This window comes from Haemaphysalis longicornis, unplaced genomic scaffold, assembly GCF_048455015.1.
Source record: "Haemaphysalis longicornis isolate Haplotype H1 unplaced genomic scaffold, Haemaphysalis longicornis Haplotype H1 scaffold_6, whole genome shotgun sequence".
Taxonomy (NCBI): domain Eukaryota; kingdom Metazoa; phylum Arthropoda; class Arachnida; order Ixodida; family Ixodidae; genus Haemaphysalis; species Haemaphysalis longicornis.
Window position 1 is genome coordinate 34,827,727 of NW_027526407.1, and position 144,179 is coordinate 34,971,905.

Here is a 144,179-nt window from a genome sequence, read left to right on the forward strand (position 1 = left end):
AGTAAGACTGACAAGAAAACACGTGTCCCACCCAAGCTAACAAGCCAAATATGTGTTTTGTTTGGTGCAAAAAAACTGAAAGCAGCAGATTTTTTAACAAGTGTTTTCTCCTATCTTCATTTCTGGCAGCAGCAAACTGGCTTAGGGAAGCACTGCTTGCATTTAGTTTGCATTCTTCCGGTGATCTTGAGTTCGGCTTCATATGAGCCTTGTACGGCGTGGTGAAAACATCAGGACAGCAAAAATCTCCCTTTAAAGTCAGGTTGCGGTCATGTGGGTTTAAAAGGACGGTGGCTACAAACTACGAGCAATGTGCAAAAGCGGCGTCACACCACCATTGAAAAAAAGAGCATCAGGGAAGATTTTAAATTTTATGGCTGCGAGGTGCATATAGGGACAAAAATTTGATACGAACTGTGGACGTAACAAAGCATGTTGAGCTAGTTGGTTCATGCGTATTGCAAATAATAAAAAGGGGGGCGCTAAGCAGACAAAGACGAAGCAAGAAACCTATACCACATAAAGGCGCCAACTTCCAACTCAACTTCTAACAAGTTGGCGCCTGTATGTGGTGTATGTATCTTACATAGTTTTTGTCAGCTTAGCGCCCACATTTTATTATTTTCATTAAACTGTGGGCGTTTAGATATTTAGTAAAAATGTCATAACGTTTCCACTTCAAATTTCAAAGCTTTTTAAACCACCCCTAATTTCTCGCCATAGTTTTGGGGATATCGATGTTCCAGTTGCGCAAATTTTTCAACCAGCACCTTCGATAGCTCTTTTTTACGCTAGTTTGAGTATATATGAAACCATATACATATATGCAAGCCCCTTATTTTTAATATATATGAAGAACAATCAAGGAACTGATTTTTATCAAAATAGATCAATGGCAACCGCAGCAACTATTGTGAAAGAGCCACCCACGGCAACAATCTTTCCTTTTACATTATACACACAGGTTTCTCGTGCTTTAATTGATTTGTCCCTCACGTATCAAATCACGCAGCTATGAAATCAAGGTGTTTCTTGAAGCAGCGGTTGTTTAGAGGGGATGCAACAAAACTAGGCAGGGTCATTAGCCAAGTAAATCTCTCCGTGGATCATTGGAAATGTTTTGAGATACCAAAGCGAAAATTTTATTCTTCCTAAAAAGAAATACTTTCCCGTTTAAGCTCCCTGCTCACAAAGGCCACGCTTTGGTTCCTTATAGAAAGTTCCCATGCCGAGCAGCAGTCGACGCTTAAGTGTTGCAAAAGGTGAATCGTCATGGCTTCTCATGGCAGAGCGCAGGATGCCTCGGTATATTTAACTTTTAAGGACATGGGCAAAGCAGTTGATGCCATAAAAATGCGATGTCTTAAAAGGTAACAGCTAAGCAATGTAGTCTTTTACTTGCCAAGGCACTTGTGTTAGCAGCACTTCCAGTAGCTTCTGTTAATCCCAAAGAAAATATGCAGAAGCCGAGCTCCGGATTGGTAGACTGATTCTGTATTGGTAGACAGATCTCCCACCGCAAGCCACCCCCTGCTCCCTCATCCCCCGGCTCCGTATAAATAACACCTGGGCCGCAAACACCAAAACAAACCTTTACCTAGCTGAGCTGTCCGGAATCATATCCACCCCTCCGTCTACCCACCCCACTCTTCCACCGCTGCGGTTAAAGGACTGTTGTAAAACACGAAATGTAGGCTCGTATAGTTGACCCAGTCACTGTTTCTTCTTTCTAATGAGCATTGAATGAAAAATTGAGCCGCTCAGATCTCCTGCTCCAATAGAACTCATGGCTCCAGCCATTGAAATCGTCGCGGCCCAGACGTAGCACCCATCACTCGTTATTATGTTCTCTTTGTGAAAAGAGGGTTTAATCTCTTTCACACTACGTGCGTTAAAAAGACAGCTTCATGCTATAATGTAGAGGTTGACATTTCTACGCGCAATAAGATGAGAAGAATATGTACAACAGTTGAACGCCGTGAGAAGAATATGTGCAATAGTTGACCGCGGTGTGTCAAATAAACACAGGAATTTTTAAAGCGGTAAAGCGGTTTTTAGATACGGGCACACTATCAAGCATGTTCATAGCTATGTACTTTTTCACACCTTTGTGGTGTACTTAATATCGTTGTCGTGTGGTCTCGCATATGTTGTGCGCACGGGACGATGTGCTACTACGAGAACACCAAAATCCTGTTGAAGAGCAGCGAAGTTCCAACTTAACGGCACATTTCCGGAAGTGTAGTTGTATAGCAGGTTTGGGCGCCACTTCTATAGTGTTTCAACATTACCGCTAGAGCTTGTCGAAGCTGCACTCATCCGTCAACACTCGATAGTACGCGTCATCCAGGCCTCTGCTGTCTTGCTCGAAAAAGAAATCGCTTGTATACGAATCGCTCTGAGAATATAGCAAAAAATTGTGTGATTTTGATGCATAGGTTTTGCCTATCTTTCGGTATTTTTGTGGGATTATGGCAGTCCATATAGGTTATCTTGTTCCTGGAGTGAAATCATTGTTTATATAAAGCGCTCCTTAGTGTTTATTCTCTTTATTGTGTGTTGTGGTCACCTTATCCGCTATATCTACCATGGATCCTTAGCAACGGCTCTAGGTCACCAAAAATCTATAAGCATGATGCTGATGGCGGCGCCATTTCCAGAAAGTGAGTCTAGGCAGGAACGCAATAAAAAAACTTTTAAATGGTACGCTGCTACCCACTTGTCTCGATTTCAGATATAAACGATCCTTGCTTTTAACTAAAATGGAAAGTTAACAAAACAAAAGTTCTTCAGATTTTTATTACAGTTTTATATCTGTCGGTTAGAGAGACAAAATTAAACAAACAGTTTGCAGGCAAACCAGAAGTTGGCATAGACGAAGCGTGGTATGGCATGTGAAGACGGAAAAGGCGTTTTGTATAATGTAGAGCAAGGTTGCAGACCATCCACACAGTTTTTCTTGGGAACAAACGCCGTCGTATCTAAGGGGGCTGTGGCGTTTTGTTCAACTTTTTATGGGGAGTGCAGCGAATGGTTTTGTTGTTTATGCCCATCGTGTTTACAACTGTGCCCCCCGAAAAAAATCTGGGCCTGTTTTCTTGTCCTCGCAAACGTGAGGAATCGACAGAATGGCAGGCAGCATAAGGGCGCAAATCGGCATTATGAACACTGCCCTTTGATCGTACTCCTACATTTTCTACGAAGCCTATTTAGGTGTTAATTTGCCCAGCTTTAAGCGAAAAATATATCTTCACACTCTCCCACACCACCCCCAGGTGAACAAGCTGCGCCTTGATATCGCTAGTCGACAGAGTAGAGCGCTTTAAATACCTTTTCTCTCGGTTATAAAAACGCAACGCAAAATATAATTTATCATGCAGCTCCACATAAAATTGCTTAGTAATCCTGCACCTTGCCCTTCGAAGAGAGAACGGGTTGGGGAGACGTTCGTCATCAAGAACATGATAATAAAACCCCCCTTTCCAAACTTCCCAGAGCTTAATGCGAAGCCTGATCATATTAGCTGTTAACCCTAACCCTTTATCCTACATCTCAAAGCTATGGAATGAGAACGTGTCAGATAGATTAAATCATGGCCGTAATGGGCTCTCCATTTACGAACGAAGTTTTCCCGACGTAGTAATAGTGGTCCTGAACTAGCTAGACGTAGCCGGGCGCAATGGGAGGGCAAAACGAGAAATATTTTGGGTACATGTGTTTGCATAGAAGCAGTGAATACCCTACATAATTTTATATTAAAATCGTAATTGCTTAGACACATCTAAAGGCTGACCTAATTATTTTGTTGAAGTTTCGGTATTTCGATATCGTTTATTTATGAGCATTTATTGTTTGTTTTATATAAGAATTTTAATCACTTCGGGCCAAAATAAAACTATACTTGAGAGATTCAAAAACGGCACTGCAGAAATTCCGTCATTCTTTTAACTACGCCAAAACCCCGAAGAGCAGTTGTTTTCATCAAAAGAGTTTTTCATTTTTTCTTTTGAAAAGTGATTGAACGGTCTCGAACGTAGTTCACAATGCGTTGTAGTCGTGCGACATGGGACAAACGGCTGTCGTAGCTCCGACTTTATGTCCTTCCTTTACAGTGCAACAAACCTTCGAGCTTTTTCACGTACAAAGCAATGTGCTTAACTGCAATTCAACCTCGGTGCGCTTTTATATCGATTTTGTTATAAATGTATGCAATTATGACCGTTGTTTTAAAGAGTGGGGAACAAGCACTCTGTGTACTATCTTTTTACGCAAACAACCGCATGACACTCTATAGCTTCGCCTCATCCACCCCCTGCCCCTGTTCTGCAAAGTAATAATGAACTTTTCGGAATCTTGCGTCGAACGCAACCTGCCGATTTGAAGTCAGTACACAAATTCCGGTAAGGCGCAAAAGTTTATTTGTCGCAATAAACAGTTCCTGTGGTATGTTAGGGGCAAAACAGATTGGTCAGATCTACAGATATGTGGACTGTATTTGAGGAAGCGTGCACCAATAGTTTTTTAATTGATGAGGGACTACTAGTTAAATCCTGCCGTATGTTTGCAGCTGTGCCAAATGTAATACCAAGCAACGTGGTCAGAGGCGCCGAACAAAAAAATGCTTGAATGCTGTTGCAAGTTTAAAATAAAAACTGCAGCAAAGAAGGCAGAAGAAAAAAAAATATATTAAATGATGCTATCAAATTGAGTTTTCTGAGAAGGTGATTCTATGCACGTTTTCTGAAAGAATACGAGAAAGCAGGGTTTTGAAGTTCGGCATTTATAATACTCAAGCAGGTGCTTCTGTAAATCATAAAGTGTGTTTTATAGTCTACACATATTAGGCGCTGTGAAATGCGGTGCGTGATGAAAATTAGACGAACATAGCGAATTGGGCTGATTGAATATATTCTCTTCGCCAACAGCGCAAACACACACAGAAGCGGAAAAACAACAGTAGGCAATTGTGCGTTTTTTTGTTTTTCATCTATCCTAGTGTGTGAACGTTGTTTAGATGATTACCCGATGAGATGCTTGCAGCCAATCGGTGCTAATACTTATTTTGGTGAAGCATTTAGACCTTCTGTTAAGTGATGTGCCATACCACTTCAAGATATACATAAGGTGCACCAAGCTACAAACCTATTGATACGAAACAGGAGTTATTCACACGGTATATATATATAGTACGCATTCCTAGGTATGTACACGGGATGCCAGGTGGAAAAGAGCGTCCAGATAGCCGGGGAACGAAACGGCTTGCCGGCGACCGACGCAACGTCCCCGTCTTCTTTCTTTATTCACGATGATCATTGCAGCGACACACAGCCCATGAAATGTCCTATTGCAGATGATGTAAAGTCTCTCGTAGCACTACCGTCCTCCCTCTTGGTTAGAGAGCCATCTTGGCGCCATCTCGGTGCAAGGTAGGGCTGCAAGTGGAGAGCACTGTGGTTTAAGGCGGACGACGTTAAAAGTGTCCATTTCTAGTGGGCGAGAGGACATGAAGAAGCGGGCGTAATTTCGGAGTTGATGTCGGCCACCTGATATAGCACATTGTAATGGCGTAGTATCGGGAGAGAACATTTTCAGAACACCCCTCGCGGCGTGCAGAACACCATAGCAGCATGAGCGAGCCAGGTGCAAAGTGGCGCGTACGCCGTCGGCGGTCGTAACGAACCTTCTACAGTGAGGTGAGGACGAGAGATAACTAAAAGATTCCGGCGTGGGCTACGTGGTAGGCAAAGTCAGCGCGGGCGATGGCTCCCTGTGCGTATATCGAGGCTGGTCCAGTTGTTTTGAATAATGGGCACAGCGGCAATGTTGCCTCTCGCCCGAAGTGACTGTATAAAGAATTGCCATCGGTATCGTGACAGGATGAGTTAGAGGCTAATGTCATATAGGTCGAAGCTACGTCCCGGTCACGATGGTTGTCACGAACGTACCTAGTGAGCATTTTATGCAAAGCTCGAGTGAGACGCTCTGTAAGGCATCTAGTTTGCGGATGGTAGTGGTTGTGAGACTATGCTTCGTCCTGCAGGAGCGGAAGATATCTTCAACCACTTGCGACGGGAAGTATCGCCCGCTGTCACTCAATAGCTGGCGAGGAGCGCCATGGTGTAAGATTACGTCGCAGAGAAGGAAATCGGAGGCATCGGTAGCGCAACTGGTGGGAGGGGCCCGGAAGTTGCGTATCGCGTCACGCTGTCAGTGACCCCAGCAATCCATTTGCTTTCTGAAGCAGACAGAAAAGGAGCCGAGTATATCAACACCGACACAGAAAAACGCTTCGAGGGGTTTATCAATCAACACAAAAGGGCTGAGAGGTAACGTAATTGGCCTTTTCCAACCTTGGCACATGTCGCATGCGCACACGCAACGGCAAATGGAGCGGTGAGGTCCCAGCCAGAAAAAACCGTCGCCGCGTGGTCAAATGTTTCAGAAACCCCTAGGTGGGCAGCTTTTGGCAGGTCATGCAGCTGCTCTAGAACATTAAGACGAATTGGCTCATGGACCACAGAAAGCAGCTCGGCATAGTCCGGGCGGATGTTCTTGCGACAGATCCCGACATCCTTCATTTGAAATAACCGCACTGCATGGTCGGACGGGGAGTCGCTTAGGCTCTTACTTATACGTCGCAGGGAGGCATCTCGGCGTTTTTATTCGAAAAGGTGGATAAAAGAAAAAATCGAAAATAAGGGGGCAAATGTATCTCAACTTGCAGGCTCCGAATATTCGACGGGGTAACGAGAAGGACAATCTGCGTCCTGATTTAGGTGAGCGGATTTGTATACGACAGACTAAGAAAAAGTCCTGCAGGCGTTGATCACAGCACCCGAGGGGATCTGTAGGATCATCCAAGGATGCTAGCTAGAAGAGAGCCGCATGGTCGTTCGCGGCATAGAAAGGCCGGTCGTATAGGTATGAACGAAGTTACTTACAGTCAAAAGAGCGAGGCCCTCCGTTGTGTCTTAGAGTAATTCCACTCAGCTGGGGACAGGAGATGGCTCGCGTATGCTCTTACTCAGTCGCGAATTGGCTATCGTTGCATCAGTACAGCCCCAATGTCGTGGCAACTACCGGGTGTTCGCACATCTGCGATAGCGGACACTTTAAAGTGAGCCAAAATAGCTGAAGATGTAGGCAGATAGGGCAACATAGTAAAGGCTTCAGCTTTTTCGCTACTCCAGAAAAACAGGGTGGCATTCTTGAGAAGCTCGGCAAGATGGAGTGCGATATCAGCAAAGTCCCGTATAAATGAACGGTAATAACGCTCCAATACAAATCTTTCTACGCCGCTCGTTGAACAGTGCACAGGAAAATCCTTGATAGCGTTGAGCTTCTTGGTATCCGGTCGCACTCCCCTGGCGTTGACGAGGTGGCCGAAGTGAAGCCTCACGAAACAACATTTCGCTTATTTGAGCAGCAGGTTCGCCTGACGGGAAAGAGCAAGAATATCGGTCAGGTACTGGAGATGCGCATCAAAATATGGCGAAAAGACGGTGACTGACGTCGCTGTGATGGCAGATGCAATGGACCAATTAAATCCTCTACGAAACGTGTCCATCATGCGCTGAAAGGTGGCTCGGTCATCGCACAACCGGAATGGCGTTCCCTGAAACTGGTATAACTCGTCCAGGTAGACGAAGACGACCGTTTCGTGTAAATCATAAAGTGTAGACGAAGACGACCGGTAGACGAAGACGACCGGAAATAGCCAGTAACCTGAGTGACATTGATGGCTGAGAAGTACGTGCGCCATATAGAAAATCAAAAGCACTTTTTATTCTTGAACATGCTTTGTGGTTATTCGGCTCATTTGGCGGTAGTCCACGAAGAAGCTACCGGTACCATCATGATTTTTCTCCAACACGACCAGAGGATCCCACGAATTCTTCGAAGGTCCAATAATGTCCCTCGTAAGCATTTTCTCTACCTCTTGTTGACTGACACCTCATTGAACATTGAACATGCGCTAAAGGCACTGGTGAATGGGTTGGGCATCCCCGTTCTAGGTGATGGGTCTCCGTTTAGCTTTGTCACAAAGGTTTCTCGCTCTAGTTTGTCGACATGTAACAATGTTCACTGTGTGGCCACGTGAAGAAAATGACTCTACGCCGAGTGCTCTGTTTTGTGAGAAAATTAGGTGCACAATGGGTTGTATGTACCACCAATGACTACAATGCAATAATTTAAATGGCAGAGAACGAATGATTAGCATGTGTTGGTAAATATTCATTAAGTAAAGAAATGTCATCGCGCCAGAGCGCGCAATTCACAGAAATTCGTAGGGGCACTTACTTGTGCATACGTGCTTTGAAGTGCAAGGCCGGGGGTACAGTGCGCAACACCCTTGTCTATAACAGTGAGTTCAACTTCAACTAGTTACCTCTAAAACTGCTGGCTCAAATTTGTCACGAAAAACGATGAGGTGAAAATATATGGTTCCGACTGCAGAATGACACAATAGTTTTCTTCAAATGCGTTTCGGTCGAGGCAAGGTAAGCTTATAAGTATAAAACCTGTGTTATAGGCAAGTGTGTTTCGCTCTGTACATTCACCACATCTTTATTGCTAGATAGTACTTCCATCTTTTTGTCTTTTTGTTTCTTTGTGTTTTCGCATTAATTACTGCAATCGACTTCCTTTCTACTACCCCTCGTGCCAGACACTTTCTTCACTTTTGTTTCTTCATCTTACACAGCGCATTACACCACCAAGCAGACTAGAAAACGATACAGTTTTGCTGGAATCAAAGTGTTCGGGGCTGCAGACCACTTGCTCTGTTCATGTGCCATCACTTTCAGGTGTCACATGGCATACACTTTTCTTTCCAGTTTACGTTTCTAAATCATATTTTTCGGAATTTTGTGTAGTGAGAACGTGGCCCCTCAAACTTTCTGGCTTTTGGGTCGTTCTCCAACTGCGTATTAGCAATGAATAAAAAAAACAAAAACAATGACGACAACCTTTCTTCTATCACTGCCAAACTGCGAAGATAGCAGAGTTGGTAGGGCATGGGCTGCTACTGTGCGGACCCAGGCTCCAATCCGGTAGTATAAAACCTTTATTCTCTATTGACTATTTACAACGGCGGACATCTTCGGGACCGGATAGCCGCGACAACAAATATTACCATAATTGTGCTTTTTAAAGAACGGGGCTCTTAAGGGCTATCTTTAAAACTCTGGTGATCATGCTACGTTAAGAATTTCCCCGCCACTGTACTTACGAGCTTTGGCTGTTTGTAAATTGCAACCTGTAGCTCAAGGCCAATAATTTGAGTGGTTCCAACTGATGTTTACAATTTCTCGGTATCACCATCTTTACTACAGACATAGTGGCTGTTGCGCAGCGCCTGGGGCGTATGTCAAGCCCGAATCGATCGCTTGAAAATGTAACAGTTGCTGCATCTCTGATGTAATCAATTGTAATCAAATGTAATCAATTTCGATGCTGTCTACTTTACTCTGATGTCTTTACTGTGGATAGATAGGGCCCTAATATTGATCTTGTCCTCTGCCGGGATCACAAGTTTAGTTCCAATAAACTTGTTTTCAACGGCTCTTAAGGGCAAATTTGAGGAAAACCATTTTGCACGTTATTTAAAGGGTGCAACCTTTCCCAAGAAGAGAACACCATAAACAGTTGTTAGAAAAAGTTGTGTAGTATTACAAGGTGTTTCTATATTGCGTGCAGACAGCGCAAGAGTTTTAAAAGAATTACACTGGTTGTTGACAGCGACGACTGCACCAGAAAAGCCAAATTTGACTACTTGACGTTGTACACTGACTTCTAGTACGCAAGACGGCTCATGCAGACGACCGTGTCTCCTGAGTATATGCGAGTGTGGACGCACGACCTCGATAATAAATGTTTGCTCCCAGCAGCACTGTGGGGCGGGAACTGCTTATTGCGGAATAACACGCGAAGAAACATAGGAGAACTACACTGCTTCGCCAAATGTCTTTAATGAGATTTAGTAGGCAGTAAATGAACGGTACCGCACTGACCGATATATTCAAAAGTTTTAAAGGGGCCCTGCAGCACTTACCATCGACTACAAAGAATGTATTTTGGGGTAAAGTAGATTGTCCCAGCAATATCCTCAAGCCATAAAAATGAAAATCCGTTTTCTCTCACTGAAACTACGCGCAATGAGAAATCGCGCATAATCGTTCCCTCTCAACTCGACCGCGGACAACGCGACGAAAGCTGGGCGCTCTCTCCCGGAGAGGGGGGCGGCTTGCGTCATTTCCTTCCGCCGCCTTCGATATATCACAGGACCGGGAGTTTTCTCCTTTTATCCGCAATGTGGAGGGGTCTATTTCCGGTCTGGTTCCACAAAAAAGCAAACATGGTTGCCTGCTCGCCAACAAGCACTCGGGCTCGTTGCGCATTTTTGAAGCAATAAACATTTTTTGTCGAGTGGTCTGGTTGAAAGGGATGTATGGAGCTCATCACTGAAACTCCGTGCGCACTCAAAACACAAAACAAACACCAAAACTGTGCGTAAAGGTTGAGGCATAGAAGAGGTTCGTATATAGCTCCGACGACAGCGGATCGTCACAGCCAATGCGAGGAATTAGCCGCGAAGTTGATTTGTGGCAGCCTATCGGACAGCCATGGCCTCAATGACGGTGTTGAGGCTATGCCAGGTGTGCATAATGAGGAAAATTGAAGAGAGCGCGGTTGGGTTTTCCGCGTATTTCGCAGCGATTCGCGCGCTCACCTCTTCACGTGCACGTGTAACATTTGGCTAAGGTATTTCTTGTAGTGTAAGCTAAGCGTCGCGCAGGTTTACTTGCTCTGCTCGAAGAGTGCTGCAGGGTTTTTTTAAGAAAAACTTACACTGCACTTATGTGCAATCTGCGCGTCTCGCTTCGATCCGTCAAGCTTTCACCCTTATATTCATTTCTTGATGCGCCCAGTTTGGCACACTTGTATTTCTAGAACGCCATGCCACCAATTGCAAACTCACAAGCGCCAAACTTGTGGGTTTCCGAATCGTCATTCCTGACACATGTCTTGACAGTATTTTTTAGAGAAAGCAGTAACAACAGCAAATGCAAAGTATCATGCAGTCCTGAACGTATGGGTAGCGGAGACTATCACTGACGTCAATGAAGCGACCAACCTAAAATCAGAGATACGCGTAAGGTGCCGTTATGAAATACGTGCCTCACTGACCTCCCCATTGAGATGACGAAACTGACGGACTAGTTTGAAACAAAAGACACTTTTAGAAAACTCACATGGACAGAACAGCATGTCTCTCGGAGCCCCCTATTGTCATGACAAGATTGACGCACTAGTTCTAGCAGAAGCTGCTCTTTGGAGAGCTGAAGCGGCCAGAACATCTGGAGCCTAGCCTTGAGGAGAACGAAGCCAGCAGCAATGGTGGCCCTCCCACGCGTTCTCCTGGCTCTGGTGTCCCTGGCGGGCCTCACAGCTGGTGCGTTGGTTTTCACTTCTGTCACAGTTTTAATCTGCAACCGACAAACAGTCCCACTGAGTTTGCCTGATATTGTTATCTCAAGAACAAAATGAACAAAATCTGGTCTGTAGAATAGCTAACGGCAGCTGTCCCGTGACCTGCAGGTTACAACTCTAAATTGAATGTTTTCGGCTTCAAATTGCAGAAACCTAAAATAAACAGGGTCTATTTAGTTCCGCATGATATAATTTCTTTGTTACCCAAAAGCATGTTCAAATGCGCAGATTCCACTTGCAGCATATGAATAAATCAAAGAGCGTTTTGCGTATTCCGGCTTAATCAGGTCCAATACTCGCCTACACTTAAGGAACAACATTGTCCTGGAAAATAGAAATCGTGTTCTTGTACCGCCATTTGTTGAAAACTTTGGATGACTGTCGCTGTGTCGCAAAATATTACGTCCATGCAAAATAAAGATTGCAACGTAAACAGCAAAGTGTGTTCCTCAATATATAAAAAGGGCTAAAGACAGACATTTATTAAAACTAGCCTTCGTATAGCGAACCTAGCGTTTGAGAAGGCACCCAAGTTTTCCGACCCCCACGGGTGGATATCTCGTAATCATTTTCTAGAAACGTTATTTACAATGACCTCTATAAGGCTACTTGAGTTTCCCTAGTAGTACTCAAGTTGTTTTCAAGTAGTTCGTTGTGCTTGTGTCTGTTGTTATGTTTACCACAGTAGTTCTGCGTAACGTGTAAACAGCAATCAATTACTTGTAATCGAATAAACTTTATTTTGATCATGCTCTTTGCTTCCCTTAAGGACTACAGATTGTCGAATATCAATAACCTTTTTTCTGATATAGATTACCAAATTACCCATTACAATATTTCTCAACAACACTGCTCCCCGGCACCGGGTTGGTCTGCTTCCTCGTCCGTCGTATATATTTTTAGAAATGTTTTTCTTAGTTCTCTGACATCCACCAGGGGGCAACGCAGAGTAATACGTGCATCTCATGGGCTCCGCGCCAAACCCTTTCTCAGTGGCTCTATCTTCAATTTTGGTGTGTGAGGCCTCCTAGCACACACTGTCGGTGATCTGTCAACGCTCAATACCTCAACCTCACTCCAGCGGCTGCACTGTGAGAAGGTACCATTTTTTACATCAGCCCAGTGGCTCGGCTAACCCCAATGCTTGTTTGATTTCACCGACTTAAGCCTGCGATGCTGGCGGCTTGCCGGAGCGACCCAGGCCTGGTTTCTCCCGATAGCTATGGACGCCGTCGCAGTGCAAGGCGAGGAAATCGGCCCTACAGACATTACTCCCAAAGAGGGCTGGTGGAATGCTCCCGGCGCCGCGGCAACCGGGTGCTGCAATCCTTCCGTGAAGCTCTCCTTTCTACCCACCAGGTCAACACGGCTACTAGTGGCCCCCTACCACACACACTACAACGTCTGCCTCTTTTTTCTGAGGACACATCGATTACTTTTCGGCCTCACGGAGGTAGCAGCGCTGTCCCGACGGGCTCGCTCAACCCTCGAGACCTCATTCTCGCCGCTCATAATATATTTTCGGCCAAACTTCGGCAGACCACTTCCACCACAACTGCGAAAAGAATATTCTCGTGCTGAGTACGCCAGTATAACCAGGGCAGCCCAATACAATGCGATCACGGCGATTCACATGGACCTCCGGGACTTCAAGCTCTCCTCGTATGTCGTCACCACCGAAGGCGGCTCCAAAGGTGTCCAACACGCCATACCCGCCTACGATATCCCGAAGCGATCACAACAAGTATTGTAACACCAGTTAGCCTGAAAGGTCTTCGGGCGGGCCTCATCGTCCCAACCAGCCCCGCGATTGTCGTCTTTGACTGTTACTACTGACCTCCATACATTTATTATCGTGGTGCTGAATACTGCTGTTAGATTCACCTTCAGAAAATGGAGGAATAGCTCGCCTGTGGTGATGAGCATCACCCCGGTGACGTTTGCCTTCGTCCCAACCCCACTGGATACAGATGTGAGGACCATCCCATTCAAAACTCTCCCCACACTCGAGAACCAAAATGCACCTTGTAAGCTGGGGCCCATCTTGCTGCAGGTCGTTCCCACAAGCACCGCTTTAAGGCGTAGAAAGACCACCAGCATCCGAAAATTATGGTGAGAAGATAGCACTGCAAAAGCATTACCGCCAGAAGCCACCACTCAGCCTCCGCCTGCTTCATATGAAAAGCCTCCACCTGCCTCCCAAGAGTGACGTGCCTGTGCCGCATCGGCAGCAGCCCAACCGGAGTGACACCAGCCAAAAGCAGAAAAAGGCATCGTCCAGACTTTCTGAGTGCGTAAACGTAGCAGCAACGGCGGTCTGCAGCTCATGTCCATCATCAAATTAATTTCTTGAATTTCAGGAGTTACTCATTCTTGTGCTGGAATGAAATGAGAAGCTTAGAGGCGATATAAAACAACTCCAAACATCTTCACCACCAACTGAGTTCGATAACTCACCAGGCAAGGATGTTGACCACCTTCCTCCTTTTACTCACCGCCTTCTAACACAACCCCAACTGGTTCTTCTACATTTTGCATCCACAAACAAGTATTCGAACCATTACAGAAACAGACGCCTCCAACTTTGCTAAATAATACGAACCATTTATCAATCTCACGACGAAACTGAGCTCTCATGTAGCTGCATTAGGAAAATTGGTTTTTGATGATGGAGTCACAGCCTTCTTCCAAAAGGGCTCCAAGGCCTTATGACCGACCATTCCACCTCCAAAACCACCGATCATCGTAGCTCCTATTTATACCATTTGGCAGAAGAATTGTCATGGGTACCGACGTAAGCCCGGCAACCTATAACAACCATTGATAATCAAATAAATTTAGGTCGCCCCCAGATGTCTTGTGCCTTGAGGAGAGGGAAGGCGCCAAATTATCGGAATGTCCTGGACTAACAACCCAATCCTACGGAAACTATTTTGGTTCAGCGCAGTGTCCCTGTTGTACAACATACAGCCGAAAGCTAGATACACCAGGTCTTCGTGGAAAGTAGCCCCTCAAGGAAAGACGTCCTATGTCTCTTTTATTGTCAACGTTTACAGGAGTCCTCGCTTTCTTAGGCATTGTTTTCACTTTCTGTGTAATTTAAAAAGGTCCTTCTTGCTTTAGAAAAAATTCCCGATCCGAATAACAGGTTAAAATAATGCGCATCATCCAGCGTGAGGCTACAGAAAAGGGCTCTGTGTGTTAAGGCAGAAAGTTGGGCTAGTTGGTTATCTGACTGCAGTTTACTGGCGAAAAAGAGACGCGGATGAAGAAGAAGAAGTACACAGGACACTCGCTAGTTATACCAGTAGCGAGTGTCCTGTGTACTTCTTCTTCGTCCGCGTCTCTTTTTTGTAGTAAAATGCGGCCCTGTAAGAGGCGGAAGCAGTACAACAGAAACAACGTACCCTCTTAACCGATTCCACATAAGAAACAGGGTGGGCAAGAGGGTGAGCGTCGACACTACCCCGAAATAGCAGATATGCCAACTCCCATCCACTTTGGGTAAACACCCGGACGACAAAATACTTCACACAAAAGTCCCCCTAAAGCACGTTTCCCGGCAGGTCCAATCTGCCAGTATCGTCAAATGGGACTCCTCTAAACATATCAAACAATGTCCTCTTCTCACTAGTGGCACCCTTTTTGAATGGGAGGACTGTCTGCTCAATCGAGTTCAATCGGCTACACGGGAAGCGGAAATCGATGCTAATGTACCCCTTCCAAATGCAGGCCTCGCTTATAAGTGGACAGCTACAACTAACATGGAAAAACGCCTCTCCCAACAAGAACACAACCCCAACCTGCGCAGAAAAATCGCTTGCCTCAATCGGGAAACAGAAAATGACTCTCTTAAACTTCTGGCGCAGAATTGGGCTGCCACGTGGCAGACTATTAACGGGAATTTCAAAAAAGAAATACCTAGAACATCCCCGGCCATTTAATTGACGCCACTACAGCTAAAACAACACGATCCCAGTTTATGCCACACCCAATTGCCAACTTCACAGTAATGGGGGAAGCTCTTCTAAATTACCTCATTAAAAATTACGCGCAACAGAGTCCACCTATCCTACACCCCTCACACTGGGGCGACTCCTACTGCGAATTGTACGTCCCCATAACTGAGTCGATGTAAGGGCGGCCATACAGCGGCTAAACATCGAATGTCCCCTGACTGAATTTCACAAATAACAAAATTTTACGGATCCTATACGATTCCTTATTGGAAGGAATGAAGGAAGTAAACTTTATTTTCCTGAGCACCCTTAGTCCAGGGCGCCGTCTTGGGAAGCCGTGGCCATGGCTTCCTCCACTGGAGGATGTCTCGCGACTCTTCAACGAGTGTTGGGAGTCGAATTCGCTTCCGGAACGGTGGCGTTCCGCCAAAACTGTTTCAATACCTAAACCGGCAAACAGCCCCACATAGATCACCTTCGCCCCATCTCCCTGGCATCGCGTTTCCTTAAACTTTTCGAACAAATTATCCTTTCCTATCTAACTACTTTTCCCGAACGAAAACATCTCTTTCCACCGTACATGTTTGGCTTTCGCCCTAACTTGTTGGCACAGGATGTTGGCAAGTCACGTGGCGCAAGATGCGTATACTACTCCAGCCTCACGTCAGTGACAAGGGGGTGTATAACGTGCCTTTCGCCACATGACGTGTCGTCTCCCACTTTTGACCTCCGCTACCTCTCTCTCGTAGTGACTCCAAGTAAAGCTCGACCAGCCAGGGAGCCCTTCCTTATTTCACCCATTTTCAATGATAGAATACAGTCATTCCGATATGCGACGTTGTGTCTGGCCGTCATGTCAGGCGCCCGGGCATGAACGCAACACACGGCTTTTGTTGCTGTGCAAACGATAAAGGCTATCCTCGGCTTGAACGTTACGCAAGAATTCGGCACCACGTCCCATTCGGCTGATATTACAGACATAACAAAGTCAAATTTGGGGAGCGTACTTACAACTATTTCTTTTGTTCGGGCAGAACGCTTCCTCAGCAAATGGGCCCCATTAAAGCGCCTCTAGCACATTTTGGAAGCTGCGGCACTCCACCGGGCTCCGTGTTATTACTCCTTGTTTTAATATCGCCCCTAAAGACCTTACTTCTCTTCTTGTAGAAAAGGAGGAAGACAACGAAGCTGTTGTGAGCACGCGCTTGGTCTAGGGCTCTGGGTCGTGACTCGCGGTATCTTCCGCAACGCTACTGTCGCCCCCGGTGGACCGCCACCTTTACGTAGATGCAATCACTCTTTGGGTCTCTAAGGGTGCCGACGGACATATTCAGGGCACCCTTCAAATAGATACCTAAATAACTGAAGCATACACGTATATTTACGGGCTCTCCTGCTCCCTACCAAAGTCCGAGCTTTCCCTCTTTCTGCACAACACACCCAACCCTCCAACATCTCGATTACCACCCCATCAGGCAACATAAGTTCTAACCTAGACTCTACAAAATACGTTGGGCTGCGTCTATAAGCAAGGGACATGACCCGGACACTATCCGAGAACTCGAACGTGGAGTATTCCAAACTACAGAATATTATTTGTTCACAGATTGTTCACACGGTTTCACTGCAGAATTCCATCGTATTCTTGCCGAACTTGCTCGCCGGTTTCCGCAGTCAAACATAATAATTTTTGGGGATTTCCACTTCCCTGACATAGCGTGGTCTAATCAATTAACTTCTAGCACACCATCCGAGTCTAATGCGTTTCTACAATGTTGTCTTGATTTCAACCTCACCCAATTAGTTACAAGCCCAACACGGCGTTCAACCCACTGTTCGAATATTCTTGACTTGGTACTGACTAACAACGCAGATATATGCTCTTATATAACACATCTTAATGTTTTATCCGATCATGACGTGCTAACCGGTCGCATAGTTCCTCCTCTTATCAAGCGGCAAACATTTAGCAAGCTCATTCGATGTTACAAGAAAGCCAATTTCGATCGTATTAACCACGAACTATCACTTTTTGCCATTGACTTTCTAACAGATAACTTGTCGCGGACCGTCGAAGAAAACTGGTTACTACTGAAAAACGCCCTCACTAATCTGATAGATAAGTACATCCCGGTCATCTCTATTAAATCCGATAATACTGCCCTTTGGTTTTCACAGAAACTTCGCCGCCTAAACAACAAGAAGAAAAGATTATTCAGACAAGCTGACAAAAGTAAATTAGCTGTTTCCTGGCAACGGTATAAGGAATGTGATAGAGAATATCAAAAATTGCTCAAAACCACGCGCTTACAGTTTTTTCAACGTGATTTATCATCCATGCTAACAAATAATCCTCGGCGTTTCTGGCGTGTCATCAATCCCAAGCATAATCCCGACATCGTCTTTACTGATCAGAACGGCGTAATAATAACTGGCAGTGACTGTTCGGAACTACTGAACAAAACATTTTCCTTGGTATTTACAGTCGAATCTTCCCTCCCACAGGCAACCATACGCAGTAGCACTAATGCATTTATGCCTGAAATAACCATAACCGATGCTGGCATATTTTCTCTTCTGACTAATCTCAAGACTTCTTCTTCGACTGACAACACTGGTTTAACTAAAACTATTCTAAAAAATATAGCACAAAGCATATTCCCAATATTATCCGCTCTATTCCAACAGTCTCTAACCACCGGCGTTATACCCCATGACTGGAAGGTGGCGAAGGTTGTTCCGTTTTTCAAATCTGGTGATCGTACCTCGCCCCTAAACTATCGCCCTATTTCACTAACCAGTACCATATGCAAACTCATGGAGCATATTATTCACTCCCAGATCATTAACTACCTCGAAAAACATAACCTTATTTTTCGGCATCAGCACGGTTTCCGTAAAGGCTATTCATGTGACACCCAACTAGCTGGCTTCATTCACGAAATACATTCATCCGTAGACGCTGGAATTATAGTCGACGCAATTTTCCTAGACTTTTCAAAAGCATTTGATCGTGTTCCTCACCATCGACTTTTTCACAAGCTTACGCTACTGAACATCGACTCTGCTGTTATAACATGGATAAAAGACTTTCTTTCTAACAGGATGCAATTTACATCAGTTAACAATCACAACTCCTCTCTAGTCTCCGTAACATCTGGTGTTCCTCAGGGAAGTGTACTCGGGCCCTTGCTTTTTCTAGTTTATATTGATGATCTACCAGACTGCGTTAAATCTAACATAAGGTTATTTGCGGATGACTGCGTATTATACCGTAAAATTCAATCTAACCATGACCACGATATTCTACAATCTGACCTCAATGCTATAAACACATGGTGCTCAACCTGGCTAATGCCTCTAAACCTTGCTAAAACAAAACTAGTGTCCTTTACTAATAACGCCTCCCAAAATTCAGCATCCTACATATTAAACGACAGCCTCGTGGACAGAACTTCCAGCTATAAATACCTTGGTGTACATCTAACCAGTAACTTGACATGGAATAATCACATTAACCATATCCTCGCGTCTGCTAACCGTTCGCTTGGTTTCCTTAAACGTAACCTCAGACATGCACCCGCCCGTTTACGAAAGTTAGAATATATTACACTAATACGCCCTAAACTAGAATACGCGTCAGCCATTTGGGACCCTCATCAGGCATATCTAATAAATGACTTAGAAGCTTTACAAAACCGTGCTGTCCGCTTCATCTTTTCTGATTACTCACCCTATACCAGCGTAACCGAATTAAAAAATCGTGCTGAACTTGTAACCTTATCGCATCGTCGCAACATATCTCGCTTAACTTTATTTCATAAACTGTACTACCATGCATGCCTTCATAACGAATTTATGTGTGAACCCGCCGCCATTTTTCCGCGTCGAGATCACTCATGCAAAATCAAACGCATCACATGTCATACCGTTGCTTTTGCCGAATCATTTGCTCCTCGTACCACAATAGACTGGAATAATCTACCATCAAACATTGTTACTCAACCTAATACCACGAAATTTACTAATGCTTTGAGCAAAAATATCAATGTATAATATGTATCATTTCATGCGTCATTTCATTCAGTTCTTGCCTTGTCAGATGACATGTTGTAATATACCATGTGGTTATAATCAGTGTAGTTTGTTCTAGTTCCTGTACCAATAGCTGTTCTTATTATTCTACCTAATTTTTGTATTTGTTTTCACTCTAGCAATGTTAATGATTTGTACCATTTTTTAGTTCTTGTGTTTATTTTGTTCTTGTTCTAGTTTATGTGACACCTTTGTAACCCCCCTACCCTATGTAATACCCTCCCCAGAGGGCCTTTAGGGTTTTTTTGAAATAAATAAATTATCGTGATTCGGCCGAAGCATAGTGGTAACAGAAAGGGAAACCTTATTCCACAAATACAAGCCTTTGTCCTCTCCCGAATGGCACACTCGATGACCTTCCTAACAGTGAAACTAGGCGAACAAATAAAAATCACGCATAATACTCGAATCATTTAGGGTAGCCTTCAGGCAAAAACATCCAACGACCACCTCCTTGCACTGGGCGTACACAACACCCCGCCGAGATAGGCGAGGCCGAACGCACCGACCTATTAGAATGACCCACAAAGACTCACTTGGATCGGCACTCGCTTTCATCCTTAGGCACTTAACCCCTCACCTCCATATATCAGAAATTGGTAGACATTCCTCCTACCATCCGCCAGACCCTCCGCAGCCTACCTCTGCCGCGGCACTTGCATCCCGTACACGATAAGGGCCGCCGACTGTCTTGTGCGGAAGCACATGAAAAGGTGTGTCCTCAAAGCTCCTCCCTCTATTGCTGTTTCGGGTGTACCACTTTCAAACCTTCCTACCCATCTCTATCCTGACCCTTTCTGGTCGTCTATCGCCAGCTCCAGATCCATTCATTCTGAACCCATGCCATCATGTCTGCGGTCTTTTCCGGTGCCCTCTTTCTCTCTCAAATGTACCCTCCCGACCAGACGGTTGTCCGTCAAACCCTTGACTTCAGTATACACAGACGCACGTCCGTATTGTGCTACCCCTCACGCATCGCTATGTCACACCAAATGAACACGTGATTGCATCACCCTATCTAGGCACAGATCGCATCCCATTCTCCTTACCATCACCAGCTGAATAGTGCTGGGAAGCCGAAATGCGTGACCCAAGCCCACAACTCCTAGAAGACCTAGCCTGCTTGGCCGACGGCACCGGACCTCCGCCCAAAAGGGGCCCTGATGCCCGATGAACGAGGGGAATACGTCGCCGGCCTACTAACCCCGGATGTGTCTACAGATATTGTCTGTCTGTGTAGTTATCTCAGAAGGGGAGCTGCAATTTAAAATTTGATGCGGTAGCATACCACGCACTGGTAACATAACCATTGGGAAAAATTTGAAATACTTATGTGCAGGACCATGTTTTTGGAAAATTTGTTGACAGGGTCATTATTTATGTTAGATAAAAGTATATATGTGCTATATGCTATGTGCTAAAGGTAAACATTCTGTATATATATATATATATATATATATATATATATATATATATATATATATATATATATATATATATATATATATATATATATATATTTATTTATATATATATATATAGTGCAGCGGTGGCGTAGAGGTTGAGCATCCGCCTCACGTGCAGAAGGACCGTGGTTCCAATCCCGGTGCAAGACAATTCCCCCCGTATTAAAAACATCCTTGAATTGATGCAATTGCAGAATGGGGCTTTGGGTGCGGCCTGACCCAGGCGACCATTGCCGGTAACGCAGTCCCTCACCAAAGCAGGATTGGCCACCCTGGTGTAGTAACGGCCACAACCTCCCATGAATACGCCAATTAACCCACGGCCCTCAGTCTCCAGTGGCTGCGAAGCAACTGACCACGGCGGCGGTCAGACCTGTGACACAACAGGGGTTGCTAAGAATCGCTGGACTCGGATCGGACAGGCCGCGATTGGAACCTGAACCTGGCAACGTTTAACCCGAGAACCTTATCTAGCGAAGCAAGTTTAGAGGTCTTGTTTGAGGAATTACAGGGCATTAAATGGAGTGTCATATGGCTTAGTGAAGTTCGGAGGACAGGTGAAGCCTTACGGTGCTGAAAATTGGTCACGTCCTATGTTACCGTGGTGGAGTTGACAGAAGCGAACTGGGAGTGGGATTTCTAGTAAATAAAAGCATAGCTGGCAACATAGAAGAATACTACAGCATTAACGAATGGGTAGCAGGTCTTGTAATTAGGCTGAAGAAGAGGTACAAACTCAAGGTGGTACAGGGCTACCCGCCCACATCCAGCCACGACGACCAGGTAGTGGAACGCCTCTATGAAGATGTGGAATCACCAATGACTAAAGTAAAAACACAGTATACCGTAGTTATGGGAGACCTCAATGCTAAAGTAGGGAAGAATCAGGCTTGAGACGAGGCAGTTGGGAACTATGGGCTGGGCTCTAGAAATAGCAGCGGTGACCTACTAGTCGAGTTCGCAAAACGGCATAACCTACGTATTATGAATACCTTCTGCAAACGGGAGAGCCGGAAGTGGACGTGGAAGATCACTAATGGGGAGCACAAAAAAGAAATAGACGTCATATGATGCGATAACCCTGGCGTCGTGCACGATGTGGAAGTGTTCGGAAGGGTAAGGTGTAGTGACCACGTATGGTAAGATCTCCAATTAGGCTAGATTTGACGAGGTAGCCTAACCAGCTAGTACTAAAGAAGCCGATTAATGAGCTAACAGTAAGACGTAAAGTAGAAGAATTCAGGGTCACGCTACACAACCGATATTCAGCTCTTACCGAGGAAGCAGAGTTTACGACATAGAAAGCCAGCGACAACCTTACACGCATTATTACAGAGTGTGCAGTAGACGTCGGGGGCACGATGGCTATACAGGATACTGCTAAACTTTCCCAGGAGACGAAAGATCTAATTTGGAAACAGCAAAGCATGACAATCTCAGCCCCAGCTGACAGAATAGAACTAGCGGAGCTTTCAAAGTTAATCAATAAGCGTAAGACAGCTGACCTACGGACGTATAACACGGAGAGGATCGAATACGCTGTAAAGAAAGGAGGTAGCCTGAAAGAAGGGAAGAGGCGTGTTGGCGTAGAAAAAAATCAGATGTATGCACCTAAAGACAAGCAAGGAAATGTCATCACAAATAGGGATAAAATAGTCACAATAGCCAAGGAGTTCTATAGGGATCTGTACAATAGCCGGGATTTCCAGGATATTGCCGAACAAAAAAGTAGTTCAGAGGAGGTTAACATCCCACCAGTAACTACCGAAGAAGTAAGGAAGGGTTTGAAAGAAATGGAAGGGGGCAAAGCCCCTGGTGAGGATCAGATAACAGCAGACCTCTTGAACGATGGCGGAGAAATTGTACTTGAAAAACTGGCAAACCTGTATACGCAATGCCAAATGACGGCAAGTGTACCGGAATCTTGGAAGAACGCGAAAATCATTCTATTTTATAAGAAAGGTGACATGAAGGACTTGAAAAATTACAGGCCGCTTAGCTTACTGTCAGTCGTCTACAAGGTACTTACCAAGGTAATCGCCAACAGAATTTTTGCAACCTTTGATTTCAGTCAACATAAAGAACAAGCAGCGTTCCCTAAAGGCTATCCATCAATGGGCCATATTCACACGATCAATCAGGTGATAGAGAAGTGCGCTGAGAATACTGAACCCCTAGATATAGCCCCCATAGATTATGAGAAAGCATTTGACTCGGGCGAAACCTCAGCCCTCATTCAAGCATTACGGAACCAGTGTATAGACGAGCATTATGTAAGAATAATACAGAATATCTACAATGGGTCCACAGCACCATCATCCTCCATAAGGAGAGCAGTAAAATACCTATAAGGAAGGGCGTCAGACAAGGAGACACAATCTCCCCAATGTTATTCAGAGAATGTTTACAAGAAGTATTCAGAACATTGGATTGGGAACAGGTGAGAGTAAAGGTTAATGGAGAATACCTGAGTAGCCTAAGATTTGCTGATGACGTTGCCTTGTTAAGTAACTCAGGGGAGGAATTGCAAAGCATGCTTACGGCACTGGACAAACAGAGTAGAACGATGGGCCTGAAAATTAGTATGCAGAAAACAGTAATGATCAATACCCGCGGGACAGCACAGAGTTTTGAGAAAGGTGGTGATGCCGTGGAAGTATTAAGCGAATATATCTACTATGCTAAGTTATGACCCAGGATCCCAACCATGAGGCAGAAATATGTCGAAGGCTGAGAATGGCGTGGAGTGCATTCGGCGGGAATTCTCAGATAATGAATGGCAGCCTACCATTGTCCCTTAAGAAGAAAGTGTATTACAGCTGAATCTTACCGGTACTCACCTATGGGGCAAAAACTTGGGGGCTCTCTAAGAGAGTTCAACTTAAATTCAGGACGACTCAGCGCGCAATGGAACAGAAGATGATAGGTGTAATATTAAAGGACAAGAAGAGAGCGGACGGGGTCTTGGAACAAATGCGTGTTAAGGACATGTTAGTTGAAATTAAGAAGAAGAAATGCACGTGGGCAGGGCATGTAATGCGAAGGCAAGATAACCATTGATGACTGAGGGTAACAGATTGGATCCCTAGAGAAGGCAAGCGTTGCAGGTGGCGGCAGAAAGTTAGATGGGCAGATGAGATCAAGAAGTTTGCGGGGATCAATTGGTCGCAGTTAGCACAGGACCGGGGTAATTGGAGGATAATGGGAGAGGCCTTTGTCCTGCAGTGGGCGTAGATAGGCTGGAGATGATGAGATTATATATGTGCTATTGCAATATAGAAAGGTATTTAAAAAGGAACAACAGAAAGGAACAAAAGGAATCGAGACCTAAGGAGTAATATTTCGGTACCTTTTTAAGATGGAATTTGTATGTATTTGGTTACTTCTTAGCGCAGTACTCTCCTAAAAGCCGCTGCAGGTGGGCTTCGCCACAACAGTCCAGAACGACCAATCATCGTGACTAAACGTGCAAACTTGGCGAATGACGAGTCCTAGCATGCTATTTAATGAACATATAGTACCTGCGCTGCTGACAGCAACGCACGTACTGCTTACGCAGTGCGGTGGCTCAGTGTCTATGGAGTTGTGCTGCTGAGCCCGAGGTAACCGGTTCGATTCACGACCGCGGCGGCCGCTTTGCCAATAGAGGCAAAAAGCAAAAATACCCGTGTGTTCGGGATTTCAAAGCAGGTAAAGATCCCCTGGTGGTCCAAAATATTTCTGAACCCACCACCACGGCGCGCCTCATAACCTGTGTAGTCAGGGCGCGTTAATCCCGAAAATCAATAAAATCGAAAGATACTGTTTTTGTTTAAACACAACCGCATGGTGTGCCTCGTCATTAGCCAAATTTTTACATTTGATCACATTGGTTGTGGTCACATTGGTGGTGGAGTGTTGTGGCCAAGCCCACCTGCGGCGATATTTAAGAATGTTTTGCAATTGTAATCACATTTATATTTGCAACATATGTATTAGTAGCTTAACCACACAAAAATATTTTTTTCAGCCATCTTCGCGCATTCGTTATTAAAACCTAGTGGCGTACAGATTGTATAGTTACAACAAAGTTATGAAATTTATAAAACCGTTTCACTCAATTAGGTACTCTGTACGTCTTTAAAACTGGGGACCCTTGTTGTAGAATTTGTGCAAAGCCATTTTCTCTTTGGAAATTGCAAATGGTTCAAAAAACACTACTCAGACGTATTGCACAAAAGTGTTATTCGTAGCTGTCGCCATTAAGCAGAATATGACGGTGCTGGACTTGAAATGTATCTAGCGCGGTGCAACCTGGGTGCTAAGGAGACAACTTGCGAGCAATCAAACCAGGGTCGGTACTCTCCCGCTTTGTCCCTTTTGTGTCCCTTTCAAAAGTGTCCCTTTTGGACGAGCCCTGATTGGCTTAAAGCAAGCAACCAGATGGGACGTACCGCAAGCGCGGCGGGCCTTCTGCGTTTGCCCGCGGCTTCTTCGAACAGGCGACTTGAATTTCAAACAGACGGTTTTTGGAAGCAGTCATGAATGGGCCAATTATCGCCTTGTTGGCTCGGCTGTGGAACAAGCGATCTAGAAGCAATGCAGACGCGTTTGATATGCCCCGAGAAGCATTCCGACAGCATTTCCACGTCTGAAAGAGGACCGTGCGGTGGCTGTGCGACGAGCTCCGGGGAGCAAGTGTTATGCGCCATTCGTTTCTTCGGTAGCGGTGGCGTTCAATCAGCGGTCGGTAACGAAGAAACGGTATCGTGGTCGCAACCTTCCGTAGGCCTGTGCATCTAGGCCACCGCCATCACACAGTGAAATAAACGATCATCTGCGATCTAGCTAACGGTCAGCAGGTGCAATGGAATAAACGATCGTCTGCGAGCTTGATAGCTGTTGAGCAGGCGACCAAAATTACACAAGCACTCGGCCTGGCATTTATAACCTTTTATTGGTACTTTACGCATACACATACCAGCTTAACGTTTGTAGACTTCACGCGCAACGGTACGTCATTAAGAAACGAAAATCACCTTCCCCCCTCCCCCACACATTTTTCATTCGTAGAGCAGCACGAAAATGTCAACGACGTAACGCAGCATTGCAGGTTCTTGGAAAAGCCCGGGACAGCATGCCGAAAGAGCATGGATGCCAAAATACGTAACGGGAGGGTTTTCTTGATGCACGGGCATTGCCACCGACCTCAAAACGGAGTCCAACCGGGAAATACTGGGTAGCCCCCGCAGCATTGGTTACATTTCACTGTCACAAGGAAACAGCTGACTGCAGCTGCCATCTTTGGACGTTCCTCCCCTTGCAGTGAAAACTTTCAATGTCGTAACAAAAAAAATTCTTGGCGTTTAGTTTTTCAGACCACGTTTAAATAAACGCATAAAAGATAGTCTTATACGGTTTTAGTTCTTTAAAATGCGTTTGCAAGAACAGTTACGGTATTTGAATCAAAGTTCCACTGCTTAACCGGAAGTACGCCACGATGAAAGGGACGCAAAAGGGACGTTTTCAAAAGGAACAGTTACGAGAATACCGACCCAGAATGCTCGGTGCCTTATCAAAATGACCGCCGCACCCCAACTTCTACTACCGCCTTGTGCTGCAGTGTGTTCTGTACAGAGATGACGCGGTAGGTCCAGGAGAATCCGCGTCTAAAAAAACGCGGTTATTGCAAATCATTTACATTTTTTCAGGGTAGTATACACTGCAGGTATGGAGTCACAGTTGATATGTTTTAGCTTGGCCAAGCCTGTTTTTTGTCTTTTATTAAAATGGAGACTTTATCCGATGAAAATAATGCCTGATAATTTACAATAGACGCTTACGCACAAATACACCTATCGTGCTACGGTAATGTACTCGAAAATGTATAACCCCGAAAGAATACCAAACCAACAGCTGGTCGGCGCCAATGGAGCGCAACGATCTAACCGTGAACAGTTGCTTCCGTGTGGTAAATAGATTTGATAGGGTTACATTATCAGCCTATCCTCACCGCTTATAATGTAGGGTTTGTATTGTCTGGCTAATGTGACCAAACTAGGTCTGTCAGGGAAAATAGCAAAAGAGCTCGGCTGAGTAGTGCTTTGTATTCTCACCAATATATTACTGCAGAAACGATAACCTACAGCACGGCCGGCAAAAAATTTGGAAGTCTTAATAAAAGACTGTTCGCGCTAGCCGATATCAAAGTAAGCAGGAGGTTTGGTGGCTATTTCACGGTGGCGAACGCACCTAGCGACCGTTTGCGATAAGTTAAAAGTTTTCTGCGACCCATGCACGCAGTCCTAGCCGTCAGCAGGATCAAATCTTCATTAGTCTTTTTTGCAATCTTGAACATAGGATGGCCAGATCGACCTGGAATATGGGTTGTTGCCATATCTGAGCTGTACGGCAGGGTGACGTTAGCAGTGTAGCGCCGTTGCGAGGACCTGCGGCCAAAATCGTGCCACATATTAAAAATGTCACATGGCACCTGTGACGTCTCTTTGTCGTCGTATCGGTGAATTGAAAGAACCAACACAAAAAGCTAAGTGAACAAGAAAAAAGCAAAATGAACAAACACCGTAACAAGAAAATGAAGAGGTCTTAACACAACTAGACGAACACATCACGGCTGACGCCCCTATAGCCAGCTGCAACCGACTAAATCTTACAGTTTTGCTTTGAGCCGATCCACCCTATCTAATATAAATGGGAAGTATTTGAGAAGAATATTAGTAAAATACCCGGGGAAAGAAGGTGAGTACACCAACTACAAGCCCAAGTTCTGCACAATCATTACTTGGTGAGCGGAGCGATCATGTGTTCCGAACTTGGTTAGTTGGATGCCTGTTTAGGACACTCAGAAATTTGTGCTTAATTTTTAATATGTCTAGTTTACCGTTTTACTACGCCATATACTCGTAGCAAGTAAAGCAAGCTCATATATTCAGCATCAAGGAGAAGGTGTGCAGGAAGCAGACATTGTCGCCTCTTTGGTTGAGATACACAGTACCATGTGTGTTCCAAGTCTCGCAAAAATGTTAGGCAAGATTTTCTAAAATGTGTAAAATCAGGATTTATTGGTGTTGTTCAGGAGTACGACTTGAGCCTAACGCAAATTCATTTTTTAACTAATTGTTGTATGGAACTCTTAAATTATCGTTTTTGCTACTGCAGTTCAGGTGTGAGGAGCACCTCAGAGGCAGTATAAAACAAAGTGAATTGACTTCGTCGGCGCATAGAAAAATGCAAAACTAAATACTGCTCTCCGCCAGACAAGAAATGCACAGAAATAGGATTGTAGGCCTTCGATTCCTGTGCCTCTCTGGTTATGCAGCGTACGTTGTTCTCGCAAGAAATGGACGTTGCGCAGCCTAGACTCCTGCAACTTTCTTCTGACTGCATGCCTAGAATACTAAGTGACAACCGACCAAGGGGTCCTGACTTCCAATTCAAGGCGTTGCGCCGTGTTTGTTGATGTAGCTGAAAAAACAGAAATTCCTGTGGGTCGATATTTCAGCTCAAGTTAGAGATTCCCTAATTATTTACACAATTTCTTTGCCACGCGCAACGGCATGCCTGCTGATTCAGGCTTTGCTTGCGGACGTAACATTCCAACTGAACAATTTTCTTGCGTACACTTGGAAAGTGCTTCAAGAAACGTTTACAGCACATCAGCACTCTTTTATGAGCACATATGAAGATGATGCATGAACACAGCAATCGACAAATATTTTCCTTCAACATCACCCACAAAACACATATATCACAAAAACGGTTTGTCACTGTTTAAGAGGAAGGAAATGTTGCACTTTTTTGCTTTTTCTTTTTCTAGCGATAATACCAGGACTCTTCCTACCTGGGCCCATAGGAGGAAACGGGAAATCACCACTGCTTGGCCAACTTCTCGGGGGAAATCCCCCTGGTGGTGGCCTGGGACGAAGCGGCCAAGGTAATTCAAATAAATTTAAATAACTGTATTTGAAAACCATGTTTCACAATAGACGAAAAAAAAGATCGGTTCAAACAGCTAGAATTATCCATACGCCCTTATATATAAAGCCGCAAGGCAAGCACGACAAGTCTTGTCCAAGTTGCATGGGCCTTCCGAAACCGGGGGAGGATGTGCGTACTGTCCAATCTGGGCTTGTAACAGGGATTTATGTACTTGGGGTACTACCATTACAGATGATTTCCCGCCTTGGCCCTTTCAGGTATGGTTAGGCTGCTGCCAATAAATATTTGTCGGTACTCTTATCAGTGCCTACGTTCCTTGGGGGAGGAAACCTTGCGCACATAAAAGAACTATTATTTTTAGTAATGTTATTTATATAGAACGGGTGCCTTTTATATACCCTCCATTAGACCAGAAAGCCATCACGCCATTTCACCAACCCAAGTCTACACTAAGCCTTCTTATTGCGCTTTCTCCAAATTATTCCTCCTTAATGTACCTTGACATGCTTCATTCCACCCTTCACGATCCGAATCATTAAGAACCCGCTAGGGCCACTGCAGGAGGAAGGCCTCTCCTATCTACCTTCAACCGCTCCTTTCCCGCACTGCACAAGACAATTCTTTGCCTGCGGAATTCCTTACTTCATGTCTCCATCGAGTAATCATCCTTCCCTTCTTCGAGACCAGTCTATCGGTGCCCGTTATGCCAACCTCGTAGTCCACTGGCTTTCATTTCGCCTAAATGCATGTCCAGCCAATGTCTGTAATGCACAATTATTCTGCATTATTTCATGCTAACCCATTCTATCCCCTTCAATTAACCCTAATACAATTCAATACAACTGTACGTGATTTTAATTCGTCGTAGGTCATCATATTCCATTTCCTGCATCCTAATCTTCCTTAATTCATCTTAATTCACCATCATGCCACCCAGCTCAACATTAACCCAACCTTAGTCTATCTTATTCTTTTATCCGCTGTGATACATCTTCATCCACGTGGACCCCCCCCCCCCCCATTAATCGACCTTAGCCCATCTTGAACAACCTACACAAAAATTCACCTCTCTTTATCCGCTCTCATCCAACTTTTCAATCACTTCTGTTAACCACTAATCAATCATCATCATCACCAGCCTATCTACGCCCACTGCAGGGCAGAGGCCTCTCCCATTATTCTCCAATTACCCCGGTCCTGCGCCAACTGTGACCAATTTGTTCCTGCAAACTCCTTGAAAAATCCGCCCATCTAACATTCTGCCGTCCCCGCTACGCTTGCCTTCTCTAGGGATCCAATCTGTTACCCTCAGTCATCAATGGTTATCTTGCCTTCGCATTACATGCCCTGCCCACGTCCATTTCTTCTTCTTAATTTCTACTAATATGTCTTTAACACCAGTTTGCTCCCTGACCCACTCCGCTCTCTTCCTTCCCCTCAATGTTACACCTATCATTTTCCGCTCCATTGCCCTCTGAGTCGTTCTCAATTTAAGTTGAACCCTCTTAGTGAGCCTCGACGTTTCTGCCCCGTCGGTGAGTACCGGTAAGTCGTAGCTATTATACACTTTCTTCTTCAGGGACAATGGTAGGCTGCTATTCATTATCTGAGAATGTCTGCCGTATGCCCTCCGCCCCATTCTGATCCTTCTAATTATCTCTACCTCATGGTTGGGATCCGGGGTCACAACTTGGCCAAAGTAGATATATTCGCTTACAACTTCCACGGCATCGCCCCCTCTCCCAAACTGTTGTGCTGTCCCAAGGTTATTGATCATTACTTTAGTTTTCTGCATATTAATTTTCAGGCCCACGGTTCTACTCCGTTCGTCTAGTGCGGAAAGCATGCTTTGCAATTCGCCCCCCGAGTTACTCAGCAAGGCAACGTCATCAGCAAATCTGAGGTTACTGAGGTATTCTCCATTAACCCTTACTCCCACCTGTTCCCAATCCAACGTTCTGAATACTTCTTGTAAATATGCTGTGAATAACATTCGAGAGATTGTGTCTCCTTCTCTGACGCCCTTCCTTATAGGTATTTTACTGCTCTCCTTATGGAGGCTGATGGTAGCTGTGGACCCATTGTAGATATTCTCTAGTATTTTTACATAATGCTCATCTACTCCCGGGTTCCGTAATGCCTGAATAACTGCTATGGTTTTGACAGAGTCGAATACTTTCTCATTATCTATGAAGGCTATATATAGGGGTTCAGAATACTCAGCGCACTTCTATATCACCTGATTGATCGTGTGAATATGGTCCATTGTTGAATAACCTTTACGGAACCCTGCTTGTTCTTTAGGTTGACTGAAATCTAAGGTTGCAGAAATTCTGTTAGCGATTACCTTGGTAAGTACCTTGTAGACAACTCAGAGTAAGCTGATCGGCCTGTAATTTTTAAGGTCCTTCATGCCACCTTTCTTATGGATTAGGATGATGTTCGCGTTCTTCCAAGATTCCGGTACGCTTGCGGTAATTAGGCATTGCGTATACAGGTTTTCCAGTTTTTCAAGTACAATTTCTCCTCCATCCTTCAAGAGGTCTGCTGTTCTCTGATCCTCACCAGGTGCTTTGCCCCCTTTCATTTCTTTCAAAACCTTCCTTACTTCTTCGGTCGTTACTGGTGGGATGTCTATCTCCTCTGAACTACTTTCTCTTTGGGCATTATCCTGGATGTCCTGGCTACTGTACAGATCCCTATAGAACTCCTCGGCAACTGTGGCTATGTTATCCCTTTTTTGTAATGACATTGATTGCTTGTCTTTAAGTGCATACATCTGATTTTTTTCTACGCCAAGACGCCGCTTTACTGCTTTCAGGCTACCTCCGTTCTTTACAGCGTATTCGATCCTCTCCATATTATACTTCCGTATGTCAGCTGTCTTACGCTTATTGATTAACTTCGAGAGCTCGCCTAGTTCTATTCTGTCAGCTGCGGTAGAGATTCTCATGATTTGCCGTTTCCTGATTAGATCTTTCGTCTCCTGTGAAAGTTTACCAGTATCCTGTCTAGCCATCGTGCCCCCGACTTCTACTGCACACTCCGTGATAATGCGTGTAAGGTCGCTGGCTTCATGTGTCGTAAGCTCGCCTTTCTCGGTAAGAGCTGAGTATCGGTTCTGCAGCGCGATCCTGAATTCTTCTACTTTATGCCTTACTGTTAGCTCATTCATCGGCTTCTTTCGTACTAGCTTGTTACGGTCCCTCCTCAAATCTAGCTTAATTCGAGATCTTATCGTACGGTGGTCACTGCACCTTACCCTACCGAGCACTTCCACATTCTTCACAACGCCAGGGAAATCGCATAAAATGAAGTCTATTTCATTTTTATGGTCCCCATTCGGTCTCCTCTACGTCCACTTCCGGCTCTCCCGTTTACAGAAAAAGGTATTCATTATGCGTAGGTTATTCCGTTCTGCGAACTCAACTAGTAGGTCCCCCCTGCTATTTCTACATCCCAGACCATAGTTCCCAACTGCCTTGTCTCCAGCCTGATGCTTGCCTACTTTCGCATTAAAATCTCCCATAACTACGTTATACTGTGTTTTTACTTTAGCCATTGCTGATTCCTCATCTTCATAAAAGCGTTCCACTACCTTGTCGTCATGGCTGGATGTGCGGGCATAGCCCTTTACCACCTTGAGCTTGCACCTCTTATTGAGCCTAATTACAAGAACTGCTGCCCTTTCGTTAATGCTTTAGTATTCTTCTATTTTGCCAGCTAAGCTTTTATTGACTAGAAATCCTACGCCAAGTTCTCTTCCGTCCTCTAGACCACGGTAACATACACACTAAAAATTTTTACGCCCAAAAGGGTGCTTCAGCTTGTCGCCGCAGGAGCACCCTAAAAACTGAATATTTTACGCCCTTTAGGGTGCTTGGATTTTGTCGCCGCAGGAGCACCCTCTGTGAAGCACCCCAGAAGACAGGTGCCTTATAAACACCCTTTTCCGCCTAAAAGTATCCTAGGGTGCTACTTAGCACCCCAATCTGTAGGAGCATCTTCTGCAAAAGCACCCACCTAAAGGGGTACAAAACGGGTGCGTCATCCTCGGTTCACAGGTGCAGCAGGTGTGAGACCACATATTGCACAATATGACACACGATTATGGTATGAAACATTCGTGCTTTCCAAGCTCGGTTCTGTGAGACATTCTATTGAAGCTCAACGTCAGCTGATAATTTCCTTGAACTTGTGTCACCGATTGTTAAAACATATATTTAAAGAGTCAGGAGCCACATCCCAGTACAGAGTTATAACTTTAGAGGTAGTTGATTATCCAAAACTTCGTAAAAAAACAATTATATGTTCACTTTGCCGAACTGCAGTACACATCCTTCGAGCTTCACTGCACAGTATAACCATACTATGCAGTGAAAGCAATTAGGTGTGCAACACTTCAACCACACAAAACTTCCTTAAACCTTAAAACCCTTGGCTTCTCATTATTGCATCAAACTTGCAATCACAGTAGCTACCTGCAATGTTTAGTGCCTTATCCTTGAGCTGAGCAGGAAGGTTCAATATGAAGGAAGACCAAATGCAAAATGTATTGTTTCCTCCGTACTGCGGCTCATAATATAGTTCCCTCCGTACTGCGGCTCATAATCTACTTATAAAAGTTGGGTACCCAAGCCATTTATTTTCGTTTGCATTATTCTTTTTGCTTTACTAAAAAATATTCATATGGTACAGCACTTGCAAGGTTTGGTGGTATTTGGAGTTTTATAAACATACCTTTAGACTAAATGACCCCACATAGCAATAACAAGAACTGCAAACATCACAGAACAATGCATACAAGTTCCCTGGTGAAGCCCATGGTTGAAATGTAATGCCATTGTTCAGAAAACATTATTTTATCATGAGGCTAGCTTGTACACGGTGCCTTGCATTATGTCCCTGCCGGTGGATGTGGGGTCATTTGTCACTGTTGCAAATGAACAGCCAACAGCCAGGGCCCATTAGTTTTGGCTAGTATTACGAGGTGCCTCACGGTAAGCATTCTACGTCGATAGACTTTTTTAGAGTTGACTAGAACTGAAATCAGCAAAAGATTCTCTACAAAACATTCATTCTATCGGCAGCTTTAGGGTTTGCTATTTCCATAGTTGGGTTTCTTCTGCCTTTCTTAACAACATTTTTCTTTTGATAAGAAGGTGCACAACCAAAAGCAAAAAGCTTTTCTGTAAACCTTTGGTAGCTATATAATTGTTACAAAATATTTTACTCTAAATATGGCAGCTTAAACTGAGAATATTTGCATTTAAAAACATTAAAATAAGTTTAAATTGATCATAAATTTTTAGCTGTTTTTACGCAAAACTGTACATGGGATATGAAGTGCACCACAAGGAGGGCTTTGGATTAGCTTTAGCAAATTTGGGACATTTAAGGTGCACTGAAATCTCTACGCATGCGCTTTTTCACTTTCTGTATCCACCAGGAAAATGGCTGCCAATTTAGACAGCGATTCTAAATAGTAGTTGACGTGCATTTTAAAATAATGACAAACATTATAGCCACAAAATTAATTTTTACAAGTTGTAGACATTGCCCGTTACACCAGACATTGGACTACACTGTCAAGAGCTTTGACATCTACAATGACGTCTACAAAGCAGGCTTATACTGGTAGAATGTTTCATACCATAATTACTGTGTGTTCAGAGCTCACGTGTGAAGCATGGATACTGCTGCTTCAGCAAGAACCGAGGATGAGCACCCTTCCTGGTTCTGAAAAAAAATAACAGAGGAAATGCCTTAAGCAGGATTGTGAAACGGGGTTGAATGAAACAAGAATGAACAAGAAATTCTTTCAAAACATGTAAAGCAATGCAAACAAATATTTATTTCAACTTATTTCTACAAAAGACCACCTCATGAAAACTGGTGGTGGGGTACTGGCTCAAAAAAAAAAAAGCAGAGAGCACTTATACAAATGCTACAGGGAGCCTTCGCAACCAACAATTGTTTGAACACACCTAAACTAATCACTGTTCAACAAACTCATAAAAAATGTTTGAATGCATAAAAAACCAGTGGTAAACACAGGAAACAGTTAAAACAGAATGACGGCACAAGTTTGTCCCGTCGTTCTCTTCTGTGTCCTGGGTTTTCCTATGGTTTTTCATCCATTCAAACATGTACCAGCTAGCCCAGTCCAACGCCTTGGTATCATAAAAATATGGATAGTCAATCCTTACACAAAGTTGAAAAAAAACAAAGTATAAAGTACGTGACAAAATTAAAACGACAGCAAATTGGTTGGCTTTTAATTTTAAATGATAATATAAAAAATAATGGCATGAATGAAAGTGAGCAGCACGCGAAGTACCTTGTTGCTAGCCCGACATTCCACTTTGAAGCAAAATGTCCGCTTTCAACACTACATAGGCTAAACATGCAATGGGGCATTCCTTTAGGCACACAAAATATACCATAATTGTTAAAAAAGCTACGAATTAGTTGAAAAAACCTGACCACGACAAATTGGAATTAGTGACTAGATACAGTTTCAGAAATACACAGCGACATCATATAAAAATATATGGTTCCCATACAAAGATTGATCATAACAAAAATTCAGAACATTTATCAGACTGGCATCAATGTGCAAAGCAGCTTAATGAAGGAAGACGGTCTTCACTAAAAACATGTTAATATTGGGAGCTCATGTGCTTCCCTGCAAGTTGGGTGTGTAAACCCACTGACATCTTAACTAACCCGCCTGAATCATCACTTGATAGACATTGAGGAATTTTACGAATTGGTTTATTGTAGCCAGCTGTCTAGTTTATTTCCCTATTTTTCTTGGCATTTCGTGTCTAATTCTAAATTTGGTGACTAGATAGCTTTTACTATGGTCATGCACTGGTGACAACGAATATTTGATTTTACTTTAAAAAAATTTCAGTTTTGTTTTATTGCTCACCAGCCAACGATCTGAAATATCAGAGGTGCTTAAAACGTATGTTGGCATTTCCTTCCTGCAGTGTAGTACAACTAATCATGACTTTTACCATAATTTGTTCACAAATCGTAATATGTGGAAAGTATTCAGCTAAATGAAAATGTCATTTCAGAAGCATGCACAATCAACAAGGCCTCAATGACTCTCATGACGTGGTCCACTTGTTTCTGTCACAAATAACCTGAGTGCAGACACATTCCACCGAAGACGAAGGTAACATGCCCTCTTGGGTGATGAATATTTAAAAAGCCTTACGAGTAAATTTGCTGCTGAGCACGTGAAATTGTGGCATTAAAACAAAAGATCCCTCTGCGGCATCTTTCACTTGGAGGAGCGCTTGACCACAAACTTTGAGAAGCTGGAAAATGCTCCATGAACCGCTCCAGCCAGCAGAAACGATGCAGGACACAAGTTGGTAGGCGGACCGTTGGCATCCTGCGATTGTGAAGATATTTCTGTTTAGTAGATGCTCTTCTTTTTGTACCACTGTTTATTTCACCTTTAACAAGCAGCTGAACTCCTTAACGTTCGCATAATAAAATGCTGCAATGCGGAACAGTTAGCAGGGTTACCTCAATTTTGCTTTTCTACGAATTAACACAATGTAGGTAATCTGCACACAACTACAATCAAACTACAATTTTCACCTACTTCACTGCTAACATCAGCGTTTGACTGCTCAAGCACAAATACAGGTTAGACATGTGAGCAATCTGCTAAACGTATCCCCACAAACTGAACAATCAGGCATCAGAAATCGGCAAGGAAGGAGGTGTCACGTTTAAATGGCACTTTTTTTGTTCAAAACATAAACAACACCTGGAAGCTTGAAGCGTGAGAGGGGGTCTTTCACGCTGACAATGTCAGAACATAGCTTGCTAGTGGGCACCTGCACGATGTGCAGAATGTGTTTCTTTAAAATGCGTGCGAAAGTTTGATTGATGTGTAGGACGAGAATTGCAGCACTTTTTGACACAGGCCTTGTGGACGCTTCTGCCTGCTAATGTCAATGCGGATTCCTGCTAGTCACCCTCTTCGCTTCTTTCTGAATATAATGCTTTAGGCATTATATTCAGGACAACGACTGCATCAAAACGTGCAGCAATTACCTACGTCCCACACATCGGTGAAACTCTCGCACACATTTTCAAGACACGCAGTGCATACATTGTGCATGTGCCCACTAGCAAGCTGCGTTCTGACATTGTCAGCGTGAGAGACCCCCTCTCACGCTCCAAGCTTCCGGGTATTGTTTATTAGATTCCATGCGCTGAATGCAAATCAGTGTACATTGGCGAAACGGGCAATCTGCACAGAAGATTAATGCAGCACTGGAACGAAGTGAACAAGGGCCATGCAAAAACAAGTCCACTGGCAGAGCACCGTGAGAGGACGGGACACGTGGTCGACTGGAACAAGACAAAATTACTGACAACTGAGTGCAATCTATCTTCTCGATTACTGCTCGAGTCCCTCATTGCTCAGACGACGCCCAACATTATCAACATAATGGATGGCAATCTGCACCATATCTATGCAAACTCATTGCGCCGCGTAATGCCCAATATATAGCTTCGTTTTCCACGACACATGCTCACCGGGAACAAGCAACAAACCGTTAAATGGCTTTCTTGACTTGGTCAGTGACCTACGTTTCATCACTGCAATAATGCTTTTACCTGCCTACACGGCGTTCCGTCAAACACTGGACTACACCACATGAGCCATTGGCGTTCTTAACCTGCACCAGAGTATATAACCTTTCACTACTGCTATGAGATAGACCCATAAACGCACTTCAATATGGCCTTTATATTTAGCTCTTGGAAACATTATGTATAATTTTACCTTTAAGTTGCACCTGCTACAGCAGCTGGTACTATACCAAAAACATGAAAAAAAAAAACAGTGGTTTAACACGCCAAAGCTACACTTGTGATATGGGGAGCACTGTAGGGGAAGGCTTCGCATTAATTTTGACCATCTGGGTATTTTTGTGTGCATCGAAATCTCCAAACACGGGCGTCTTTACGTGTTGCCTCCATCTGAAAAGCGGCTACACCAAGCGGTATCTAACCGACATTCGCCTCCACAGCGCACCACCCTAGCCACGGCAGTGGGTTAAACATATGAAATAAAGCGAGTTTTGGAGTGCAAATGAAAATATTAATCACACGTCTTATTTTCCCAATCGATGTACCTTTTGAAATCCACCATGCAATCCCCCCTCCCCTACCGGCCTACCAAAACACCTTTGTCTCAAGAGGTAATCAGGCTATTGTTAATGAAGTAAGTATTTACAATCCGAGACTTGCCACCGTTAAAGTCATGCACTTTGTTTTAGAGATAAGCGACATTAGCCATTTGCAGCACCAGGAGTTATTTGTGTTAAGATCAGATTGAAAACATTGACGGTAGTAGTTGAAAGAAATTGTGTGATAAATTACAACATCATCTGCAAATAGACCTACATGGGAGGATATGCAACATGGAAGATAGACCAAGCAACCTGCCTGGGGGAACAACAAAGTGGCACGAGCAAAAGAAGTTTATAGTTATTAGAAGTAAACTGCATTTGAGAAGAATGAAAATCTTTTGCTCAAGTGAGGACATTAGGGTGAAGTTTGAGAAGTAGTCTGTGGTGTGCAATGCGATTGAATGCTTTAGAAAAATCGAGAAAAACTACCGCAGTTTGTAAGCCTGTGTCAATGGATCAATGTTGATCGTGAACAAATCCTGAAAGTTGTGTTTCTCAAGTAACCCTTGTGAAAACCGTGGTGATACTCGAATGTGATATTGTGATTTTATAAATAATTAGCGACCTGAGAGTGGATGAAATGTTTCCTGACCTTGCATATGGTGCTTGTTAGGGAAATTTAATGGTGAAGTACCGTCTCCTGATTTAAAGACTGGTGCTACCTCGACTATCTTCCAACCATTGAGATTAGTGCCTGTCATGAGAGACTGCGAAAAAAGCGCTGTCAGAATTCTACAGACTGCGGGATGTACTTTTCGGTATAGTATGATTATTACCAGTATGATCTGAAGTAGACCAGTTTGTATTGCAAGTTTAAAACCATATCGAAAGATCCTAAATGTTTGCTTGGCTTGATTACATACGAATACTTGCTTCAAAGTCAGTTCAATTTCTCTTCTTGCCCTTTAGTCGTCAGCCCCAGATTCTCTTCAATATCTCTGCTAAGCAATGACACGCTCCATACGCACAGCACTGCTTCATGAAAATGTTTCAAATAATCAGAGGCCACAGCACTGCTAACAGGTATACATCATGGCAAGTTCCACAACATGCAATAACTAACCTGAAAATACATAATCGGTGGGTGCACCGATATGGCAGCAGTGCCTTGACCGATGTGTCGAGCAAATGCGCTGACTTCTGAACGGGTGGTCCAAGCGGCCAGATGATGGATGAATGACCATTCCTGGCGGCAAAGCGTACGGAGCACCAACGAAAGGCCAGGCAGTACTTGGGTACAGCAGGTGCAGTGTCGGTTGGCCAAGGGAGGCCCTGGCAAAGCCTTTGAAACTGGACTGGAAGGCAGCTGACCCAGGACAGCCAGCAGCAGCACCTGCAGGTGCATAATCTGTGAGTGTGCTGACACTTGTTGAAATACAAGAAGAGCACACACAAAGCACGAATGCTTACATCAAGTAGATTTTTAATCGTTTAAAGACAGTAACCTCCAAGGCACTAATAAGAACATTCCCGGAACACCCCAAGTGAAATTTAGGTCACAGTAAGAATGTATTTATTAGACCTGCAGGTACTGTGAGTGGGGTATGCATGATATATGCAAAGCTAGCTACTGAGCTAATTTGCATGGAACGCATGCTAGCAGCTCATCTGTATTCCTTGCTTTCAATCGGAACTGGTGTGTGATAGTTGAGGCTCCTCCATTTCAATGTCTGACTTGTATCTGCACGTTCAATTCTCCAATATAAATCGAGTTGAGTGAGTGCCTACAGCTTTCTTGTTAGTCTCTGTATGGCCTGCGGTTTTGCGAAAATGAGAACTTGCGAATTGGCTCAATTTTCTGCACTAATTTAAACAATACATATGCCTCTGATATCAAGCCCCAGACTTCCCGAGAGCTACTCTGACAGAATCGGCAGGCGCCTCGTAGGCGTTGTGAAATCTCCCCCACTACCCCGAGACTATGCTAACTCCCTGCGAGGCCACATGCGCGCATTTCACCTTCAATTTGCACGTATGTGAATTCTATACCTCTATGAACTCTCAGACGGGCGTCGTCATATTCGTGCCGGACTCGTGAAACTCGGCAACGTAAATTACCGCACTCGCTCGCTGGCGCGCGGCCCGAACTCTCTCACCGTTTCCGGCCCTTGCATACTATTTTCTCCACCTTGCACTTTGTAAATTCTCATGTTTAACTACACCTCGTGCGCCCTCATCTCTTGCCTGCTTTTCTTCCAGCACAACTCCGTCAGCACCCGGTCGACGCGTGCGCTGTCGGGGCGCGTTGGCGAGCGAGTACGGCAATTTCGCTGGTGTCGAGCTTCACGAGAACAGCACACATATCGCGGCCCGAAGACCGCGAGGCGTACGGTCGCCGGTCTCGCGAGCGCAATAGCTGCGAAGCGCACTGCACGGAATTCGTGAAGGGGGGGAGGGGGGGGGGGGAGAGAGACGCCAGCCATGGAATCACGTGTACGCGTTATCACATGCACTTCCAGGGAACCTCCTGTTCATGTTATTTCTTGGTATACCGCGGGTATTCACGAGGGAGGACTAATCACAGCGTTGTGCCACTCACGCGAAATTGCGACTGCGATCTGCAACCGCAAAGGCACTGTTTGAGAGACACATAAACAAACGCCCCGGTGTTAAAGAGCCTTGCGTGATGTGAAATTATTAGCAGCCGTGTACCATAGCGCGAGCATCGTAGCCAAGGTCTAGCTTCAGCGTAAATTGATGCTGACTTCTGCGAAACGGTGGACTGGGCGCCAAACAAGTATACTAACTCACCTAGGCTCTCAGAGCAAACGAGATGGGGGTCTAGCGAATTACTGACCCATAAACACCAGAACTCGTTCCAACCAAATACAGAATAATAAAAAATGCGTACTTACCCGAGCAAAAACGATGTTTCCAACGTAAAATTCTCCTTCACTGTCGTCTTCATCTCGCGGACACACGAACACGCTTTGTTCTGATGCAATGTCATCCACTTTTGACGCGCGGTATTTTATCCGGCGATGATCGTTCTTCCGGGGTCCCCATGTTCAACACACGCGTAGGTTAGAAGGGTAGACATCACCCATAAAGCTTCTATAACTATTATTTAAGCTTGAAATAGATAAAACAGATTAAATCACGCCACTAACCACTCGGCACAAAACTCCATGAAAAAACACACACAAAAGTGAGAGATAGTTGCCAGACTTCAAATGTAGCACCTCTAAGTTTGACGAAAATTGTGTTACTACTGTAATGTTGGTAATTATCTTTCTGCTTTCAAAGTCTGAAATGTGTTTATAACTTAAATTTAAGGTTTTAAACACAAAAAGTGAATACACATAAAGTAATTGACATATATACTGATATTGTAAAGAGGTTTGACGTTTGTTTTGGTTTTGTTTTCACGGCGGGCTTCTCAAGAGAGAACGTGCGAGAAAACGAGCTACTTTGGGTTTAGGAAGAGGGCGGTAAATGTCGGCGTGATAGAAAGCAAGGAACAGGTGCTTACCCTGGTCGTTAAAAAAGGAGGTAATGAAACCCTCACGTAAAAAAAACAAAAAAAAAAAACACGTTCGACGAGGAATCGAACCATTGACCTACAAAACAGTAAACCGACGCGTTAACAAACAGCTATGTCGGCGGGCGGTATTCGGAGCGCCTAAAACAACTCTATACTTACGTAAGTTGTCAACGAATATTGTTGCTTGTGTCTAGTCATCGCCTCCTTTAACGATGGTCTAGTTTATGCTGCATTTTTGAAATTCTGGCTGTCCTAACGCTTGTTTCTCACGCACCGGTCTTGCAGACGAGGCCGCATTGCTAGCGCTGCAAGCGATTGAGCCAAAGCTCCATTATTTGACTCAAGAAAAGCTATCGCAGTCAACCCGACCTTTTCTGCGCAAGCCACGGCAGCCACGAAATAAATGGAATGTGCCGTTAGAATTATGGCGTTGATAACGCTTGTTTGACCGGCACCGTCTTGCAGACAAGCAACGTCGCTCTAATACTACAAGCGATGTCACTCCTGGCATGTCAGGCGCATCAAACCCATCGTGTAAAACGACTGCTAACAGTGCGAAAACCTCTGAGTTTGTAACAAGTGGGGATTTGCGGTGGCGGCGACGTAATAGGTACAGCAAGCAGGTAGGCAGAACAGCAGCGTAGGGTTACAACCTTTCCCCGAAAAAAAAAAAACGGGCCTTCCGGGGGGGGAGGGGGGATTGTGTTGAAAAAAGACGCCATGTTTTTTAACATGCAGTGCCATTTATTGTAGTGTTTTCTTAGAGAGAAATCAACATAACGTTTGTACTGAAAGTGATTGAGAGCTTGGTTAATCGCTCTGCATGTGCTTCACTGAAAAGTAACCGCAATTGCTGACCGCGGCGGTAGAATTTCGTTATTTTGTTCTTCCCTTAGGTCCCCCTCCATCTGAGGCAGCGCGCTCGCCCGCGTATTTTCTCTGCTCGCGTGTCTTTGCGCAGCTTGTCGTTGTCGACACGTATTTATCGTCTTAGTTGTTGAATTGACGCTTATAAAACGCCAAAACGGGCATAATCACGGCACAAAAGCCAAAAAACCGGCTGATGACGGCTGGTTTTAGATATGGACCGGCAACCGGCCCGCTGTTTAAAAAACCGGTCGGGCCGGTCCAAAACCAGGAAGGTGGCCACCCTACGGCAGTGACGAGCGAAAATGATTTTACACGACCGCCCCCGTCGGCCTGCGCAAAAAAGGAAGATAGAACCCCTGCATACACGCCCTCGAAGAAAGCTGTACAGCCGATTCAGTTTGTTGTGGACGAAGAGCAGCCGAGGCTGCAGCCACAAACGATTGCGCTTGCCGTGGTATGAGCCAAAGCATATCTTCACATAGTTATGTTATCGTCCGTCTGACTGTTACTTACTGAAGGGAAAATTCAGAACACAAACGTTGACGTCTAGCGTCTATGCCAGACATAGACGCTGCTGTTTAGGCCCTAAAAACCACCTTCAGGGTGTCTGTCGGTTCTGTCTGATGGCGCGCTCGCGCCGCTGATTACGAACGAGGCGTCTGTTGGCGTTGACTTATCGTGTTGGCGAGCCGGTAAACGCCATCACGGTTAAACTCCCTGTTGGAAGACTACGCTGTTGGGACGATAGAGTGCCGACAGAGCTTCTTATTGGCCCCACAAACGCCATCAAGGTTAAACTCCCTGTTGGAAGACTAGGCTATTGGAACGATAGAGTGCCGACAGAACTTCGTATTGGCCCCACAGGCGTGCTGTGAGCCCAACAAGAAAGTCTTGTTGGAATTTTTGCCCGGGGCATAATAATACGGGAACAAATTCTTAGGTAAATTCGATTTCGTTGAGGACACCGATGCCTCGCGTAAAAGTTTTATTTATAGGACTACAAGAGGCATTTTGTAGCCTTTCCTTCCCGTGCACCCAGACATCGAAACGAACCTTGTGATACACTCGAAGCAGTAGATTAGTGCAGAGTGGAATTTAAACATTCAGCACGTTTTGTTCAATTTACGAACAGCAATTTTAGAGCCTTTCCCCTGGTCTATGTGGAGAGTTCATATTTATTCTCTCAACGGGCGGTGAAATAGTGCAATGTGCGGTTTAAACATTCAGCCTGTTTTTGTGCAATTTTGCATGCTTGCATTCACACACCGTTCTTTTAGGCACCCTAACGATAAGGTGCCGTGGTAACACCCCAATCGAGAAGAAATACTTTTTAGCACCCCTTTAACGGTCGTAGCACCCTATGAAACTGTTGATTACACCCCTGAATTTTGGCACCCTCGAGGTGGGGTGCCCGAGCAATATTTGGGTGCTTGAAAGGTGCAAAAAAGGTGCAAAATGTTCAGTACACCCTCCTTGCACCTTAAAGGGTTTAAAAATGTTAAGATTTACACCCCTTAATATGTGGCACCCTCATGATTGGGTGCCGGAGCAATGTTTTAGTCCTTAAAAGGTGCAAAAAGGGTGCAAAATGTTGAGTGCACCCTTTTAGCACCTTTAAGGGTGTTAAAAAGTTTAGTGTGTAGAACGTGTCCATTTTTCAGCACGGTAAAGGCTTCACCTGTTCTCCTAACCTCAGTAAGCCGTATGACATCCCATTTGATGCCCTTTAATTCCTCGAACAACACGTCTAGACTCGCTTCACTAGATAAATTTCTCGCGTTAAACGTTGCCAGGTTCAGATTCCAATGGCGGCCTGTCCGGTTCCAGAGATTCTTAGCACCCTCTGTTGCGTCACAGGTCTGACCGCCGCCGTGGTCAGTTGCTTCGCAGCCACTGGAGACTGAGGGCCGTGGGTTAATTGACGTATTCATGGGAGGTTGTGGCCGTTACTACACCAGGGTGGCCAATCCTGCTCTGGTGAGGGAGTGCGTTACCGGCAATGGTCGCCGGGGTCAGGCCGCACCCCAAGCCCCAACTGCAATTCCTGAATTGCAAGTGTTTTTCTTTGTGAAGGGGGGGGGGGATTGCTAGCACCGGGATTCGAACCACGGTCTTTCTACACGCGAGGCGGAAAATATATGTGTGCTTATTGCAAGTATATGTGTGCTTAATTTAAGTTCTTTGCCGTCTCTTTCCTTTGATGCTAGAGGGTGTACACAGCCATTTGAAATGTTTCGCAACATTTGCTGTAAGCAATCGAATGCAATTTAACAGGTTTGTTTTCCTCAGAGCACTGTACGGTATTTATTAGGTTATGAGGAGGTTACAAATTGAGGACGCGAGAAAAATGAGAGGATCTAGGGAACATCAAGAAAACTACTAAACCAATATAAGACAAGAGAAATTAGAGAACCACACTAATCAAACAATATAAAAATGGAATAAGAAAAAGTAACAATTTTCTGCCGAATATTTTAAAACTAACTGCAAACCAGTACCAGCGTAACTTCCGTACTTTTGCACGCTGGGAAATGCCGTGGGCCCGCATAAACTACGGCACACAAATGCTACGTCACCTTCTTCCCCTTTATCTAAACAAGCTTTGACACCGAATAGTCTTTGAAAAATCAGTGCCTTTTTATTTTTTTACCGTGCTGTTCAATTGACACCCACTTCTCGTCTAGTGATTGTATACCTATATGCTTGATGTAATTTATCTTTTTTCTCCTCCTTCCTCTTCTTTTATCTTAGACAACTTTGGTTGCGTTTTGCTTCGTTTTGTTATAGTTTGTTGCTATGCGTACGCATATCTTGCGATGGGATTTGTTTTTTTATTATCCATGAATTGTAACTTTGTATAAGTATGTGCATGCTTATGTTGGTAGCAAGCCGCTGCTGCCGTTTTGCTTGTACACGGGGCCGTGGACCCTGTCAAGCCCGTTTGGTGGCTTTTTGTTCACGGTCCCCAACACAGATGTAGTTGAAATAAAAAGAATGAATGATTGATTTATTGACCACAAAATGTTCTGTACAATCCAGAGAGACTAAATGCAGCCGTTCTATAACGTACTTCATATGCACTATAGTTCACGGCTTGCTGACGATAAAGAACTTAATGGCAAGACGTTGTCCGCTTGAATGCACAGCAGGAAAAATAAAAAAGGATTTATCAATGCCTTGCTAATAGTATAGTACTACATAGTATTTAAATACAGCACGCACGGACAGAAGGGCCACAACCACAAAAGGTGAAGAAACAACGAACACAGACAATTGCAAGACAGGCCAGAAGCAAACCCATACATGTCAAACCCAAACGGCTTGTCGCGGTGTGGTGGCGCCGTCTAGGTTCACTAATGATAAACACGGCTTCCCAATCGGCTGCAGAGCGGTTGGTTACGGTGAAGTCATCGCAGACCACGAAAACGCACGATTTAGCGGGAAAATATAAATTCGAAATTAAATTCATTGATTTCTCGGGGAATAAAGCATTGTTTTCATTCGAGCAAGCGCGGGGGACCCTATAAAACGCGAAATCTTTCTAATAACACAGACTTGTTTGTTGTCTTCATGGATCCTTTAATGTTACACCTATCATCCTCCGTTCCATTGCTTGCTGAGTCGTCCTCAATTTAAGGTGAACCCTTTTTGTGAGCCTCCAAGTTTCTTCCACGGATTCACGGGAATTCACCGTCCATTTCGAAAAAAAGGCTGTTTTATTGCTCTGGTTGTGTATCCTGCTTTTTTTATGTATCATGCCCATGTATGCCAATTTTATATATCATGTCATCACGAATTTTATGTATCACGCCAATGAAGGGGGCCTGCGGCCTTGTCAAGCTGACTTCTTTCAGCTTTTTCCGCAGGTCTCCTACTTCATGCCGCTCATGTGAAATAAAGTCATATTCTATTCTATTCTATTCTATTCTATTCTATTCTATTGTTATATAATGGGGATTCAATCAATCATAATCAATCATAATCCCCATTATATAACAATGAACGGTGAATTCCCGTGTATTCGTGGTAGAAATTTGCAGGCTCACAAAGACGGTTCACTTTAAATTGAGGACGACTGAGCAACCAATGGAACGGAAGATGATAGGTGTAACATTAAAGGATTCATGAAGACAACAAACAAGTCTCTGTTATTCGAAAGATTTCGCGTTTTATAGTGTCCCCAGCGCTCGCTCCAATGAAAACGATGCTTTATTCCCTGAGAAATCAATGAATTTAATTTCGAATTGATATTTTCCCTCAAAATCGTGCGTTTTTTAGGTCTGCGATGACTTCACCGTAACCGACCGCTCTGCAGCCGATTGGGAAGCCGTGTTTATCATTATGGAACCTAGACGGCGCCACCATACCGTGACAAGCCGTTTTCTGCCTTGGGTTTGTTTTCACCGTATTTCAACCTGGCTTGTATTTGTTCAGGGAGAAATTAGTCATTTCTTGAAACATAATGCTCGCTCGACAAATATGGTCACGTAAGACACCGTTGCTTGCGTCAATCGGTCAGTGTCATCTGAGACCAAGGAGGTTAAAAAAAATGCAATTTTTTTTAACCTCCTTATCTGAGACAACCCCAAAGCCCCGCAGTCCTGTGCAGCTAATCCAAGCATAGTGCGCGCAGTACCAACAGTAGTACGCATCCGTACTTCTATGTTTAGGTGTGCTTTCATTACTTCCACTGTTTGTCCCACCATTATTGCGGCTTTAAAAAGAATATGCCTTAGATTTAAGCGCAAATAGGTCCTTCAGCAAGCTTATAATGTCTGCCTAATTTACGCTTTCTTTTGCCGCCCTCCGCAAATCGTACAGCTGGCTGGTATGACATCATAGGTTCGGTTGCGGGAAATGAGCTAGTGGGTCGCATGGCCATTCCCCTTTTCCCTAATTATGTAGCTTATTTGAGTGAAGACTACGTTAAAAGTGGTGTCAGTATGATTATAACGCAACAATCTTTTCAATAAACCACATTTTTGTTTTCTCCTCATGGCTCCTTTAAGGGACAAGGCGAGAGAGGACTTTATGCAAAAACAGCGCTCAAGAGGGGACACAAAGAAAGAGGCAACACACACAGCCCTGTGTGTGTCCCGTCTTGAGCGATGTTTTTGTATCAGTATGAACCAACGAGCGAAAACCTTTTCCATTGTAAAAGAGCGGAGTGGGTCAATGAACAAACGCGTGTTGTGGACATATGAGCAGAAATTAAGAAGAAGAAATGGACATGGTCCGGGCATGTTAGGCGAAGGCAAGATAACCGTTGGTCATTAAGGGTAAAAGAGTGGATTTTTGGAAAAGGCACGCGTGGGAGGGGCACCAGAATGTTAGGTGTGAAGATGAGATCAAGAATTTTGCGGGGATAAATTGGTTGCAGTTAGCAGATGAGCGGGATAATTGAAAATCTATGGGGGAGGCCTTTGTCCTGCAGTGGGCGTAGACAGGCTCATGTTAATGACCGTGAATCATTTTAATCGACCTTATTCAGTAACAGGAATTTTTAACCTTATCTCACATTACTAACCACCGCTACTGATCAATTATTTCTCACAGACATACTCGTAGTTACCTGGAACCACGTGCCAATTATATTCGTCGATTAACATTCACTAGGAAACCCTTCCTTCCCCACCCTTCAGGATGCCGCATTTGTGCCGTTGTAAACCACTGGTTTCTCGATCTGCAGGCACGAGTTCCAATCCGACGTGAGCCCAAGTGTGCTATTTCCTTTGCAGACGAGACCATTTTGGTAGCATTCGTGTTGACGCCGACTACAACGATGGCAGCTTCACTTTTCGCGTTAATTCAGAAATAAAGGCTTCCCGTTGACAATTACTTCGTTTTGGCGCCCTACCATGGTTAAGGACATTTTAGCATGGAATGCGTCGTACATAGCAGATTCAATAGGACAGCTGCTGTCGAACGAGCTGTTTCGCTTCTTAGTTTAGTGCAGAAATAATGAAGGAAGCTCACACAAGCCCGTAAGACTTGAAGGTAGCGAAGCTGTTAACCTTCACGACCATCCTGAAGGTTTAGGTACACCCTTACAGCATATTTGCTTCTTCTTCGCTGCCGCAAAGACCTTTACCCTATCATTGTTGCTATGAGTGTGAGCTTCCTTCATTTTTTTGGTAGCGATAATCATTGTGCGTTATCTTGGAAGGGCATGCGCTATGACGTGCCTTTCTAGTTCCGCGCGTGTGTTGCCACGATTACGGCAAACACTGGAGTACTTTCCGTTCCGAGAAAGGCTATGCCATAATTACAGGGAAAGCTGGAGTTCTTTTTGCCAATCTTAGCTAATCTCCCTAAGTGGGCACGATTAGCTTGACAAACGTGCGCAAGGGACGCTTGGCGGCCGCCCCGATGCGGGCGCACAGACGTGCGCTCGGCATTTTCTTCGCTTTTTTAACTGCCGGCGGTCGTCGCAATGCTCGCCCTCACGTGCGCGCTCTTGGTAAGTTCTTGGTATTTTTAATTTTGGACACGAAAAATTACGATTCGCTAAATCGCTTCACTGTAAAAAAGCGTGAAATACCGTAGCTTTAGATCGTTTTTTATGCACTTCAGCTAAACATCCTGTCCGCTAAACGTAATGAGAATGCGTTGTTCTAACAGATCTCCGGCGTGCTGCGATGCAGGCGACACAGCAGCGTGCTGAAGCCGCTGCGTTCGACAGTACGTCGTAAAGTGCTGCCATGAATGCAAAGATAACGTTTTCTCTTCGCCTCCACTGCCATAGCTATTTCTCTATTTTTCAGAGTTGCCCATTTAGGCAAGTAATGCATGGCTCGGCAAGGGAGTAGGCAAAACAAATTTTGCCAGAAAAAACGCAATGGGTCTCGTACCCAAGAGTGTTTATTGTTTATCGAAAGGGAAGCGCCACTTCTTATGAAACTGACTATACAATAAGCTGTAAAACTTGATCGATTACGTGAAATCTCATTACAAACCACCGACTGTCAAATCCATAATTTCTATTTCCCTGTCTTTTCAATAATACAATGCTGCCTCTTGAATTAGGGTAAGAGTACTCAGTTGGCATGCAAACCCAGAGGTCACAACAGCCTCTGCCAATCTAGCTCTTACGTTCATTGAAGAGATCGTGTGTGGTTCGGAGAACGCAAATAATCACTCAGCGAAACCCCATTCAATCCTGTGCGAAGTATTTGGAGGATAAAATTGTCTCACTAACCTGAAAATTTGAGGAATTACGTCCGGTGTGCGAAAGGCCACGACGAAAACAGGGGCGGTATTCTCGTAGCTGTCCCCTTTAAAAACGTCCCTTTTGCGTCCCTTTCATCGTGACGTACTTCCGGTTCAACAGTGGGCCTTTGATTCAAATACCATAACTGTTCTCGCAAACGCATTTTAAAGAAGTGAAACCGTATCAGAGTATCTTTTATGTGTTTTTTTGTTCCGCGAGCGAACCAACAATAAGGCGACGAAAAATCGTCTGCTCCAAATCGTCTGCTCCGAGTATCCACGGCTCATAGCTCCGCCGTGCTTGTAAGGCGTCACATCCGGGTGTTCGCTTTTAGCCAATCAGGGCTAGCTCAAAAGGGACACTTTTGAAAGGGTCACAAAAGGGACAAAACACGGGAATACCGCCCCAGTCCTCTCTCTGTTTCGGGAATGCCTAGCGACAAATTAGGATTTGAGAAGATTTAGAATGACAACACTCAACAAGGTAAATTCTGAGAAAGCAAAGGTTGGCCTATCCTACTGACGCAAAATTTATGTTAAGCAAAGCTTGGTGTGCTGGTTTCGGAGACCATCGCATTCTGGCTCACATTGTTGCGCTGCATAATACTGCCGCTACATAATACGAAGACTGAATATCTATTCACATGTGATTCAGCTCTGGCGTCTCGGCGAATAAAGGTGCCTTTCACAGACATATTCACAAGCGTAGGGATCACCATTGCGGTTCTGCCTTACCCCCAAAAAGCATCCAGAGTCTTTCTCGAGCTACATGCAGTGTTTAATGCTTTAAAAACTTCCGGCGAGAGCCTGGGACGCTATTACAGGTACACTATGCATGATCAGACGTACGCACAATCCTCTTACATTGCCTGTAATTAATGTGAGGTGAAAGTATGATATGAGGTTGTATACACTAAGGTGGGAGAGTGTTGTGTCGTTGGGAATTTGAATAAATAACTCAATATTTTGATCACGACGACCCAGGTTATCCTACCTAACAGGTAGAGTGGTCTATCGTTATATTCTGATATCTAGTACACCTCCATTCTTCGAGACTTAAGATGCGCTAACTAAAGATGTGCCTGGGCTATGGTTTTTATACGCCTTAGTGTGCTGTAGGAGTCCCACAAAATGCCCTCGTAAGTGGCCAGTGTGCATATAACATACAACAAATAAAGATAACATCAGGCACTCTCTAGAACATGGTCGTTATAGGAAAAGCCGTCGCGTGGATGAACGGTACTTTGCCTTCTCGGTCTACGCCAAAACCTCAAAACATAACTACTGCATCCCCACACCCCTTCCCCCTTCCCAATCAGAAGCATTAAATTGTTATGTTCGCTTTAGCAAATACTTCCTAATAGGATGCTCCTCCGGTGTGAAAAATGTCACTGAAGCCCGTACTCTGGCTGTCTACGGTATGAAAAGCGTCGTGTATGAAAACATAAGAAACAGCCTACTTAAAGGGGCAATATTCTGTAGGCCTCATTGCTGCAGATAGGCCTGTTTTGTAGCGTGTCGGAGATGCTCGGCCGCTGCATGGCGATGTTTCATTTTGATTTTCGATGAGCTTCAGCTGTAAGTGCGGTCGTCGTTTGCGATGCGCCATTCCTCCTATAAAGATGAAGGATTCGGGGTTTCTAGTAGGCGTCAGCGTAGCGGCCATAAATTGTTGGCGTCAGCGTAGCGGCCATCCGCTGAATTGATTTTGAGTGATACCTCATTCATTGGAGCCAGCGTGGAGGCTGGGTACTGTAGCTACGCCATGCATCCGACGAGCGAGTGTAGGCCTTTTTAATACCTGTCAGTATATGCCATAACACATATCGCTTTTTGAAACTTTGTTAACTCGGTCAAGTAACATAACCAATTCGTATTTACGTTTACCGGGGCGCTGTCTGTTCCATGTCTATTCACCCAGCATAGTGACTACGTGGCTGCGTTACACACTGAAACAGGTCACCATTTCTCTTCTTGGTTGTTACTGCAGTGTCTGGAACGTATGAAAAGAAATAGAACGCCTGTGAACTGACATTTTAGCGCAAGTTAGCTATCTCCTGTTGGCTATGTGCAATCATAACCAGCCAGTAAGGAGTGCGTCATATCCCAGGTATTGCTTCCTATCGTAAAGTTTTCAACTGATCTCTTTCTCCGATTGCGCGCGCGCTGTGCTTTTCAGGAACAGTAGTCAATTAAATCCCTTTTTCGTATAAATGAATTTGCACCTACGATTTTACTAATACAATAAAAAAATGTTTCTTTTACGTAAAGCAACAAAACGCGTGAAAGTTATAGCAACATAACATGACAGTTGGTTCAACGCCTTTTCCCAGATTTGTTAACTTTTGATCTGTTGGGGCTACTTACAGGACTGCTACCCGGAGTAGGAGGTGGTTTGCCAGTGCCCTTTGGACCAGGCGCACATTCCCTCTTCGGCTCCCTCCTAAGCGGAACACCGTTTGCCACACATCTTGGTGGTCCTTCAGCCCCTGGCGGATACGGTGATGCTTCATCTTCAAATAGTGAGGCGGGGCCTACGGGCTCCAGTGCAGGAGCTTCACCAGCCTCCTCGAGTACTGGTAACCTAAATGTTCCTAAATACTGGTGATGGAGGGAACTTCCCTCAGTGAGCAATTACTGCATCAACCCTTTTGAGTGTTTTTAAGTGGATAAAAAAATATATTCACGCGTTCCTTGTTCCTGTAGCTCGGAAAGCATGCTGAATTTCTGCGCTTTACGACGGCAGCAGTAGAACGAGCTGCAGCGCTGCATAATTTCTGTGGGAAAACCACGCAACTGTTCTCCTTTCTTTCGCTTCACCATACACTCTGCTGAAAGTCCGTCCATCGAAAAGGTTTTGAAATTTATCAGATGATAAGGGTTTCTATCATTGCAGCGCTGCTAGTTCTAGCAAAGCTACGGCGTTTCTAAGGAGACGTTTATGTCGGTATCTTTGGGTTTAGGCAGGCAACGTGAACGTTTCGCTTTTCGTTAAGCGACTAGGTGCCTGCGCAGAGGAGACGTCACAATAACGTATTATTATACAGAACGCCCGTTGTGCGAACAAACCTGTTCTTTCCAGACACTCGCTGAAACGTATCGGATTTCTTATTCGTCGGTGACTCCAATCACAATCGGGATACACAATTTGCGTTGTGCGCTCTCAGGGCTTCTTGTGTTACCCGTTGGATCAGCAATGCTTGAGTTACAATATTTATATACGCCATACTATTTTCGCGAACTCTTCTAGGGAGACTGTTATGCCAGTATCATTCCCATTGGAGGAGGACAGCGCATTTTGTACAAAAAAGCTTCGCGTGACAGAGTTGATCGGGGACCAGAGCGTGCATTTGGCTTCATGGCTGAGCGTTGAGACCTGGGTGACGTTGAATTGTTTGGTCTCATCAGCGGTGTCGAAGTTGCAAAATATGCCTCGTTTTTCTGTCTGCCACAGAAGCATAGCTAAGGGAGAACGAGCAGCGGAAAGTTCGACACCTTACCGTTTACATAGAAACGCCTCAAAGCATCCGCGGCGATGACGGTCCACATGAAGCCGCGGGAAGTTTGCCGTACCATGGTTGCTTCGAAATGCGCGCCCTTGCATCCGCTCCTAGCTTTGTATCGCCGTCCCTGTGGTCCTGCAGCACAACACAAACCACTGGTGACTCTTTTAATAACGCGTTGTGGTAGTGGGGTGTTCCATTGTAAGGCACATCGGGCTTCGCCTTTCAAGAATCATACCCGAGAACAATCATTATGTTTCATGATGCAAGTGATTGCATATGAAACAATGGAGTGCTATCGGAGCGGCCACCCAATGCCAGTTACCCGACATGTCCTCCGCATCCGTCATCTGCAGCGATTGATACTAGTAATACACTTGCGGGAAGAGCTTTCGGAACGGCTAAAAGGAAACACGTATCTCACAATGTCCCTCCTCGCTGAACTGTCACCGGGTTTAAGTGCGTTATCCGAAGGCGAAGCAATATCTCGATCCACTCACGGCTGCCGCAGCTACTTCGCTGCGACTTTCGAGGAAATAGCGGTGTTGAATGACGCCGACGCAAAATGAAATAGCTTTGCTCCGATCTTTGCGAGCCTTGTAAACGGTGCCATTGATGTTGAGCTCTTCGCTCGAAGCCGTGCGATAGAACACCTGCAACGTGGCCGGACCAACCCTATGGCCAAGCTATGTTGAATCGAGGGCACTTTGAAATCAATTTCGCGTGATTACGTTTTTCGCGTGCGCCAATATGAAGGATTCAGGACTGGTAATGCATTTCGCCCTTAAGAGGTGGAGCTCGGGGAGACCTTTTTTTGCAATACTGTACACGTCAGAATGGTAATTGCAAAATGGTGCCTGAAAAACGTTCCAGGCTGAAACGCTCCTTCTATCGAAATACGTCAGACTTGATTAGATAAGTTTAACCTGTAATAATTTAGGAATCCGTTCCGTATTCGCAGGCACCCGTGTGCGGTCGGGTACCAGAGAAAAGTGAAATGAGGGACTGGGTACCAGTTTATACAGTCTGGTGGTAGAATATCTTCATAAAGAAGGCATTTGTGCGCTAGGCGCGTCGCATATTGGGCCAAAGAATTCCACAAAAGTTTGCTCTTCTCTGTACGAAAATAAAAGTTTGAATAGTGTTCAAAACAATGAACACCGTATGATCTGATTGAATATTTTTCTAACCACGAATTTAAAGTTACATGCCCGGCAAAAAAAATCAGAAAATAAGATGTCAGCAAAGCACTTTTCACAACGCAGCGAAGGCAAACGCATTATTGTGGTACTGCCGAAAGCATTGTCTGCGCGTCATCGACTTTGTTTAACCTGTACAACTTCTTATTTTCCGCGTAGCTATTTTCTTATTGCACGACCCTTTCGCTTTATTCCGTGGGCCAGTTTTTATGTAATCAAGTGAGGTGAAGTCAATTCCAAGGGTTTGCAGTTGTAATTATCGCACCCCTTGGTCTCGCCTCTTATCTCACAGCTACGAACATAAAGTAGATTGTCTACTTACTATCTACAGACCTCCTAGCAACAGCGTACCAATTTTTTTGTGAACCATTGGCCACCGTGCCTGAATTAAAATGTTTCTGTAAACTTTCTACAGAAAGTTTTGTGTATACTTTATACTCCATCGCTGTTCCTAACCCAAGCGTTTTTGACAGGACATTCCAAATGTGATGCAGTAGGAAAAGCCGACCGTGCTGTCAATACAGCTTAATTGAAGGTCGTCATTATTCTTCTCTAAAATGTTGTGTAGTGGCAGCAAAAATGAAAAAGAGGAAACAACACCACGTTAGGCTAATCGGGATCTTCATGGGATAAACATGCACATTTTTCGGAAGCATAATTCACACGCGCCACTTTCTGAAATGTAACAACACAACCACTCTTCAGTAACCTAGTACAGCCGAAACAACGAAAACGCAAACAAGCACGACATCGTGACCTGGCATTCACCAGCAGTGCACTTCATAATTGTATAGCCGCCATCCGCAGCTTGCCGATGCCACGGTGAGGCGTGCCTCTCATTGCATTTTTAAAAAAACTTCTCGTTATTATTTCCAAAATACAATACCGGAAAACACTGGGACGTGAACTATTGCACATATCTTCTTGTTTACTTTATAGTTGCAAGCTGTAACTAAAAAAACGGTTATCTGGGATGGGTTGAACCTCGTTATTTCGAACTCAAAGGGGCCCTAAAATTTGTTCAAAATAAAAGAAGTTCGAATTAACGAAAGCTATTTATTACACATAACATTTCCGCTACCGCACCGCCAGTTTGAATAAACCAGCAGTTAGAATTAGGCGATTGCGGATAAACAAGGTTCGATTGTAATAGACTCTAATGCAGGGAAACGATAGGTGTCTCTCACCGTTACGTCCTTGAGGGGGCACTGTTTTACTCGGAGACGCAGGCTGCCGTCGTTTTTTGGCGCCAACACGACCGGAGATGCGTGGGCGCTCTGCGAAGGCCGCACAACCTTGTTGAGCGTCTCCAAAAGGGCGACGTCCAGTTTCCCCTTCTTCCGGATGCTGAGCGGACGCGGAAAATAGCTCCAAGGAAGCGCGTCCTTGTTGAAATGCAACTTGGAGGACGGTTTTCCACCCATGGGCCTCCGTGAACCTTTCAGAACATGGCTACAGCACATTGGCAAGCTGTTTTAGCTCACATTCACTGCAAGGACACTCTAAAAGGAAGTGCATGATAAGCTCTGGAAACGCCCATTTAGTTGGGACCACGGCTGACTTTGGCGAGCTAGAGATATCAGTTTACACCAGAAAAGGTACGATTTCTGCGCCATTACTCACTCTGTAGCTACCTCCCGCCACGTCAAGCAGTAGGACCTCGTGAATAATGAAATATCTTTCCAAAAATAATGGGCACCGCCAAGCCAGGGCAGTACGTATATTGCTGACGACACCGCCTGTTTCCGTAAGAAATGTGTAAGCGCACAACATCACGCGCTTCAACAGCACCATTGGCCACTTGCGATAGTGGCCAATGGTGCTTAGTAACCAATGGGCGATAGTGACCAATGGGCGCAGCATTTGGGCAACGTGACGATACCTGCTCGGCAGAGTTTGAAGACAATATCACCTATTAGTGACATACCACAGTCAACCAATGCTTAAACACCCGTTCCAAGCAAGCGACCAGAAACATGTGGTGCCATGGGAATTGGTACTTGGCGACTAGCCATCGCACAAAAACACTCACGACGGATGTCTACTGGAAGCCCACATTGGTAACGGCCACAAGCCTGATTTCAATCAGGCATGTAGCCTTACGACCCTCCTGTCACGTCAACTGGACGAGGAGAACATCTGGAGTTCAGAGGACTTCGTTGCCGACCCCACAAGAAGAGACTCGGGTCGAGGAGCGGGAAGTGAGCCATTAAATTTTACAGGGCCTGTATTCCCAACGTAGGAACCTCGGCTCAAACCACTGCGGGCTGTTCTCACCACGGGCTGTATCATCTAGTGGGCTTCCGTGCTCCAACTGCTTGTCGCCAAAATCTGAAGGATCTAGTGCGCGGGACGACTTTAAGCCCACCACTGCCGTACGCGGCTGTGGACTTCGCTCTGACGAAGTCCCAGAGCTGTCTTTACATGCACAAGCTGGCTCAATCACCTCTCGTATTGGCGGAGGTGGTACGTTATACAGCTCCGATATCAGATCATCCTAATTGCCTGGGCTAATCTCGCCTGCTTCTCCAGGCTGAGTTAATCACGACTGCACAGGTAAGGCTAGGTCGGAACGTAAGGTACGAAGCGCGGGTTCCATTATCGTAACACGTGCATTACCTACTATGCGTCAGAGGAAGCCGGGATAGCTCTTTGGTAGGGTTCCTCACATCTTCGAGAAAGCCCTCACGTGGGTACTGTGTGCGTTCCTCCAATTCACGGTGAATGCGGTGGTCGTAACCAAGAGGCCAGAGCTCCGTTCGCAAGCGCGCCTCGAAATCAGTGCTAACTGCGACGGTCTCGCGAGAGGCAATAACTTGATACCCAGCGTTGCAATTCTTGGCTCAGTGTTTCTATGTGGCGCCACACTATATACCGTTACGAATCGCCAAACTAGGTCTTCACACTGTTCAAAATTGGAGGTGCGTAAGCATCAATTACGTGATTATTGTTTACAACGATTGTCTTGCGGTTCGTCAACTGCTCAACTCATAAAGGTTACTTCCTTACAGTGAAGCGAGAAACAACGAATTGTTTTTCAGCAGCTTAAGGATAGAACGGCATTAAAATATCTAATTATACCGTCGGTAGGAGCCTACAATCAAGACCTTCTGAGGCGAGAAAAATGCTTCGACTAATATGGGGCCGTCACTGCCGCACTTGGTAAAACGTCAAAATCAGCAAGCACAGATGCTTTGTCATCTGTGGACCTCTCGTGCCCACTGATGACGGTTTTATCGCAATCCACGAGCATGGAGTCATTTCTGCCTTATCATCATCGTCGTGTGCCCCTGTCAGCTCCGCGGCTCCTGCTTGCAATCACCTGGATCACCAGATAGCCAAGCAACCTCCTAGGGGCATCTGGTATTTTTCAGCAGTGGACGGAAGCACTCTAGTTCCACTGCCTTTCACCGTAGTTTCTGTGAGTGTTATAGTTTCGTTCTTACTGAACCAGACTAGGCCCGCCCTCAACAAGTAGCATTTATTACCTCCGGAGGAACGTGGCTCATTTTCCCTGGCAGTCGTTTTGTGCTTCCTACTCAAAAAGACACAAGCCCAATATTACATTTCAAAGGAATTTTCGTTGTGTGAGAAAAATTGCTGTCGCCGAAATCCGGAAACTGCTACCTCCGGATACAGCTACTACGGTGCTTGAAGAAGACATGGTTTGTCAGAACTGTTTCCGCCGTTTTATAGAGGGTACCCGAAGCACGTCAGAGGAATTTCCCCTCGCACGTGACAAATTTCAGTCTGGGCAAGTTATTGTCGCAAACCTAAATGACTTTGTCAGCAGGCACTTGGCGGTCTCGCCAGTAAAGCAACCGAATGCTGTGCAAAGCACCTCAAGGCTTCCTACGTCAAGGGGAAGGAAAAGGAAGCAATGTCCCAGGCAAATCTAAAATGCCGTACGGAAGCTGAAACGACAGTGACAGCTAAAAAGGCATCATGCGCCAGGCGTATGCCAGTTGCACCTCCTTTCAGGAGCGGTGCCGCTTGCTGACATTGCTGCCAGCCGCCATGACCGCAAAGGAAGTGCAAAGGGTAATCCCAGAGGCGACTAGGCATATCATCAAGAAGGCAAAGAACTGGCAAATTCTCAAGCCGTGTGGTCTACCGTGGATGCCTACAGTAGATACAGAGTGAGTGAAGAAGACATCCGTAGAGTGCTCTCTTATTACACCACTGATAAACTGGACTGCTCAAGGCAAAGCCCCAACAAAAAGGATGTGGTGTGGGCTAAGGCGACAGTGAGCAACAATCAACTTCTAAGTGCTTAATGCACGGTCCTTAGAAGAAGCTTACCGTATCTACAAGCACGCCCACCCTACATCCAGAGTTGGGATAACGAAGTTTGTTTCACTGCGTCCTAACTGGGTGACGTGCGCTCCATACTGCCAGGTATGTGTGTACATATAGTGCGCCAACTTTTACCTGGCCCTAGTAGCCCTCCTAAATGGAAGTGGTCGTTCGTTTTCAGGCGAAACCGTTCTGGATCTTTACACATGTCCGCAGCCTACAGCCACGTGTATTCTTGGAGATTGCGAACGCAGCCCAAATGCGGAAAACTTCAACTTGGATAAGCTCCTCGTTGACTTTGAAGAGGAGGTGCTCATGGACTGCAGGGAACGTGGCGAACTTAATAAAAAGCTATGACCGCGCTAATATTCGTAGAAGAGCTCCAAAGGTTGACGGAAAAATGGGTGCCCCACAACTTCACGAGATGTGTGCAAGCCAGAGCAACACCTGATGCGAAGCAGAACTGCGAAAGGAGCGCGGTAGTGCTACATTTTGATATGCCGAGAGCTGGACGATTGTGCTTCCCGACGAAGTACAAGGTTACTACTCGCACAAGAGCCAAATCTGTCTATTCACTTGTGTTGTAACGTCAAAAAAGGCGACGAGGAATTATGTCTTCATCTGCGACGACCTTAGTCATGACTCTGCCCATGCATGCTTGGCCCTCGCCAAAATCAAGAAGCATTTCGAAGACAACGCACCAATATACGCAATTCTTACGTATGTAAGTGATTGTGCTGCCGCCCATTTTAAAAACAAATACCAGTTCCACGAGATGCCGAACAGTGAATGTAGGGAGACGCAGTAGATATTCCACGCTTCTGGACATGGCAAAAATTCATGCGCCGACGTGGGTGTAACTGTGAAGCACCAAACTACGGCGCAGAATTTGCGTTGAGCGGCCAATGAAGCCATACAAAGCGCAAAGTCCGTGGATACGCTTGCAGGAAAAGTAAAAAAAATACCGTCATGATGCATATGGACGTCAGCGAACTTGCCACATTCAGAGAGATGAAGAAAGAGGAGTGCAAGAATGTCAAGCCGGTACCTGGCATCGAGTCTTATCACATGTGGAAGAGTGTGAAATCACACGGAGGAAATTTAATATACACAGCACGCAACGCGGACTCAGAGTGGCTGCGATGGTTGGGACTAGAGCTTGTTTACTGTTTCAAGGACATTTATAAGAGCACGCTACACCTTTCTTTCATGACTGGAACTGCGCACAAATAAACTGGACCAAGGGAAGAGAACACACACAACACAGTATTCAATATTCAACTATTCAATATTCAACTAGCCCGGCTTTCCACTTTGCTATACCTTTCTTTTCACATTTAACGATCCTATAGATGTAAAAGTAAAAGTTTTGTAGTGGCTTAAAAATTTGCGCTTTTTGACGTTTTGAGGGCACAAATCAAGATTTAAAAAACCGAATTATTTACGATTTTTGGCAACCTGAATGGCGGATAATTGAAAAAGCTTGTCTTTCACATTTCAACTTAACAAGAAGCAGGCAAAACGAAAATACACCCTGAACGCGATGAGTGCTTGCCACACCCCACTATCTGCAGCGTGGTTACTATGTGTTATACTATGTACTATGTAACATTATACTATGTGTGATTACGCAAGATCATAACTGTAAAATATGTGTTTCTGACACAGCACAAGCAAGAAAATGGAAAGGTATGGAAAAAAGGAAGTTTTATTGTCGTAGAAAATTTGAGATATAGGAACTGTTGAGTCAGCACGGATACCCACAATTTGTTTTATTAATAACGCAATTAACACGTGAAAATATGGCTAGTTATGACTACACAGACCAGTTTTCTTTTTCACTCACATCATGTTTTTTTAAGTTGTAAGAACAGTCCAAATTATTTGCCTGTGTTCGTTGCACGCTGATATTCACTTATTAATCAGACAAAAACTCGTGTTCGATGTGACTTTATTTTCCAAAGTTAAAACAATAATAATGCAACACATTTTTGCTGCTTCAGAATATCCATTAATTGAGGGACAATTTCGAAAGATTTCAAGAAAATTGAGAGACCGGATTTTTTTAAAATGACGTCAAAAGTTGGCTCTTTTTTTAAAGATTTTTATTTTCCTGCGTACCTGACATTGCAGCATCTTGAAAAGTTTGTTTTCTACAGAGAAATAAAGGGTACAATTTGTTCCCCTCACCTTTCTAGACTAGACACAAAAAACTGAGAGCTTAGATTGTAAGCCGATGTGTAACAAACATTTTTTTCAGAAGTGCGATTTCTGAACGACATTGCTTTTCCGGCTATCTTGAAAATATTTCCTGAAGATATGCAAGTACGAAGAGGTCAATTTCCCTGCATTGAGCAGAAAAGTTTGCAAATATTTGTTATAGATATTATGAGCATTTAGAACATTTTCTTTTTTTGTTTTATGGGCTACCAAAGTTGCCACACCGGGCACGCTGCGAAGTAGCCTTGCCTAGCCTCGTCTTAATATCTTTTAGTTCACCAAATATGGTGTTTCTCGCTAAGATAGTGTCAGGTCCTTGGTGAGTATACAATATTCTATGCACCATAAAAGATTCGTTGGAAATAAAAAATGGTCATGGCACCATTTTGGCTGTGGTTATCTGAACACACCCACAAGCAGAAAGTTCACATGCTTCCCTCTTTTGAAGCCCAGGTACGCGAAAACGGGTATTGCTTTAGGAGCAGCTACATTTCGTCCACATAAGACAATATTCTTGCAAGCGAAACAGCGTCTGAGTCTGGGTTGCGAAAGCTGTGGTATTCGGATGCCATGGGTGAAGTTCGAATTTTAGAAGTGCCAGTACGCGCTTAGTGTTCGCAAAAAACCCAAGATGGTAGATGAGGCGGGAGTATTCTAAAATCTTCAGAACGATATCTTATGCGACAACACCTTAATGTAAATTGGGCGCAGTTGCATATGTGGGATCACATAACTTTAATGCTTCGCACTAAAGCGTCTACAACAACACCCCCCCCAATCGGGGCACACACACAGTGTTCTTGCTTCTCTCGGGCGAGAGTGTTCTTATCACCGGCGCCCGTGTTTAGAGGCATCGACGCGACGCGTTGGCGCTGAAGTGGTGCCGAAACGCTGCACCACACCAACTCCCTACGCTGATAGGAGCCGTCAGGGTTGAAGAGGTTTGGAGACCCGCACCTGGCGTCCAAAGCTGGTGGTGTAGGGTGCGGGCCTAGGCGTTGCGGGCTGTTGTGGGCGAATTACGGGAGGCGTGCGGGAGTTGGTAGTCTCCTGGGAAAGGATGTATGATGGCTTTAGGCGTTCGATGGAAACGCGAACGTCCTTTCCACTGATTTGCGGGGTGAATGCGTTGTTGTCGCAACGGATGGCTTTATATGGTCCAGAGTAAGGCGGTTGGAAAGGTGCGCGTACAGTGTCGTCGCGGAGAAAGGCATGCGAGCATGTTGCCAAGTCCTTAAAAGCACGAACGGGGTCGGCTTGGTGTGGCGTGCCGCTGGTGATGGGCGCAGCGCGCCCATTGTGCGACGGAGCCGAGCGACGAAGTCTGCAGGGTCCGAGCTGGTTACGTCAGAAGTCGAAGCGGAGAAAAGTTCTGCCGGTAGGCGAAGCGGCTCCCCGTAAACAAGTTCCGCGGGCGTGGCTTGAATGTCTGGCTTAAAAGTTGCGCTCAGACCAAGAGCGACGGCGGGGAGAGCTTCGAGGCAGGTTGAGTTAGGATGGCACATGATGGCTGCCTTGAGCTGCCGGTGAAACAGTTCGCTCATCCCGTTGGCGCAAGGGTGGTAGCTAGTTGTCCGTGAACGCTCGAACCCGGTGGAGAGCCCGAGGAGCCTGAAGAGTTGAGATTCGAATTGCCTTCCTTGATCCGTTGTGACTCGACGAGGAGTGCCGAAGCGTGAAATCCAGCCGGAGAAGAAGGCTGATGCGACGTCTTCTGCGGTAATACTTTCGAGCGGCCACAACTCGGGCCAACGAGTGTAACGATCAATGGCGGTGAGGCAATAGCGGTAAGGGCCGGCTGGTGGGAGGGGCCGCGATATCGATGTGGACGTACTGAAACCGTTCTGGCGGGAGGGGCAATTCTCTGAGTGGCGAGGTGACGTGCCGGGTGATTTTGACGCGCTGACATTTAATGCATGTGCGTGCCCAGGTGCGGCAGTCCCGTTGCAGTGAGGGCCACGCGTACCGGTCAGTCACAAGGCGTGTAGAAGCTCGGATGCCGGGATGACTGAGGTTGTGTAACGGGTTTAAGAGGCTTTGCCGATGCAAAGAAGGGACGTATGGTCTCACTCGTCCTGTTAATATGTCATAGTAGATGCCGTCCGCCGACCCAGGGATGGTAACGTTTTGAAGTTGAAGGGACGAGCTATTCTCGAGGAGCTGCTGGAGTTCGGTGTCCGTTTTCTGAGCTTCGGCGAGGGCGTCAGTCCTAACGGGTGGTAGCTCGACAGCCGAGACGCGGGAGAGTGCGTCGGCGACCCCGTTTTCCTTTCCGCTGATGTGGTGGATATCTGTGGTGAATTGAGCGATGAATGAGAGTTGGTCCTGCTGTACTGGTGGAAGTTTTTTGCGGCGTTGGGAGAAGACGTAAGTGATAGGTATGTGGTCGGTGTATATGGTGCAGTGCTGTGCCTCGAGGATGTGGCGAAAGTGTTGGACTGCTTCGCAGATGGCAAGAAGCTCTCTGTAGTAGGCTGGCCAGGTCGTCTCCGCAGGGGGCGAGGTTGCATCGACGATGCTGCCGGAAGGTGGGGGCGGCTTCGGCGAAGAGAGTTTCTTCGAACAGAACACCAAGGGGCACCAGTTATTTTCCACGCGCTGCATGAGGGAGGCCCCAACGGCGGTGCTAGAGGCATCTGTGAAAAGACTCAGGGGAGCCTCTGGCTTGGGATGGGAGAGCAGCGTAGTGTTGCAGAGGGCAGTTTTGCAGTCTTCGAACGCTTGCGTTAAGGGTGGGGTCCAAGTTACGGGATGTTTGCTGCGTTGACCGGCCAACGCGTCATGGAAAGGGGCCTGATATGTGGCCGCTTTAGGCACGAAGCGCCTGTAAAAGTTGAACATTCCCACAAAACGGCGGAGGTCTTTCGCTGTGGCAGGCAGCGCGTAGTGTTCAAGGGCCAGGATGCGGTCAGGCAAGGGTCTAGGTCCTTCTAAAGAGATTTCATGGCCAACAAACGTGACGACGGGGCACCGAGCATGCTCTTCTGAACGTTTATGAGTAAGCCGTGTTCGTCGAGACGCTGGAACAGTTGACGAAGTTGTTGGCGATATTCCGTTTCGTTGGGGGAGAAGATCAAGATGTCGTCTAGGTAGACGAAACAGAAGTCCAGGCCGGGGACGGCGTCGTCGATGAAGCATTGAAAGGTTTGTCCCGCAATGCGGTAACCAAAACTCATGAAAGGGAATTCGAATAGTCCGAAGGGCGTGATAATTGCGGTCTTTGGGATGTCATCCGGGTTGACAGGAATTTGTGTGTAGGCCTTCACGAGGTCAACCACTGAGAAGATAGTGCTGCCGTGTAAGCGGTGAGCAAAGGCCTGATAATGACGGACGGGGTACCTGTCGGGGACGGTGCGGGCGTTGAGGGCGGAGTAATCTCCGCAGGGGCGCCAGCCATTGGTCTTCTTTGGTACTAGATGAAGCGGTGAGGCGTAAGGTCAATCCGAGCGCCGGGCAGTACCTTCACGAAGCGTGGCTTCGAATGCGGTCTATGCGATTCGTAGGCGGTCCGGGGCTACGCGAGGGGCGTGGCATGAGACCGGGGGGCCGGGGGTAGTACAGATGTAGGGCACGGTTGAGTGGCGCACCTCTCGCGGACGCCCGCTAGGTCGAGTCAGGTCGGGAAATTCTGCGAGGATGGCATGGTATGACGATTGGTTCCCAATGGTGAGTGGCTTAACGTTAGGCTGCTGGGTGGTCGCACGTTGCCCCGGCGTGGAGAGGTCTGTTGTAGCGTCGATAAGTCGGTCATATCGGCAGTCAGGTAGAAGATTGTAGTACGCCAAGACGTAGGATGATCAGCTCTGGGACGTCGGCGATGACGACATTCCATGGGAAATCCCGAGACAGGTTTTTAAAGTTGTTTTTAAGGCGGAGCGAGCCGTAGGTCTTAATGCTCGAATGGTTCACCGCACTGAGCTCAAAGGACGTGCAAGGACGCTTGTCATGCCGGAGGGTTCGGGGAAAGCAACAGATGTCGGAGCCGCAGTCGACGAGGAACCGCCGCTTAGTGACTTGGTCGGTGACAAATATGCGACGGCCTCTAAGTTGGCAGCTCGCGGCCGTCTCTACGGGCTGCCGTTGAAGTTTCCCTGACGTCCAGCTGAGCAAGGTGGTTGACATTTCCGGGCTTTGTCCCCGAAGAGGCGATGGTAGTAGCAGCGGCCGTTATCATTTCCGTGCGATGAAGCGGCGTTGTTGTCTTGGCTTTGGGAGCGTACGCAGCTTCGGGCTTTGATCCAGGCGCCTTTCAATTGAGTCCAGCTGACGAATGATTTCGTCGATACGGCGCGCGAGCTCGTCGCTGGACTGTCGGGTGTCAACGGCGTTGACGGTGAGAGGCGATGCTGGCAAAGAAGTCTCGACGACTTGGTCGGCGATGTGAGAGAGCTGGTCCAGCGGCAGATTCGGCTGCACCTGGAGGATGGCCTGCGGTTATGAGTGTAGACGCTGAAGCCAGATGATACGGAGGAGAGAGTCGTCGCCCGGTGCGCTGCCGAAGAGGTCACGCATGTAACGGAGAGGCTGCGATGGCTTGCGGTCACCGAGTTCTTCGTGCTTGAGTAGGTGACGCACCTTCTCGCCTTGTGAGGGTGAAAGCCAGCGGATCAGTTCCCTCTTCAGGTGTAGGTAACGGTCATCAGCCGGGGGATTTGTAAGTATATCGCGAACCTCAGTCGCGTAGCGAGAGTCTAGATGGGCGACGACGTAGTCGTAGCGCGTCCGTTCCTGGGTGATGCGTGCCGTGGAAAACTGCGCCTCGACTTGAGCGAACCACCCGTCAGGAGCCTTTGCCCAAAACAGTGGAAGTTTGACGGCGACGCGACAGACGTCCGTATCTGTGGCGGCCGCAGCAATGGAAGCGCCTGAGGTGGCAGCGACCGCTGAAGCGAAGCTTTGTGGGGTGTGGCCGAAGCGGGGCGGTGCGCGATCGTTGGGACGAGTGCGCTTCATTTTGATGGCGCTGCTGCTGTTCCCGGAGCTGCTGCTCTTGGTTCTTGATCACTTGCTGCTAAGCCTGCAGTTGTTGTTGCAGTTGTTGTACTTCTTGGTGAAGGGCAGCATGGGTTCCCTCGTCGGCCATTGCGGGGCGGTACGTTCGTTTTCCGGGTCACCAGATGTGGGATCACATAACTTTAATGCTTCCGCACTGAAGCGTCTACAACAACAAGCCCTGAATTGGGGCGCACAAACAGTTTTCTTGCTTCTCTAGGGCGAAAGTGTTCTTATCGCCGGCGCCCGTGTTTAGAGGAATCGACGCGACGCGCAGGCGCAGAAGCGGTGCCGAACCGTTTCGCCACACATGTAACTACGAACAATTTGCTCTCCTCCGTTTCATGTCAAAACTTTTTGTCACCTCATGAACTGCGGACATCATTTATAATGAACATATACCGCCAAGTTTTTTTAGCTACCGCAATACAATAAAAATTATATGTTAAAAGGTGAAGGCCAATTACTCGATGAAGGGAAGAAATGAGGAAACTAGGAGGCGCAAATGAATTAGGGACAGGAGCGCGGTGAAGGAGCGGTTGGAGGTAGATGGGGGAGGCTTTCAACCTGCAGTGGGCCTAGAGGACTGTTGATGATGATTAGTATTATGATTCTTTAGACACAATGAATCAAATGAATCATTTGACGATCATTAGGTGTAACTGGTTGCGGAAGGCTGCATGTAAGTTTCTATTGAATACCCGACGCAGGTTCAACAGGCTCTAGTGATACGGATGACAGCAGCGAGGAAGAAAGTAAAAAGCGCAAAAAAAAGAAGCCACCTAGGGTTCCACAAAGCGACGCCGACGCAAGACCGAGGAACCGAAATAGGGGATCAGGTAAGTCATAAAATGTTTAAACACTGCATAATGTGGAATATTGGAACTGTACCCATCTGTACAAAGGGGGTGCTATGTTGATGCAAGAGGAAGGACTTCATTGCTCCTCTGATGTTTGGTTGTTAGCTCTGGAAAAGGGTTTGAATAAAGTTCAAATAGTACTTATCTGCATCAAACGTATACTTCAAATTTATAGCACTTTAGAGGTTTTACGTCTGCCTTTGCACAAGATTTACTGTTTTTTGTTTCATTTCCTTATATTTTAACACAAAGTAGTGCAATGTGTTTCTCGTTTCCACAAAGCACTACGAACTACGACGGTTGCACAACGAGGTACTTTTACACACTTAAGCGGCAAGAGGCGACAAATATAAAACTTCCAAAGTGATTTGGCGTGGCAGCACGCATATGTTAGAGTAACAATGGAGAATACGGGAAGTTTATTTACTTGCGAGCCGAGATGCGCCACAAGAGCTATTGTGTTGAAGTAAGATAAAAGTGGTCGGGATTAAAATTGTTTATATTAAGGGAAGAGGAGGAAGACCTGTATTGGCAAACCTGTGGCATGCAGATATCGCAGGAGTTGTCCATTTGCTGGAGCCCTGGCGCAGTTTATTACAGAGGAAACGACTGTAATATCCAGGGAGCACACCACTCGCACACAGCGCCAACAACGTCTTAGAAGTGAACAACCTTTTCAATGTATTGGCGGGCGGGGCACCGTTGATTCAAAGAAACTAGTTTTCGCAAATTATGATTTCCACGGGTTCAAATAAAGGGTTTTCATCTATTTCACAACCCTAAAGAGCACGTATTCTGCGTTACACAGCTCTGTAGAGCCCAGAAGAAAGTACTCGTCGATGGGAAAAAAATAAAAATGCATACCCGTAGTCAGTCTAGTATTCTGCTGTAAATTAGACAATGAGACAATTTCGCGGTATTTTAAAAAAAAAAACTTCAGTGGCAGGATGCGCTGCATAAGCTTTTTCCAAACAATATGCGCAGGTAGAGGAGCCCCGAACGCCGCTGGGGATAGCAGTGAGGAAGACGGTGGCCGAAGCAAGAAACCCAAGAAAAATGATTCCTCAGAAACCGATAGAGAAGAAAATACCAGCAATCAAAGGAGGGGTAGAGGTAAGCAACCCCATTGGGAATAGCCACAAGATGTAATTATGGTATCGCACAATTCTGTGCAAAAACGAAGTTATATTGATGCAAGAGAGGGCCCTTTGTTGCTTCTATTATCTTATAGTTTTAGCGAAGAGCGAAACTTTTCATTTTGCTAAAAACGTATTTCTCCACATCATAGGTCAATTCAGAATTGAATACGCTAGCGAAAGAAAGCACCTATTTAAGCTAACAATTCTGAGTTTTTATCTGCTATTACTTTTGCTTTACACTCACTCCTTCTATGGCTTGATTTTGTTTTCTTGCAACCTGGACGCGTGAAATATACTTTAACATATTTATATCTTGAATAGGATATCGGAAAGTTTAAACAACAGTGTGCGATATAATGGCAAGAGCGCCAGAAGACAGCGCTAGAGCACTTCGTGTTGGAGCGGGCTTACGCTCACAGACTAGTGTTGAAATATAGTAATAGCTCCTTCTTTTGTTAAAAGCGTAGGTACGCCACGGGGTCACCACTATAAAGGTGCGTAAAGGTCGCCTCATAAATGTTGTTACAGGACCGATTAATTCAAAATAGGGTTAGACAATCTATGGCTAGTGACACATAAATATCAAACGGTTCGAAAGTGGCGGTGGTGCAGCCAGATTACAACCTCGCTCCTCTCTTCCTTCGTTCAGCTCCGTAAATGCTGCAGCCGCATAGTTTGTGGCCGGTAATAAATGAGTATTAACGTTGTTCTGAATGCCCAAAAAGGTTCAGGCTACGGAGCAACAAAGCTATGGAAAATTTCATATGGTATGAACAGTATCGGATGGGTCAGCATTCATGCTCAGCTGGATGCCCCGAAAATTGAGACCCTAGCCAAGGCAAATGCCAATCTTCAATTGTTGTGCCAATGATTATGAGTGAACAGCCGTCAATCTTGGGGCAATCGCAAATGATTTTATCAACGATTTCTCACCTCCTTGTAGAAGTACAGTGTAAATCACTTCAACAACTGCTCGAAACATTCATTCTGGCCTTCAGTGCTCCAAACAACACACCAAATTTAAAAAGGAAAACAATAATCCAAACAAATCTTTCCGTAATCTTATAATTGCATCACTTCGTTTAACATACAATGCGCAGGTCCACAAAGCCAGAAAAAAGCGAAGGGAAGCAGCGAGGAAGATTCTGAAGAGAAAAAACGCAGACCGAGGAACCGTCGAGGTAGGTAGCCAGTACAAGATGCACATTCGATGGACATACTCTTTCTGTACACATCATTGCAATCAGAATAAAGAAAAAAAATTTTATTAGAGAGGGTAAACACATTGGTAGGCTGGGAGATTGAGGGAAGTAGGTAGGCGGCTGAAAGTTTATAGGTTGCATCCGGTGTTCCACGCCTGAAGAGCGCGTGAACTCCTACAGAGAAAGCAGCATCTGCAGTGTACTGGCGTGTTACAGCGGCGTTTTCCAGTCCCGAAGTAGCTGGACTCCGGGCCGGAGACACTTTAAATGAAGCGTTTGAAGACCGGGACACTCCTACAGCGTGTGGTGTACATTCGAGGTGACTTCTTTGGAACAGGAGGTGCAGGCAACAGCGGCCACAAGATCCTTGTCAGTGTGCTGGTGGCATTTGAGTAAGCGCGCCAGATGGCTAGCACATCCTCGGAGAGCACGGTGCCAGGCTGTGTCCTCTGCAGAAGCACCTGTGCGCCACGGGGCAATTCAACGAATAGTGGGCCTGAGTCTGACAAAAACAATCACAAACAAAAATATTACGCAGCAATAAACGTAATTTTCTGCTGCAATGACGTGCCGGGAAACATTTTTAGAGCATAGTTTTATTTAAGATTTGGGAAACGCCGATCTCCAACGTTTTCAGTCGGTTATATCGCGGAGGGCTTTTGGCAGTTCTGTAGGTCTTGGTTGTCACCAATGGCGATCTCCAGAACTGCAAAAGTGTTCTCTAGAGTGCATGTCGACAGATGTATAGAGCCCTCATAAAAAAAAATTTAAGATAAACGTTGAGATTTAGATGAGATGTAGAAGTAGAATGTTTTGGTACAGTTCCACATAATTTGCACTTATAAAGCTTTTGTTCTTTTTTGCCCTGTTAAAAAGAAAATGTATTTTCGTATACTTCTTCATCCCTGTGGTTACTCGTTTTTTTCTTACTCGAAAATTGCGGATTCCACGACGACGTCATTTATCCTGGGAACCAAGCAGACACAGATGCACATTTTGGGCTTGAGCAGGCCTTTTTTTTCCTAGGAGTGCTTTGTTTAGGTGGGGCACAGATCATCCGGACAAACAGCACCGCTTCTCTAAAGCGGTGTTTCTTTGTGTCCATGGTCCACGTCCTAAAACTGTGAATAGGCGTCAATGTAGTGCTGTAGTATGTGCAAAAGAGCTGATATTTTTGAGCCATTTGAAATAAGTACCGATCAAAGAAAAGTTGCGACCTGAAGTTTCGATATACTTTAGTTCATGCAATAAGTTTGAAGGTCATATAACAATTTTACCGCTGCTTGAGGAAAATATTGATGGAAAGGAGTCTTCAGCACACCTATTTCATGCCTATGACTAAGGACAACTCATTTTATTGCCATCATAGAGAACCTTCGCGAATACGCCTAGTTAAATAACATTACACGGCAAGAAAAAAAATATAGAATGAATTACACAGATGCCTCATTCCACGCCAAACATCCCAGAGAGCTTGCTTGACCATCGCAGATTACATTATAAAAATTCGTGGTTGATCACTTCCCTCCCCGATTCATTCTTCTAGCCGATTTTTTTGGCGGGAAAAATGTATGTGTCTCTTACAGCCATTTCAAAGCAGCGGCGGTGATGAAAACCTATGTTGCAAAAAAGCATTCGCAAAAAAATTAGCAGTGGCTTAGCTCGGCTATGCCAGGATATACGTAACGTGAGCTAAGATTCAGCAATCCAACCCAATCCAATCCAATCCATTCCAGTCCATTCCAGTCCAGTCCAGTCCAGTTCAGTCACTGTTCCTCGCGCATGCGCAGCACGGCTCTCGAGGAGCCACGCTAAACGGCTATCAAGCGGCTCCGGCGCAGCGTCAGACTTGGCTACTGCGCAACGCAGGTGCACAGGTGGGCAGGCGCCGGCGCCAGAGCGTCTGCCGCGACTATGACGTCTCCCCTCTAGAACGCGCAGAACGGCGAATGTGCAGCCCCAATTTTCTACACACCCGTACTCCAATTGTATTGGAATCCAATATAATCCAATTCAATCCGATCTAAATGTAATCCAATGCTCCTCGCGCGTTCGCAGCACGGCCTTTCAAGGTCCATGCGAAACGGCTCAACCTCGGCCAGTGTAACGCTACAAAATAAAGTATTACGTAAAGCGCAGTGAAATAATTCCAGGTGATAGAAAAAGAATCGCGCTTCCTTGCTACAATGAACTGACAGTTGTTAGTGTGTTTTAAAACGGTCTTTGGATGAAGCAAAGTGGCGTCTCTGAGCTATTGTTACATTTTTAGAGCTATTGAAAGTTTGTGGAGACAATGCCGCTGCATAGATTGTTTATATTGGTGACGGAAAGTGCGGAACAAAAATATTGAAGTCGGGAAGCGGGTAGTTTCTGCGCGATAAAGAAATGAACTTTGAAAAAAATTGCTAAATTGTCCGTGTTCGGACGCTTCTCGCGCTGTGTGGCGTTTTATGTAAAAATACAGGCTTAATCTCATTTGAAAGGGTGTACAAAGGGGATTTATTTTAGAAATTATAATCGGAATACTCTTTGTTTTAAGCCAGAAAATTATTTTTATATTGAGCACCTGCAACGGTCCCTGAGAGCGGGCCGTAAGTCCGCTTCACTGCAACGACCATTCCTGCGGGGCAGCAGAGTGGTGGGGCGTCAGCGCAGGTTACAGCATGCTTCGTTGGTTTCTTACGATGCTGCGGCATGTAAATGTGACTCCACATGCATCAGTGTGCCTTCCGCAGTGCCGGAAACGAAGGGGGATGTTAACGTTCTGTAGTTCTTTAACTTAGTTCTCTGAATTACCAGCGTCAGTATAGGTCTCTTTGGAAATACTTTTTTTTGCAAACTATCTACGACTTTTCTGCATGTTCCGGAGCAACAGGCACGCGAAGTTACGCGGATTCGAGGCAAGGACGGGGCTACTGGATCGCAGGTATTTGCTCCATACTAGAGAAAATATTTTAAAGTTCTTCCAAATTTTCCGAACAGTTTTTAGGCACTGCAGACGATCTCAAGATGCACTACGTCATAAACAAACAGGCGGAAAATTTATTGACGGAGATAAAAACCAACCGAAAAATCAGGGGAAGGATCTTGTTTTAGACCTCGCAAGGAATTAGAGCTTCGTCGTGCAAGATGCCCGACAAATGTGCCACTGAGTATATACGGAACCCACGATACACCAATTCGGGGCATGCCATCTTTCAGAATTCCCGAGAATCTCTGTGTAAACTCCCCGTCATTTAGGATTGCCTTGCCTTCACGATAGTCGCCATGGATACATTTCAAGCTAAGGCATTAGCATTTAGTAAACAAGAATTCCCTCGTGTCCGAAGAATTCAGTCCTGTTCTGTGGACAAATAATTGAACCACATAACTTTTTTACATGGGGAGAAAAGAACAGTAAAGGTGTGTCCCTGCTCAGGGGGCGAAATGAAATGGTTGAGGAAAAAAGGCAACCCTCAAGAAGGTTTGAGAATTGATTTGAGAGGTACGCGCATCTTTCACCACTTAGTACCATAACCGCTAACAGCTGTCAATGCTGGGCTCATGTCTTCCTCCGCCACTGGTACTTTCAAAAGTGCAAAGAAACCAATTCGGCGACCGCGATGAAAAGTGCAAACTCTTAAATGTGCATCAAGAGCACACCAGCAGCTGATCTTCTAGCACATCTGTATCACCTTCATGAACGCAGCGTTGCAAAATTCGTTAAGAGCACCAACAAATGATCTGCCTTTGACGCCTTTCCGAAATTCAGTACCAGCCAGCCCCACTTTAGACCAGCTAGCCGCGTAAAAACTCAAAACGCGCGTGACCTGCGGTGACGGCCCGCCTCTCCGCGGCCGCGCAGGAATAGTCGTTGCAGTGAAGCGGACTGACGGTGTGGCTTCCAGGGCATTGGTGGGAGCTCAATATAAAAATTGTTTTCTCGCTTAAAGATGTCGAAAGTCTCCGGTTTAACTTTCTGAAATAAATTTCCTTTTCACGCCCTTTCAAATAACTTTAAGCCTGAATTTTGCATAGAGCGCCAAACCGAGCGATAAGCGTCTGGTCATGAACAATTTCGCAAATTTTTTAATGTTCATGTCTTTATCGCTCTGAAACTACCCACTTCCCGAGTCGTAAATTTTCTTCGGCACTTCCCGTCACAAATATAAACAGTGTATGCAGCTGCATTGTTTCTACAAAACTTTCAATAGATGTAAAAATGTAACAATTGCTCAGAGACGCCACATTGCTTTATTGCAAAGCCCATGTTAAAACGCACCAGCAACTGCCAGTGCATTGCAGCAAGGAAGCGCGCTTCTTTTTCTATCATCTGGAATGATTTCACTGCGCTTTGTATGTTACATTACTTTTGCAAATGCCTCTTCGCAACAAAGGTTTTCAACACCGCCGCTGTTCTGAAATGTCTGTAAGAGACAGACATTTTTTGCCGTTAAAAATCGGCTAGGAGAATCAATAGGTTAGACAAGCGATTAACCACGCATTTTTATAGTGTAATCCAAGATGTTGGAGCAAACACATGTGATGGTTGGCGTGGGTGACCCAGGAAAACTAGCAAAAGAATATCTTGATTCGCTGAAAATGTGGCCAAAAACTATATTTTTCTTCTGCCACTTCAGCGTAACTCTTGCTTTCTTTTATTTTTAACTTCTTGTTGTGTTTTATTTTCCTCGGGATTTTTGGACGGTCAGTAGAAAGATAGTTTTTCAACTCGATTCAGCTAGCTCCCAATCGAACGACCCGAGTGCCATCTGGCAGAGAAGCACCAATCTGTTTGGTGCTAATTTTTTGTTCTGCTCTCCAAATTGCAATGCTGCATTTCTCGCTTTTAGGGCAGAAGACTTAGATCTCGAAGTTTTGTAGAACGCGTTTTGAGGTGCGAAAATTTCTTGGAAGGTACAAAAGTTAAAAGCAATGGCTGAACGAGGGAGGAGGAATACCTTTATTGCAAGAGGGGGCATGTATGACTCGGTGGGGAAGGAGAGGGACACGGAGGAAAAAAGGGAAAAAAGAAAAAGATATCATGGTCCAAGGTTAAATCACTTGAATTGGTGGACAGCATTTCAAAGTCTATGGTTCCCTGAATACATGGTTCATTGATTTTGTGAAAACATAGGTGCTACGTTTATAAGAGGAGTCAGTCCAGGTTATCACACAGTTGTATAGATGACTGGTTATTGAGTGTTCTATTATTTTCTCTAGCGCTGAGGGGTCTGCTCGAACGGGTTGCAAATGCGCTTCTTCGTCTGCGGGTGTGTAACCGAGTTCCAACTGGGGCTCGCGTACAGCCGTGAAGTGTCCACAGTGCTATATCAAATGATATAGTTTAGAGATGCATGTCCCGTCACAATACGATCAGCGTTGGATGTGCGAGCTAGCTCCGTGGGCCCGTTTATGTACTACATGACGGGCTAGTGCCGTGCTAGCATAGATTGTATAAGCGATCATGTCCCCCGAGCGTGTGAGCTCCTGTAACGGGCCTTGCAAACCAACTGGGATGGTATCTTGAAGCCTTTTGCAGCGCTCTGCCTTGAATTTCCTTATGTAAAATTACCAGTCTGGTCGTGTTAGGTGTTGCAACAGGGCACTGAAAACTTCTCCATATTTGTCAAGTCTCCCCGGGGCGGTGGGGAAAGCCATGTAGTTGCCATGCGCCCCAGGCGTGTGTCCCGGGGACCAGACCATGCGCAGAGAAATAGGCCTTACAATTTAACGTCTCGGATGGCATATAGTATATTCGTGGCCGTATAATTATGTGAAAATGTTCTGTTCAATTATTTAAGGGCGACGTGGGAATCCCTAATGATGCCAAATTCCCGGGCTGGGAGGGAGTCGCAATGGTCGTGGATGGAGTAGACAGGGCCCAGGACACCCATGAGTTCGGCTTTTTCATCTAAGCCCAATGTATTGGAGATCTTCAGGGAACGGTTTAGCAAAGGGGCATCCGAAGATGTTCATGCCATCGGAGCCTCATTGGCGTGCACGGGGGTGTCCATGAAGATGTCGACTTCGTTCTCCATCTTGTCGTTCTTTATGGTACGAAGGTATAACTTGCGTGCTGTCACATGCCACTGCGCTATAGGGCGACGCCGAGGGATGCCAATCGCAGGTCGCCCCCAGGGTAGAAGGGACAACGAGTAACCAGTGGGCTTCGATGAGGGTATCAAGGGAGGGAAGGGCTACAATTAGGTGAAGAATGTGTACGGGGGTGTATAGGGCAAGATCACTAATTGTACGAAGAAGGTGACGATTTAATATATGGAGATGGTTTGCGTGAGCTGAGCGAAGATCTTATGCCAGAAAGCCGTAACTGAGGCAACCATGTGCCATTGCATGGCCAAGCATTGTACAAGCCTGTTGATCGACACCATCAAACTTATTGGATAGGCGGAGGGTGGCATGCATGGTGTTGCGCCGAGTTGCTTTCAGATTAAGGACCCATTTATTGGCGCTATTAGAACTGCTAATGGGCAGAATGTTGACATTATGAGAATTTAGCTGCGTATCCCTGATCTGGATGGAAACGACCTGATCTGAATTTGAGCCATTCTTGCCGTCAACGGTGAGTAGCTCTGTTTTAGTACAGATGGTCGCAATTGAAACTGGGAAAGGGAGCATTCAAGGCTGAATACGGCAGCCTGGAGTTCCGGATGGATGGGGCTTTTAGAGGGATAGTCATTAGCTCCTGCCCAGAAAACTACGTAGTCCGCGCAAAAGGTAAACCTACCAGCGATGTCTTGTAAGAGTTTTAAATGCGGAGCATTTCTTAGGCTTGGCTTGTCCTGCGTCGTTGATGGCGGCGCCGTCCACACGCTCACTGCGCATGCGCAACTCTCCTCCTTACACCCACAGCTCCGCGATACTACACCATAAAAAAAAGAAATAGTTAGCGCCGCCCGGTTTCGATCCCACGACTCTCTGGCCGCAACGGGAGGTACGCGGTGCTCTTAACACTACGCTACAAATCCGGGACAGGAGCAAGTGCTACGAACGCGCCTTATGCCCTTGACTCATTCAAACTACGTCAAGAAAGTACTGATACAACGAATGCACGCGAAGCTGAACGTCAACGGAAACGACGAACTGAAAACTTTAGATGGGGATGCTGAATTTCCCGTGGGAAAGCTGTGGCGGGAAGAGCCACGCGCCTTGCAGCTCAACCAGCCCCGTCCGCAGCGCCTCTGATGCTGATTGTGGCAGGATGCCCCTAGGGATTGGCCAACCAAAGAATCCATCACGAGATAGGTTCGCGTTCAACCACCGTCGTCATCTTCCCGTAGGAGAACCGCCGAAGAAGAAGAAGAACGAGAAGACAAAGCTGCGATGGGGAGGGCGTGTACATTGCTCTCAGCCGGTGCACCAATGTCAACAACCTTTACCTTTGTATGTTCATCCACGTAAATAAATCAGTTGTTAGTTTGCGCTTCGTCCTCTGTTGTAGTTTTTCTCGTCCTTGTTTATTAGTCAAAGTTTAAGCGCTTTCCATTCAAGCTAAGCAAAACCTTTACCTCACCAAAGCTGACGGAGACTACCGATTCTACCACAAAGACAACATCGACAAGAACATGATGGACGAGTTTCGGCGCCCCGAGAACCACCACCTACTCACCGTAACACAACAGCACTTGCGTGCCTTTGACACCGGTGTCGACCCGGACGTGGAATTCGCTCTGGCGATAGTAAAAACCAGATCACTCAATATAACGGCAACACAATGGAACCACACGGAACCGCCACGATGCTTCGCAACCTCATCAGGGTTCCCCACGGGAAGATGGTGTAATTTTTTTGTGCCCCCAGTTCATGGCTAGGTTAAAAAAAATTGGAGCTAAGATCAAGCCTTGTGGAACACCGCGATATAAATAGAGAGTGCTAGGGTAGTGCATGGAAGGATTTAGTCGGATGGGTTGTTGCTGAAGGAAATTTCTAACCCAATCTTGAGCGTTTCGACTAGGAAATGCACTAGCCAATACCTGCAATAGGCGCGATTGGATAAAATCGTCGAAAGCTTTGTGAATTATCAATGCAATCACATACCCTGGAAAATCCGTGTGACCAGTTCAGTTAATGTCGTTATGGACGAGCCACAAGTGGTCATGAGTGCTCAGATGAGGTGGAAAGCCTGTGAGAGTGGGGTGGAACCGTCTGGAGCACTCAAGGTGGTGTATTAGTGTGTTTGTTATCATTCTCTCAGTGAACGTACTTAGGACCGGAGTTAATGCTACAGGGCCCAAGTTCTGGGGGTATTCTGATTTTCTTAATTTCATGCCAATTAGTGCTGTCTACTCCATCTATATTCATTAATGAAGCCTTCAAGCTAAGCCCGTAGGTTTATTAGTTTCTTCTGGTCTAATGCCACTGGCTTATAGCCCGGTGAGTAGAATTGTTCCGCTGGTTTTATTATCTATTCAAGAGCGTGGGTGAAGTTCTGTTTGTTTTATAGTACGTACATTCTGCCTTTCCCAATGGCTACTTGTTAGTATATTTTGAGCATCGGTATTTATCAGCGCTTTATTCAATTATTTCCGTTATGTAAACACGAATGTCGTTCATTAACTTCTCTTAATAAATTTTGACACCTAGGCAAATTTATGTTAATCCCTCGTGATCGGCAATTCTAGTTTCCTACGTTTAGCTATCAGTTGCTTTGTTTTCTGAATTAATTTCCGAGTTTCTTTCTTAGAGGGCGTTTCTCGTACGTCTGCTGTTGACTCGGTGGCTACCCTTGTTAGGTTGTCATTTGGCATGTCACATTGTACTCGTTCTCCCCTGATCAATGCGAAATTTGTTCTGAATTCAAACTGTTGCATTCTTGCTTTGGCATAAGGTGGCGTTGTCATACTTATCGCTAGTTTCCTCTTCATTTGTTGAGATTCGGTGTTATTTTGACCTAACAACGCTGCTTACTAGAGGCGTTGCTACGGAACTTCGATAGCGCCTCTGCGCCCTTCAGGATTGTCGCTTAGAGTGAACACTACAGTACCCTCGAAGTAGGGTGCCAAAGTAAGAGGCTCCTGCGCAGGACGTGGGTAGAGAATATCCCTATGTTGTAATTTAGGGACGTCTGTAAAAAACTGTTGGTACGTTCATTCGGAACACTAGGGTATACCAACTACCTTGCTGCAGTTCAGTGCTTTACTACTGAATACAGCTTCTTTCTCAATACTTGCGTACTTGTATCGCGAACCATATTTGTGTATACGCATGTGTTAAGAAGCCTTTCAGTATGCCTCGTTCCTTGGTAACTTTTAGTTCGCCCTTTTTGCTCACAGGCAGAAGCAGATACAAGCGATCTGTTATGGATGAATTCGGTCTTATGGGAATTAAAGGAATGCACCATGCTGCGGACAATGTACCAGGTAAGGAAGCAAATTTATATTTCCACTGCTGATTTTCCGCCCCCTGAAACCACATACCCAGCACATGGCAGTTTTTTGGACACGAAGCCGCTCCTTTTTCGCAACAATATACTGGGAAGTTTTGAATTTTTTCATAAACTGATAGTTTGTTTTTACCTTAACACCCCAGGCAGAGTTGCAAGTACAACCCTATAGGAATATAGGAACGACCTTTTCTGGATAATGTAGGTGGGAGGGTAAAGCATAACTAATTGGGAAGACGCAGTTACGATCAGTCAGCGAGAACGTAAATGCCCATAATGAGGGGCCTAAAAAGACTGGCACCGTCTGATAGGAAGATCATAAAAATGCGGGCATGACTTCCACTTTTGAGGGTATTCAGTCGCAGCATGTCGAATACCAAGTATATAGCGTAGTCAATGCAAACTGTCTGAGAGAAGCTACTCCCTTGTAAAAATTATGGGGACATGAAAATTTCAAAGTGAAGAGGGAAGTTTTGTGCGTAGATGCAAGGGGACCTATTTAAAAATTATAGCAGGTGCTGCTACAAAGGGAATATATTTTCCGAAATCCCTTCAGCAATATTTGTGTCTGAAAGGAACAATTGTCGAGAAAACGTTAGGCTGAACAAGATGCTGAAGACAGGCAAAGAAACTTGTCGGCCTCATAAAACGTGTCCAGAATTTAGTAAGAATACTGGCTTTTTCACGTCGCAAACCAAGCAAAAAATTTCGTCCTTGCGGTGGTGTATTTTGTACTCGCGCAAAAGCGATGTTGGCCCTTTGGAGATTCTTGACTGTTCTTGGTTTGCCTGAGGTGATAGTGGTGTAAAACAAAGTTATGCATATACAAATTCATAAAAAAACTTGTTTGAAGCTTTGCTGAAAACTTGAAACGACTGATTATGCCAACCAACCAAATTAACTTTTGATATTAACAATACGGAAGTGGTTCAATTTGATGTAACTAAACGGCTTAAAAAATGGTACATTTGCGATCGTTTTTACTTGCTTCTTTACTCAAAATAACGCATATTGGGCAATATTGTGTATGTTCATAACAAAGACCAGACCGAATTCATTTATTGTATTCCACATCAAATCAATTACCTCTCAACCACCATAAAATAAACTCCTAATAATAGCTTAAATTGTTATAGTTCTACACCGGAAAATGTGAAAGGTTGTAAAAATCATAATGACACAAAAAAGCAGCGTGAAGCTCGCGCTCTTCGTGCTGCTGAGCAGATGATACATTGATAGTAAAAGTACTTGCACCCTTAATCAATTGTGTAAGTGGTGCGGGAGTACAAATGGCGGTGTTTTAATAGGTTCTTGACACCTTGCCCAGAAATCCGGCCTTGTTTTCACCTCATCTTTTATAGGTAGAAATTAACGAGGAATATTTGTGCCCCTTGAGGTTGACGAATATTTTCTCGTACAGGTCTTTCAAAAAGTACCTTCAAAAACACTTGAGTATAAATTTCTCCGATTCCTCGTTGGCCCTAAGCTAAGTAGAAATAAGTAGCAAACTAGCGAAGTTTTGATAAAGAAGCGAACATTAACCATAATAACCCTTATAGATGCAAAGGCGAAGCAGCGGAAAAGAGACTGCAGCAAAGTAGCCAGTGACAAATTAGAACACCAGAACGCAGAATGTGAAGCTTTTGAATCGGTTTAATTTGAGAAAGAAGCATTATTTTCATAAGCACTGCGCTCCGAGTACATCGCCAGCACGTTATTCTCGCTGTTAAAACTTTCAACAAAATAAAACCTGAACAAAAATTTATCCCCATAAACACGTCAATGCATAAGTAATGTAGAAAGCTAAAAATCATTCTATACACTGCCTAAACTTCGAATGCTCAAAATCTCAAGGACCCAAACGGCTTGGAAGGTTCTCGTGGCGGCAGCTCTCATCAAATTTCCGGTTACACAGCTTTCGCCACTCCGGGTACAAGTTTATGAGTTAGCCATTGGTTTAATTCCTTTAACTGGTGGTCCTGCGTCTAAGTGGTTAAAAATTCTTCTAGAAACTAGAAATGACCTTCTAAATTTTTTGTCATATCCTGATACCTTCTTATAGGCGCTCTACATTTCCCTTTTCTCGCCACCGACATTAGATTATTCGGGATGTTTTTTGTTTAAAATGTTCAGAAATTGTGCATGATCACTTGCGTATGTGCTTTCCTAGTACAAGTCTCCTAGCTGCTTTCGAAGCAGTCTTTCCAGGCTTAAACGGCTCACAAAAAGTCAAGGACTACAGGGAAGCAACAGAGAATTTAGCTGGAACTAACGAACGAATGGAGATTGTGAAGTAAGTGTGATAGTGAGAACTGACAAAAGACAGGCCAGACGAGTTATTACACAAATAACTCTAGAGGAACGTAAAAAATACGAACGAAATCAAAGGGCTATATAAAGCCATGCCAGAGGGAACGATCGCGCATTTCGTGTGATACATGAATACTACATCTGAAGAGTTAAAAGTTGCTCGAAATATTAGTAAATAGTTATTTAGCTGCGCAATAAAGGCAGTTCGGATTACCAGACACGGATAGCCATCATTGGTGCGAAGGTTTTTATAAAGTCGTACCAAGGCAAAGACGTTGCCCTGAAGAGAACTGGTTTTAAGTACTTCAAAATACGTTTTGAAGGTCAATGTTACACACAGTGCATATCTTTGTCGGTTCTTTGTGTGATTTTAGTATCCAGCTAGAGTGCGCCATCTGCGTTGTTATGATAGACCCATTGAGGCTCGATGAATGCGGTGGACGGGAAGTGCAATCTTGAAAGGAACATCTTTAAATTTTCAGCAGGATGGAAAAATTGGGCGAGTTGGTAGGTCGACATGATGTAAAACAGCGCAGTAGGACGAAATACACGAGAAAAGGAACCAGACAGGAGGAGCACATTTCATTTGCATTTTATTTCAGATCACGTGAAGCTGGTGTACTGCGGCCGCAACGAGGTACCGAACCCAGGTGGTATAGAGGACCATTTCTGCCACCCGGACGCCACATGGGAAACGTTGCTGCGTATGCGCCCCGACTGCATTTGTCAACAGGGATACCTGCGGAACTCGTGGGGTGAATGCATCAGCCTCGCGGAGTGCGACCACTGCAGCGACAAGCACCACCTCAACATGGACTACCACCTGTGCGAGAGCCCCTGTCCTATAGTCTGCAACCAACCGGTCGATGAGAACTGCGCCAACATGTGTTTCAAGGAGTGCGCCTGCAGACCCGGATACATCAGGTTCGTACTGTTGACCGCTTAAAAAGTGCGCGCCAATAATGTCGCTGAAATTCGTAAGATAAAACCCCTTTCAAAAAGAATGTATTGGGCGGGCATCTTATACATGAATTTCCGAAATTAGGCATCGCATCGTCAAAGAGGAAATAAAAGAAGACAGTTTAGCTTTTATTTATAGCGCTAAGGTGATCTAGTTTGAATACATTTCTGCCCTTTTTGGAACACAGCAAATCCTTTGTATGAAAAATATCGATTTATAGCATTCCTCGCAACCGCTTCGCTACCACTTATGCACAGCTCCTTCGGAAATCATAGTCTTAAAGAGACAATGCTGGAAATACTCCGACGTCAAACCACTTTAACCATTTTATATTTGGGCGCAAATGTATATGATTTGCATATTTTTAGAGACATCGGAAGAAAAAACACAATTTGTTGTTAGCAGCTGCGTCGCCTTTTATTACAATGATGTCACATGGCTATCCACAAGTTCCCGGTTTGTCTAAGCCCTAAAAACTCTCTGTCTTCATCTAATCATTGCCTAGTCTATACTTTTAATTTGTTTACCCGGACGACCTGTTGCTCAGATGGGTTTCAAATCTGCTCAAAAAGCCCTGGACACCTCCAATGGTTTCCTTAAGTTGAACGCAAGCGGACAGTCAGGAAAGATGATGAAAGAGAAACGGCAATTTGGAACACACTTTTCTTGCTTAAAAATGCGAGGATATCAGCCCCAAAAATTACAGAACATACAGAAGGAAGAGTCCGCTTTGATATGTTAACTTCATTTCTTGACGCTTTCCGCAGCCTCTCCATTACTGAAAACCGATTTGTCAGCGCAAGGTGGGGCCCCTGATTGAAGCCGATCCTAGCCCTGTTTTTACTCTGGAGCCTGGCAGAACTAGAGTTCGTTTCCGACCAATTTTAGGGAGTAACGCTGCAAATCATGTTTTGTAGGTTTGGAGTGTTTTACCGCTGTATACACATGCGAGGGTGTGATATCTAAATTTATATACGCCACTGTGCACAATTACATATCTTGCACACTGCTGCACGTCTCAGAAAAGAGCACAATTGAGCAACTTGCTTATTCGAGCAATTCAATATTTGGACTGGTAATCGTGCCTGCATTACTTATTACTTCTTCCAGGGCATACCCAAATGGACCATGCGTGAGCATCAAGCAGTGCCTGCCAGGCTGCAGGGGGCGAAATCAAATTTTCAGCCTCTGCTCATCACTCTGCCCAGCCACCTGCCGTAAGCCAGTTCCGAAAAGATGCCCGAAGATCTGCGCCGGAGAGGGCTGCGTCTGCAAACCCGGCTACGTGGTGAAAAGATGGGAACCTCTGGAGTGCGTACGTCCCGAAGACTGCCCAGGTCGCCGTAGAAAATGTCCTGGTCCCAACCAGAGGTACACGAGATGTATACGTCGCTGCGTTCCGAGTTGCTTCAAAAGGCGTCACAGGTACTGCGGTCACGAATGCCTGGGCAGAGGTTGCGTGTGCAAGCGTGGTTATGTTGCTCTGCAACGGAGGCCGCTGGTATGCGTTCGCCAAGATCAGTGTCCCAAAAGCCCCAAGAAGTGTCCTGCGCGAAACCAAGTTTACAAGTACTGCAAGTCCAAGTGCCCACGGACTTGTGATAATCCGAAACCCCGCAGATGCGCGTTGGGGTGCAATGGCGAAGGGTGCGCCTGCAAGCCCGGATATGTTATGAAGCAAGAAGATCCCTTGATCTGCGTGCGGCCCTACCAATGTTCTTCCGAATTCGATGGACTAGAGATGCTGAAGGGAGCGAAGGGAGGGATGGGAGCGAAGGGAGGAATGAGCGCGAAGGGAGGGATAGGAACGAAGGGAAGAATGGAAGCGGGGGGAGAAATGGGAGCGAAGGGAGGAATGGGCGCGAAGGGAGGGATGGGAGCAAAGGAAGGAGTGGGAGCGAAGGGAGGAATGGATGCAGAGGGAAGAGCGCGAGTGGAGGAAGCGAATGGAAAGATGGGTGGAGAGGGAGCGGATGGTACGAAAGGAACGGATGGTGCGAAGGGACGAAGGAGAAAGAAGGGCTCGTCCCGTCGCAAGAAGAATCCTTGGGAATTCAGCCCCCAATAAATTTTGATTTTCCTGGAACTTCAATGAGCCGTTGAATCAAAAAGGCTTGAGGCCACATTGCACAGTCTGGTTCCGTTGTCTGCAATATAACGGCGCAGAGGTATGATAAGCAGAAGTTTAAATAAACGGCTAATTTGCAGAGAAAAGAAAACTTCGCACTAAATTATTCAGCATAGCTCTATAGAAAGAAGCAATATCCTTCTCTATATACAACTCAACATATGTGTATGTATATATTTATTTATTTATTTAATACAAACTGCGGACCACACTTCGGTCCAAGCAGGAGGGCATGGTACAAAGTAAAGAACAATACAATGAAGTATACACAAAAAACAATGCACAGTTACTCAGTATTGGAAATACTTGATTCGGGGGCCTGGTTCCAGTCTGAAATGGTGTGTGGGAAAACGAGAATTTGAACGTGTCCGTTCTCGCGTAGTACGGAGTTAGTGCGTTTGGTTCGTGACGTCTTGTCGGTCTTGTGTTTAACGGACAAAGAAAAGAAATTGGACCATAGGCAAGTTTGCGATTATATAAGAGAGACAGAAGATGAAGGTGGGACGTCTTTCTACGATCCTGAAGGGAAACCATATTATTAGCAAGCATCAGGTATGAGGAGAAGTCCGTTCGTGAAAACCTAGAATTAACAAACCGGATGGCCTTCCGCCGGAGCCTTTCAAGTTCCTTAATGTTCTGTTCAGTATGGGGGTACCACACGATACTGTCATTTTCTAGCTTCGGCCTAACGAATGAAAAATAACTAAGAAGCTTAACGCTTGGAGGGTAATTTCGAAGCTGGTATCTTAAGAAGAATAATTTCCGGAACGCAGACGAGCAAATATTATCTATGTACAAATTTCATGATAAGTTGTTTGATGTGTAACGCCGAGGTACTTATAGATCTGAACCTGTGTGAGAAGACGATCCCAATTTATACTCGTGTTCACTGGAGTTTTGCTATCTTGTCACACACATATATACACATTTTCCCTAATTTAATTCTATTCCTATTGTACACACCACACACCACTTACGCACGTTTCCAATGTTTTTGTCGAGTTCGTTCTGATCATTAGTACTTGTGCCTTCTCGAAACAATACAGAGTCGTGAGCGGAAAATCGAATTTGAACAGTAGAATAAACGACAGTTAATAAATAGTTACTATACAACAGAAAAAGCAATGGTCCCAAAACACTACCTTGGGAAACCCTGAGGTGGCAGGAGGACACCGAGATGGTTCTTCGTAAATTTTTACAAGCTGTTGTCGGTTACATAGGTATGCTGCGATCCAAGAAACAAAAATATCCGGAATGTGAATCTTTTTAAGCTTTACTCTTAATTTGTCATGTGGTACATTGTCGAAAGCTTTTTCAAAATCTAAAAATATAGCATATAGTACGTACGTATGTATGTATGTATGTATGTATGTATGTATGTATGTATGTATGTATGTATGTATGTATGTATGTATGTATGTATGTATGTATGTATGTATGTATGTATGTATGTATGTATGTATGTATGTGTGTGTATGCCTTTTATTCAAAGTTTCCTTATCAGCACGCCACCAAGAAAGCTTATCGTCGCCTGTATGTATAGATGCATGCATGCACGTATGTGTGTATGTGTTTAGGCGAGCATTTGTGTTGTGCGTGAGCAAAGCATACCAGGCTATTGTCTCGGCCAAGACGTCAGCGCTGGATGAAAATCTACAGGGAACACCTCGCCCGAACTGAACTGGCGGCTGCAATATTTGTGAGGAACGCCGGAGACTTCCGGAAGCAAAACACCAGGTTTTAGAGAAATCCGGAAATCCTAAAGGACCCTGATGCCAAAACACTAGTTTGATTTCAATAAACTAGCGTCTATCGTTTGGTGTCTCAGACATTTCTATTCTGACCTGAAAAAACGCAGCGCTACACAAAACAGAAATTTTGAAACAGTTGAAATCTTCGCGCTACAGAATTGTATGTCCGAAATTAGGTAATATAAAGAACAAATTCATGTGTCTGTTGCCTCTTCGTTAGCACACAGGTCATACAAAAAAGAGCATGCAAGGATTGCTACAGTAGTACAAATCTGTTCATTGTATGCGTACTTAGTGTCAGGCCTCCAATCGAACGAAGAATTTCAGGTGTACTAAAAGGAACGAACACCCCAAAACAACCAAACAGGCCAGATGTTGAACAGCAGTCCCAGCGGGGCGTGTTTCCATACTGTCGTTCCTGCGTTTGGATATCTGTCACTGTTTATTATTGTTAGGAAAGTAGGCTAGCTTCACTGACCTAACTTCGCAAACGCGGAAATTAACGCTAAGCTGCCCGGCGTTTCCTAATCGCAGGGCTTGGCTTCATAGAACTGCTCAAAAACCGAAGATCAATTCCCAATACCGCCAGCTCAGGGCGCGACATTACCCATTTTTCGAACAGTTGAGAAACGATTGCTTACAGCACTTCTATATATATATATATATATATATATATATATATATATATCAAGGTTGCAGTCGTCATTGCCAGTGCTATTCGGCTGTTTCCGAAATATATAATAGTGCCGAATAACGTGTGTTTGTCATGTTTCTTTGATACAGTAATAAATAGGCCAAAATAGAAGTCGAGAAAAAATCCGCCGTTTTTCCGGGAGCGGGAGTCGAACCCACATCTCCGCATAACGCGTGCGGTGCGTTAACCAATTAGAATATATATATATATATATATGCACCTGTGCTTTTCGCTTTCTCTCCCTTTTGCTAGGCTCTGCACTAAACACATCGCTGCGCACACGTCACCAAGCCTCGTGTCATGAAAGGTGCGACAAAGAACAGCTTCAGTGTTAAAATGTCGAAACTATCCTACCTTCTCTTGTCGAAAGGTTAGTTAAACCCCAAAGGCGGGTGGGGGGAGGTAGGCTGAAGAAACTAGTATTAGACCCCTTTCCTAATTATTCTATTAATCTTTTCATGCTCGCGTTAAAATGACCATCATTATTATTTTAGCAAGGCAGTCAGTTCACCAAACTAAGCTTGCAGTTTTCTTTGCAAGGTCTTCTTCAAAACACATAATATGTAGCATTCCTGAGAAAATTACATGTGGGCTGGCCAGGGTAACCATGGTAGAAATTTTTCGAGCTCTCCGGAGGACACGAAAATTTCTGTACCTAGTTAGGCATTGTTCGTTCTTTGGTTGAACGCCTAATAATTAATTGCTTCCCGGTGGTAATGTTATTTAAGCTTTGACATGTACCATATAGGCGTAAGTGCAGATGAGTGTAAGTGGGGGTACTCATACTGAAATACGGCATGCCTTTTTTCTGCCCGATCACCCAAGTGAACGTATGCTATTGTGGAATGACGAGTACGGCACAAAAATGTTCTTTTTTGCACACTTCAGACGACAGATTAAATTAACTTTTCGTGTTTATTAGCAGCATAAGAACACGCGTAGCGTCTGTAGCAACACGCATTGCGCAAACATCATGGGCAACGCTTTGCGCGAACCAAATAACCAGCCGGCTAGGCAGAGTCCCTTACAAAAATGAATGTTGCGATCCTATTAAACGTTTATAAAGTTCTTATAGAGCCTAAAGGAACTCATTAGAAACTCATGGAAGACTCATGACCTAACGAGTCATCTCTTGTACGACCTCTAAAGAATTTCAAAAAAGACCTCCCTATAAAAACTCCCTCTCCCCACCTCTATAAGATCTCTATAGAATTTCAGAAGAGACCACCCCATAAAAACTCACTCTCCTCATTTCTATAAGATCTCTATAGAATTAAAAAAAAAACCTCCCTATAAAAACCCGCTCTCCCCATCTCTATAAGATCTCTATAAAATTTCAAAAGAGGCCTCCCCATAAAAACTCACTCTCCTCATCTCTATCAGATCTCTATAGAATTTCTAAAGAGACCCTCCCATAAAAACTCACTCTACTCATACCTACAAAATCTCTATGGAATTTCAAAAGAGACCTCCCTATAAAAAATTCCCCCGCATTTCCCCGAGGGGGAGAATGTGAAAGTGCGAATGCACGGTTGTCGGCCCGCTTGCGGCGCTTGCGCTCGGCCCCCGCAGCCCACCGCCTCGCCGCCTTCTCTTCCATCTCTTCCATCGGGTTTGTAGTATCACGTGTACACCACGCAGTTATCAAGCCGCTATAACGCCGCTGAGTCGCCAGCGCACGCCGCTGACGACGTAGTTTGAATGCGTTAAAGATATAAGGCGCGTTACTCACACTGATATCAGCGTGGCGTCCGTGGCTTAGTCGGTAGAGCGTCGCGCTGCGGCCGCAAAGTCCTCGGATCGAAACCTGGCGCCGGATGCTGTTTCTTTTTTAAATATAGAGGAGCACTGCGGACGCCGCCGCCGGTGGCGGTGGATGGTTTGGGGTCGCTTATAAAGTGCATTCGCACTTAAAACTCAATATATTCAGGCTCGATAAAGATTCTATACACATTTTACTGAACTCATTCAATAGCAGTTCTATGGAGGCTACTCTGTGAAAGCTGTTCTGAGTTTTGTAGGGTCTTCACTATAGCAACTAACTCAATATAAGCTCACTAGAAATTCTATTGATGTTTTAAATAAGAAATAACTAAAGAAAGTTTCTGTTGGCTCACTTTGAAGTTTTTTATCCAAGTTTTTTTGATGGAGGCGGTGCACGGAGAATGAAAATGTCCGTTACATATGCAGGTTAAAGGATGCATATACCGCGATCACCAAATTTGGAATCTTAAAAAAAATGATATAATTGGTTCAATAGCTTGTGGAGGTCACTCCCAGCAATTTTGGCAGCTATATTGAGCGGGGCCGGAGATGCATGTCGAAAATTAGTTTTAATTGCCCCGCCGCGAGAGCCTGCGGATTGCCACGGCACTAGCAAAAAAGGCGGAAGATATTAATTCCCTGCTGGTTTTGCACGTACGGGTGATGTCAGATCTGAAATGCACTAAAGTGACTGTACATGTTGGTTTAACATGATAGGGAAGTGCGCTGTAGTCCCCCATCACATCAGATCTAGCTAACCCGTTCCGGAATGGGAAGCACTCTCCGGCGCTGTTGTATTCAGTGGTCTCGTTTCGCCAGGCAGTTTTTGTCACATATATGGCATCGTCAAATTTCGCAAAGTGAGAAAAAATGAACGCTGTATATACAGGCTTTCAAAACCAATTGAAGACAGACATCATGAACAAAAAGTGAACTCTAATGTGTTTCAATTAAAACCTAAATCCGGTAAATAACGCCTAATTACACAAATTTACAAATTATTTAACGAATTAAATTTATATAAATTTTATTTATCGAATTATATTTATATAAAATATTTCTCGGCGGTCTCGAAATTATATTTCGAGACCGCAGCGATGGCTCAGAGGTACAGCACTCGCATCGTATGCGGGAGGTACTGGGTTCGAATACTGGTACCGCCGGGCACCCACCGATTTCTTTATTGGGTACAGGCGTCCCTGTTCGAGTGCGGGCCCTTGAGAGGGGAATCCACGCCTGGAAAGCTGCCTTTACCCTATCGAGGGGCCCCTGACCCTTGTCCATCGGGCGGGGCAACCGGCCATCATGCCGCGTTGCGCCATTGCCGGGGGTGAAAGAGTCTGGCGGCATGTCCTGCCACAGGAGGTTGCGAGTTGAGCGTCCACCGTGGCTGTGGAAAGCACCATGGGCATTCGTGTGCCTTGGTGGCGCCGGGCACCTACCGGTAAAATAGGTACAAGCGACTCCCCGGCCTGGCGCTCGGCCCTTGTGTGGGACTACAACGCTTGGGAAGTTCACCCGGCTTGCACGGGAAATGGCCCCTATGGAAAGGGGCGACTGCAAAAACGCAGAAACTTTTAACCGCAGCGATGGCTCAGAGGTACAGCACTCGTCTCGTATGCGGGAGGTACTGGGTTCGAATCCTGGTACCGCCGGGCACCCACCGGTTTCTTTAATGGGTACAGGAGTCGCTGGTCGAGTGCGGACCCTTGAATCGCACCTATGAAATAAGGGCGAAATCGCCCCTATGGAAAGGCGCGGCTGCAAAAACGGAGGAACTTTTTTTTCGAAGTTTCAATAAGTACTCGATAGAAAAAGTCTTTTGAAACTCAATAAAAAGTTTTATGCATATTCATTTTAAACTCTGTAGGGAACTTTAATAGAAACTTAATAGATCTAGTCTATCAAGTTTCAACAAGTACTCGATAGAAAAAGGCTATTGAATCTCTTCGTCCCATTTCAATAGGAACGCGGTGGCCAAATAACTTTTGAAACTCTATAGGCAGCGTCAATAGAAACTTAAAAAGAAATCATTAAGTTCTTTCGACAAAACTCAATAAACTTTCAAAACTAAGGTTATAAAAATTTTTGTAAGGGGTGCGTAAAGACTTGCCCCTCCCTGCGCCACTTCGCGGTTGTTGCCTCCGCTGAGCAGCGGCCACACGGCTTCCTGGGTGCACTTTTCTTGTCCCCGGGGAGTTTTCGCGTCCAGTGTAATGAAAAGCAATAAAAATATCGGCCAGATGCCCGATGAGCAAAAGAAATCCCAGCGCCTCCACCGGCAGCGATCGGATCTTTCATTGCTCGAGAGCAAAAGTTGCGACCTGCGATCGGAGTGGAGAGCCGCAGAGAAACGCCGGCCGGGCGCAGGCAGCCAACACAAACTCGTGACGAATTCAATGTTGTTTATTTACTTCATATGCAGGGAATGTCGATTGCGCCAGGTCCTCCGCTGGCTGCACGGTGGTGTTTCGCACACTTTAAAATTGATTTTAAATATGTTCTCGGCTGTATTTGCCGTTGATATTTTCCAGATAATGAATGTGTGTTTACAGCAATCTATCTTTGAAATTATCTGACCTTCAAAATTTTGGCTCAGACCCCCTGTAATATTGTCCTTTCGCCCTAAACCTATATGTTATCGGGGACTTGCAGGCTGGGCGCTCGAACGAGAACATAACGTCTACGCAGCACAACACAGTTTTTGAAAGAATATGAACCAAAACACGTGAGCACGCTTATGACAGCGCCGACCATGGGAAAGCTGCAGCTTAAAGTCACTCGATGTCCCTCTGAGGCAGTAATTCAGGTCAAATAAAGAAGAAAAAGAGATCCAGAAATCCGATGTAGCCATAAAAAATATGTAATAACTTCCACACTTGCGCCTTCAAAGGACGTAAGGAGACTTAGGTGGCTGCGCTTTTTAATATCCACTCATTACATAACAATTATAGTGAAATTTCACGTAATGAACTTTGGTTACACTGAGGGCTATTGGAAGTTCCTGGCTAGCGTCTATTTGTGGGTATGTTGAGCTCACTTCCGGCCCCTGCTTCGGTGTGTCCGCGATGGGTGGTGTGTACGTGACTGGCTGTTGACAAATCGACCACGTGGCTTAAATTCGTCATCTTTACCAATTCACTTATCTCCTCTCAGCAGAAAAATCAGCAGGTTGAGCTAATTTTCTTCTGCGATTTTGGAGGCCCGTCGAAGTGACCTCTAAACCACCTCCGCAACTCCCTCGTCATCTCAAGATGTAGGTCCCTCGCCCCAGCTTTCTTCTCCCCGCTTGGAGGTCTCCGACTTCTTTCACTTTTCTGACGGACACCTTCGCTTGCGCGGAAAAGAAAAGTAACCATCGAGCAGCCTCTGACGCGTCATACACCCCCTAATTTGAGACACGTTCAAAGCATATTTGGAGAAAATAGACGCCAAGTTGCCTTTCATATTGCTATTATGAGGGCCATGGGACCAACACACCATCGACTGAGCTGGATCGAGAATCTCCTTTGTAATCCCCATCTTCGATAGGAATTGATGTTGACGAGAGATAGTAAGTTAGCGCGAGTATCCAGCGGGCATAACCTGGAATGTAAGGTACTGTTCGTTAAGATGCCTCAAGCAATTGTCAGGATGGGTGACTCATCAAAGGTGTACAGACACACAGGCGGGGGGGGGTGCACAATGCACCTACATAAGAACAATTGTATCAATAAATAGTCGCAACCAGCGTCGTCTTCTTTTATCAAACTGAGCACTTTATATCAGGTCCGTGTTTTAATTCAAGGAGGTTGTCCAACTAAAGAAGGATTACCCTGCAAACAAGTTCAACAGTATACTGCCGAACAAATTTGTGTCCAGTGCGCGCGGCTGCGTGAAGAATAAAAAAAAATATTCCGGTTCTGTTCATTTTTGGGGAATAACAAAGTTCCCACTTAGAAGAATGTGGGATATTGAAAAGTGCAGGTTACATGGCCCTATAGGAAGTCAAAAAGAGAGAGAAAGAATGCTCTTTAATGTGAACTGGTGAGGGGAGCCCTGCTACGGACAAGGCTTGCTACACCAGATGGGGGGTGACTACGTTGATGTGTGATGAATATCAGACATTAGGGTTACAGCAGGAAGTAGACAAACATGAAACGTTAAAAAAAGAAAAATAGGACAAGAAAAACAAGAGAATGCTGCCATTTGTTTCAGCGTTTCCATTAAATATTTCTGAATCTCTTTTCAATTGTATTTTTATGTCCGGACTCTATAGGAAGTCAACTACACCACATGAATCACCAAGAATGCTGATGATGAAATTTTATTTTGTCAGCCAGGTTATCATTCCAGTCCACCGAAAGGTACGCCACTCCAACTCTCAATGAGGACACCATTCCAACCAACGTTTCACAATGTCACAGGTTAAAAAGTTTTCCGCACGCTTGGAAGTGTCCAGATGACCAGGAAATACTGGATTACTGGAACTCACATTAGGAACCTTCCAGACGAATGCGTCATTACTCTAGCCTAGTTTAACTGTATGCGGAATGAAGGCTGCTTCCTGAACTAATTATCGAACAAGACGCCGAGATGGGCATACAGACGAACTGCGCGAAAAACATGTTACCGGTGACACGTACATCATAGTTGTGTAAACATAACAGAGGTTGGCTTACGCTAATGTTGTGGGGCTGCTGAAATAGCACAGCCTCTTGCCTCCCCCACATTACCGTCCTCTTCCTGTCTGACGAAGAAATACGCGTTGTTGCTTAATTAAAAGTGCTCGAGACTTTTCTGGAACTTCTTATGACACTTCTAGTCGCTGGGTAATCAGAGGGAGCGGCAAAGCAGGAGGGAACGCCTCTAGAGAATACCAACAGTGGCAATGTTGCAGCACAGAGAACTAGACGCGTAGCGAAGCATGCAGGCCTAAAAGATTTTTTGACTCCCTCTTATGCGCCTTCAAAATCGACTCTGCAGGCAGTGCGGGCGGTAAATAAAAGGAACAAAAAAAGCTACACAATCAGCTTTCTACACCCTTTTTGGCCAAAAAGGTGTAGCATATGTAGAAAAAAGGCGTTGGGAAGCCATTACATCCTTTTTCTTGTATCTCAAGTCTCTTTTGGTAGCTGTACACCCTTTTTGCTTGAAAAAGGGTGTTAACCTACTTCATCACCCTTGGTATTTCATACACACCCTACTTTCTTACACCCTGTTTGGCTGAAAAGGTGGAGTAATCTTGTCACATGGCGAACACCTTTAAAATGTGTTTTGGCTAGAAAAGGGTGTAAGAATGAAAAAAGGGTGTTCGTATGAACACCCTAAAAAGGGTGTAAGGTTGCTCAAAACCCTAAGTAAATGGCGTGGCCAGCGGAACTACGCGTGACGGTGTGGATGTGCCCGGAGTGCAGCATGACATACAGGCACATTCAACACGCACAAGTCACACTTGACCGTCAAATGAATTGAGCAAGAAAACCAACGGGGCGAATGGGCACAGCGAGTACATAATTACTTAAAAATACATCTTCTCTTCATGCTTTTATAGCCAGCCGAAGAAAGTCCTCCAATAGAGTCGGCGGGCTTTTTGCCAAAATAAGATATTTCAGCGCTAATTTCAGAATTATGCATTTCAATGTAGCATATACAAGGAAGCATGCGGATTTGCAAACACGTTTGAACCGCGAGGTAGTTAGTACGTTCAATAAGTCACAGAGGTTTATTAGGTCCGAAACAAATATCCCCGTTATCTCAACATCGTTCATGAAGGACGTTCATTACTGCAACACCCTTTTCCTGAAAAGGGTGTAAAGCTAGAAATTAGGGTGTTGCAAACTAAGAAAAAGGATGTAAAGAAAAAGGGTGGAAGAAAAAGGTTGTAAGACCCCTCCAATTTTGGAGGTATTTCGCACCCGTTTACACGGATGTACAAAAGATTTTCTACAAGAGGAGTACGTTTTGTACCTCACGATGTTTCACACAATATAAATGGGCATAATTTATTAAAAGCGAAGCTGCTGAAGCTTCAACTAGGTTTGGTGGCGTTAGCAAAAAAAAGACGGAGAAAAAGAACTGCCCCCTTTAGAGGGTGCACCACCGTAGATAAGATATTAAAACCGTGAAACCGGCTTTGGAGCTGTCATAGTGTGATTACAGAAGCCGCAAGCGTATGTGCACGCACCTCTTGCTATACCATTTTAAAGGTACTGGTTTTTTGGGATTCTGAAATGCAACAAAATTTCCACAGCTTGCAATTGTGGTGCAAGGCAGGAGAAACACCATAGCTGGGGGTCGACCTAGCTTGTTTCCCCCTTGGATCCGCGGTCAGTTTGAGGGACACACTGGAACAGCCTTGTAAAATACGGGTAAACTTGCCCTCACCCTTCAGTGCTCATCATGGCGTAGCAAAAACATCGCCAAGCCTTGCAACACCGGTAGCAACTAGGTGGACCCGCAGCAGAGCAGCGCTGTTCTTTTTTTGAAACTCCAAACCTATTTCACATCGTTTCAACACCCCACAGAAAGTCAAGCGTGTTGCAGTCATTCAACACCCTTTTGGCTACACCATTAGAGTCTTTTTTTCAAATATTAACGTTTAAACTGACGTTTCCCGTGCCAAACCTATACCTGGGGCATGAGGTGCACCGTATATAGAAATTGGCGATTTAAATTAGGCAATCCTAATAATGTCAGCCGCAAGAGCCTGTGCAAACAGACGTAAATGCAGTTCGCACCTGCACGTTGTGGATAAGGCTCGGGCGTTGGCCTCAAAAGCCACAGCTTTTAGTCATCCCAATCGATTCCAAGAATCCAATTGAGTACCCAATTCAACAATAACGAGGCTAAAGCCTTCCTCATAATAAAGAAGAAACCCTTAGAAGCACTTCCTCAATATCAGAAAATATTTCCGGATTACCAGTGTATCATTCCCCTGGTTCTGCCGGATATTTTGGGTCAGCAAACTTGACACTCAAGTCACTCTTAGGGTGACCAGTAGCATTGAAACAAACAATCATGATAAAGAAATTTCTGGCTGGCCGAAGTGAACTTTAGAACTATTCCAGAAGAACCTTTAGAACCGGTTGCACATGCGAAGTAAGCACTCAGAACTCTCTCTCCTTCAACAGCCAACAGGATGGTCGAGAGGATAGATCCTAGGTTGTTAAGTCGCCGCCTTCAGATCCAGTCTCCGCCCGAGAAAGGGTTTTTATTGAAAATACTTTTATGTTATACTGACTGGCAAGAGAGAAGCCCGTGCGTGTCACACCACGTTCTAGTTACGGACACACCAGCCACGTGCACTCTGGTGTACGTGGGTTTTCTTAAATGGCTGGAAAAGAAATTGGTGCAGATTTTACCAGTGGTGCAAGGCTGTAGAAACAGCAGAGCAGGGGGTCGACCTATATACTCCCCACACCGGCAGCGGATCGCGAAAGAGAGGGACCAGCCGGGCCCCAGCAGTGCAAACCCATTGTTGACGCAACTGCAATGGAAATACCATTAAAGTATGTACATTTTTTTAATTCAGTAACAATTGCCACCATCCCTCTCGTCGTCACCTCCCGAAGTCACAGCCGCGCAGTAAAAATCTTTTTGTAGAGCGTCGGCGCCTCGGTATAGTCCTCCACTTGTTCCTAAGCTGGTCTGGTGGCCGTCTCCACGTGTGGGGTCTGAAGGGATGGATAGACAGATCCGTCGTTATCGACTTCGGCAAGGCGGACCCATGGCTCACCAGTAGCTGCATGACGACGACGATGAATGCACGAGCTCTCCATGTGGCGTGAGCCCACGCGCCGCAAGCCTAAACGGCGCCGGGCTCTAGCCGAGAGGCACGCGCTCCCGTGCTCTCGTGGTTTTTTGTCAACGCCGCGCGGACTTGTGCCGGCCTATACCACTCTGCGGTTAAAACGTGACATTTTACTCCCTCCCACACAACGGATTTCTAACCAGCATGATGTGCTGAGAGCACCTACCTGCTCAATCGCTTACTTAAAAGCACACTATGTAATTGACCTCCCTTCCTCTTAGTGGTGAATGTGCGCCTTGTTCGAACAATAACGTCACAGCTCAAAGACCGCTGACACTGCTGAAGATATCCACACATGCACTGAGACCGTTACGGATTTTCAGACATTCTGGGTGCTCGACTCCTACAAAACTCCAGTGGGCAACCAACAGACACACAACTGTTCATTTTCGCGTCCCAGTCGGCGAAGGCGTGCTGGTTGCAGAGCATGACCCAGTACTTTCAAATTTAACGGTGGAGGTTTATCGTGCCCATTTGAGCATTCAGGAACATTGCACGGTGACCCACGCTCCAGGGAATCTACATACGTTGAATGCTTGTGTTCAAGCCTAATGGGTGCATCCTTCAGGAGCCTCTCCCTCGCGGCTGGAGGAAGTCGCAATTCATATTATCAAGTGCCAACTTTCCATTTTCACTGTACAGCTGACGGCATGAATCTTTCGCTATACTGTGTTTCCTGGCACGTTTTTGTGTGGGCACCCTGGACAACACACATCAACACGCCCACTCGCTGAAAAGCAGCCTTGGTTCTCAGCGGGTACTTATCCGCCCACTACTCCGGTAGCGCCTTCCACGTAAAGCAAACGGGTGGACACGGCACGTTAGTAAATAAAGGAACTATGAAGACAGAATGATATATTGTTTTAACTGAAAGATAAGAAGCCTCGTAGGTCTCTCGGCTTTTGTTCGACGTGCAAGGATGCGTTCATTGCTAGAAATAAGCAAATTAAGCTCGAATTTCTCTAAACGGCTCCTCTTTCATTTTTGTTGGCGTAGCCATTGCTGTACAAATAAGGACCGTTGCACCGGAAGCACCGGTGCGGTCTAGAGCGTAAACACTGGCAACAGTAGCTTGTTCGTCTCCAAGACAAGGCTAACTACGGTACGTTTCTGTGGCCGAGGACGCTGGCCTGAGCGTTTATGATTTTTACCCGACCGAGTGAGCAATGCTTTCAAATTCTCGAGCGGCTGGTGCGCCCGTCGACCACGGATTCTTAGACACCATCGAACTCGTTCCGAAAATGCAGGGCTACCGCGAAGCCCCTTTTGAACAAAGAAGCGCCGTTTCAAATATGAGCCGCGGCTTTGCGGGCTACCGACTGGCACCGTTAACGAGCCTTTATTTTGTCTCGTCTGGCACTCGCAGTCATCTCTTGCGTGCCGCCAACCCAGCGTAAAATAAACTCTTCATGGCAGCCGGCCGTGCCGGCAGTTGTTGCCCGCGCTCGCCCTGGCTGGAACATAAGAAGGGCAGAGCGACGCACGCTTTACGGATTATCAACCGCGGCTCGAGATGAACGGGTGGATCGGTCACCTAACCACTAGCAGAAAGTTCATTTCAAGGGCGGTTATGTTTGAGCCGGCCGCACCTTACCGATAGTAACACACCCCTCCGCGCGCGGAGAACGGGACATTGGAAGCTCGGGTGGCTCGCTTAACCACCTGCAGTGCATCTTTTGTAATCAAGGGACTTCAGCTGCTCCCTGCCAAGTAGAATGGTTCGTAGAAGCTCTGGCGATCACCGTGGTAGGTGATTAGCTTCGCTAACTCCGTACCAGCGCTTTTCGAAAACGAGACTGAATGATGATTGCTGGCTGAATAGTGAGGAAAGCAGCCTGCCTCGCATTGTATAAAAGCTGAAAAGTGTGTTTTTTTAGATAGGACGAGCCCACGGGAAGCTTTGGTTTAAGTTCATTTCCCGTGCTAAACCACTTAGGAGCTGCTTATTTCAGGAAAAGATCTATAGGTGCTTCCCCAATATGCTTTCGTCGTTCACCACTTTTGTGATGTCACAAACCATAGTTCCCAAATAAGTACGGGGCGTCGCCCCTGTTGTCACGTTTGTGGCGTTTTTTGCATAATTTTAATAACTGTTAGTCGCGAGAATGGCGAATTCATATTCTCGGCACCGTAATCCATCGATAAAGGACAACTTTTTTCCAACATTTATTGTCCTTTTAAGCATTTTAAGAGGCAGTGCGATTGACACTACGCGAGATAAAGAAGACAATGAAGATAGCGTTGTCCTAACAAGCTAGCAGACCATTTAGATATTCACGCTGTCAAAACTCCTCTTCAGTTCGGCATACCTAATCTGGCTCTTTTTGCATCTTCAAGATTAAGACGATATTGGCATTTAGACGCTACACGTTCCGATGCACTCCTATCTTTTGAAGAGTATCGGCATTTAAGTTTTGGTTGGAATGTTTATGTTATGGTTTTCGCCAATGCGAAGTGTTCTTCCCGAGCTGCGCTGCAGAATTCAAAGGCTAAATTTCTATCTGTACCGAACAGGGCTTTCACCTACGGCACTTTCTGTGCGGTGCCTTGTCCCTGACCCAATGGAACATTTTTTTCTCGCCTGTAACCGCTTCTCGCCCGCAAGAAAACTGCTTTTCAAGGACCCGATTGGGTGTTTGGGGTTGACTCTATCTGCTCCACTTATATAATATATCGGGACAACAAATCTCGGGTATGCAAGAAGGGATATATATATATAATTGCATTCAAACTTTTCTTTCTGCTTCAGGTCGATTGAATTGCTGAAGGGTACTAATTTTTGGGCAATTGTCGTTTGATTCTTAAGGAACTTTCATTTTACGGCATCGGTGTTTTTCAAGAGATTCAGTTTATTCAGTTTATTCAGTTTCAGTTTATTGTTTCAGTAGAAATGGTACAGTGCATAAATAACTCTAGGAGGTCCCGTAGTCATAGACTGGGGAGGGACCTCCTACCAACAAGTACGAACGAAAAGTACACCAAACGCGGTTAACAGCAGTAACAATCCTAAAAAAACACGAAGAACATGATTACACAATCAAGCCAAATATTGTTACTAAAAATCAGAAGTATTATACAAAAAGATAATTAAAGGGGGATTTTCATCTACATACCACATATACAAGTAAATAATAACAATCGTTAGGCCAAAATGATCCGGCGAAGCTGCCTCTTGAAAGAATGAATTGAAGGAGATGATTTGATGGTTGGGGGTATTGAATTCCAAAATGAGGTCGCCAAAAAGTTCGCAGTTAGTTTGCCGTAGTTAGTCCTACATTTTGGTAAGAGATAATTGTTGTGGTGTGAGAATCGAGTGCGATCAAAATGCGGGTTTTGATCTTTAGATATTAACGAAATGGGTAAGTTTCCTTGACAAAATTTATAAGTTAGGACGCAAAGAGAATATTTATTTAAATCGCCAATTGACAAAATATTAATTCTGCGGAGTAAAGTTAACGCATCACATGAAAAATGGCTGTAAGTGATTATTCTTAAAGCTTGGTTTTGTGTGTGTTGTAAAGGTGCCAAGTGAGTTTGATATGTGTTGCCCCAAGAAGAAATGCAATATGAGATATGGCTGTGAAGGAATGCATAGTAAAGTGAGACTAATACGCGTTCATTAAAATAGGGACGGACTCTAATTAGTATTCGCAGGCCATAGGCCGTTTTACGGGTTAATAGAGATATGTGACTGGTGAATTTCAAATGCCTGTCCAGTTCAACGCCGAGAAATGTGGCATGATCTGTAGCATGAAGCAAATTTGGCCCAAGGCTTATGGAAGGCTTTCCCGGAACAGTTTTAAGCGGGGATGAAAAAATCACGAAGTGTGATTTAGTGCCATTAATATTTAGCACATTATCACTGCACCATTTAACGACTTTAGCGGCATCAGCATTGAGGTGAGAAATTAGGGAATCCAAACATGTGTTAGAAGAATAAATTGTCGTGTCATCAGCGTACAAAATACAACTGGAATGTTTCATTTGGTCTGGAAGGTCATTAATGTATGCAAGAAATAAAATGGGTCCCAAAATTGAACCTTGTGGTACTCCAATGTTGGTTAGTCTAGTACACGAAAGAGTATCAGAAATAGAGACCACGTGCTTTCGATCACGTAAGTAATTGCGGATTAGGGAAAGCGCTGGACCACATACACCTAACGCATTTAATTTAGCAAAAAGTATGTCGTGATTTAAAGAATCGAACGCTTTAGAAAAATCAATAAACAGGGCACCGGCGAATTTACCTTCGTCAATGGCTGTTTTAAGATGATCAGTTATAGTAACAAGAGCTAATTCAGTAGAGTAACCAGGTCGAAAGCCAAATTGATTAGATGACAGAATACTAAATTTTGAGAAATAGCAGGTTAAACGACTAACAAACAGCTTTTCAATTAGTTTGCTGAAGAACGACAAAATAGCAATTGGGCGATAGTTTGATAATGATGTCTTGTTACCCTTTTTGAAAGCAGGAATAATTTTGGCTATCTTTAGGCAACTAGGAAAAACGCCAGTTTTGAAAACTATGTTTATTATGTGTGAAAGCACGTTACTGATAAGATGTGCTATAAGCTTTATAAGCGAAGAATTAAAGTTGTCTAAGCCAGCACCTGTATTTTTTAGACTGAGAATGGTCAAGCGCACTTCATCTGGGGAAACAGGTCTCAGAAAGAAACTGTGTGGCAGACGATGATAAGCGTTGGCAGTTGGAAGCGAAAAATGTGGCTGATCAGGATAGAAGGAAGCTACGAAGGCATTGGCAATGGCTGACGGATTATTTAACATTTGCTCACCAACCTGAATAGCAGTTATAGGGGGGTTTGACGGTGCCTTATTTAAAAATTCGTTAATTATTTTCCATTGTTTTCTTGAATCGTTGCCAGCACGGTCGATTTCTTTTTCATAATACTTCTTCTTGGCGTTTTTAAGAAGCCTACCCAAAATATTCGAATAGCACTTGTAACGCGCCAGCAGGGCTCACTATCTCACTATCTCACTCACTATCAGGCTCACTATCACATAAGATTGTTCCACGAAGTTCACAAGGCTACAGAGTATTTGAGAAGGGCTCATATAAAATGATAAAAAAGTTTTCAGTGGCCCCGGGTAATCAACCAACTAGAGATACACCTAAGCGCAGTTATCCTACCGAATGGCCTGTTACGTCTCTTCGCTGTTACCACGTTACATGCACTGTTACTCGTACCGTTACGTGATTACGCCGCGCAACCCAAACTGTTTTTGGTCGTGTTGCGGCAAATGAACAATGTACTAAAAATATGCCCAGTTCCGTTCAGTTTTATCAGAAGTGGATAAAACCACGCAACATCCATCGGTATGGACTGATTTTCTTGTCGGCCTTACTTTCGGAGACTCCCACGAACGAACAGAATTATTTTCTGCGTTTCCTGTACCATTTATCGGCCCTGCCCCTCTCAACAGCTCCTTCTAAAACACCTAACGAGGCTTACGAACCTTGCAGTGTAAAACTACAAAATCTGATTTTTAGTATTTACCTAGTCAAGGCATATCCACATACCAAAGTGCGGACATCACTGAACATCATCATCTAGGCATGCCCTCGGTGTCAAAACGAGAGATGTTCTCCTTGACACTCTTCATGCTAATGCACGACCAAATTCCCGAAACTACCATACCTTTTACCGGTAAAGTAGTCAGACCCGCGATCCTGTATTTTATATCCCAACCAATTTTGTCGACTATTTTGCACTCATTCGTATTGTAAACTATACCTCATTGCTACTTCTGGAGATGTCCGATGCGCTAACGGGAAACCTCCGGGTATTTTTGTTGAAGGGGTCTAAAATACCCTCCGCCGAAACATGAATGGTTGTATAACCAAATAAAGCAATGTTTAGAACTCACCCCATTTAAAGATTTTTACGAAAGCGATGAGCATTAGCTGAAAAATTGTAAGTAAAAAATCATGGGTTCTCGTCGCGGCATGTTTCCTCCTCTTTTAAACATTCTCCTCGCTGGGTGCGGCAAGAAGATTGTGCCCTCCAATGATGCTTTTCTCCTCAGAAGTGTCACCTACAACCATTCCCGGCTTTTGATTCCTCTGACTGTCATTTCCTAGTGTGTTGCGAGCACTAGGCATGGACAGGCTCTTTTGGCTTTATCTACTAGGATACTTGCCGTGCGGCAGCATTGAGTGCCCACAGGGCCGAACGTTCAACTAGTCATTTTGTTAGGTTGGCAAACTGTGTTTCGGCTGCTTTCGCTTGCATAACTGTCCTCGCCGAGCTGGGCTGCAGCCATATTCATTTATTTTCATTGCGCTACTGAATCCCGCAGCCCGCTAACGGCTGGAGAAGCGAACGAAAAAGGTGGTGGGACATCATTACGAAAACACAGTACGACGAAAGGTTGCAAGAAAACATGATGACCCTGACTCGCCAGCTTGACCGGGACGATGTACCGTGACGAGGTGACTTGGTGCGTATGGAAGAAGGAAATATGTGAGTGAATGATGGAACAATCGGCTCGACTTTTGTTACAGTGATCACGCGTGCGTTCTAAACCGATGTTGATTGTTTGGTTGACCACGCGTATACAACATGTACTGCGCGATGCCGGAATAGTTGCCTGTCGAAATGACGCAAAAAATGAATTCGCGAATAGAATACGCAACACGTGCAATCTAAAAAAACCACCAAGAAAAAAAACCTAACAAGACCCTCTCGATATTTGAGCCCGTCACATAGATGGAATACGCGCAACGCTCCGGACACTGCGCCATTGACAGAAAAAGCTACATATACTTAAATTACGCGTACAGGAGGGTTGCACTGGCGTCGCGCTCCCAGGCGGCGAATCCATAGCCGTGTCTCGCGCTTCATTTTTGCCGTTGTCCTCTTCGGTAGGTCGAATGATTGCTTCGTGCTCGTGTTGCGGTCACCAGTGGCCTAGGACGGGATTGGAAATCGTTAACTTCGTTGGTTGCGGCTTCGGCAGCCCTGCGAACAAAATAGCCTGGAGACGAAAACATCAGCAAGCCTACGCTCTTTCTATATCGAATTCTGTCTGAACCCAATGCAAGAATATTCGAAAGAAATCACGCTGCGAAGATCTGGGGCAGTCGTGACCGCAAGGATTTTAATCCCTCAGGAAGAACTGCCGCGTGTGTAGCGAACGTTTCATTGGCAGGAACCACGCTCAAGCGCCTTGTACCCTATCGACCCCTAGCTTTCCCGCGTAACAAAGCTAATATCAAGGACGAGGTAGTCGCTGATGTTGCCAAACTCGACTGGCGGCAACTACTTATCTTGCCCCCAGCATTATCTGCGCCGCAGTCGTTATAGGCGATACAACAGCACCTTGATATTTTCCCCAAGTATCCGCCATCTTCTTCCTACTGAGGTGACGGGCGCGGGCACTGAGCCACATGATGCCTGCTAAAATGCGTTCAAAGGCAACATCGAGTCTGTTGCTTCGTGACTGCAGAAGCTCCGGGCGCCAGACGCCTGGTATGGTTGACGGAGACCACTCCGCGTGGAGAGAGAGAGATTGAGAGAGAGCAAGAAATAAGTTTGTTCGCCCAGAAGTAGAGAGCTCGCACACTGCTGCGTTAGATCAGCCAAAAGATCTCGGTTCCTGGCGGCTCCTGTTGCCATCTGGACAAGGCGTAACTGCATTAGGGGATCGGAGCTTCGCAGCAAGCTTACCCAGTGCTCTAGACGGTTCATGTGTATGGGGGGGGGTCTCGTTCCATTGTTTATTGTAGCGTGAGCTAACCTGGAATAGGTTGAGCAGTTTCGCGTGGCTCCTGGAGAACCGTGCTCCGCATGCGCGTGGAGCAGTGACGTCACATAGCCAAATGAACGTTGCTCCCTTGCCGGCGTCTCTCACACACCCCACGTGCGCAGCGTCTTCGCCGATCTCCGTTCCGGACGTGGCGGCCCGGTCCACTTGATGATCATGCGACGAGGCGTGGCCGGGTGTGGAACCAGTGGTTCGTGCGTCGCAGCAACACCAGCGTGCGCCTGTGGAACCAGCTTAGCTCTGGGGCGATTGGTGACGCTGCGCCGGAGCCGCTTGATAAATATGCATTTGTCATATAATGCGTATACCGTGTGGGTGTCATTGAAGAAGCAGGAAGCACGATAATCAAGCTAATCTTAGACAACCAGGAAAGCTAAGAATAACCAGCTGAACCTTACCTCACGCTACGTATATCCTGGCATAGCCGAGCTAAGCCACTGCTAATTTTTTTGTCATATCCACATAGCATGCGTGAGGTCTGCATGGGGGCCATAGTGTTTGCTCTTATCCAAGAAGGTATCTGGATGAAAGTGACTATAGTCCACTCGGTTCGGGTAGGTGTTCGTTTGAAGTTGTCTCCATGCCTTGGCCTGTGCAGCGTGACTGTGTGGTGGGCAGCTGGGAATTCGCACCTGCTAAGTTTGTAATAGCTTGTGATCTCTTTGTACGAGTTGAGGGTCCGCCAGGACGACCGTATAAATGGCGGCTTCTACCGCCGCCAGTAGCTCTCCTACCGGATGACGTAAGTGCAACCCTCCAATACTTGGCTAGTAGGCGGAGACCCACCCGTTTATATAGCTGCTTTGCACGAGTGCTGGCTGCTAAACTAAACATTTCCTCGATAAAGGCTGCGCAGCAGAGTTTCCTGAAGCACCCACAATAGCTGGTAACCACAAACAGCACTTCTTCGGGCAGAAAAGCGACCGCAGTTGTTTTGCCCGGCTGTGACTGAGATTTTGAGTTGCGAAAATTGTGCTTCCGTAGTTTAGTTTTACGCTTCCACCTATACATTTGGCCAATATTGAATAAATGTTACCCATAGTGTCTTCCGTAACCCTTTTCCTGCACTTAACCGATCTGAGATTTTGTGCAAGCGTGCGAGTCGCACACGAATTAGCATCTCCGAAGCGATGTCACCGAAGAGCACAGCCGAGGTGTCGGGAGCGAAATATGGGTAGCATTTGCTCTAGTGTACAGTTATTTGGACTTCATGGAACTCGCTAATGTTATCACCGTCTAGAAAGTGACAAAATGCAGCCGCATTTATTACGGCACGGGTTTGTCGGGGTGCAAGTTTCGCTACTCGATCGATTCCCGACAACCCGTCGGTCGGCCGGGTCGGCCTACCGGTTCCTTCGGCGTCTTTTATCGCCGATCCAGTCACACTAGGCGGACCTTCGACTGGCCGACGTACTTGCTTTGCCGTTAGCGTAGTGGGAGAACGCGGCCTGCCAACTCTGAAGCCGGCCGACCAGTCGGAGTCGACGCCGTGTGATTAGTATGCCCGCGTATTAGTATGCCCGCGTCATAACGAAAGCGTTTTAATAGAGTGAAAAATGTGAATACACATGCACACGATAACGCGTGCTACCGGAAGCTCTAATTAACCAAAGGGGCCGTGGAAACCCACCGACGTTGAGTAGACGAAGCGTGTCTTCGTCGGAAGTGCGAGAAAAAGAGCGGTTCAGTAGCGGTATCTGTGCTTTGTGACGCACGTGGTACAAAAGCTGACATACATGAGTGTAAATGGTGGCGCCCAAAAAGACGCACGAAAGCGTAGGAAACGAGCGACCCACATTTTATTGAAAGGCTGAGCTTACGGCTGTACTTGAAAGCCATATTCGCCATAGATAATCTTGACCACCAGACCTAGCGACTGTGCTTGTTTCATTTAGTGAGCTCAAAACGGCCTTAACGCCCCTGTAATAAAAATATTATAACAATAGCACTGTTCCCTCCATTCGCAAAAACCTTCTTCCTTCCTGTTAGAGCACAATAAATACTTGTCAGTGATAATAGAAAAATATGCTGTAGAGGCCTCAACTGAGACGTAACGCACATTATAAGGTGAAATTGAGGTTTAAATGTGGTAGACTTTTGTGCCTTTTGAACTATATTTCGGCACAATCAACTGTTTTTATACAAAACAAATGGCCTCATGTGGTCCACGCACCATGAATTTTTTCCTAATTTTTTTCCAGGAAGTGCTACGAGGAGCGCAGTTTTTTTGTACAAGGATGCGGTTGCCTGACTCTTCACCAACCAACTACTGCGCTATTAATATTTGTTGCCCACAACAAAGAGGATGTGAATAAATCAACATATCAGAGATGATCTTGGTCCCATTCTTTATTAAGGACCGTAGCATAAATACTAGCCCTGAATAACCCCTAGAAGTCAATGAGGATCACAGCAGTCCCACTGTGGATCAAGGTGAATAGCGTGTATTTCTTCTCCTCGATTACACAAAGACATTAATCAGGCGTGGAGGGATTATCCTGAACTCCTTAATGAGAACCACAATTCTCTCCTTAATAACCGAAGCTGGAATGGCGATGACGAACGCTGTCATCGGACCACTCTTTAATGAAGTAACGCTGCGGGAAATTTCTTTTCCCCTAAAGTGAAAAGTGCAACGCACAGTGGCTAGTCATCATAGAAACGGCTCCGTACACCTATTACATTTAAATACCGAAGTACCGGTCGAACAGCGTTCGGAATCTACAGTTCATTTCGTACAGGAACGTTAAAACCTCCTTCTCACCATCCCAAAAAGCAAAATATGGTCCTTTATCTAATTACAAAAGAATATTCAATCCAATGTCATCGAAGTCGGCGATATTGCGAGGAAAAAAGTATTGAGAGCGACAAATGTGCGTGGCTTAGTATGCTATCCGATACCCATCCTATATTTAAACGACTTTGAAGTGGTCCTTAGGAGCTTAGCTGTGTGCAGAGACTTTAAGGAAGGGGCAGGTTGAAGACGGATGTTCCGTATTCATGCTTTCGGAGACTCCGTGCATGGCCTGCAAAATAACTGCGTGGCATTGGTATTCTTTGGCCCTTATTTTTAAATACTATAATTCCTCAGAAAACCTGCGCAGAATAACAACGGTTACCTTTTGTGTGTAAAAATAGAGACGCTGTCACAAACTGAAAACGCATGAAAAATCTGGCCATTATTTGAAGCCAGCTGACAGTTCCCAGAACAGCTTTTTGCCTCAAAAAGTTTCTTTTGTGTGTTTTCGCATGCAAGTGGACAGAAAACTTTTGAATGTCATTTGCAAGGAGTTGGACCTACGGGACACCAGGCACGCATCTGTATAAGCACCGGAAAATTATCCTTCTCTTTACGGTGCAAGAAGCCGCCAAGCAGTTTACGTGGAGAACAGTTCATTATTCTCTATCAGGGCCTCTGTAGGCTCTATTGAATTTAGGATCCCATTTATCGCATTCACAACTAGGTTAAAAAGATTGTCCAAACATCTACTCTTCTAAATTTATGTTGGCCACAATAACTCACACTAGCCTTTTGGCCAGCCATGTTCGGCCAAAAAATCATCCAATATACTTTTATGTAGAACACAGTATGTAAACTTCAAGCCGCAAGCTACGGACGCTATCCATAAAAACACTTCATTTATAAGAATAAACATACCCCATCAAATATGAAGGAGAACACACATTTGCCATAAACACGTATATGAAGTAACACATTGCCATCTACAAACTGTTTCTCCTCGGGGCACACCAATAAGGCTGTTAGGTAGCTGGAACTGCTTCTTAAGATCCCACATTTATGCTATCTGCAGCCATACGTAAGGGTGCGAATACAGCTTAGAGTTTGAACAAAGTGAGTTTCAACTCTTAAACTCATGAATTTGACGGCACTGCTTCGCATAGAAAATATTAGATATCAATAGACGAGAAAGATGATACTTGCGATAAAAAATGTTGACTCAATCGAAATTCAAATTGTTTTCATTAAACGACAACACCACCTTATTCTCATTAAATTTTTCGCATACTTCTAATCAGCGGGGGGCGGAGCAGGTTTTAAATTTCTCATTCGCAGGTTATTTACAAATCTGATAGGTGCCTGTGGCGCCTGTTATGTTTCACGTATAAAACAATAACGTGGCGCGGAAAATAGGGTTACGGTAGAAACGTGCTCCAAGCCCGTTTAATACATACAGTAAATGCTCGTTATTCCAAACATCGGGCTGATCAACCTGCGTTCGAAGCAAGTAAAATTTAAACTAACGAAATTAAATAATAATAACAGTACGATGCAATTGAGAAGCAATAGGGCGTGCCAACGATTTCATGCTTAGAACGTTCAGATGAGGAGAAAAAAACATATTAAAACGCAGCATTACGCGTCGAGGCAGTCCTGGGCCAGGCTCACCGACGCTAACTGGTCCATCAGCTTGTCCTAGGCTAGACTAATTAAACCGTGTTTAAGGAGGAGTGCGTGGAAAATGTGCGCACTGAATTGCATTCGGCCAGAAAACAACACAATGGTCGAAATAAGCGTACGGTTTGTCACAAGTTGGGCTTGCTGGGGACTGTCGAATACGGTATAGAAGAGAAACGGGCAGGAGAAGGAAGGGTGTTTAAAGGGGCCATGGAGACAAAATACAGTAATCCCTCGTTATAACAAAGTCAGCGGGAAGGCGAAAAATTTCGTTATGAGCGGCATTTCGACATAAGCGTCCAGTCAAGAAAAAAACTACAGCATTTCAGCTTTAACTGCGCCACAACTGCAAGGAGTAAGAACAATCTATTGAGAGAAGCTAAGCCTTAATTCGAGTGCAAAAAAGGCAGATTTGACTGTTTTAAGTTCTTGGCGGGCGCGAGCAACTCCTGCTCAAATTTGACGACACCTTGCATGAGGCTGTGGTCGATGTGATTGGGCGCCGCGAAGAGCTGTGACTGGCGTCCGAACGCCTCGCAGACTGGGGAGCGAATGAGGAAAGGCAGTGGCAACGTTTATAGGGGCGCACGGGTGTCACGGAAAGCTACGAAATTTTCCTTGTGGGAAAGGCCACAAATGCCGTTGCTTGAGTCTAAGGTTGTGTTTGTGAGCTCAAAAAAAGACTACCCGCTCATTCTGGGTCAGAGCCCAATCATGAAAACCGACAGGTTTTGCACTAGGGACTTCGCGTGATCACTGGACAATTTCTTTCCGAGGTGTGCAGCCGTGATCTTTCCAAAACAAGAGTTTTGGGCGCCCCGTTGTCGACGACGCAGCGAATTCTGCGGTTCGAGGGCCGTTGTACGCGCACCGTCGCGTCCACGCCATTCACTAATGTCTAGGAACGAAATTAAATGACCCTACCACGCATTTGGACCGTTTGTATAAACTCAGATGGCGCGAATTGAGCATGACCGGTTCGAGAAAATCGCCGGGGAAACACCGGCTTGCATTCAGCCGACATGTTGACAGCCTGGCTCGCCGCTGGATTGCTGCCCCTAGGAGACACCCCCGCTGGCCTCTTCCCTCTAAGCGGGCCACGCTCTTCGCGCGCTTCGACTAATGCGGTCCAAAATGCATGTGTTTAGGTTGAGACCAGAAGAAATTTGGAATAAAACAATATTTCGAGTAAAGCGGTTTCGTTAAAACGTGTGATTACTGTACAAGTTTGTTTTATTGGAAAGATTTCGTGTTTAATAGTGCCCCCGGCTCTTGCCCAGAAGAAAACGACGCCTTATTCTCCTCGGACTTAATCAATTTATTCTACAATTGATTCTCCCGCCAAATCATGTGTTTTGACGACGTCTGAAATGACATCACAATAACGGGTCTTCAAGCTAAATTTGGTGTAAAGCGGATGATTGTTTACCGTTAGTCAACCTTGATGGCGCCACCACACCGCGGCGGGCTGATCTCAGCCTTTGCTTTGTTTTTGACCGTATATGTAACTCGCTTGTTTTTGTTCAAGGAGGAAATCATTATATCGTGAAACCCTGTGCTCGCTCGACAAATATGGTCCCCTAAGACGCCGTCGCTGATGTCAATCGCCCAGTGTCGTCTCAGACAAACCTGTAGAGCCGCAAGGCTTTCAGCAAGCATACTGCGGGCACTACTAACAGCGGTACACATTGGTACTTCTATGTTTACGTGCGCTTTCGTAACTTCCACTGTTTATCCCACCATTCGTACGGCTATAAACAAAATGTAACCTAAATTTAAGTGCATATAGTTTGCTCGGGAAGCTTATCGGCTGTGCTAATTTGCGTTTGCTTTTGCTTTTGCCAGCCTCAGAAAATAGCAGAGCTGGCTGCTATGACATCATAGGTTCGGTTTCGGGAAGTGAGCTAGTTGGTCGCATGGTCATTCCCTTTTTTCCTAATTATGTAGCTTATTTGAGCGAAGTTTGCGTTAAGAATGGTGTTAGTACTATTCTAACGAGGTAAGATTTCACTTTAAGTGTATGCTCCAAAGAATGCATAGTTGGGTGCTGGTTAAGGCTTTGTCTGCAACAGAAGTGTACATTCAGTTTCTGTAATGTTCTCATAGTTAAGATTCATTTCTTGTTTGCAGTGGAGAGTATGGTCCCAAGTGAGTAGATAAGACGAGGCAATCCCAGGTGCTCGGTGTAGAAGTCCACGGGCGAAGCTATGCAGCACCTCGTTCCCTGCGATTTCAGCAAGACCAAGAATCCACCTCAGTGTGACAGTGTGAGGATGCAGTTTTGTTAATGCGTCGCGTATATCACGCGGCAGTTGTTCAGGATTCGTACCTATGTACAGTTTTCACCTAATCAGTGCATATGGTATGAGGGATGGTGAAGAGGTCCTCAATAGACCTTATGCAAAACCTGGCGCCCGCTTGAGGGAGCCGCGTGCGCTTCCGCAATGTTGGGGGGTTCCCGGATCTCCGGATATAGCCTGGGGCTAGCGACGTTCACGTCGTCATTTATCGTTGTTCAAGATGCCTAAATACTGCCGTGTAACTTGCTGTGCACAAAGATGATACGAGGACGACCAGGGAAATAGCGTACACATCTTTTTTTTTTATTTCTCAGCGGAAGTATAATTCGATCCCTGCGTGAAGTCGCTTGCGGGTGTCGACTTCCCTTCTTGCAGTAATATTATAGCTAGATCGCATGCATAGTCACGAAACCAAGTATATGTGCAGGACTAAAAAGGTCCCAAAGTTCGCTATTTTCTAGCTCTGTATTTGCCGCCGAGCACTCCTGCCTGCTTGTAGTTAAGGCGCACTGCATCGGTCAGCTCGTACTTTATCGTGTGGGATAAGGTTTGAGTCAGCCGTTCGTGGTTTGCGCGCCCGTGTTTTCTTTTTATTTTGGACATTCGGTGAGCTTTTATGGAAGTACTACGCATTCTTTCGTTTGCCAAACTTTGCAGGAAATAAGGGATCTGCGAGAGTTGCAACCTTCACGTAGCGCCTTGAGTAGCGCATGCGTACGTAGTAACCCGTGTATCGGTCATTTACCGCTCTTCGCCTGCTGTTCGACCGTAGCCTATTTTCCAAAGATCAAGTTTTTCGAGCGGACATTTCTAAGCGGTAGTGTGCATTGTTGTCCAGGGCGCGAGCAGGGGACGCTCAGCGGTAGCCACGAGGCACGCACTCACGAGAGCTCGGCATTTTCTCGCTCTTTAGGGTTTTCGCAGTTTTTTTTTAAATGCAGAGCATTTCTTAGCCTCGCCTGTTCCTGCGTCGGACGGTGTCAACAGTTTCGCGTCCGCAGCAGGTGCGCCTATCCTTCCCTCCTCTCTCTCAACAGCAGCTGGCGCGCGCATGCGTCGTAGTCAGCCCGTTCGCTCCGTCGCGGTCTCGGCGTAACAGGTGCGTGATAGCAGCGCGGTGGGGCGTGGAAGGGCGCGCGCTGCTTGCGCATGCGCGCTCTCCCCCCGTACTGCTCTCCCTCTACTGCGCGCGCTGCAAATATAGCGGCTAGCGGTCGCTCGTGTTTCAGTCACTGCGTTGCTCCTTCCTTCCTTGGTTGACGCTCGTGCCCACGCTTACTCGTGTCTGCTACTCCAGCATCACGGAAGAAGCGATGGAAGCAACACTGCCTTCAATCAGTACTGAGGCCCCAATGCTCTGCATTTACTCGTGTTCCCCTCGCGGGAAGGCGCGGGAATTTTTTTTGCTGAAGCCTTTGCGTGTGCCGGGGACGCTCGACAGTCGCCGCGAGGCACGCGCTAACCAGCGCTAGGCAATTTATTGGTAATTTAATTATTCCTTGACAATTTACAATGTTTAAAGTGTTACACGCCTCATGCGTTACGCTCTACACATTACGGCCAGAACAGCTCCACTGTTAAAAATGCCAGGTATGCAATTTATTTTATTGAGGCTTTTTTTGCAGGTTTCCTCTGCGTCCCAGAGGATCTTAGCGTATAGCTATATCGCGGAGTACCCCCCTCCCTCCCCATTTCAACCTCAGGGCAGCCCGCATCGGCTCGAAGCGTTTCAGGAATGACCTCCTGAGGAACCCGCAGGATGCGAACCAATACGGACGGACTTTCAATGTTTGCGTTCTTAAAGGAAAGAAAATAGGAAAAGACACGCGACAGCCTCCAAAAGCTTCTCTGCCGGTGCCTCCCTGACTGCTTTTTCGATGCATAATGCGTATTTCCGAAGACGCTCGCAAACGTGGGCAACAGACAAAGGTCCACAGGTCACTCGTCGGTCATTTTGCTGCGCTTAAATCTGAATATAAAAGCATCGCCAAGCCCAGAAAGCCCCTCACACGCTCCGTACCAAGCAATGCCGCAACTGCCATCCCCCAACATGGCGTCGCGTGCTCGTTTCGTTTTTCTTCCTCTAGATGGCGGCACTTTTGCATACGGTCTATACTGGTCAATATTGGGGGGGGGGGGGGGGGGTTCCAGGGCCACTGGCGGAGGGGGATTAGTGGAAGGACCGAGGTTGGCTTTGACTACCTCCATTCAAGGCGACAGCCAGCACTTCTCGCTATAACGAGCGAATGTAGCAGAATACGACGTCTTCGCTTGAACTGAAAATTAATAATAGACAGGATAACCTTAATGCGGTAACTATTTATGCACGAAAAACCGCACTAGGAGTTAGTTCCTCCCCTTGCAGTCACCGGTGCAACTGGTTCTGCGCGTCCGGTCATCACATATCAGGTCCTCACACGTTTATCGCAAAAAATACGGTTTTCAATACGACCCCTACGGGGGTTTACATTGTTTTCACCCGATTTTACCTTCTCTCTCCCTGTTCTCTCCCTTCCACAAGCTACGCAGCCACGTGTGTAGGCCGCGGATGCGTATCTCTGGGTATGTACCAGGTGTGCTGGCCCTTTTTTCAAATTATCTGTACAAAAAATACTCGCGTACAACATAACGGGATTTTAAATACGATAGTCTCTCTTTCGCTCCTGCTTGCACATGGACCGCCTTGGGATGGATATATCATATTGGCTTCCCGTTGCCCTCCTGACATCGTTCCTACCAGAGTTAGCTGATATAGCTCCCATTAGTTCTGGTCAATCACATACGTGTTCGGATGTATTGTTAAAGCGACAGACAACCGATTTTTGTCGAGTATATATTCTCTATTCCAAATGAAAGGGCACCACTTAAAGCCCCATAACGAGAAATGACTTTGCTGATAACGGCGTAGAATTTTTCAAATCCAAATTTTTAGATCTACGAGCCCGATGTGTCCTCCCAAAAATCACGCTGGCAACCGTGACATACAGTAGCGCGGCAACATACTCTGTATCTAAAATAAAAAATGACATTTAAAAACTTCTCCCCAGCGAAAGAAAGTGTGAATCGAACGCTTTCTTGTTCCTTTGTGTGTTATTTTGTAATTCAACAGTCCATTTTGCACGAAGGCGTCATCTGTTGGGAGAGACGGTAAGTAGAATCTTACGGTAAGTAGAATCTAGTAGAAATTCCAACCTTCACGTTGTGGAGGTTGGAATTTCGATTCTCCCCGTGTGCAGCCTTTTTTCAACCTACTGTTGGCGTATTTGGAAACTGAAATAAAAATTTGGGAGAACAAGCGCCCCTGGCTCAGGCAGAATCGGCAAAGCTCTTTCACTAAGCCTGTTCACTGAAAGCTGCCGTTGATTTCGGGCATGGAGGCTCAGTTAGCCACACTGAGAGCAACCCAGCAACAGCGGGTGTCGTGTTTTGAAAATTTTCAAAATAATTTCTAAAAATACATATACAATTTAAACTTATACAAATATTTGTGTTAAAATGTTTTCAATAGGTAAATAAACGTTTCAGCAGTTACAGTAGCTACTAGGTTTCCAGTTCACGTGACTGGGACACATATTGTAGTGCCAAGTTTCAACACTAAGAACCACCACCTTCGGATTTCAGAAAGCTTGCTACCAAATTCAAATCATTTCCGCCAGTTTTTTTATAAATTGATTGTGATTACCGAGCTATACAAAACGCTGGCTTTAATATGAGCTAGTGATTATATACGCGACAAAAATCGATTGTCCGTCCCTTTAAAGGTTTTATTTTGGGGAATCTACAGCTGAGGTCTATGTTCCCTTATTTCTGCTTGCGTAAGGGCAATTCTGCTTTGACGTGTAAGTCATCTATTGGGTTTTGTTCAGAAGCTTCGAAAATTAAATCTGGAACCGGTGAGACTCCTTCAAGCCCATCAGTGCTGAGGCATACCAGAACCATCTTCTTTTCAGAGAGTTGTTCAGAATAAACCATTTCTATCACCAGCAGATATTTTTTCACATAGTTGCAGCTGTAACGAGAACCTGTAAATTATTGGATGCCATGAGGCGTACAGTCTCTGCTAAAGACTGCGGCGGTGCTCTAAAGTTAAACACGCGGCACTCACCCACAGTTTAGCAGGTGCAACAAGGTGGCAGTGTGATATTAACGCTAACGTGAACAAGAACTGTGCCTAATTTATTACTAGAGGCCGGATTTTTAGGCACTAAAAAAGCACGTTTTAGGCGCCAAAAATGGCGGCAAAAACAACGTTTTAGGCACTAAAAATAATAAAATAGGCGCAATAAATTTTTAGATAAATGCTAATAATTTCAAGTGAAGACGTGAGCGAACTGTAAGCACGACAGGAAATCCAAAAATGTCATTGCTATTAGGCCACAATGGCAGTAACAGTTCAATTCAATTCAATTCTTTATTTTTCTCTCATAACAGGTTCTATACATTCAACTTAGACGTGGAATTGCCCCGTAATACCTCTGGGCTAATGGCGATCAATTGGCTTAATTTCACAAGCGCTTACATGTTCAGATGCGAAAGTCACTCAACCGTCGCATATTGTGAAACAGGCAGGAGAAACAATACTTGAAATATGTTAATACTGATTTATAAAAGCGCAAAGTTATGGCTGCCTGACGCAATTAAATTGCAATAAAGCAAGAAAATAATAAATGCAAGATAGACAAGGTTTGTTAAATTAACATGTTGTTACGTGAGAAATTGCGTACAAACTTTAGCAATTTTCTACAGGTACCTTAATTATACAGGCAAGACCTTTCAACATTGCCAAATACACATACGCTCATTCGAAATATAAATATTAAGAATTGTCTTTGCACAGAACGCGGAACCTAGTTTAAGAATCACTATGAAAATGATAGAACCAATAGGTAACTACCAGCATCTCCAGATTTCCGGGTTCAAAATTGTGCCTCTTGTCGCTGAGAATGAGTTTGTACGCGGAGAACGAACGCTCGACGTCGACAGATGTGATTGGTGCGTACTTATACTTGGCAAGATTAGATGGGTTAATTGACACTGGGATCCTACAGTGCTCACCAGCAAGGACTTCTGAAGCTTCTTTAAGGACAGAAAACCCCTTGTTTTTGTCCAAGACCGATTGCAGCTTCGCACGTGCCTTTTCGGCGACGGGTCCTTCGGGAATGGTGGCGATTCTTTCCTGTGCGTGGAGAATTAGCGCAACGTTTGTAACAAGAGTTTCTCCCGCACTTTCAAGTTTTTTGATAGAATCCGCTAAGAACGTGAAGTTGGCGCAAAGGTACGCGAGATCTCCTGGAAGGCTATTCACGGAGAGGACAGCTTGAGCCTTTGTGACTGCAACACTCTCGTCAATTGGAAGGCCGTTGATTACGGCCTTGATGTCCGAACAGTAGCAGTTGTAGTACTCAACAGCTTCTAGCCACTTTCCCCATCGTGCGACGACGGGTTCTGGCGGAAAGGGCACATCAGGCAGCATCTTCTTGAAGGCGCGCACGCGAGAGGGTGCCTTCAGGAACACGGCCTTGGCTGAACCACTAAGCTCGTTTACGTCAGTGAAGTGCTTCCTCAGTTCCTCGCAGACACGATGAAGCGCATGCGCTAGGCAGGTGACATGAAGCATCTGCGGGTAGAAGGCCTTCAGGAGATGAGCGGCCTTGTGCATGTAGGCTGCAGCGTCTGTGTAGGGCAACAGAACCTTGGTGGCCTCGACTCCTGGAGGGTAAAGAACCTTTAGGGATTTGTTTACAAAGAATGCTACAGACTCCCTATTTGTTCTCTCCAAAGGTTTCGAACACACGAGGAAAGCCCTTGTTTTCTCGTGCGCCGCAAGCTTCCCAGCAAGAAAGTGAGCGACAAAGCGCCCTTTGACGTCTGTTGTTTCGTCTACGGAAATCCAAATGGAGGAGTCGCCAAGCTCTTCTCTGATTCTTGCTAATGTCTGTTCATACAAAGGGCGGAGGTAGTTCTTCCTCGAAGTGGACTCAGACGGCACGTTGTGATTGCAGTATTTCTGTAGAAATTGTTTCAGCACGGGATTTTCAATTTTGGTCCAAGGGATGTTTGCGGCCACCAGGGCCTCGCACAAATCAACGTTGAAAGCGTTCGTCCTGTCGTCCTTGAAGGCTGTTGTCAAAAAAGACTGTTTGGATGTTGAGGGCTTGTCCCGCTTAAGGTTTGCCAGGTGACCTGCCGTCTTCTCATGCTGAGCCAGGTGGTACTACTTCTCGCAAGGAATATGCGCAAATGCGTTAGGATTTCTTAAATACGAAGCGTATATTCAACATCACAGCGCAGATAAACATGCTAGCATACTAAGCGTCTTGACATGCTAACAGAAGACAAATAAATACAATAAGCATCAATAAACATTCTAACTTCCGCAGAGAAGCGCTCGAACACCCCTGCTGCGTTCTATTTGATGGTATAACTGCACTTGAGCGCCGCGCTGCTACGCGTGTCATACCACCAAAACGTACTTGAAAAACAAGAAGGTGAGATTCCATTGACGTTCTGTTCAACTGACTCGGCGCGCGCCATCAATACCCTAAATTTCACGGTGGCACGGCGGGGGAATAAGATACCAGATTAAATTGCGTGTTAACTTAGCGTGGCGTACTTCGGTAATTCTAGCTATCTTCTGCATGTAATTAACCGAGTAGCTACGAGGTGGACTTCGATTTAACGGATGTCCAGTGCATATCTTAAAAACACGCTGTGTTCATCAGCGCTAGTTTTGAAACATCATCCTTCAGTACCAACCGATCAATTGCTCGTTTGATTAATAAATTTCTGGATTTTCACTTAATGCAGCACACAGGGACGGTACATAAAAATGTGAATCTCCTTCTCAAGGTATCTAAAATATGTCATTTCAATAATCTCAATGGTATTGAAAGTTTAGAACTTATGAACAACGCTAGCAATCAAAATAACCAATGTTTGAAAAAATGCAGGCACCGAAAGGAACGCTGTCTGCCGTATTCAAAATACACAGGTGCCTCCTTTCTTTTCTCAGAAGAAGGGGCAGTATGAACAAAAAGCAATAACAGCGAATCGCGGCCATGACGCCCAGGCGCCAACCAAGGCGGCGCAATGGACAACTTTGCATAGTTTCGAGTTCGACCACGGCCCCTGGATCAAGCTCACTTGATCGAGGGGCCGTGGTTTCGAATAACACATGAAACACTCACGCCACGTAAAAACTCGTCGGCTCACCTTTTTTCCGCACGGTTGGCAGAACACGGTCTCTCCGTCTATTCTGTAGCATGGTGAGTTAAGTGTCCACTGTCGGATCAACGCACTTCTGGGCGTCTTCCGTTTCGGCATGGCTGAAAAGGGCAGCGGAGAAAGGCAGACCGTGCACATTGAAAGACCGGACCAGAAGGGAAGGGTGCCTCCAGTGTTACGTGGCGGCAGATGACACGGACCATGTAGCGATGAAGCGATGTATTTACATAATGGTTAAAGAACTATTTACATAATGCCAAAACGGAGCCCGGCCTGGCAGCGCGGCGCACACAGCTCTTCTTCGTCGTCACCATCCTTGGTGGTGGGCCATGGCGCCACGGGGATTGTCCGCCACGTCCCGTGACATGGTCGGGTCCAATCGCCTAGAACCAATTTCTCCCCTGGTAGTGAACCTTTCAACTAGTAGGAAGGAAGGAAGAATATAGAAGAAAGGCAGGAAAGTTAACCTGGCTAGAGCCTAGTAAGGGCGTGTACGTCACAGTGTTTTTAGATGCAACGCATCTCTTGCTCGGGGCTATGTCACTCCTGCGTCTGTCCGGCGGCGGCGTCCGTCTCTCCTCCACTCTCCTCCTCTCCTCTCTCGGATAACGAACGCTCTCGCCTAACAGCGGCGGCGGCGGCGGTGGCGTCGGCACAAGTGCGTCTCTCCTCCACTCTCCTCCTCTCCTCTCTCTGATAGCGAACGCGGTCTCAGTCGACGGTCGTCCGTGCTGAGTTTGCACTCTCTCGCAGTACTCGACGATTGCTTGATGCGACGGTTCCTTTAGAGAATCAACCCAACGGAAACACCAATGTGACCACCCAGATGCGTTGCATCACACCAGGGTTCCCGCGAGGGGAAGTGGGCGTAATTTTTCCCCATCACTTTCTTTGCCCCTGACGGTATCATAGTTCCCCTGGGGAGTAGAGTTGTGCGTCCACCGCCAAGTCCTGCGGGAAAGCCACCCGTAAAGCATGCAGAAGCCACCGCTCCGGTTGCACCGGCGCAAAGGGAGGGGGGGGGGGAGTGTTAAAAAGAGGATTAGGTTCAAACCCATAGAATTCAGAACAGTAAATATTTCCAGGTGGAATGAATAAAGTTACCAAATTGCACTCGAAAGCGAAACTTGACGCTACATAGTGCTGATTTAGGCGCCAATCTGAGAAAAAAGGCATTTATAGGCATTTATCGGAGTTTAGGCACCAACACCCAATATAGGCATTTATAGGCACTATAAAACCACCATAAAAGCCATCCTTGACCTCCAATTCGTGCTCATATATCGAAATGGGGTGTTAGGAACGCAAGGAAAAAAATAGGCATTTGCCTAAAATCCGGTCTCTATTTATTGCCGTTACCTCTCACTGTTTTTCGGTCACCCGTATAGGTTTTGTTATCTCTTCTACCAACATTTGCTTGTATATCAATCCAGACAGATCTTTGACACGTATTGTCTCAGGAGGCATGATTAAAGGCAAATAATTTCCTGAATAGATCGTGCCACCTTCGAAAGGCAGCAATGGCTTTTAAGACAATAAGAAAATAGTCCAACGTATTTGACATACCGTAAACCGTAAAAGCCTTTTCGTAAACAGTACATATTTCTAAAACAGTATTAACGTGCATTACGTAATTGCACACAAGAAAACATTCACAAATATTCCTAAACAATGATATGCAGTAAAAGTAGAACAAATAAAAAGTCCGCACGTGCGCTTTCATAAATAACAATGTTTTTCTCGTTTCCTAAGACAAAACTTACGAAGAACTGTACAATAATACTTTACACAAAAGACCCCAGTTAGGAAGAATATCAATGTTTCTTTGGAGGGGTTTCTAACAAAAAAAAGAAAGCAAGATAGTGTTTTTTCATTCTAAGGGAAATAACAATTTCTTTGGTGACGTGCAGTATCTTTGAAGCTAATAGGTAATCACCCCATGTACTCACACGAGATTTTGCAACCGCTTTTGGTGATATTTGATTGTGAATAACATTTGTACGACTTGCATTCACGCTAAATTTTTACAGCCAATAGATACTCCTGTGATTTCCATAGTTCTAGTACTTTATGTTTTCTACCGTAAGGCATACAAATTTTATTGGACGTCCCATTTCCCGCAGAAGCCTTTTCTGTGCCGCCAAGGTATGGTCTAATTTTTTATACTGGCTATTGGATGTAGTAGAAACTTGTAATTCGAACAGCAAGAGTAAGCACCTTCGTTTCGAATTATTGAAAGTTTAAAATAACGAAAGTGATGAGGCAAAATAATTCGCTGAGACGACGGCTTCGAAAACGGGCGCCTTGCGACACAACCACCTGGGTAGGCAGGGGGTGCATATCTTTGGCAGTGTGCTCGGCGCCAAGCCGCCTGCGCGTTGAGACGTAGTTCAAAATATCCGTCAAGGACCTCCTCACCGGCGAAATAGCAAATGTTTTTATGCATTTGTTTGCATGGAGCTAGGCTGGACGAAATTGTACAGTTCCAATTATCGATGATTTCGAAATATTGAAGTTCATTCATTCATTCATTCATCCATCCTTTATTCGAAGAAACCAAAATACATAGTGTGCTCCTGGGACAGAGACTAGAGGCTAAATCGCCTGACGAGGACTCAGTCTCTCTGCAGTTCAACAGCGGTGCGTGTACATTTTACGCAAAAGATATAGACAGTTTGGGTATCTGTACAGAGCAAGTTTGACAAAAAAATCTAAAGCAACTGGTCTAGTAAAAGAACATCAAGAAAATAACTACATCCACAATATATACGAGCAAGTTCACAACAAAATATAAAGCAGCTTGTACAACCGATACAGAAAACAAAAAAACGCTTACAACTGATCAGATTGTTACACCAGTAGTACATGCATTTCTTATGATACAGTATTTAACTTTACAAATGTGTTCCAGTTCACGAGCTTTTGATTTCTCGGCTTTAGAATAGGGGATAGCAGCAATACCGCCTGACTACATGGTAGTTTTGGTAGGCTAAGCTTCAAAATCGCTGTGAATTGTTAGGAAACTTTGTGCTTTCGTCAGAGAGCTGTTTCCCAAGGCCATATAGCGAACTCGCGGGCAATTCGCCATGACGAAAGTGCGGTCAGTCCGGTGACCATTGAAATAAAACGAGTGACACGTGCGCGCCGCCATACAATGGCAGCTGACTAGAAACAAGACAATTGTCTTTTTCGCCGTGCTATGTCTTTGCCAAACTCCGAACAATGTAAGCAGCCACCACTGACAGTCTGATAGGCACTCAAGGATGGCGTCGTCGAATACTGCTATGAACAAAACTTAGAAGCCTTTACGCTGGCACTCATGGAGGACTGCAGTGATAGATTGGTTTGATGACTTCGCAACGCATACCTTCCTCTTTGTGAGGCTATGAAGTGGGCATCATCCTTGGTTCCCCTGCTTTCGGGTTAGCACTCACGCAGGTACATTTTCTGCGCTCGCATCAAGTAACTGAGCATACGAAAACCGAGGAACTTGTGCCGCGCGCATTACTACTTATTCCCAACATGCAACGGGCTTTACAAAATGCCGGCCGGGGAAGACAGACGGCCGCTTTTCCGCTGTGGCGGGCGTAGCTTGGCCGGTAACGCGGTAACCGTTACAAGGCAGTGTTCTTTTAATTTGAAATATATGTGTGTTGATGTTCGTGAAATAAAAAAAAAACGCCTATTAACAACAACATTTCGAATCAAGAAAGCGAAAAAGAGCTAGCACCCGATCCTAGACTTTGTGGTGGACGCATTCCGCGTCCGACAGTAACAAGAAGTTCGAATAGATAGCGCGCCTGCAGTGGAACGCGGGAAAATTGAATGCACTTAAAAAAAGCGACACTGTTTATTGTGGGAGAAGCCAGGCGGGAGGGAACAGTGTAAGATTTGTGCGGGACACCGGGGAGAGGCATTTACGTGACAGGGGTAACAACAAAAAGCAGGTGCGCAGTCGGTTTTTAAAGCGAGGATTTCGCACTCATAGCATATGTCGCGTAAAAAATGCAGTGCAGGCAAGACTTTTTTTAGCATTATGAGGATATTAAGGGAAGTGAAAGAAAGAAAAAACGCTTGTTGTGGTTGGAGGCGAAACTGAGCCTCTCGCGTAATGAAGCCGAAGTCTATCCTATTGCGCCATTCCTACATGGTTCGAGCAATTCGGATTTGCAGATGGGTGCTTGCTAGAACGTGTAAATGAATACAGACAAATTACAGACCCCTACGTCTAACTACGACGACACTTGAACGCGAAGCTTTCTTTGTGTCAAATCAAATGGTAAATAATCAAAATCAAAGGCGCTGCGAGAAGAAATACAAAACGCCTACGAGTCAACGTACGAACTCAGTAAGTAAGCTTCGCGTTCAAGCATCGTCGTAGTTAGGCAGAACTGTGCATAACTGTTTTGGGGGTTTTCCTTTTTGCACATTTCATGCATCGCTTACATCGGTAATTAGATGAGCATTTCGCTCGTTTTTATTAACGTTGCATCTTCAAGGTCCTTCTTATGCTCCCTGCTGTTATGACCGGTTTGCGGACCTGGCACACCCCGGCGCGGACCTCGGCGCGAATTAGCTCGTTCATCGGTATCGGCTCATGCCATGTGTCAATCCGCATCAAATACAGCGGTTCATCAACCCTGCCGAAGCCGCACCCGTTCAAGTCTGAGTGACTTCAGCGGAAACGAGCAGGCGAGAGCGGGCAAACGACTCCCTGAGCCATCCGCGCACGATTAATTCTGATTAAACAGCAGAGACGACTTTATATGTGTGAGCCATGAAATCGGTCATCGGCCAGCAGCGTGAATCAAGCACCCAGGCGCGCCTTGTACTGGGAAAGAAGGTCTACCCGTACGAGCTGCGGCATCGCATTCTCTCACTTGCGGTCACGGAGCAAGCAACCCGAACGGCTTCGGGGGATAGCGGTGCCGATGTGCGTGAGATTGTGGGTCTGTGATTGGACCAGACATTTGGGATTTGAATTCGTTCCCCTAGGGACTTTGGCTTCAACAAAAAGACGTTGTTGCGAGCCGCCGAGTGTTGCTGTTGGAGTTGGTGTTTGAATTGCTCTTGCAGTTGCAGTTGCAGTTGCAGAGGCTCTTGCTGTTCGAGCACAGTGTCCAAACTTGTACTCATCAATTAAATACGTGTATAAAGTTTTTCTTCCTCATCAGCAAGCATCGGTTTCTTGATCATTGTCTCCGGTCACCAGGAACGCTACCAAGATGGTTTCCGTACCCGGAATCACAACAACGGGTGGCAGCAGTGGGATCTGACCCCCAAGTCGCAACAACTGGTGGCAGCGGTGGGATTAGACCACGCAAGTCGCAACACTGCCTTGACAGAATAAAGTGATTTTAAATGGAATTGCGAAGGCTGTAAGACATGGAGCATTCGCTCTTTTTTCTCTGCGCTCTGGATGCTACCAGATGGCATGCTCGAAGCAAAACAACCTATAAACACTTTTCGGCACCCTTGCGCTCCCAGATACGCGCAGCCGATGGTTCGGCTGGGCGGTTCGACCCGCAATCGCCTCCTGTGTTTTTTCAATGCCAAATGCCTAGCCCGCTTTCCAATGGAAGTGACGAAACGCCTCTTTAGCTGCGTGTCGTCAGGCGGGGCCCTAGTCTTAACCGGAATCCAAGGTCGTGTCCGAGACAGTATCTGAATGCGAGAGCGGCTTCTGCCTGGTTTCCGATGCAACCGGTGCTCGACACCGCCGAAGCAGCGGCGCTCTGGCCAGCGATAGAAAACTTGGCGCTGCGGCTGAGCCCGTTTTTGCCTATGTTGCTTCTTTCCACCACACGTCGCCCCTTGAATAATCGGTCACAGGACTAGGGCACTGGGAAAGCTAGCAATTGGGGAAAGGAGCAGGAATAAAAAAAGGGTTTGGGTTCGCTGCTCAGAAGTGTTGCGTTTGGCATTGATAAAATACGGAGGTGACGGCCTGTCTTTTTGTTTTTTGCGGCCGGCTACGCATGTTCCGCCTACTACTGCCTGCGTGACACTGCTTTTCGCGTCGGCCGTGATGGCGATGAAACCTCAGTTGAAGCATTAAAAACAAGCATATAAAGGCCAGATAGAAGGCCCAAAACACATGCTCCCTTACGACATTATTGAAAATTTCCACCCACGGCAAGCGGCCCGCTTGCTTTTCTTGCATGCGGAGCTCTCGCGGCGACCACGTCCTCCGAGGCCGGATCGGGAAGAAAAGGGTTGCCATCGCCGCGCTTATTCGGTTACCGCTTACAAAGCCACGCCGAAGACGACGCCCAGCACAATCTTTCAACACACTATCATCCCGTTTCAGGGATTTGTAAACTGATTTTCAAGAATAGCCCGGATCTGGCGGGAACTGACGAGTTTTACGGGCTACTGTGGGTCCCGATTTATGCTCAATGCTTGTCCACCGTGCAGGCAGATGCTTACCGCGGTCGCGCTCGTAGCCTTTCGGCGTGCAGAAGAGCTCCGCGCTTTTCAGCGTTATTCATATATTGTAAACGACGCGCGATATCAACAAACTCAGCTGAGCTCGCATGACGAATGGCGATGATCGACATTCGTCCCTACAAAGATGCGCCGTTCCATAGGGTCGTTTTCGTAGACGCCGTCCGAGCCGTTGAAACTACCGGCGGGTTCCTTCAGAGCTGGAAACGCTGATTGGCTGTGGCATTTATTGGAACCCGCCAATTGCTTCCCTGTAGCCTTTAGTACCAGCTTCGTCATAGAGGCTACGCCACATGGAAAAAGCTACGTCATTGCTCTGTTGAATGGCGAAGGGTTTTGACATCTAAACAATGTAGAAAAAGATACTTATCTAGCGATATCGCGCTTGTGATCGCAACCTATTATAGGCCCCTTTAAAAGCGCACATGTTGAATAAACGGAAAAAAATGTTAAAGCGGTTACCGGTATTTCCCCTGAATGCAATTTGAACCACGCCTCTAAACGTACACGTCTTATTTGCGATGAGAGAGCGCTGCTGTATATTTTATCGCTTCTAGCTTGCCGCGCAAAAGAAAACAACCAAATGTTTTCGGACACTTATCACGCTATTACCCGTTGTCATTATCCAAAAGCAACGAGGAGCGACGCTATAAAAATCACTTTTAGAAACGTTTTTCATCGTTTTTCATTCATGAAATTGCAAGAAAAAGGTGTAATCACACATTTTCAATACGTTCGCTTCATTTCAAAGGCAGACAGTGGCGCAGAGATTGCTTGGCAGGCTACGGTAAACATGATCCAATATGAACACATTAAAACGGCCCCAAATTAAGCGAAGTCGCAGATAAAACTTATAAAAAGAAGGCGGGAGGAGAAACCACAGAAGTAGGAGGACGCTGTGCGCTTTCAGTCTACAGAGAAGTTTCTGTTTTAAATTAGATCACAGCTTTTTATTCTGGTCCAGGGTTTAAAAAATCCCCAAACCAAGGTGTTTCCGTAGTTTTGTATATAAATACTCTCATTTTGTAAAAGTGTTTTATGCAGATTTACACGAAGACCTCACCGACATCACATCCGTCACGGCAATGACATCAGCAGAAACACGTTCTTTTGACGCGACGTCGCTAGGTTTCGAGCCCACGATCCCTCTCGCCGCAACGGGTTGTGTGAAACGCTCTGTAAACTGACCTATAAACTTTTTTAATTGGCAGTTTTTACGTACTCACAGCAGCGACATTGGAGTTCAGGCAAACCGACACACTTACAGCTCCACCATCCGGACATTTTCGGGCTTTGGCATTCGCACAAAAGTAACAACGCTTAGCAGTGGAACATGTAAAAAGGTACAGTACCATTATACCGATATGCTGGCGGACTCTGGCATACCCGCAAAAGCAACATCGCTAGGCACTGCAACGTGGGAAAAAAACGTGCAGTGCCACCTTCCAGGTCCCCGGCTTGCTTTGTTATAACATTACTACATCATTGTCAGTGGTTCTACGCGTGCCACCCAACCAGGTACGGAGCCTTGAATTTTAATCTCCTCAATAAGCAGCGTAACATACATCTGCCTCACTGGCATAGCTTCCACGTCGTTTTTTCCACCTGCCATAGAGGTCCAGGAGCATCAGTAAATCGTACGGTGCTTCATTCTTATGTTTGATAGGGTGGTAACGAATGCCGTGTTGGCCTAATGGAGAGGATTTATGCAGATTTTGCTGTAACACATCCCAAATTTGGAGCGCCATCAAGCAGTGTATGAACACATGGTCAATGGCTTCTGGTTGCTTAGAAATTGCGGAATCTGTGTACCACAGTACCTCTAACCCCTTGTTGTTTAGCCACGATTTATCTGCAAGCGTCTCGGTATGCAGTTTAAAAACAAAGACTTTGCCCCCGTTGGAACAGGCCCTCTTTTGACTCTTTTCAGCACATCTGTCCTTGGGCCTCCAGAGTACAAAACTCGATGACGCGGTGCAGAAAAGAGGATATCGCATACATCCGTATACAGTGCCCTACGTGAGACTGTACTCAGGTATTTTATGGAGAAGCGAGCCGACACGAATCTCGCTGATAACATAATTTCTCTAAAATTGCCAACGGTTCCTCCCTGAACGCGACGTGATGACAACACGAACTGCGGCAGGGCTTCACATAAATGCACTGGGCACACTGTTCTCAAAAAAGGGTCAGCCGTGTCCGTTAGAAAAAGAAACCGGTTTACCAAATGGCGGACGAACAGATGCGTTAGACGCAACCCAAGATCGCCTACTGGTCTGAAGAGGTGGTCTCTCCCGCACATTTCCCCTCTAGACGCCCAAATGAATAGAGCGAATTCTTGGTGGATCCTTTGCACATTGATGAGTGGGCAAAGTATCACTTCCATTACACACCACAGCTTTGACACAAAGAATAAATTTGGAACAGTTGCCTTTGCAAACGTATACGGGTTAGTCCCTCTCTAATTTCCCGCTTTTTGCGTATTTCCTCAATCGCACCCGCCCTTATGGGTCGCTGTCCGGGTAATTTATGAGTGGTGTTCGCAGGTACTTGGGTGTGCTCGTTTCACGGTGGATGTTTTCGAACAAGCTGCGAGTTGTAGGCCAGCGGCCATACATAACCCAACGAAAATGGACCAATTCACTATACTGCCGGGAGATCTACTAAAAGCTTTGACATTCTCAACGGCAGCTGTGACACGTCCTTGGTCTTTACCGAACACAGCGACGTCGTCTGTATAAGCTAACCGTTTCTACCTTGCTACTACCTACTACCTTTTACCAAAGGCAGCCAGCAGTGTATAAGGGGCGATTAATCATTAACAAAGTGATTATTGATTGATAAGTAATTTATTTTAATTATTAGTAGAGTAGAGAACAGTGAGATGAAGTTGCATTAGAGTAAGGTAGAAAAACTTTTGTTAGAATACTCTGAGGAGTAGCGATTGATAGTAACGATTACAAAGGGAATTTTGCGGATTGGGATATAATCAAGGAATTAAGATTGGGTTAACGTAGATTAGAATTGTGTTAAGTTGAATTACCCTATTATAACGTGGTAACAAGAGAATAGGTTGGATTAGGGTGGATTGAGCTGTATTAAGGCAGGGCAGGTGAATTGTATAGATTTTTAAATTAAAGTAAACCAGGAAGTATTTCGACCGCTAAAAGAATATGGACATCTGTCGACGTGCGGACGTGCATAGTAGTAGTACGCCAAGCTTTCGCTTTCAAAGCCCGCCAGTGTACCTACGGGTCCCGAAATGCTTTTCTACATTTTATTGTGCTGATATTACGTACTTTATTGGCACAAGAAATTAATACACTAGCAAATCGTACTTTAAAGAATGTTATAGTGGTGCTTGTCGGTTTCGACGAGAAAAGGTCATGCTCCGGAAATGCCACCGCACGCTGCAGCAAACAGCAAGGTAGAATATCCGTCATCGTGTTTTGTTGGTTTCTGCAGAGGCTAAGACGGCGTTAACAGACATGGACGTCCGAGGAGTTGGGGTGGCAAAATATCCGGTAAATTCTCCACTCGCTTGAGCAGGAAATGCTAAAACAGCTACAAAACGTGTTTAGTAGAACTTGTTTTTGGGCGAGTTGGGGAATCTGCTGAAATAACACGGGCGTTGTTCAAAAAAGACACACACACATATAGTATAGATGGTATAGACAGGTGACTGCGCTTGTACTGTCTATCCTGTATGTGTATGTATGTTTCACCCAAAAGCCGCGCTTAGTCATAAAAAAACTGCTTTACCGACTGCGTCAGGAGGCGGAAACAAAAGTGGCGCGCTATGCTGTGTATAATTTGGTGAGCTTGCTGCTTGGTGGGAAAGTGTTTAAAAACACTGGGCCGTCATTTCTTAAAATCCCCAGACCAACAAAGTGAGCCTTCGTGTCATGATATCCATGCCTGTGATAGGGGGTTATACCCAGTCTCGTCATTTTAATTTGCATTCTTTTAACGGCTTCTACAGACATAATAACTACAATAGTAAATCATAAATAACTATATCTTCCTTGATATTATGAGATTACTGCAACAACATTCCCGAGCACTTTTATTGAGGAGAGGCCCAACCAACGTTCGCACCTTCGTTTTACATGGTAGATAAAGGGCCAATGCTTCTGTCTGGATTACAACTAGTGAACATTTCCCTGATACTGTAATTCTGAAAGTGACACAAAGTCGACAGTCAGCATCGAAGAAGATAAACTGGTTGAAGATTGTTCAGAAAAGCCTTCTTGAGTTCAATCATAATCTCAAATAAATATTTCGGAAGTGTACTGTTAACATATTACTTCCGTATTATACATGCGGATATGTTGTGACCTGGAATAAGGTTTTTGTGGTACGTGAAATCACTCATAGGGGCAAGTTGAGACGGGCGCCTCAAATTCAGCACTAAATTTTGTTTTCAATCAGAGCAGACCGCGTGGACTTCTATATAAAATGCATCTTGGAATTTAATTTTTGCGTGCTGTGCACATAACAAAGCTTATTGCATAGGATAAATACTACGCAGACTCCTCACAAAACCTATGCGTTAGCGCTACGTGTTACTAAAAGTAACATTTGATTGATTGTGGGGTTTTAACGCGCCGACGCAACGCAGGCGATAAGGCGCGCCGTAGTGGAGGGCTCCGGATTAATTTTGACCACCTGGGGATCTTTATCGTGCGCCGAAATCTCGTACACACGGGCGTTTTTGCTTTTCGCCTCAATCAGAAAAGCGGCCGCCGCGGCCGGGAATCAAACCCGCGACCTCGTGTAAAAGTAACATTTAACATGTGGCAGTACCAAATTTCCAAAAAGCGTACAAAGCTACGAGCTCCGCATTAGAGCAGATAGTTGCTGCCAACAACCTCTGCTCGCCTTTTTCCCTATGTCGCCGTGCTGCGTCAGCTAAAAAATGTCTAGTGTTCTTCTGCACTTCGCTAAAAAATAGGAAATTCATGAGAAAATATATTTTTTTCGCTTAATCGAAGTTCCCAGAGTATCAAAACACTGATTACCCCGTACAGCACAACTCCTAACTAATGAAGGCTGTATTCGCCGTTCAGTAAAGTAAATAACCAGCGGCCAAGCTTGCAACCAACCTAGACCCTTTCGCCAAGCACGTTTCAGGTTTTTAGGGGCGAAGCTCCTGAGGGTGTGGGTCTGTCCATCCTCGACGTATGTATGTAGCCACCTCTAGTTTAGTTCTTGGATTGTTTACTAGATGGCGTGGCTACCTCTAGTTTAGTTCTTCGATTGTTTACTAGATGGCGGTACTTGTATATGATAAAAAGATGCGCTTGGATTGTTTACTAGATGGCGTGGCTACCTCTAGTTTAGTTCTTGGATTGTTTACTAGATGGCGGGGAGCGTTGTAATAAAATCCGTTCGCTGTTGGCGCGCGCTCGGAGTCGCCCGATGGATAAGGCTGCAGATGTGCGAGCCCGCGAGGCAGAAGCGCTCCGTGAAGCTGCCCGACGCCGCCGCCAAGATCCTGCCGTACGAGAGCGGGAGGCCGAAGCGTGTCGTCTGGCTGCGCGACGACGCCGCCAAGATCCCAGCGTTCGAGAACGAGAGGCCCAAGCGTCACGGCAACGGCGCGAGGACCCTGCCGTACGCGAAGCGGCACGGCTGCGGCGCGAAGAGGATCTCCAAAACGTCAGAGAACGGGAAGCGGCGAGAAAGCGCGCGTATCGGCAGGCAGACCCCGATGCAGTGAGAGCTCGTGAGGCGTCTGCAAATCGCATCAGGCGAGCTCAGCCCCAAGGTGCCGACGCGCGGTTTAAGCGAAACTTTCTAGACGTTACGTTCGGACACATGTAGTGGGCGAACTTTCACTGAAGAGTCACGGTTTTACCGATGATTTTCCCTCAGGAGCTTCGCCCACTCATCATCATTCACCCCGTGGATATGCTGTGAATTTTTTTCAGCTGGTCCCTGGGTACTGTTTCGAACACAACCAGGACTACTGGAGCATCTAGCTTGCAAATAGCCTCTCAAAATTTAATTGTTTTTCAATATTTGTTTCTTAAAATTAGCAAGTCGCCAAGGACGACAACACTACTCAGATGAAAATGTTGAAATTCACGCAGTTGTCCGCTGTTTCTCTGAAGGAAAGGCGCGCAAGGAGCTTTCTAAGGGCGTTGAAAAACGGGGGCGATCAATGTGATAAACTCCGCAATCTATTACCAAACATTTGTCCACGGCCATCTGTGCTCTTTGCCTCGACGGCTGTGCAAATTTGAGACATTGTGGGGGGTGTGGAAAAGAATACATTGGACACAATTCCCATCTCATGCTGCGAATGTACAGTAACACTTTGGAGATATGAGAAAAGTAAATATTTGAACAGTGAAATCAATTACCAATATACTGCTTGTTTCTCATACACACATCATTTATTTCATGAGAAGGAAAGCTATGTATAATGCCTGCGCTAATTTTTGTCGTTATATGAGCTTAGATTCCTTCCCGTACACATAAAATGAGCACTTTGGTACTATTGAAAGGCACGGATTCGCAACAGCCGTTTATTGAAGCGAGCTGGGCGGAGAACAACAACCCACACACGAAGACGATGATTATGTACAAAAGAGAAGCAGATTCGCGTCACTGGGTCATGATGGGTGATTTACAGGTGATGTTGAGAAACACTGTCTTGGGCGTAGACCACCGCTCCGTACGAGTGGACACAGCCGCTTGGCTGATCTCTATAACGTACCTTGGGGGACAAAGGGTTTCATATGAGAAACGTGCACAATTTCATTGCCGTGGCAACGGCAGTCCTTGGAGCACAGTTACGGGTGATGCGGTAGTTTACAAGCCATGTTTCTTTTTACAGAAGAAATGATGAAGGAAGGGAACGCCGCATGAACGTCGAGGAAACTTTTCGCTGAGTCAGGGAAGCCGAACAAAAGTCTATAGTAGGAATTCGTCCCCAGGGCGAAAGTAAATCCTGTGGTGGGAAGCGTAACAGCGTTCTTTGAGGTCTTGTTGCAAAGCCGGCGTGTGCAAACAAGCTTGTCGAAGGCAGTGGTTCACATGGGTAATGAACTGCACCGACAGTGAGCTTGAAGCAGGTGAGGACATCAGGATTAAATTTGGGTCAACTATGAATGGTGGTTGGCGGTCGAATAATAGGAAAAATGGAGAGTAACCGGTAGTACGTCGAACAGCAGTATAGTATGCAAAATTAATGGACGGCCGAATGGTGTGCCAGTTGCCGTGGTCAGATCGAGTATATATGAAAATCATGGCGGACAGGGTTCGCTGGAAGAGCCCGGTGAGGCTGTTTGTTGGCAACTAGAAGCAGTTTTGTGTACTGTGCCTCAGGCGTAAAGTACGTCAGCTACAATCAACGGCACAAATGCCTTACTACGATCACTTAAAAGGACCTGAAGGGCGCCATGGCGCAAGACGACCGCTTCTACATAGAAGTGAGCAATCTCTGAAGCGGAGGCACTAAGCACAGGCGCCGTTTCCGCATATCGCGTTAAATGTTCGACTGCGGTGGCAATGCAGAGGTGTCCTCCAGGTGAAGCAGGTAAAAGGTCAGTACAAATCTATGCCCACGGTTTTAAAAGGCTCACCAGGGCACAGAAGAGGCTGTAGTGGACCAACACCGTAGGAAGGCCGGACCCGCAACGTTTGCTGGTTCTGCTGTCATCGACATGGCCTGCTGTGGCAGGTGACAGCGTGAACGGAGCTTCAGGGGTGCATTCAGAGACGTAGGCTGCAGGATCGAGTCGCACGATCCACCATTGGAAAGGCGGAGATTCGGAACAGCCGTTTATTGAAGCTAGATGGCCGCAGAACGACGAACCACACACGATGAGGATGATTATGCACAAAAGGGGCAGACGCAGCTTGGTGCCACTGGGAGATGATGGGGACTTTACAGGTGATGTTGAGAAACATTCACTGGGGCGCAAATCAATGCTCACGTTTATTCCTCCCTCCGAGGGGAGACAGCCGCTTGACGCAAATCACCGCTACCTAAGTTTTATTACAAGCAGACACTATTGAACTTTCTCTAACAATTACTAGTTTTATTATGAAGGTCAAAGGATTCCATCACTGTTAGAGGCCTAGTAAAATTCCCAACAAAAGAAGGGATATTCATTAGCATAGGAACAACTATGCCCCTTGCTCCGTTTGATGTTTTGGGCACGTAGGCGCAGCTCTAATAGTTGTTAACGTGACTAATAAGGCAAAAAAGTTTACGGTGGGAACGTTTACGGTGAATGCACACCCGAAGAACAACCAAACGAAGGTTCCCCCTAGAAAAACATTCAGCGAAAAATCGTAGGACCATTCTGTAAGAAACTGGGATATGTCGAGAGGTATGCAATGCATAGGCAAGCGTACAGGCAACCTTTGTCGATGAAGACTTCACCGACTAAACGCTAAAGGCTGGCATGGCTTTGCAAATCCATGGTGCGTATCATAATACTTGTAATATATTTGCATAGTTCTTACTATCCCTCGTATAGAGAGATGTTAGGATTTTCTGCTGCTTTGCAGGCAAAGGAGAGAGTCGTGCACTTCGTCGTCTGGTATTTCTCCATGCTGTCGCGAGGCGTTTGATTGTTCTTTTGTCACTTGTTATACTCCTTAGGTCAGTCAGGAGGAAGTACGTATGCGCTGTTGACACCCTGTTATTCAAGTACAAGGGTTATGTATGTGCTTGATGATAGGCACGTGTAATAGGCCAGCGCACAATATATTGTAGATCTCAAGCTCGCAACTTTCTTGTTTGTCCAGCATGATCACTATTGTGATAGACATCAAGTAAATGCACGGAGCACTGTCTTTATACGTTCAAAGCTAAATTGTATGCCCGAAAAGGGGGCAATTTTTCCCCGGTATTTTCTCTCCCATAACCAGAGGAGGGAAATGTGTGCCTTTGTGCACAAGATTGCAATTTTACACAAACCGGTCACCTAAAACCGGTGTTGAAACCCCAACTCTATGTAGTTGCCAGCAATATCCATAGCATCGTGCACGAAGTTCAACAATGTCGTCAACAAAAGGTTAAATTCTGAAGGCGCCCTTGTTTTTGATCGACGGTTTTTGCTGTGTGTCAGCGATTTGTGGCACGACCCCGTTTCCTCTCGAGGAGTTGCTTTTCTCATGGTTGCGTGAGAGGGCCAACTAAGCAGTTCAAAGGGCAAGATTAATTGCTTTTTTGATCGGAAGCTCTAGCACTTTAGTTGCAACCACACAAAAGCCTCGTTCCGTAAATACTACAAGCAAGCTCAGGCAAGGTAAAACTTAGATGCAGGGAGCCCACCTGGGGGTTGTGGAGTTAAAGCTAGCAACGGCTCAATGTCTCTGTCTTCTTCCGCCATCGTCAGCTGCTCTGGTTGAACCACGTTTTTTACGCGTTCAGGCAGTGAAAACCAATGGCACCGATCAGCGCCGGTTTGTTGTGCGTGGTGCGAGTGCATATGCGGTAGTTGCTGCTTCACAAGCTGCCCTTTGCAAAATGACATTCTTGTCCTCCTTGAAACCACGACATTAGACAATGTTAAACATCTGCAAAAAATTGTGTCGCCCCTTCACAAAGAAACAAAAACCGCGGCATCGCTCAACAATCTTGGTTTACCCGCCTTCAACCACGGCATTTTTTGTTACCAGCCCATACACCCTGTCCATTCACCAAACTTAATCAATCCGAGTAAAATACTTTCTCGGTGGTGGCGCTGTGTGTCCGGCTTGAATATATTTTTGTGATTACTTTCTGCGGTGACTGACAAAAAAAAAAAACACTGCATTATCAACCAAAGCATACGTACTTTCATTCTCGGCGGCTTGGTACGCTTTCCTTTTGGGGTGATCAACTACAACTCACGAGTACGGCATCTTGAGAGCAATGGTATGGTAATCTTGGAAGATTTAGAGTGCATGCAAAATTGACAGGAGAAAAGGGATACCACAACTTTTCACTAGTTTTATTTCAAAAACGCATGCTAAGCATTTAGAGCGTTATCGCAGTTTTTCTTCGACCTGTCTGTCATCGCCGACATGGTGAAGCCATGCGCAGAATTATTCAGTCTTTATCACCCAATGTCAGTGATAGTACATTCACGCAAAACGACCCAGCTGCATTAAATAATTTATTCTGATTCAATTATCCCGTTTATATTTTGTTCTTTTTGCCTCGCTCAAGCTCAGTGGATATACAATACCTTGAGAGACATGGAGTCACGATTTTTGCGCATGGCTTCAACACGTCGCAATTGGCGGTGGCAGTGAGAAGAGAGTGCGATAAGGCTATTAATACTTCGTCATGCGCGTTTCTCAAATAAAAATTCTCGTGAGTGAATGTTGTGCAGTGCCCCTTGCTCCTATGTCGGTTTTGTATGCGCTATAAACTTTTGAAACAACTGAACCCCATGTGCGTCAAGGCTTTTCTCAAAACAAGGGTCCTGAGTTTGGGGGATAAATTATTTCCCACAACTACTGCTGCCCTCACAGCCAATGTGTTGCTACGGGGCTTAAAATATTTTATGAAGCAATGGCTTTGCCTGCAGTTCCGCTGTAATTTCCGGAAATGCTTGTGAATTCATCCTCTTCTTTAGTGAGTCTTTAAAACATGCAGATACTAGAAGGTATAACATTTTTTAATCTTTAACACGTTGCAAGCAAACATCTACTTGACAATATATATACTAAAGTTCAGTGGAAGTACGTGACCCAGGTTGATTGCATTTTAATGCCATTTCCAGGACTCCTGCACGGACAAGGAAAAACATGTGGCAGCCCATTAGGAGTACCCTTCGGAGCAGGTGCAAATCTTCTGAGCAGCCTGTTAGGTGGAGTGGATAACGGCGGCAGCCTTGGCCTCCCAGGGAATGGTCTCCCACCCTCCGCTGCCGCATTTCCTTCAAGGTCTCCTACCGCACCCGGGGGGAGCCCTGATAGCCCTGGAGGAATAAGTGGGTCACCTCTTAGCAGCCCTGTACCATGATTGTTTATGGACATTGCCAATGGTGCAGTGCGCCGTTACGCTATATTTAGCGCCTGAGCCTCTTTGAGAACTACCACAGCAAAGGAAATCGTACCCACGAGTTACTGTTAGTAGTACCCCTGAGGGCGGTGTTGTTGAAAGTTCTGTTTTGCTGCCTTATTTTCGGAACAAGATCCACGTACTGCTTCCGCTTCGAGTTGGGTCTTCGCTGCGTGAGCTAAACTTGCCGGTAGCCTTAGAGTTCTTGGAGTGCGTAATTGGAATAAACTCTGGAACATGGTGGCTCTCTTAGCTTAAAGAATACTGCATCGTTTTGGAGCAGTTGGCCAATTTTCTGTGCGCGATTTTGTGAGGCACCGCCGGGGATAAGCTCTTAGGTAGTCTGCTAGATCTCCGCAAAAACAAACATAAAAAAAATCTCAACGTGCAGGAGTACTTTGTGCGCATACATTAAGAGAGAACGTCGGGTACGCACACGGTTCTCTACTTTTGTAACAATCACTTCGAGGTCCAGGATTTTTTCCGGGTCGGTGGTTCTTCCTACAACAAGATTTATTTTATGTCAAGCTGATTGCTTGATGCGGCCTTCATTCTTCTATTGGAATGCTTTGTTGTATAACTATGCGGTTTTTAAGGCAAAAGCCTATATTATGATAACTAATCCTCTTGCAAAAGCAGTACTTATGTAGTTGCCGCTTCACAGTTCAAGAAAGAAGGGTGTGTTAGTTTCTTCCTCAAGGGTGCAGCAGGAATGTCGCATAAATTTATCCCTAAGAGGTAGAAATTTTCTCCTTTCAAAAGGGAGGAGCGCGTTTCTATCCCTGGGAGTGGAGGGAGATTTCACTCTTTCGTTATATAACGGAGAAACTTTGCCCGCCCAAAGCAGCATGCCGGTGCTACCAGAGCAAGGCTTGTTATGTGCGGAAGGCCTAACAAGCTGATCGTTTTGAGGATCGAGGAAGTTGATTTAGGTAAGTTACTGTGGTTGTGTGCGCTAATATGCGCTAAAATAATCCAGACAATATCTATCGTGCTCCGGAACTGCGGTTAGCAAGACATGGCGCCAGGCTCATGGGCAACCTCTTCCATTCGTCCAAGGAGAAGCTCCATCTACGTCCAAGGAGGAGCTCAACCACGCAGCTATTCGCAAAGCGGAAGTCATAACGATTTCATTTAGAGCGCCACCTTTATTTCCCACAGACTTGTAACACCGCCGTTCCCCGACACACGAGACGATAAACACGCATTGCGCTGGTTTCAGAACAAAATGTTGTTATTATTCCCCTCACCTTGATACGATCGATACACCCACACGAAAATTGTGTGCAATCGTGCATCTCATCACAAAGGCGACGCAGGTGGCGCTAAGGCCGGATCGGTCACATCTGTCAGAGCGGGGCACCACTACACAATAGAATGCCCAGAAGACACTGCTCCCCATCTGGCGAGCTCGAAGCAAACCAATCGCAACTGTTTAAAAAAAAGGGGCGGATGGCGGCGGAGAAGCTACCAAGCATCACTCTCAGTGGTACGTTCCATCAATGCGCTTCCTCAATGCCTAGCCTACGGAACATTGCAGATGCCGCACATTGGCTGGCGCACATTCAGAATAAACATAACTCTACTGGGCAACATTCACGTCATTGAAGGCATTTACAACGCAGAATACATGCAATAGACGACAGTTCAAGCATAATACACGTATGCATTGCACAACACATATTACAATTTTCCGATGTCTACAGTATTGGCGTGATCACAAAGCACAACCCAACGTAAAACGGTTAAAAATAATTGTAACACTGACCGCAGAGTATGCAAGTAGGAACAATGAGTTGGTTGTTTGTTTTGGTAACCCGCTGCAATGCATTTTGTGTTTTGTTATTTCGTCAGTGCTGCCCGTATAAGGGCTAATCACTATTAGTTTCAAGCTCCGTAAGAAGCAGTAGAATAGCTCCAAGAAAAAAATTCGGCTTTATTCCACGCTCTGCAGGTGGTTGGAAAGCAAAGCTTCAAACGACACCCAGCACAAGTACCCATGCAACGTCGCTTGAATTCACACACGTGGTTCTGCAAAAAGTTAAACCAGAGATTCCGAGAGCCATGGCTCTCGGAATCCAGGTACTGCAGTACCTGGCATTCGCGGGGCAGCGTCCGCACGCAGCAGCAGCGTCGGCCACGGCCGGGGTAGAGCGGCGGACGCTGCCATTGTAGCGGGGCCGGGAGTCGGGAGGAAGAAAACGCAGAGGAGCGTGTTTCTAGGGGTGAGTCAGCGGAACCTGGACATCCTGATGGGCTACCTTGGGACTACACCCCCGGCGACACACGCGCAGACACCAAAATAATTGGGAATGTGAGCTTAGTGATTTCCATTTATACTGATTTAAAGTAGTTAGTTTAGCAAGCTTAAGAATTGCAAGAAATCTGGGCGAACATTCGTAATCGCTATTTATCAGAACCAGTCCCTACTTTCGCCTTTTGTAATACCTCTTAAAACACAACCAAATTGGTATTCACCAATTTAGAATACGGAGTCCCATTTGTGGCGAGCAGTTCGCCACCGGTAGAATTTCTCAAGCGGCCAGGTGTATATATCATGTTTGTACATTTTGTTTTCCCGCCCGCAAAGCAGTCCTTAAATTCTATTTGCCGTACGACCGCTTAATTCGGATGGGTGCGGGTTAACCTTATACTGAAAAATGCATCCCAAGGCATCTGTAGTATCTAACTGCCCTTTTTTCACTGTCCCTTGCGACAGGCACTATCCCGAACGACTGCCGAATGCCTAAGGTAGCAGCCTTTTTTAAGTCAGGTGATGATTCTTCACCATGCAACTACCCACCTATCTCGATAACAAGTCATGGAGCCGTCATTCACTCTCAAATGCCAAATACTTAGAAAGCCATACCATTATCTATCAGTATCAGCATGGTTTCCGCTAGGACTACTCTTGTGAAACCCAACTTTGCCGGATTTGTTCATGACCTACATTCATCCGTCGACGCTGGCTTACAAATTGATGCAGTTTTCCTTGAGTATTCCTAAAAATTTGATCGCATTCCACACCACAGGCTACTCCTCAAACTTACATGCCTCAACATTCACCCTAACGTCCTCGCGTGGGTTAAAAGGATTTTCTTTCTTCCAGAATGCAGTTTACTTCCGCTAAGAACCAGAGTTCTTCTTCTGCCCACGTTACTTCCGGTGTCCCCCAGGGCAGCGTGCTTGGTCCTTTGCTTTTCTTAATCTATAGTAATGATCTTCCTTCTTGCTTAACGTCCCGGGTTTGTCTCTTCGCCGATGATGTAGTAATTTACAGCACAATTTCCTCTGATATCGATTGCCAATGCTTATAATCTGACCTTGGTGTAATTAACGTATGGTGCTTCAAATGGCTAATGACGCCTAATATTTCTAAAAGAAAGATAATGACATTTACCGGCCGAACGTCTAAAATTAACAACACTTACTTCATTAATAACACCAAGGTTGAATTTACCTCTTTCTACAAATACGTAGGCCTTCATTTCGAGTCTGACCTTACATGCCATCACCATTATAATTTAGCCTGCCTGCTGCTAACCGCACCCTTGGACTACTTAAACGAACCCTCAAGCAAGCTCCAGCACTTGTAAGAAAGCAGGCATACATCACCATAATTCGCCCGAAAACTGAATATGCGGTGTCAATTTTGGGATCTCCATCAGGCATACTTTGCTAATAATTTGAAAGCCCTGCAGAACCGTGCTGCCTATTTTATTTTTTAGATTATTCCACATTCACCAGCATTTAAACATTAAAGAAGCGAGCCGATTTCCAATCCTTGAGCATTCGTCGCAAGCACGCATACTTTTCACAATTTCATAAAGTTTTCCACAACTGCGCACTCCGCGATAATTTTTTTCCGTCCCTTCCGCTAATCGTTCCTCGCCGCGATCACCCTAACAAAGTGAAACACATTTTGTGTCGGTCTTCCACATACGCACAATCCTTCATACCACCCACTATTATTGATTGGAACGATTTAACCTCACACATAGCCATACAAACTGGTGTAGCCACGTTCAAGGAATCAATTTGCACTACAGTGAAGTGCTGATAAAAGTGCTGTCTTTTCTGTGTTCGCTGTGTATTTTTGATACTTCTGATGCTTTGTACGTTATTGCTTGCTTTTCACGTTTTTATATAACCTGTTGATCTATTTTGATCACTTTTTCTGTTCTTTCACTTTCACATACAGTGATGAACTTCAGGGCTTTCTTGCGTGGTAACGCATTCGGAAAAAAAAGAGCTTAGCTTCTGGTTGTTGTTGATCTCTTTATCTCTTCATGTATTCTGGTTGTTTTTTGAAGCCCCCTCCCCCCTATGCAATACCCTCATTCGAGGGCCTTTAGGGGTATTGTAAAATAAATAAATAAATGAAGACAGTGAGAGGAGAAAGCAGCAGCACACTGCAGGGGCGGTGTGCTGCTGCCGTCGCCGTGTACGCCCGATCGGAGAAAGCCACTGTGCAATTAAGAGCTGCAACTGCTGGAATGCTTATTGACGTATTGAAATCATTTTAACACAAATATTTCAATAAGTTTATTATGTACAGGTATTTCTCAACTTTCTTTAAAAATTTTAATGCACACCGCCCACCACCACATTGCCACTTGGTTGCTATTAGAGTGGCTAGCTTAACCTCCATGCCCAGCATCAGCGGCAGCTTTCAAAAACTGAACGAGTGAAGGAGCTTCCTGTTTGTGTTGTACGTTTCTTGAGGAAATGCTTGAGTGAAGGGCGTTTCTTCCGCCGAAATATTTAGTTTGAATGCCTAAAAACGCTCATGCCAGCTTAAAAAAACAACGCCCCCTGAGAGAATTTAACTGCCGATCTCCGCAACATGAAGCCAGCATTCTACCTCTCGTCTAAGCCAATACAAGACGCCTTTTGTTCAAAATAGCGCATTTCCTACTAGGTCATCAATACATAAAGCTGGCTGCTTCGACTGATTCAAAAATCACATAAGGGATTAAGAAAGCCTATAATTTATAATTCTTTTAGCTGGCAACAAGTTTTTAATTGACGCTTTTCATCTCGCATACACACAAAAGTGTGTGGCCGCGCTTCTGTAAGTCATTGCTGCAAGCATCATTTTCGGAGGACACACACTGCTAGTAGATGTAAAAATTTTGATTGAAAAATTTTAGGGCGTGTCATCAAAACTGGGTCTCGTTAAGGTGTTTTAATGGATGCCCTTTCATTTGTACTAGAGAAGAAGGAATGCTGAGGGATTCCCTTTGATTTCGGATATAGACGAAACTCAAGAAAAAATCGGTTGTTTGCGCCTTTAACGATGGGCAAGAACCACGGAGGCATTCTTTCGTGAAATAGGTCACTCATCGTGCTGGTTGCTTGTAAAGTGCTAGCGTAGCGCTGTTTCAGACGCTTGAACACCGTGCAAATAGAAAACTCAATGCTCGCCTTACTTACGGGGATAATTGCGGCTTATAACTGCTATCCTTATTTAGACTCGCGTTATTCTTGTGGCTTCAATATCATGATTGTACGATAACAAAAGACTTGTTTGTTGGTACTTATATTACACAGCTATAATCAATTCAACAGCTATAGCAATTGCAATGTATTTTGTCAGCACACGCCTATGCAGTGGTTACAGAGGGATAAATGATTTTGTGGTTTGTTTTCTGGTACACTCCTACAGCAGATTTTCCAGTATATATGACAGGTCATCCAGCAGTTGACCCACGTCAGTTGACCGCATCGCTGATAATTGTAAGGCAATGTTTTCGTTTAAATGCAAATAGCTAGTGTCAAAAGTCTGATAACCTCATGATCGGTCCGGATAGCAGTATAACTATTTGAACCTGTAGTATATTTAAAGCCTCGTGGAGGTAAGCTGAGTACTTCGTCCTACACTTAGTCAAAAGTTTTTTGTGAGCTGTGGCAATTGCAGAGGAAGATTTAATCGACGATCAGACATTATTTTGCCGACAGGATGCACTAGAGATGCTCCTAGCACCGTGCAGAGCTTGTGGTTGTAATGTCGGTGCACCCATGAGAAATCGAGCAGCGACTGCAGAGTGCGTCGGGAGCCGCTTGTGTTGTGATGATGAGATCAGCGAACGACACATTTTACGGCGTCACTCTTAATCGTGTTCGGTGCAATTTGCTTCATATGTCTATTGCAACGGACACTTACAAGGAACGTGGGTGCGATCTAGCAATTAAGTTCGAACAAATGTCCAGTGTAGCTAAGTACGAAGTAAACGCCAAAGAAGTTATTGTTCTCAGCAGCACAACCAGTACCTGCGCCGTGTGGGCTGAAACAAACCGCTAGGAAAGATCTGTGGTAGCTACGTTCACCCCATTCAAATGATTTATGAAACATTTAAAAACATTTTAGGATGTAGTTAACACAAAAAAATAAAATAATGATTCATAATTCTTGTAAACCGGCTCCGAGAGCAGTAGAAGAGGTCGCAGCGCGAGCTGTGAGTGTGGAGATTTCCCACGCAGAGCGTCCTGTCCGGGGGCGACAGTTTCTCTGCGGGGTGGATGTGGCCGAGAGTCCCGATTTTGTTTCTGAGCACGTGTTCCTTTTTTGTATTTTATCTGTTATACCTATCTTGCTCAATCCGATCTTGTTACTTTTCTAATGCAAGCAATAGGAAGCCTTATGACGAGCACAACAAATTTAGATTTATTTTCCTCCATTTTCGGATCGTGGTTGCGCGATTCACTGACGGCGACCTTTTCGATGAATGAGCGACCTATTGCTTTTGCATTAAAAGTAAGGTCTGAGGAAGGCTAATCTTAAGCAGTGTTGTTTTGTTCGCATGCCGTTCGTTCAGCGAAGCTTGAGTCTGTGGAAGTAAAACCAGTTGGCGAGTAAATGGCACTTTACCTTCTATACTGGTAAGTGCGCTTAAGTCACCACATCTTGGGGGCACGTGTTTCAGAGTGTGCATGTCAGCTTCGACGGTGAGAATTTCTCTCTGAATGACTGTAACAAGTACGCTCAAATGCTTGAAAAAAAAAGCGCCATTATTGCTAATACAGATCTTGGGTCCGTTTTCTTTAGAACTCTTCGACGTATATCTCGTCACTTCAAAATAAGAAAATAATTAAATATGTACTCCTAGTCATGCGAAATAGCTTTGGGATAACGAGGGCGACAAGTGCGCTGACGTTGTCGCAGATACGCAACATACGACGACCTGGTTTCATAGACCTAAATATCACTGGTGACGCACTGCTCTTTCAAAACCGGCCTCAGCAGGGGTGGGTACAGAAAGCTGTCAACATGCCCGTACATGTTATCCAAACTTAAACTTCTACGATCACGTGACACTCTCACAGAGCGTTCGGGCAGCACGGGAAACGTGCTCTGCTGAATATTACAAAGTATGTTATTTGATGTTAAAGTATTGCAGAATAGTAAGTGTTAGAAATCTAAATACTTGATTTTGTATTGGATACTTATTTGGGCTAGAAACCAAGCTGTTAAACTTGGCTGCCGCCGCGTTTACAAATTATGAATACCTCACCAGAAACGCAATAAGCCGAACAGTTGTACCAGAGTCCGTCAATGCTTTTCTGGTTGTACTGAATTAGCGTCTTGACTGGGGCCAGTTGGTTCATTCTGAACTTAAACAACAGCGCAAATGACAAGGGCTAGGACAGAAGAACAGATAAGCGCTGTCTGTGCTTCTTTCCTAGTCCTTGTCATTTGCGCTGTTTTTTAAGTTCGAACAGTTGTATGCTACTTATGAACCGACCCTTTATACCTTCATCTGCACTCGCTCAGCTATGTTGGAGCGCTTTCTTTCGGCAGTTGTGTAATAAAACTTTTTGGTCCTTGCGTACCCTCTGAACCTCATTGCTTGGTACAGCTTTGTACAACTGAACTCTGTACAACCTTACACAATGGTCAGATATTGTTTAAAACTGTAATTTAGTTCGCCATATTGAATCAGGTCCAGGAATGAGAGTTTTTGGCATTAAAGTGATATGCCACAAATGTTATCCGTGTCAACCATTCCGCTACTCATCTCAACCACCAAAACGAATGCACTCGTTCGAGCTCAGTGGCGTGAATTGAGAGTCACGGGCGAGTAATCGCGTAGTGCACGCAAATTTTAACCTAAAATGCAGAAGTTCCTTAATTCCAAGGCCAGTTCTTGACCTGTTTATTTTTTTTTTTTGCGCGTCCGGTATGAAGGCAAAAAAATGGTTAGCTCACTTCAGTGAAAGCTGCAGCGATATTTGCATATTAATTTACCCGTAGACAGGGGTTAGCTTTCGGCACCAGTAATTATTAATTTTTGGTAGTTTGGATCAAGGCTTGGTGATTGCCATACACCTCTTGACGGAAAGTAGGCAATACTTTGACGCCCACAACTACAATTTCTTCGCGGAAGAGAATGCAACATGCAATAGTGGTTAACTGCCACCTAGAGCTAGAATACAGGATCATCGTCCCCGTAGGGATGTCACTTCGGAAGCCTTATAAAGGCATTGAAAGCTTCAAGACCCGCGCGTTGACAACCAAAAATTATGGAACTAGAGTTACGAAAAACGTTTTATGAAACAATGTCTAGTCCAATATGACTGTGAAATAAGAATTGTTGATCTTTGGTAACACAGCAAATACGTTGCTGTGCCAATCGTTGATTCACGGAGAAAACATTCGGCAGGCCTGTTTGCTTTTCGTATACCTCACATACCCATCTGCCTCAAGCGCGCCGTTTGTCGGCCACAAAAAAACTGGCGCAGCTTGAAATATTGTTACCCGGTGCGGTTGCTCATTAGTTAGGACGTTGTGCGGCTGAGCACGATGTCGCGGGTTCGATTACCGGCCGCGGCAGCCGCTTTTCTGAGTTAGACGAAAAGCAAAACGCCCTTGTGTACGATATTTCGGCGCCGGTTAAACACCCCCAGGTGGTCAAAATTAATCCGGAGCCCTCAAGTACTGCGGGTCTCATCGCCTGCGTTGCGGCGGCGCGTTAAATCCTACAACAACTCAATCACTCAATGAAATAGTGCCGAGAGGCTGGAGAAACAACAGTGCTGGCGGCCCCTCCCG

General features: G+C 45.4%; 1 protein-coding gene and 1 long non-coding RNA gene across 4 annotated transcripts; one reads left to right on the forward strand and one right to left on the reverse strand.

Moving 5' to 3' along the window:
* Positions 1-11,309: 11,309 nt before the first annotated feature.
* On the forward strand, positions 11,310-83,915 carry LOC144142459 (uncharacterized). 3 transcript variants are annotated; one of them, XM_077673996.1, is made up of 9 exons: positions 11,310-11,455; positions 28,830-28,946; positions 52,117-52,326; positions 66,668-66,796; positions 67,802-67,930; positions 69,057-69,137; positions 78,431-78,517; positions 81,453-81,774; positions 82,922-83,915. In XM_077673996.1, exons 1-9 carry the CDS (start codon positions 11,398-11,400, stop codon positions 83,877-83,879), a joined length of 2,091 nt encoding a protein of 696 aa, XP_077530122.1. In that variant the 5' UTR covers positions 11,310-11,397; the 3' UTR covers positions 83,880-83,915. The 3 variants fall into 3 exon arrangements, with proteins under 3 accessions (XP_077530122.1, XP_077530121.1, XP_077530123.1); XM_077673995.1 differs by having other exon boundaries at positions 69,057-69,141; positions 78,435-78,517; positions 82,922-83,914; XM_077673997.1 differs by having other exon boundaries at positions 52,117-52,248; positions 69,057-69,141; positions 78,435-78,517; positions 82,922-83,913.
* Positions 34,826-41,296, reverse strand: LOC144142461 (uncharacterized). The gene is made up of 3 exons (XR_013316990.1): positions 41,040-41,296; positions 39,248-39,517; positions 34,826-36,362 (listed from the first exon to the last, which is right to left on the reverse strand). It is a non-coding gene; the product is annotated as an uncharacterized LOC144142461 (long non-coding RNA).
* Positions 83,916-144,179: the final 60,264 nt, after the last annotated feature.

What these genes read in the sequence shown, in the direction of transcription:
- LOC144142459 (XM_077673996.1), top strand. Translation starts at nt 11,398, where the DNA reads ATGGTGGCCCTCCCACGCGTTCTCCTGGCTCTGGTGTCCCTGGCGGGC. An exon ending in CCTGGCGGGCCTCACAGCTG is followed by an intron (nt 11,456 to 28,829) that starts GTGCGTTGGTTT and finishes TTCTTTTTCTAG; the next exon opens with CGATAATACCAGGACTCTTC. An exon ending in ACCAGCCTCCTCGAGTACTG is followed by an intron (nt 52,327 to 66,667) that starts GTAACCTAAATG and finishes TACCCGACGCAG; the next exon opens with GTTCAACAGGCTCTAGTGAT.